Source organism: Leptodactylus fuscus, chromosome 3, assembly GCF_031893055.1.
Source record: "Leptodactylus fuscus isolate aLepFus1 chromosome 3, aLepFus1.hap2, whole genome shotgun sequence".
Lineage (NCBI taxonomy): Eukaryota > Metazoa > Chordata > Amphibia > Anura > Leptodactylidae > Leptodactylus > Leptodactylus fuscus.
In genome coordinates, this window is record NC_134267.1 from 198,396,257 (window position 1) to 198,532,065 (window position 135,809).

At 41.5% G+C, this 135,809-nt stretch overlaps 2 protein-coding genes across 2 annotated transcripts; both read right to left on the bottom strand.

The window, feature by feature from the left end:
- Positions 1-272: 272 nt before the first annotated feature.
- Positions 273-36,821, bottom strand: RAB6B (RAB6B, member RAS oncogene family). Its single transcript, XM_075269047.1, has 8 exons — positions 36,475-36,821; positions 17,127-17,185; positions 16,665-16,718; positions 15,110-15,215; positions 7,724-7,835; positions 2,310-2,403; positions 2,103-2,169; positions 273-1,220 (listed from the first exon to the last, which is right to left on the bottom strand). The coding sequence occupies exons 1-8, from the start codon at positions 36,542-36,544 to the stop codon at positions 1,156-1,158; spliced, it is 627 nt and encodes a 208-aa protein (XP_075125148.1). The 5' UTR covers positions 36,545-36,821; the 3' UTR covers positions 273-1,155.
- A 23,212-nt stretch (positions 36,822-60,033) lies between these two features.
- On the bottom strand, positions 60,034-99,578 carry SLCO2A1 (solute carrier organic anion transporter family member 2A1). Its single transcript, XM_075269031.1, has 14 exons — positions 99,339-99,578; positions 79,332-79,469; positions 79,034-79,196; positions 77,602-77,829; positions 77,423-77,521; positions 77,078-77,211; positions 75,684-75,765; positions 71,426-71,590; positions 69,310-69,496; positions 67,559-67,688; positions 66,929-67,098; positions 66,785-66,849; positions 65,578-65,701; positions 60,034-64,310 (listed from the first exon to the last, which is right to left on the bottom strand). The coding sequence occupies exons 1-14, from the start codon at positions 99,417-99,419 to the stop codon at positions 64,190-64,192; spliced, it is 1,887 nt and encodes a 628-aa protein (XP_075125132.1). The 5' UTR covers positions 99,420-99,578; the 3' UTR covers positions 60,034-64,189.
- Positions 99,579-135,809: the final 36,231 nt, after the last annotated feature.

Below are 135,809 nucleotides of genomic sequence, written 5' to 3' on the forward strand. Positions count from 1 at the left end.
CTTGTTGTATGGCCAGTCTCATAGTAGTTGTCATATATCACCATCCAACATAGTATATATTATCTGGTCCGCTGATTCATTGACTTTAATAATTGAGATAATTATTAACAATCAAAATTATGAAAAAATGTTATGAAAGTAAAAGGATTTTATTGTGTGGTATTAAAAAGAACAGAGTAATGGGAATAATGCTTTACGGGGGGGTGGCAGGACACTGTTTCCCCAAAACATGTCCTTCTACGAACCTGTACATGATCACATAATCCTGCGCGTAGAATTGGATTCAGTCTTTATTTACCCAGTGCTACATTTAGATAATAGATCATTGAATTGTCTTACCGAGCACATTGCCGTAAATTTGTACAAGCCGCATTCATATACATACATTATCCCCCGATCACCAAATGAAAAATGCATATCTGTATCCACCCATGAAACACAACCCCTTAAAATACCACGTGCTACACACATCCCGTCACATCGTTTTTGGCAATTTTAATAAAGTACAATTATATATATATTACAACAAAAAAGTGAAAAAATAATAGAACGGCAATGTTAATAACAGCAGGAATTTCTTTGTCTTCTTGTAAGAAGAGACTCAGACTTTTGGTATGAGAAGGGACGAGAAGAGAAACTATGTAACAAATCTGCTTGGATTAATCGTAGTGAACTACTGGAGAAATCGTGATTATATCAAGTTATTTTACACAGATTTGGACATTCTTGGCTTTTACTAGTTGGTAAAGGCTAAACCACTTGGTGAACCATTCTATGTTTCTACATCTAGTTATTTGGTAGTAAGTGAGTGATATTGTACATGTGTTAGGCAAATAATCTGAAGGTGCATTTAGAAGGAGCTGGGAATGTGAGCACAAGAGGGCCAGAAGAAGAAACATGGTGGAATAAAACGTGAAATGAGTCAAACATCTCTGAAGAGAGGGGAAAAGACTCAAGACCAACACAAGAACCTAAGAAAGTAGACAAAAGGCAAACAAGGTCTCCGGGGAAGGTGGGAGAGGTCAGGAACAGTGGTGGATCTTGAAATTCTCTAGATGTGGTTTCCGAATGTTTGTTTTTTCCAGGCTAACCAATAGGAAGCATCTTGGGGCTAAGCACATGGCCTCTGGCAGCTCACCTGTCATGCGCTGCATATTAACAAGAGCACCCAGCATCAGCAACTTGCGGTTCTTGGGGTTTGTCAAGTTTTATGTCAATCACTGTGAAAGTGGTTAAGGAACATGACGAGAATTAACAGAAATGATATATGGCCGATCAAATAAATATGTATATACTGTATATTATACTAAGCTAGGAGTCCTGTTAGGGTTTACTCTGCTTTTTCTTCAGAAATCCTTCTACAAATTATATAAATCTACAGTAAATATATTAGGACCCTTAGCTGCTCCCCCTAGGTCAGACAGGGCAATAAATATCACTAAATCTGCTTCACACCACTAAGCAACTACTTTTCCTGTGAACAAAAAGCTTATCTCTAGGAGGACCATTGACCAGATCCCAGCAATCGGTTATTGCTAGACAAAGCTTCCCAAGTGAATAACACCTCCAGGCTTTAGGTGCCCAAGCATTAGAACACACCCACAGCCTTTTAGTCCCTACTGTACCTCTGCTTTCCTCCCATCTACAGTCATAAATAGAACCAGACTTGACTGTCTAGGCCCCCTCCCATTCATGCTAGAGGCCTGCTATTGGGGTTGGGAAGCTACACACATGCGCATGTATTGTGTACTGTATTTAGCTCAGTGTTCACAGATCGTTCTTTTAGTATTAGTTACTGTGAGCATGTACTACAGCACTATATATATATATATATATATATATATATATATATATATATATATATATATATATATATATATATACACATACATACATACATACATATACATACACACACACACACACATATACACTTCCCATTACAGGTGCAGCCTCAGTAGAATAGCACATATCAAATGTGTTTTAGCATGGCTGACATTTCCAAGTATTGTGTTTATATCTAAAATACCAATCAAACACTGTGTGAATGAGACCTAAAAGAGCAAACCCCCTGTAAGTATAACATTTCTGGTAAAGGATACTTCCATCCTTGGTCTTCTCTTCTGTGCACTCCATGCCTGGCAAGGCAGAAGCCACCCTACGAAATAGCTGTATGGAAAGAAGACAATAGTCATAGAACATTGCAGGAGACACAGCAATAACCTGGATGTGGTTTGTATTATAAAATATTTTCTATGCTAAGCAGAAAAACATGCAAATTCAATATAGATACATTAACGCCATCTTACCTGTTTAACATTATATCCGGTTTTGGCACTAGTTTCAATAAACATGACATTCAGCTCTTTAGCCCGTTGTTCTCCTTCCTCAATGGTGATCTGCCTAATGAAACACAGAATATTTCAAGCAAGGTTATGCTGAATTACAGAGCAGGCAACACAATGTAATACTGAAGAATAACTAATAACTGAGTGCTAATATTTTGTTTGGTTTGTATGAAAGAAGTGTCAGACTGCTGTACTTTGCATTCACCAGGGTAAGTGATTCTAAGGAACACACTCAGTCTATACAGAACATGTGCACATCCACTATTAGTAGCATTGAAATCTTTGTTGGTATCATCATACATTATTAGTATGTCTGAGGGCTTATTCACATGTATTTTTGGTCCTTGTGCTGTCCGTATGTGCAGAAGACTCCCCACAGGCAACACATGAACCTATAGTAGCTCATTCTGCAAATTCACAACTGGTTTGCCATGTAGGCTAATAATACAGTATGCCCACATTACTCTTGTGTTTCAGATAGCACAGACTGGAAGCCCATTGGCACAGCTGTCTCCGGTGGCATCCTGGTTTAACTTATCCATGAACACATTTATAAAAATATTGCCCAATGTTTTCTCTTCCTGTTTTTATTTACAGCAATCTGAATAATACCTTGTAGGTTATATATATAACCAGCTCATGAGTGCTAGACCCTACTTGTAAGTTATTGGCTTAAAAATCAGCAGATTGTTCCCCTGCTTCCATTTGGGAACCTTTGTGTCAGTGCCTGGGGTCACAAGAGAATCCTCAAATACTCTTCATGTCATTGTAACTGTGTATAGACTTAGGCTAACCATACAGATTAGTAGAATATTTTATATAGTAGAATAGCTGACAATTTACTGGTCCACCAACTTTCTACGACTGTCAGATATTGGGGGGGGAGGGGGTAACTGAGCAGTTAGATCTTGTCATCCTGTTCTCTACACGGGACTTGGGGAAGGTTTGACCTCGAGAGGTGACCACTTGATCCTTAGATCATGGGTATGTTCTCACTTTAGTCATGTTTCTCTTGATGTGATGTACACATACATAACCTGATGCAGATCCGGTATACGCTGTATTTATAGATGGTTATATTATAAGTAACATCCACATTATGTTGTGCCTGTATGACTTTTAATCTTATTACTCTTCTCATATTTTACCTGGTACTGTATTAATCTGTGGAGTTATCCCTCATACAGCTCTTTGGACCCTGATGTATCTATTATCTGGTATACCTAACCTTTGGTCATTTTGATATACCGATACACTCTGATCATATTGGGTGTCTAATTTGCTGCTGTACGTCTGAGTTTATATACTGTCCTTACCTTTAATCTCAGGCATTTTACTGTTGTATACTTGTGTTCCTCTTGAGACTTTTTGATCTCCCTTTCTCGGTCTGATGGTATTCGTGATCCTTTTAACTTTATGTGTGTTATTTAACAATAAAGTTTTCTATTTTTTTTAATTTGTATTTTGTATTCTGTTTTCTCTACATGTTAAGCAGCAGGTGGCTTTTCCCCTTCCCCATGGGTCAGGAAGAGTAATATGTCTTATTGTGGAGACTGGCTTTGAAGGTATATAACTTATAGGTCATGCATGCTCTACTAGGAATTCTTGGGAAGAATATGGAAATAAATGGCCTCTTGCCTAGCCAACCCTGATATGAACTAATATTCATTAAAATCCCCAAAATAGCTATATACAGATGAGTGTCTTCCTTTTGGAAGGGATTTTCTCGTTTGGTTTATATCCCAAATCATGTCACAAGACTACTTGAAAGTTGGGGATTGACTTATAGGGGGCTACCTTCCAAAAAGTTGGCATTGGAGGAACAGTTTTTCCAACTGTTCCAAAGAAAACTTATTTGCCAGTCTTTCCGCTTTGATAACACATGTAGGCTCAGTTGAGCTATCCAATGTACAGTATATGGTCAGGCTTAGACACGTCCCTAGTTTGTATCCATGTTACATGCAGCTTTCAACACTCACTTGTCTAGAGGGGTATTCATCGTTACTTTCTCCTTTGGTCTATTTTTGTATTGTAAAACAATGATTCCCATAAAAACAGTTCTAGCATAATTTCCTACAATTGCCTCTTGAAGATATCAAAGCCCAGGAAATCAAGCCAAGCCATTTTGAGCATTTTTGCGATGTCAAAATACCCTAGAGAGGAAAAGCCCTTACTGTCTTGTATTCCTCCGATGTAGTGTACTCCATCTCTGTTACTCGGTAGAGATCCTTGACCTCTTTGTAGCCGTCTTCAATCAGGTTCCTTGTCATCAGATAAGGGAAGTGTTCAGGTTACAGGGCAAATACTGAGCTATATTTAGCTGCTGATATTCCGATAGCCTCCATCCAATTACATGTATAACCATCCATTAAGATAAAATGAAATTGTGGCACCCATCGGATCCAAGTGTCGCTGACCAACCCCAAGCCATACGGTTACATTACAGCAGCAGGAACCTATTCCCTTTTGATCTATTAATCACAGATCATAAATAGATTAAAATTGAGGAAAATGAGACTAGATGGAGAATGAAGCCCACCATGGGGACGGCAGGATAAATGACTGCTCTTATTACCCTGCAATGTGTCTATGTAAATGTGCCATTTCATTGTCAGTTATTAATTCTACATTCACCTACATGGGGTAATGATACAAGGTCAGATTTGGTTGATAACATTTTTGAAGCTAAAGACAGTTGTATGGAAAGAGAGAAGGACCATCTCACCCTTAATGGTCCACGTCTGGTTTTGGTGTCAAAAACTAAAGTGAGTCCTTACTAAACATGAGTCCTTCCTTTTACAACTAAACTAAGATTCTTGCCACACAAACCATTTGAGCCCCAATTGTTATTATAGAGGTTTCAGCAGAAGTATCCCTATATTTGTAAGGAATGGATGGAGGACGCTAAATGAGAAAAGACCCAATAGCATATCATAAAAAATACACATGTATGTAGTTATTCTAATGACTATTTACAGCCTATATATTGTCACAAAACAACATATTACTAACTATTTGGAAAGTTCCATTACATACTTTACATGTGTTATTGTGTAGATTGAGACAAGGTCAACAGAGTCATCTCATCATTTAGTCATCTCATTTCATATAGTCGGTTTTAGACTACTGTATGGCAAATACTACTACAGAATGGCTCATACCAATTGGACCCCTCACTATAATGACCATATTCCCTAATAGGTCATATGAATAGGGGCTGTCTTTATGAGACAACCCTTTTAAAAGGAGTCTACCTACCAAGCATATTCAACTACCATCACCAGAATATTACACTTATGTATGTCACTTTTGTAGATTTGGAGATAAACCACATTGCAAATGAGGCAGTTGGTGCACTGGAGGCGGGCCTTCAGCCCTGGGAGCACTGCTCTTGCTGCTAAAGTAGGATGGGTGATGTCATGTAAATTGACGAATTAACTCTCGCTGCCCACGGTGGCACAGTCAGTCATTCATTGTAAGTGGATCAGTAGCTAGTATGGTTGCTTCGGGTCACTGCAGTCCTAGATTATAATCTGACTAAGGGAAATCTCTGCATGGTGTTTGTATATACTCCCATTGTTTGCGTGGCTTTCCCTATAGTTTTCTGGCTTCATCAAATTGACCCAATGTCAATTCAAGTCCTATTAAACTATCCCTTGTTTAATCTAAAGGGGGAACTAGATTGTGAACCCCACTGGGGACAAGGCTTGATGTGAGTTATGACCTGTGTTGTGTACAGCATGGCAGAATCGGTTACTACTAAATATATTAGCACTCAATAAGATGAGAACCCCCCGCCCATATTGTACCATGTATAGTCAATGCATCGCAATAGTGGTCATATGGTCTTCAAAGGGTTAGGATGTGCTCAGGCTTGTATCGAAGCTTCAATGTATTCATCTAAATTCCAAAAGTTGTATTTCATGACCGTACAAATGAATTTCAGCATGGCTCCATCCAACCTGAGGATGAGACAGCTAGCTTTTGTTTATTTTCTTGTCTTAACCTCAAACTGTCTAAGGATCCCTGGAACTGATATACCACAAGCTGGGAGTTAAAGGTTAAAGAAGAATCCTCTACATCTCCAAGATGCTGCTCAGTTAGCTAAGACAATGCATCACCATAATGAGCTCTGTATCCACAATACATATATCACTGCCTTCTACAAGCCATTGCATTCTGTGTACAGCCAGAACACAACATCTGACCTTGGACAGCAGGGCGCTGCAGAAGCCGAGCCACACAGCTCATTTGTTTTCCAGAAAAATCAAACCTTTTTATGGACATCTTAAGATAAAGCAGCCCTATTCATTTTTCATGACTATGTAAACATAAAATATCGTCTGGCTTTCATATACTAAATCTGATTAATTTGTCCATAACATTTTGTAATGTATTTTGTGTCGGTGGAATCAATGTAATAAATTTTGCTAGAAACCTGATCACAGCGCCACTGAAGACTAACAATAAAAACACTTTAGCCATTACACTGTATAGCAGAACATAGTGTGGTACCTATTAGGTATATAAAAGGGGATGGGGATTATGTGTGTCATGCTGGGGTGGCTTAATTCAGGTTTCCGCGGTAGCTACAGAGTCTGATGTATGTGACTGCATGGCATTTACAGGCATCTTTGTTCCCGTTGGAGATAATCCACTGCAGAGGAGGCGGCTGAAGCTTATTCACACTGAAATAAACAGAGAATGTGTGCCCAGAACCCACAATATCAACCCAGCCCCACAGATAGATAGAGTATGGTTAGGGCACCTAAGTGTATCAGTACTTCTGTTGCTGACATTTCAGTTTTTGTCAATGTGCAAATGGATTCTTAGGAGCAACAAGGGTATTGTCATTGCTCCAAAGGTAAGCAGCAACATCCTCATTGTTCCAAAGAGTTCATACTCTACAATGGAGCAGCTGGAGATTGCAGTCTTGGCAGCCTCATAGCACTGAGTGGAGTCATGCAAGCTCACTGGTATTTCATTCACAGGGAAACATTTGGTTCTCTTTTTTTTTTTCTGACTGTTGTGGACAACAGCGGTTGCACCCCCAGCAATCTGACACTTTCTCCCTATGCTGTTGATATCAGATAAGTATCTGTAGGGGATAAGTGTTTTCAGTTGCAAACCCCTTAAGCATTGCACAGCAATGGACCCTCAGGTTTTAGGGTCCGTTTCAATGCAGAAGCAGCCACATGAGTACAGAACCCTGCCTGCAGACTACTGCCAATGACCACATGATTATCATAGAAAGCAGACCAAAGGTGCACATATACCTTGCATAATCCTCACCTGACAGCTATATTTCCTGACACAGACCTTACCCTTGCATATTGTAATTTACAGTTATTAAATATCATTTAACTCATTATTACCTTTTGTCTGCAAGATCTGTCTTATTTCCAACCAGCATTATTATGACATCACTTCCTCGCTCTGTCCTGACATCATCAATCCATTTAGATGTTTGGTGGAATGAATTCAAGTCTATAAAACAAAAAATGAATATCAGGATTTTCACGGACTAGGTAGTGAGTTTTCTTTTATACTGTATTTTTATGTTGTAATATTACAACCAGCCTATATTGGCTTTTTAGAGGGTTACACTATTTAGTCAGGATACATTGTTGTGTGCATTTTATTCTGGGCTCCAGTTCATAGAAAAGATGCCATGAGGATGGAATATTACTCAAGGAACTAAACTGACAAAGGACAAGGAGGATCTTAGGTTGGACATACTCAGTGGATAACCTCAGCAGAAAGTTTTGTCAGCTGCCTGTCATCTCCCCAATACACATGCACTGCCATCTTAGCAGAATGGGCATATGTTCTGAATGTAGAGAGAAAAGAATCTTCACGAGAACAAAAGGATTGAGCATGTTGAAAAGCAACATGGTCAATCCTTACCTTCCCCAACATCTGCCATCCAACGAATGGGATGAAAAATACATCATGTGTGTTGGCCGCATTTTCTGGCATGACCACAGCTTGCATGAACAGAAGGTACATCATTTAGTGATTTATTGTACAGCTTTAAGCTTCTGAATTACTGCGGCTCTACTGTACAATACTCACATGATACTATACGTTCCATTCATATGAGTTACAGTAGGGTTGGGAAATGCAGCCGATACACAAATTGGATTTATTGGGCATGAAGTTGCCAATACACAGATACATTGAACTAAAACTATACAACATGGTGAAATCTGGTGCAAAGCTGTCTCCTGTAAAACCCTCTCAAAAGACAAAGGGCACCCTCTGCACCTGGTAACATGGGCTTTGCCTCCACAGGCGACAAGGCTTCTTCCAATAAGAGCTGTGAATATGTAGGGTAGTTAACTCAGGACCAGGCCACAGCCAGTGGACAACATCAAAACAGTCTCTGACAATTTCTCATGACAAAATAGCATAAATGCTTATGTACAGTAGCATGCAAAAGTTTGGACATCCCTGGTGAAAATGACTGTTATTGTGACCAGTTAAGCAAGTTGAAAGATGAAATGATCATTAAAAGGCATAAAGTTAAAGATTAAACAAACTTGTCTGTAATTTTAAGCAATATCTGTGTATTATATTTGAGTGCAATTTTAGAGTGAAAAAGGGAAAGGAACACCTTGCAAAAGTTTGGGAACCCTTGTAGATTTGTGTGCTTAGATAACCTTGAGGCCTTCATTATCCAGTTATGGTTATGACTTGTTCACTATCATCATTAGGAAAGGCCAAGTGATGCAAAATGTACAACTTTATAAATCCACAAATCACTGGTTTGTAAATATTGTCTCTTCCTAGTTACAAATTAGAATTCACTGGCATCCAAAAACTGGAAGAATAAATGCGCTAAAACATCACTTTTATTGATACCATTAAAATCTCAACAATTAAAACAGATCACTCTTCTTGGTCACTATTCTCTGAATAGAGATTTGAATTCATCCACTATATGTAAAATATATCAGACTATGTCCTATACTGGTGGTCTATGGGACAGGCAATAGGATATATAAAATAAGGGGTTGCACAAACTTAATATCCCTTCACTGGAACCCTACCTCCCTTTGACCAACTTAGACATGTCAAATGAACAATCAGCATAGGTAGAAATGGTAGAGCTGTGGCTCACAAAAGATGACTACTTAGAGTATAACCTGGCAACCTAGCCTGAGGCTACTGGCCTTGTGCCACACCAACGGGGTCTGGTAACCCGGATATCTCTCTGTGAACCACAAGCACCTATTGCTGTATGTTTCAACAAGAACATGAAGCTAACTTAGCTCTCAATGACCCTAACAAACTTTCCAACGCGTTTCATCAGCAATTGACTAATCAGGGGCCGATAATTAGAAACACAAAATGGGTGAAAACAAGTCCACAAACATATATAAAGTGTGACCGCACTGGTGCCGGCGGTAGCGTGCGTGTAAAGAGGTCTGCTATATAAAGGGAAGTCTCCACCTACATCCCTATGTATTAACCAATGCTGGAACATTCTCCGTCACTCCCACGGACTGCAATCATACATCTGGCCACCTGACTGAGGCATCTGATGCACGGCCCAGTCAGGGGGCTCCACCAATCCTATCCTCTCTATAGCTGCTCCTCTGATAGTGTCATCACATCGGTGGTTGCCATCTCCTCCCGCCTACCTAGACACTCATTGCCATCCTAACTAGCCATGCGCCATGACCAATCAGGGAGCTCCGTAAGACACACCTCAACGCATGCGCCGCAACGCAAAAGTTTGACTGAGGTTGACCGCCTCGTCCATAGCTTCTTACAACCAGAAGTAGGAAGAGAGATATGGCTTAGCAGAGGGATGCCAGAAGGAACTCACAAATGAGGAGGTTGCTTTGCATGTGATTTCATTGATCCATCTAAGATTTTCCCCAACAACATGACAGGGCAAAGGTTTTACTGCCGTGAATTTGCGAACTGCACCACTATGGGGGTGATTTACCTCCTAAGTTGTCCTTGCCCCATGGGCTATGTGGGTAAAACTATTAGACAATTTAGGAGGAGGATAAGAGATGAGGTATGTGATATTTTGAACAATAGTGACAGCCCAGTAGCCAGGCATTTCAACTGACATCATGCAGGAAGTACCGCAGATTTGAAGTTCCAAGCAATAGAGGTAAGTGAGACAACATGCACATGGTGGGGACTGGGACAACTTTGTACTTAGGAAAGAGGTCCAGTGGATCTATAGATTAGACACTTTACAACCTAAAGGGTTGAATGAGAGACTGGATTTCTCCTGTTATATATGAATGTGAAGACTGTATATCGCACAGTGTTCTTGATAATAAGTTCTATTATGAGAATGATTCCCCTTATGAGTATTAGTACATATCCAGAGTATTTTCGTGTTTTCACTGTTCATGTTTCCTGGTTCTAAGGCCTTAATATTCCCATTTTTGCAACTAGGAGGGTAGTCTTATATACTGTACCATCCTTTTGGCACTCAAAGTTTCTCCTAGAGACAGCGCATATTTTTATTATTTCTCTCTATTACTTAGATCTCTTTTACTCCTCCTTCCCTTTTGTTACGGACACAAACAGAGGTGGATGAGTTTGCATCCCGAATAGCACGTACTAACTGAGAGGTCTCAGTTAGGAAATCATTGAGTCCCCTTCTAGACGGTGATATTGTGCATACTTACCTAAAATACAATGTTGGTGGGTATTTGTACCGGTAATGAGATGGTAACATTCACACGATGCATCAAGCTTTCGAAGACATCAGGATGGACCCGGTGATAGATTGCAAGTAACATGAGGGTTTATGAGTATTAAGGCAGTATACGAGTAAGAGAGGGTGCACTCAGACACTAAGTCCATCTTTTGTATTATTGCACATGCGTGGAGGGGTGTCTTACTGAGCTCCTGGATTGGTTTAGGAGACGACACAGTCAGACACTAAGTCCAACTTTTGCGTTGCGGCGCATGCGTTGAGGTGTGTCTTACGGAGCTCCCTGATTGGTCATGACGCATGGCTAGTTAGGATGGCAATGAGTGTCTAGGTAGGCGGGAGGAGATGGCAACCACCGATGTGATGACACTATCAGAGGAGCAGCTATAGAGAGGATAGGATTGGTGGAGCCCCCTGACTGGGCCGTGCATCAGATGCCTCAGTCAGGTGGCCAGATGTATGATTGCAGTCCGTGGGAGTGACGAGAATGCTCCAGGATTGTTTAATACATAGGGATGTAGGTGGAGACTTCCCTTTATATAGCAGACCTCTTTACACCCACGCTACCGCCGGCACCAGTGCGGTCACACTTTATATATGTTTGTGGACTTACTTTCACCCATTTTGTGTTTCTAATTATCGGCCCCTGATGATTCAATTGCTGATGAAACTCATTGGGTAGTTTGTTAGGGTCATTGAGAGCTAAGTTAGCTTCATGTCCTTGTTGAAACATACAGCAATAGGTGCTTGTGGTTCACAGAGAGATATCCGGGTTACCAGACCCCGTTGGTGTGGCACAAGGCCAGTAGCCTCAGGCTAGGTTGCCAGGTTATACTCTAAGTAGTGATCTTTTGTGAGCCACAGCTCTACCATTTCTACCTATGCTGATTGTTCATTTGACATGTCTAAGTTGGTCAAAGGGAGGTAGGGTTCCAGTGAAGGGATATTAAGTTTGTGCAACCCCTTATTTTATATATCCTATTGCCTGTCTCATAGACCACCACTATAGGACATAGTCTGATATATTTTACATATAGTGGATGAATTCAAATCTCTATTCAGAGAATAGTGACCAAGAAGAGTGATCTGTTTTAATTGTTGAGATTTTAATGGTATCAATAAAAGTGATGTTTTAGCGCATTTATTCTTCCAGTTTTTGGATGCTAGTGAATTTTATAAATACCCAGCCTCCTCTAACCTTGTTCCAAAATACAGCAGCCTTGTTTTTTTTTTAAACAGCTGCCTAGCACTTTGAAAATTAAAATGGTGGAGGCCATAAAGCAGGAGAAGGCCATAAGAAGATAGCAAAGTGTTTTCAAGTTGTCCTTTCCTCAGTTCTCAATGTAATTAAGAAATGAGAGTTACCAGGAACATTGGAGGCCAGGATAAGAAAAAATTCAGAGACAGCTGCTCGTAGGATTACCAGAATGGCAGATCCAAATCTCTGCTTGACTGCAAAAGACCTTCAGGAAGATTTAGCAGACTCTGGAGTTGTGGTACATTGTTCTACTGTTCAGTGATACCTGCACAAATATGGCCTTCATGGAAGAGTCATCAGAAGAAAACCTCTCCTGTGTCCTCACCATAAAATTCAGTGTCAGAAGTTTGCAAAACAACAGCTAAACAAGCCTGATGCATTTTGGAAACAAGTTCTGTGGACCAATGAGTTTCAGATAGAACTCTTTGGCCACAATGATCAAAGTTATGTTTGGATAAAAAAGGGTTCAGAATTTCAGGAAAATAAATCTGCCCAACCATTAAGCATGGGGGTGGATCAATTGTGCTTTGGGGTTGTGTTGCAGCCAAAGGCACAAGGAACATTTCAAGGGTAGAAGGAAGAATGGATTCAATGAAATTTCAGCAAATTCTTGAAGCAAACATAAACACCATCTGTAAAAAAGCTGAAATTGAAAAAAGGAGGAGGAGGATGGCTTCTACAAATGGATAATGATCCTAAACACATGTCAGAATCCACGATAGGCTACCTATAAAGGGGCAAGCTGAAGGCTTTACCATGGTGCTCACAGTCTCCTGACCCGAACATCATTGAAATTCTGTGGCTAGACCTCAAAAGAGCAGAGCATGCAAGATCACCCAGGAATCTCAGAGAACTGAAGACTCTTCCAAGGAAGAATGGAGATCCCTCAAAGAAGAATTGAAAGACTCTAGACTGGGTACAAAAAGCATTTATAAACTGTAATACTTGCCAAAGGGGGTGCTACAAGGTACTAACCATGCAGGGTGCCCAAACCTGCATCAGGCCATTTTTATTTTTTGTTATTTTGAAAATGTAAAATATGAAAATATTTTTTTTTTCAAAAAAATACATTGGGAATGTGTCATCTGTAATGTTATGCCTTTTGTGGATCATTTTATCTTCAAGTTGCTTAAGTGTTCGCAATAACAGACATTTTGACCAGGGGTGTCCAAACTTTTGCATGCTACTGTAAATGTACAGAATTTTTGTTTAGAATACTAATCCAGCCACTTTGGTTCAGGAGAAAAAATTATTTTTTGTTTTACATCCTCTTCCATCCGCCGTTTAAACTTGATACCATTTTTATGGAAATTTGTTTTCGTAGAACGAATGCATCTAGGCAAGAAAACTTCCATTCAAGAAGCAAGCAATGTAAGGGAGCCTTCACACAGAGTAAACGCGCGTGTATTTTTGCAAAATACACGTGTAAAAATACACGTGCAAAAATAAGACTCCCATTGACTTCAATGATATTTTTTACACGTGTAAAAATACGCCTGTGAAAATACGCCTGTAAAATGTCATTGAAGTCAATGAGAGTCTTATTTTTACACGTGTATTTTGCAAAAACACATGTGCGTTTACTCCGTGTGAAGGCTCCCAAAGGCGTCAATAAAAAAAACATAAAAAAAAACTAAAAATAGGTATATATTAAAAAACAGGGATGAATATATGCATGGGTTGGCAATGCAACCCATTCGTGTATCTATTTTTTAGGGTATATATTACAGCAAATTCCATCCCAATTCTGGGATTAATGAACCATATTTACAGCACCATAGCTCTCTACATCCTATATATCCATCTAAATTATTTCTGTGTGAATGAGGCCTAAGAGTAAAATCTACATAATGAATAACTGGTGGGTTGCCGGAGATTGCAAACAACAAAGCTCAGTTTACATTGCGGCAGGCAGCACTAACAACACTGCTTGCCTGAGTGCTATAATTAAAGTAATGTATCTTCTTGCTGTTAATGCACACACGCCTGGATTTGTGATCACAGCTCTGAGGGCTGTGATAAGAAGGGGATTTAGACATGCTAACAAGATGCTAAAGAGCCACTAAATAGCAACTGTTAATTATCTAATGGGCTGATAGTGTTCCTCTGATTCCAGAAATAAGCTCCCCTGTAGGGGGTCTGAAGCAGTGACACAGTGCAGTGATCGCCAGCGCCTACAGAGGGCAGCACGCTCCCTATGAGCTCAGAGCGCAGCACAGTCTGGACGCTGTCCTAATTAAATCCTACAAACCTCCCCTGACAACCTTTTCTTCTCCTGAGTTTGTAGAATCTTCTTACCCCGGTCACAAGCTGAATGTTAATTATTAGTGAAAGTTATTAAGTGTGCGCCGGCCTTACTTACAGACAAAGTTCATTCCTTTTAGAATCAGCCCTCTGCATTCATTAGTTGAAATGTTACCAAGTTCTTTGTCAATTTTCAATTAAAAAAAATCTAGAAAGTCATATATGGTGCGCTGTATGTTGAATACACCCCTGTGGGGGCTAAAGCGGCTCCTATATTGGTTGTAAATCAACTTATAATTAACCAAATGTTTCTTCAGTTGCTGTGGATTTCACCTTATATATGTATATTAGGCATGAGAGTGAGCGTACGGCAGATGTGAACATCTATAGCGTATTCTGTTTTCCGCTACATGTGGATGGGGTTTTAAAAATCTCAAATTTGTGATGTGGAACTGGTACACATGGTCTATTGGGCTAGATAATGTATAGAAATACTTTCATTGTAGAATAATGGTAATAATAGTAGGAACCGCACATGTATTTTTATGGCAAAAACTAGAATATACTCACTTGTAATGTCATAAACTACCACAGCCACAGTGGAGTCTCGGATATAACTTGGGATGAGGCTACGGAACCTCTCTTGGCCGGCCGTGTCCCAGAGCTGCAGTCTGACCTGGGACAACATAGCAAGTGATAGAAGAAACACCAACTTCTTCTTATACCATCTCATATGAGAGTCTAAAGGGGTAAAAAAAAAAAATCTATCTCTCTGTCTATCATCTATCTATCTATCTATCTATCTATCTATCCTGTTTCCCCGAAAATAAGACATCCCCCAAAAGTAAGGCATGGGGGGAGGTTTTGTTAAATTGCCTAATATAAGGCACCCCCCGAAAATAAGACATCACCAAAAACACTGCAGCCGGCAGAACACTGCGCACGATGTTCCGTGTGCACAGGTATGCCGGTTGCTGCCTCTGCTGTGATACCACTGTTCCTGCTGCTGTAAGATGAGCTGGGAAAGCATCGTATGCTGCGGGGAGTCCACTCTCCCAGCTCATCCTACAACAGCCAGAACAGTGGTATCACAGCAGAGGCAGCAGCCAGCTTTCCTGTGCACACGGAGCACAGCGTTCAGCCGGCTGCAATGCCCACTAAGTGAGGCTCTCTGGCACAACCGCCGGAAGCCTCGCTAATCTCTGCTAAGCCCCGCCAACCACTTCCACCACCGTGACCAACAGCAGCACTGCTATGAAGATGGGGAAGGTAACTAGCAAACCTCCCCCCCCACCACCACCTCTTGCACCACCTACAAACGGCAGTCATGCCGGAACTCCGTTAAGGAAGCGCCGGCATGACTGCCGATTGTCCCCCGCTCCAGCCGCTCCATAAGACATCCCCCGAAAATAAGACAGGTCATATATTTTGGAAGAGAATTTAATATAAGACACTGTCTTATTTTCGGGGAAACAGGGTATCTATCCATCCATCCATGTCACATCTGTCTATCTATCCATCTATCTAGTTCTGAGTGCATTCTTTCCCATGAGTGTAAAATGTGTTGTAATAATTCCCATATCACCATAATTACTGTAGATGCGTTTAACAGGGATGTCCAACAAAAACTGAGTTTGCTTCTTCGGGATTCATTCCATCATATGACTGATGTAAATAGATCTCAATAAACCCCATTGACTATGGCGGAGTCCATTTTGCATCTGTTGTAATGTCCGTCATTATGTCAAACATTGATCTTTGAAGGAATCTGCAATGGAGACTCTTAAAAGAACCTCCAGGGCAGATGTGAACATAGCTTAGATTGTGAATCCTATCACGGCAGGGAGTGATGTTGGTGATAACTAACTCTATAATGGAGAATTTACTTGTGCAATATAAGCAACAGCAAAGAAATATTCAGTAGAAAACCTTCTGACCAGCCAAATTGTACCTTTCCCTAACTGCTTGCCCAGCTTTGGTGTTACCCCTATAATAGATATAAGATAGTCATAATCCAACAACTGACTGTGCTGGGATTCTATAGCCATGACTAGTCAAGTCAAGTCTCATTATGGCTCCATTTAATAGTAAAAACTATGAGAAAAAAAGATTTTAAAAAACTCACCGTCCGATCCTCTAAGTACATTGTCTTTGACAAGAAATCTATTCCAATAGTAGCCTAGACAAAAATAATAGAAAGAAAGAAATATAAATTCTCAGCCATACACATTAGATACCGTATGTATTGTACCCATATACATTGAATAACAGGTCATACATGCACTCTTGTTCCACTCATCTTTATGGGACCACTGGAAAGAAGATGAATACGGTACTCAACTATATCTGGCACTTCCATAGAAGTGAAACAAGCAACAACCGCCATTCCATTCATATGGAGCACACTGGACCCCCTGTGATCTGTGAGGGTCCCCCAGCAGATAGACCTCTATTGACAAGAAAGTTATCCACTATCAAGAGAATCACTTGTACTTAAGTTGACTTCTGATTGGATCCAGACAGTTATTGAATATTCATATCATCATAGATGTGATCCCACCATACCCAACAAATATGCCACACTCACCTGATATGTGTTGTCAAAACTGTCATACATAAACCTTGTGATGAGAGACGTTTTTCCAACTGTAAGATGAGAAAAAAAAGTATTAAAATACTGAACATGACACCATCTTTATTGGAATTGTACCACGTAGGCATCTGATAGACCAGGGGTAGGGAACCTTCGGCTCTCCAGCGTCTGTGAAACTACAACTCCCATCATGCTCCATTCACTTCCATGGGAGTTCCAAGAACAGCAGAGCCAGTATGCATGCTGGGAGTTGTAGTTTTGCAACAGCTGGAGAGCCGTACGTTCCCTACCCCTGTGATAGACCCTCATCATACAAGGAACCTGCACTAATAGAGGTTGGTCTCATACTGTTCCATTATAAATGGTCCCATTGAGTCTACATCCAGTGCAAGAATCACTCCTTCCGAAGACATAATGTACATAAGAAATGGCCATGTTGGCCGTTCAAGTCCACGGCTATTATAGAACCTTTGTATGTCAATGGGTCTATTCACATGACTTCATGGTTTATGATGCCAATTAATGTCAATGCCAGTGATATAATCCAGACATCTCTTTCCGAGAGCTATGTACCACATTACATATTGGTATCCAAGAGCCACTATTGGGGACAGTCCTATATAACTTGGTGAAACAACAGGGTATGAAGAGGTAGCAGTCACATTTAGACTCTGGTGCCAGTGCAGGTCCAAATTTTGCCACTAAGATGGTACCTGTATTAAATATAGCACATGGTATGTTGAGGCCTTGTTAAAAATTGGAGTCCAGGAACTTTGAGTTGCCTGCAGTGGCAAGGACTTGCCTTTTGCGTTGTAATCTGCAGGGATTGTAAGCACCAGGGAAACCCCTTCATGTAAATTGTCCAGTCATTAAAAAATCAATTCATGCATTCAGTTATGTTTCTAGGAAAACTGAAGGACAATCCAATATGGCCACCATTAGAGCCGGCTACTCACTTTCTCAGACTATTGAATGACAAATCTATATAGTTCTGTAATGATACCTTCACATGCCTGGAGCCCAGTTGTAACCAGGACACTAGAAAAATGGTTGATAGCACCTACAGATGCTTTAAGAGGCACATTAGATGTTAACCAGGATTGACAAGTGACTATTTTCTCACGTTTTCAGACTGAAGATTCTTAACCGGTGACGTCCTTCCCTGAATATTCCCTTAAGATAAGAAAACAAGATTTCATCAGCCTCCTGTTACTTTCTTGATGGGGAGGCCATCAAATGTTTAATGATATGGCTAGTGACCGCAGGGGATAGTGTAAGGGTTAATGAAAAAGGAGGTGGAAGAACAGTATCTTGTTTGTTCTCCCAGTAGGGAAGGTCTACTTACACTATAAGGCTCCATTCCCACGGAGTAATGCGCCGCTCATTTAGACACGTAAACACGTGTCAGCGTTTTATTGTAAAGTTGTTAAAAGCTGTTGCCAATACCCCTTCAACCATAAAACGTTGTCTCCTGGTTTTTATTCTAGCTATTTTGGGTATGTTAATAAGATACTGTTAGAATGGGGTAAAAAGTTTATATTTCTGCCGTCCATACTGACCTGGGAGTATACTAGAGAAGATGCTGGACAAACAAAGAGCTTTCTCTACACAGCCTACCTTGTGGCCATACACATATCTCCCCTGCATCCCTATAAAAGTACAAGCTGAGATTCATTTAACATGCACATTTATTTCAACATGGAGGTGGGGAATAAGCCGTTGTCAGACACCTCTTACAGTGTTTTTCTCCCACGGGAGCAAAGTGTCTGGCAAGCCGAGATCCAATGTGCCTGATTTAACAGCAGATGTCAGGTTGGGGCTGTGGAGATGTTCCCATGTGCATATGACTATTGGCATACTTCAATGAGACTGTTAGCAATTAATTGTCTATGTGTCGGCAATGACGCCTTTCCTGCCCACACTCATGGTATTAGACAAGTAATGTATTGGATGGGGGCAACACAATGGCTCAGTGGTGCAGCCTTGCAGCACTGGAGTCCTGGGATCGAATCCAGCTAGGAACAACATCTGCAAGGAGTTGTATGTTCTCCCTGTGTTTGTGTGGATTTCCTCCCATTCTACAAAGACATACTGATAGGAAAAAAAAATTACATTGTGATCCCTATATGGGGCTCACAATCTACATTAAAAAAAAGTAATATTTTGGATCACCATACAAGATGGCTTCTATCTTGTCACTGGCTGGAGTTAATAGTAATGTCTTATTATTGTACAACTGAATTCATTACTTGTCAATAAAAAATTACCAGGGTATTATCAGATACTATATACTCACCAACTTCTGCAAATAGACTCAACAATAATTCCATTTTATGGTAACCTTGGGGTCTCCTGTGAGGGTATTTAAATGGCTATAGGACACCATAATAGGGTCATACAGACACAAAAACTTCCAAAAAATGCTCCAATAATATTGATATACCAATAACGCCACTAAAGGCTACCCATAGAAATAGTCAAATATAATAATATTTTAATATAACACATAGGGATAATACAGCTAAGCCAGTTTATTATCAGGTTACCCCATACTTGCCAACATTGTCTAGGTGAACAGTGCACCAGGGTGTATTCATATGTCCATTTCCATTTTTTGACAGATAATGGACCTGCTCAATCTGTGCCTGTTTCTGTCCTGTAGGACACACAGAACTAATAGAAATCAATGGATTGATTTTTAACAGATGTTAAAAGGATTATTGCCCAAGTTACATCCCTTTAAAGATGTATCACTGGATTATGTAAAAAAAAAAGTGAGCCCAAGGAGATTCATCTCTTTTTTTGGTTCTTTTGCAGTCCATTAAAATCAGATGCAGAACGGATGACACTCGGCCATCAAAAACGGAACAATGGATATGCAAACGGCTATAAAAAGAAAACGTGTGTATCAAAAATGGAACAATCATGTCAGTAAGGCCTAACAATTAGAGATGAGCGAACACTGTTCGGATCAGCCGTTCCGAACAGCACGCTCCCATAGAAATGAATGGAAGCATCTGGCACAGCGACCGGCCGCCGGCAAAGTGTACGTGCCAGGTGCTTCCATTCATTTCTATGGGAGCGTGCTGTTCGGAACGGCTGATCCGAACAGTGTTCGCTCATCTCTACTAACAATCAATTCTTATTATCCCACAAAATCTTGGCATAGTGGTGATATCTCAAAATCTTAATCACATGATGCAACTAAAACCTGCAGCATGTCAATTTGGGGTTTTCCTGCAGCATTTACTTTTTGCTATGCAAAGGTATAGAAGACCTGAGAGAATCCCTGCAATGTGGCCTAAGTAATAAAAAAAACAAAAACATTTGATTCCAGATTGTTTTTCTACTGTGTATTTCAGGAAAATATTCTGCTGAATATTCTTCTCATGTCTTTTCCTCTCTCAGCCCAATGTATGCTTCTAACCCTAAGGCCGTAAACTCTCCGGTTTTTGCAGTCCCTACAAAGTGGAAGGGAATCTAACGGACCTAACGAAACCTCTGTGGACTTTCTATTATAAAAGCGCTGCGGGAAAATTCATGATGCATGCTGCTGCGATATTTTCCGCAGCACTGTTTTGCTGCAGCCCTGTAATATCTCTGCCTGTTCGGGTCACTGCGCCACCCTCTACTTGCGTGCTGCGGTGCAGGAAGCGGGTGCAGTTTGGTTCTTGGCTTAAAGTTTTTGGTCGCACGGTGTGAACACGGCTCTAGTTCTGAGATTGTATTTGCACCACACCCGTCTTCTGCCCTTGTTTGCCTCTGTTCTTGAAGTGTTAATTTGTGCGATTGACAGCCTGCCTTCCTGTCAACTCCAGGGGCGTGTTCTTCCTCCCTATTTAGTCTTGACTCTCATTCACACCAATGCTTGCTATTGCTTTGTGCATACTTGCTCCTTGCTGTCACTATTTTTGCTTGTATTCTAATCCTTGACCTTTGGCTTTCTCTACTGACTATTCTTTGGACTCCGATTTGGCACTGCATCGGTTGACTGTTTACTGACCCTTGGCTAGCTGACCTCTCTTTGTTGTTGTCTGTCTTGTCTGTGTTTTGTGTATCACTTATACAGGAAGGGACGTCTTCGTGGTTGCCACCTATTACATAGGATAGAGCCTGGCAATAGGAAGGGTCAGTTGGGGGTTTCAGCCTAGGGCTCACTGTCTCTTGTGTCCTGTCCCAGGGTTAAACAGCTACTGGGGAATTGCTGTCCAAGCAATTCCCTAACAAGCCCACTATGTAGGGACTTAGACTAAGATAGAAATACAGTCCTATGAAAAAGTTTGGGCACCCCTATTAATCTTAATCATTTTTAGTTCTAAATATTTTGGTGTTTGCAACAGCCATTTCAGTTTGATATATCTAATAACTGATGGACACAGTAATATTTCAGGATTGAAATGAGGTTTATTGTACTAACAGAAAATGCGCAATATGCATTAAACCAAAATTTGGCCGGTGCAAAAGTATGGGCACCCTTATCATTTTATTGATTTGAATACTCCTAACTACTTTTTACTGACTTACTGAAGCACAAAATTGGTTTTGTAACCTCAGTGAGCTTTGAACTTCATAGCCAGATGTATCCAATCATGAGAAAAGGTATTTAAGGTGGCCAATTGCAAGTTGTTCTACTATTTGAATCTCCTCTGAAGAGTGGCATCATGGGCTACTCAAAACAACTCTCAAATGATCTGAAAACAAAGATAGTTCAACATAGTTGTTCAGCGGAAGGATACAAAAAGCTGTCTCAGAGATTTAACCTGTCAGTTTCCATTGTGAGGAACATAGTAAGGAAATGGAAGACCACAGGGACAGTTCTTGTTAAGCCCAGAAGTGGCAGGCCAAGAAAAATATCAGAAAGGCAGAGAAGAAGAATGGTGAGAACAGTCAAGGACAATCCACAGACCACCTCCAAAGAGCTGCAGCATCATCTTGCTGCAGATGGTGTCACTGTGCATCGGTCAACTATACAGCGCACTTTGCACAAATAGAAGCTGTATGGGAGAGTGATGAGAAAGAAGCCGTTTCTGCACGTACGCCACAAATAGAGTTGCCTGAGGTATGAAAAAGCACATTTGGACAAGGCAGCTTCATTTTGGAAACAAAAATTGAGTTGTTTGGTTATAAAAAAAAGGCGTTATGCATGGCGTCCAAAAAGAAACAGCATTCCAAGAAAAACACATGCTACCCACTGTAAAATTTGGTGGAGGTTCCATCATGCTTTGGGGCTGTGTGGCCAATGCCGGCATCAGGAATCTTGTTAAAGTTGAGGGTCGCATGGATTCCACTCAGTATCAGCAGATTCTTGAGAATAATGTTCAAGAATCAGTGACGAAGTTGAAGTTACGCCGGGGATGGATATTTCAGCAAGACAATGATCCAAAACACCGCTCCAAATCCTCAGGCATTCATGCAGAGGAACAATTACAATGTTCTGGAATGGCCATCCCAGTCCCCAGACCTGAATATCATTGAACATCTGTGGGATGATTTGAGAGCGGGCTGTCCATGCTCGGCGACCATCTAACTTAACTGAACTTGAATTGTTTGTCCAAAATACCTTTATCCAGGATCCAGGAACTGATTAAAAGCTACAGGAAGCGACTAGAGGCTGTTATCTTTGCAAAAGGAGGATCTACTAAATATTAATGTCACTTTTCTGTTGAGGTGCCCATACTTTTGCACCGGTCAAATTTTGGTTTAATGCATATTGCGCATTTTCTGTTAGTACAATAAACCTCATTTCAATCCTGAAATATTACTGTGTCCATCAGTTATTAGATATATCAAACTGAAATGGCTGTTGCAAATACCAAAATATTTAGAACTAAAAATGATTAAGATTAATAGGGGTGCCCAAACTTTTTCATAGGACTGTATCTACATGCCTGCCCAAGTTTCCCGACTATTGTTAGGAGCCATTGACAGGTTCCATAATATAAAAAGGCAGGAAAAATATTGCAGCATTGCAATATTTTCTCTGGTAAAATGATGGACACCTTGAAGAAAACCTGATAGACCATATCATTGTCAATGAATGGATCCGCCACTGGCGTGACCTGTTCTGTTCCACAATGACCACAAAAGAAATGAGAAATATTTAGGAAGTTCTTACACTTCTCCCTTCTGCTCAATCCACTCCTGGCTTTGGCTCAAAAAAACGCAGCAAAATCTGCAACAGAAAAGCTGTGCTTCTGCAACGTGGGGCCTCAGCCTTAATGTCTATGATGTTACGATATCTAACCTGTCATTATTATAAATCTATCTCTGATATGCTGGATGAATTTACTAGTATAGAGTCCCTGATCTCCATATTGACCATAAAAGCTCCCTGTATTCAACCAATAGGGCCAGGAAGAGCTGCTGCAGGGCATTTGACTTCCTCGTGCCTGTTCTCCTCTTACATCACTACCACTAGTACGGGGAGCAGGTCTAGAATTGCTTTAATGGCCATTGTTGCAGCTTTGCTTTCCCCATCACTAGTTCCAGTATTCATTAGGTTAAGATGAAACCTCAATATATTTTCTGCACAACTGCAACCTTAACTGACCGAAAGGGTCTGACAGGCGCTCGTCTCCTTTGTATTGTAACATAGCAACAAAGACAGAAGGGACCTTTCAGCCTTTCTTCAGATTTTCCCCAGAGACCTTGCAGGAGAACAACCCTCTGAGTAAATATCCTTAATGAAATCTCTCTTTTGGTCACCATTACTAAGAAGCTAGGCTGTGCCCAGTATAGAAGAATCGGATATAGCACAAGGCCTTCTGTATTCATTGTATACACAAGTGTAAGCAATGCAAAATCTATATGTTCCTCTAAGTAAGTATAGGACCCAACAAGCATTGCATCGGCTGTGGGAGAATAATCTCTCCAGTGAGCCGAGGTATCCCCTAACAATGAATCCCAGACTGAAGCAAGTCATTAGGATTCTTCTCAAAGACGCTGTGTCCTTCTGTGAACCGCTCACATCCCAGGGAAAGGTGATCACTTTGCAGCCGTTGTAGCCTGCACAAAGCACTTTCCACGTTTGGTTTGGATGACTGACAGCTCCCCTATAACAACACGGACACTGTCTGCAGGAACAGCCTAGCTGTCAGGAGACCGAGCACTGCCTGACATTAATATTCTGTATACAGATGAATATTACAGGAGGCTATTTTACTGGGAAAATACATACAAGGACATTTAAAGGGCACTTCCCAAGAAAAGCAGAAAATCACCAGTAGGGGACGCCCTTGAGTTGTCCTCTTCTGTCAAGCTGTTCAAGGTCTTTCTTGGCTATAACGGAAGGCAGGGTGATAACTAATATAGCTGCCCCTATAACTACTGGGACAGAACGGAAATATTGCTTTTTTGACGCTGCTTAAAAAGTCCCCCCACAAATATGCATCGTTTTACAGAACATGCAAAGGATATAGCGTTTTAGTACATCGCACCCACATGTTGATGAACAAATCTGCAGCAGAACCTGACTTGTGCTGCGGATTTAGAATCTGCAGAATGATCATTTATGCTGGATGATTTCTTCACAGATTTCACCCTTTGCTATATAAAAAAATCTGTAGAAGAAACTTAACATGAGTCTCCAGCCTTAGGCTAAGGCCCCACATTGCGGAAATCTGGGTTTTTTGAACCAAAGCCAGAAGTGGATTGAGCAGAAGGTAGAAGTATAAGAACTTCCTATAGATTTCTCATTCCTTTTGTATTCATTCATGGCTTTGGCCCAAAAAACTGCAGCAAAATCTGCAACAAAAAAGAGGTTTACTGACTAACATGTATTCCCTATCCACAGAGAAAAGGTGCCTGATCACTGGGGGTCACACTACTGGGACCCCAGCAATCACAAAAGCAGAGATCCCTGAATCCCCTATGTGAATGGCGTGGTGCTGCATGTGTATGACCATTACGGCATTGATACTCATTGACAACAAAAAAAATAACACACCCAGATAGAGATGTCAGATTGCTGCAAATCTCTGCATGCAGCAATGTCTCAGATAGATATGTAAATTATTACAGGTGTGGTGTGATTAGACAATAGGTCTTGCTACAAGACAACATAACAGCACTTCCCTGATGCCCTATAAAAAGGCTCTCTGAGGCTACTTTTGGGTAGTGTACCTCTTGGTGGAAGATCATTTACAAGTGGTCCCTTGACGTTCGTGGGTCCGACCTTCGCGGTTGGGCTATACCACGGGTTTTAATATTAATATTAATGGAAGGATGCTCCATTGTTTTTTTGACCACCACTGGTTTTCCCGTGGCCGCTCGTCAAGATCATCAGAAAAGTTTTGTGTATCTTCTTCAATGGTGAGTACCCATATCATTTCATATACTGTACTGGACTATTTTGGATATGAACAGTATTGCAGGACATCCCCTAACATGAGATTAAACACCGCATCTCCACTTCGCGGAAATTTGGAACGTATCCCCCGTGAAAGTCAAGGGACCACTGTACTGCTAGACACGCCCTGCTACAGACTTAGAGAGGTCACATCATTGGATTTAAGCTGGAGGGATAATTTCGGCAAACTGCCCACTATCTAGCTCATTGTGACTTAGCGTTTAGGTGTTGAGAGCAGTGGTTACAAGAGGGCGTGCATACACAGCCAATAGGCCTCAGATGGTCCAGACAGACTATCAGTATAGAGAATCATTTGATTCACTGACAAGCACAAGTAATCCCCACAGTTTCCATGTCCACCACCAGACACATATGGCACCTTTATTACCCTCTCTCTCTCTCCAGGCAATTTCCAGGTGCTTATCAGAAGGAAATTTGGTATCACTGCATCCATTACATGTCCTGCTAATAACAGCTAGCCATTGTCTCCATTGTTTGCAATGGTGAACGGAAAACCTTGACTACTACACACTGGAACTGAATTGTCCTTGCTAACAATCCCAGGTTTGGAATGTGCCAGTGGTCAGTTTTGAGTCTGGAGACCTCATGGTGAGCACTTCAATCCTGCCTTTGCTGTGTAGCTGCACATTGCCCCGGCTACTGGTGTGGTGATCGGGGAGCCATCACATATGACAATCAGTCACGATATGTGCAGGACTATCTGCGGCCACAGATGTGGCTTCTCATGGTACTGCCATATTTCCGGAAGGATAATGCTCACCCACACAAAGGAATGTCTCCACCAGACTGCAATATTTCTTTGACCCACGTAGTTTTATCGTCCATTGAGCATTTACAGGATCATCCGGGACTCCGGGTGTGCAGGCTCTACAGGTCCAGCTGCATCATCTGAGGACAAATGTGCCACAGGATACCATGCAGAACCCAAATGCCTCCATAACCAATCGTATCTCCTCTTGTATCGAGGCTAGAGGTGACCCACCAGGATACTAGAGCCTCCGTTATCTAACAACTCCTTCACGGTGTGTTATTTGGTTTTGCTAATAAGTGTATATAGTTATCACACAGTTTCCCAGAAACCCGTGTAGAATTTCATTTAGATACAGAATATTCAGCACTATGTTGTTTCATAATCTTCTATTATATGGCAGTAAGTCATGCATGCTTTGGGTTAAATTAGGGACCATTTTATAGCAAGTAAAAAAAAAAAAAAAAAAAAGAACAAATGTGACAGCAGAGAGAGTAAGAGAAAGGGAGAAGATGGAGGAGGATTCATTTGGAAGCCATTAACCAATATGAATTCAGCCGAAGTCCTCATTAAGTATTGATCACCTAGGAAGGAAATTGGTGCACTCTGGGATTAAACATGCACAGCTTGATGGCATGATGCACTATGCAACCTTTAACATCCAGGAGATGCTCAGATGTAATAGTAAGCAGTTTATTTTATTCTTGTGTAGTAGTATTATGTCCGGCGCTGTCTAGTAGAGGTCGCCATATATCACTACATAATGTCATGGGTACAGCATTGATAGCCATTATCTGTACGCTGGAGAATTCAGATACTCTCCGCCAATTGTTAGGGCATGCTGAGGGTTATAGTTTAGGAGATATCCATGGTAGATACAGTCGTTCACTAAGCCTACACCACCATGGTACAAAATGAGCATGAAAAAGGGTACATTTTCATGGCCCTTTTGCATCTAAGAGGTGCCCATTTTCATAGATCCATCATAGATTTGAGTCTATCTTGCGATCCGTGAAAAAGGATAAAAATAGGACAATCATGGGAACAACCCATTTACATACATTGAATTTAATGCAGTTGTGTGATGGCTATTAAAATATGGGCGTCATATAGTGTCATGGCTGGGCGGTAAGGAAGGGGGGCGTTCCCAGTTATACTGTCAGGAATGCCCTTCTGACAGTGAAGAGCTATCGGTAACAGCATCGATATATCTTCTCCTGGGAAACGGGAAAGTCTTTCTAGAGATTATAAAACCGCATGTGCCCGAGGAGGTGAAAGGTCCTCTTTAAGTAAATGTGAAAATGGATGACATGACATATTATTGGAAAATCACACAGTGTAAATACAAGGCGAAAAGACTAAAAATTGGCACAAACGTATAAATATATTCTTATAATTGGAGCACTTTTTTGTGCCACATTGTTCATTCTGCCCCCGCTTGCCATTTTTTCCAAAAGTGAGTAAAGATCAAGATGAGCAGGGGCAAGGAGGCTGAAAAATTTACTATAAGTCACGCTGGGCGTAAGCGATACCTGAAATCTACGCTATTCTCTGGTGTAGAATTCCATTCCTGTGCACCAGAACTTTTTAAAGGTAAAAGCGGTCAGAGTCTGTTAACAGTACAGGCATGTGGGGGATAGATTAGGATTGACCTACAGAATGGCCGTCTTAATAGATTACCTACCCCCCCCCCCCCTCCCCGCTGTATTTGCTATTACAGGGATAGGGAACCTTCGGCTCTCCAGCTGCTGTGAAACTACAACTCCCAGCATGCTCCATTCACTTCCATGGGAGTTACAAGAACAGCAGAGCAAGTATGCATGCTGGGAGTTGTAGTTTTGCAACAGCTGGAGATCCGTATGTTCCCTACCCCTGTGCTATTATGTGGTGCCATGGTGCGAGAGTCAACACTGCCTAACATTCCTTTTTCCGCTCAGACGGGGGCTTAGTAGTGACATATCTGAGTATACCAGATAACTCATATCTATAGGGAGACTTCATTATTAATGTTTAATAACACTTTCTAAGAAAATCCATTTATGGTTATAAATTTAGTTTCTGAAATCTGCTAATTGTAAATAATTAAAACATTTACAAAATGAAGGAATTCAGTAAAAAGCCTGAAGGGACGCATGAAACTAATTCATGTACAGAATCCTGTATTTAATGAACTGACCATTTGCAGAGGCTGTCTCAATAATAATGTGCTGCCAGTCACAGTGACAGCCTCTTGTGGCAGCCTAACACTTCATGGGGGCAGCTATGACAACTTTGATTTCCCACCAGAATTACAATATGAGTAATGGAAATGTTTATCACCTGTAATTAAAGAATGTACAAGTCATTCTGATAGAAAAACCATATACTTCTCATTGTCCAGCAGCTACTAGCACCACCTATCAGTTACTAGTGACAGTGGTCAGCACTATTTTAGGGAGTTATTTAAAGGGAATCTGTCAGATGCCCTATCTGAGCTCAGCTTCTCATGTGCCTATACATCATCATATAAACCTATATATAACAGGGCTCAGCTTCTCTCCTCTATCATATAACCCTATATATCACAGAGCTCAGTTTCTCTCCTCCATCATATAATCCTATATATCACAGAACTCAGCTTCTCTCTTTTATCATATCCTATTAATATTATAAATGTGAAAGTTTGTGAGTTCGGATGTTTGTGGGTTTGTGTGTTCGGATGTTTGTTAGTCAATCACGCAAAACCCGCTTGACCGATTTGGCTGAAATTTTCCACAAACATAGTTAATACACCCCATTGCGCAATAGGCTACTTTTCGTCACAATAGCGCACATACGTTTTTCCCAGGACCCCCACAAACCCCAAACTCACATCACTATCTCTGCAATCTCACACACTTTGGACCCCGATTTGGCTGAAATTTTCCATAAACATAGTCCCTACACTTGATTGCGCAATAGGCTACTTTTCGTCACAATAGCGCACATACGTTTTTCCCAGGACCCTTTGGATGTTCGGATCTTTGGCGGTCAATCACGCAAAAACCGCTCCACCGATTTGGCTGAAATTTTCCACAAACATAGTCCCTACACTCGATTGCGCAATAGGCTACTTTTCGTCACAATAGCGCACATACGTTTTTCCCAGGACCCCCACAAAACCCAAACTCACATCACTATCTCTGCAATCTCACACACTTTGGACCATAGCAAGCCACAAAATTCATATTACCCCCTACAGCAGAGGTCAGCAACCCCTGGCACACATGCCAAGAGTGGCACTCCTGCCATATTTCACTGGCATGCCAGCAGTACAGGACCTGCAAGAGTTAAATAAAGTCTCTGCTAGAGCTGAGGCATAAGGACACTCCCCTTTGCGAGGGGTGCAGGAAACCCAGGGGTGGAGCTTAATCGCTCAAGTCTCTGCCTGCTATAGTGATAGCTCCTGCTGAAGCTGCTAGCAAACTGAAAGTAAGAAACACACAGCTCCCTTCCTTTACTTCCTATTGTCATTAATGTCAGGCATGGGGTTATTAATTTAGTGTTAGTAACTCCATGTACCTCACATTAATAGGAATAAACCCCATCATGTCCCTCATATTAACCCCTGTGTGCCCCATATAAAGGTTACTAATATGTGAGACATATGGAGGTACTAATAAAAGACCTCAGTAATGAAGATACTTAATTATTACCTCCAAGTCTCTCACATATCAGTAACTAGAGATGAGCGAGTACTGTTGGGATCAGCCAATCCGAACAGCACGCTCCATAGAAATGAATGGATGCACCTGGTACTTCCGCTTGGACGTAGCCAGCGCGCTTAACCCCCCGTGTGCCGGCTTCGTCCATTCATTTCTATGTGAGCGTGCTGTTCGGATCGGCTGATCCCAACAGTACTCGCTCATCTCTATCAGTAACTCTTACACTGGGGTTAATGTGAGGGACATGATGGGGTTAACTGCTATTAATAAGAGGCGCATGGAGTTACTAAACTGTCATGCACAGGGACCGACTTTATGTTGCTTACTCAAGAGTATCCTGTGCCCAAAACTTACATGTACTGGCGGAAAATAACAAATCATACAATGTCGTATATCGAAGTATATTAACCTGAAATACCTCTGTCCCAAAGACACTATGTACAGTTTATACCAACACCGTATAGCGGCTGAAATACAAACTACATTCAACACAAAAGTCTCATGTGCTCTCAGAATTACAGCAACAACAAGATACACAGTTACATTTTATATCCCATACCTTATACACAGTACGAAAACCTTACCCACGCCTGTATATACCCACTTCTACAATCACCGCAGACGAAGTCGCGGGTACCAGCTAGTAACCCTATATATCACAGAGCTTAGCTTCTCTCCTCTATCATGCACACCTATATATAACAGAGCTCAGCTTCTCTCTTTTATCATGTAACCCTATATATCACAGAGCTCAGCTTCTCTCCCTCTGTCATATAGCCCTATATCTCACAGAACTCAGCGTCTCTCCTCTGTCATATAATCCTATATATCACAGAGCTCAGCTACTCTCCACTATCATATAATCCTATATATTACAGAGCTCAGCTGCTTTCCCTCTATCATATACCCTATATATCGCAGATTTCAGCTTCTCTCCTCTATCATATAACCATATATATCACAGAGCTCAGCTTCTCTCTTTTATCATATCCTATATAGCACAGAGCTCAGCTTCTCTCCTCTATCATATAACCCAATATATCAGAGATCAGCTTCTGTCTTCTATCATATAAACATATAGATCACAGAGTTCAGCTTCTCTCCATAATATAACGCTATATATCACAGAGCTCAGCTTCTTTCACTCTGTCATTAACCCTATTTATCACAGAGATCAGCTTTTCTCCCTCTGTCATATAGCCCTATATCTCACAGAGCTCAGTGTCTCTCCTCTAACATGTAATCCTATATATCGCAGAGCTCAGCTTCTCTCCCTCTATCATATAAACCTATATCTCACAAAACTCAGCGTCTCTCCTCTATCATATACCCTATATATATATATAACAGAGCTCAGTTTCTCTCCTCTATCATATAATCCTATATATCACAGAGCTCACCTTCTCTCCCTCTATCATATAACCCTATATATCACAGAGCTCAGCTTCTCTCCTGTATCCTATAACCCTATATATCACAGAGCTTAGCTTTTCTCCTCTATCATATAACCCTATATATCATAGAGCTCAGCTTCCCTCCCTCTATCATATAATCCTATATATCACAGAGCTCAGCTTCTCTCCTCTATCATATAATCCTATATATCACAGAGCACAGCTTCTCTCCTATCATATAACCCTATATATCACAGAGCTCAGCTTCTCTCCTCTATCATATCTTGCTCTCAGATAGCACAGCTGAAATCACTTGACAAGTTCCCTTTAGGCCACTTAATTAAATAAGAGATGTCCAGAGATTTTTTCCTATAATAACGCACATCAATAAGACACTTTATGAGATCCCCTCAACTATCTAAGCAGTCTAAAAACTATCTTAAAATATTGTGAATTCTGAAATAACCGAACCACAGTAAGCGATATCCACAAAATCACTTGGGTTATTGGGATAGACAGTTGGTTTCATTTATTTTTTTAGTTAATTGCCCAGCCCTAGCCGTGCGTATGTTTTTATAATAAATGCCTATGGGTGACAGAAGACAACTGTATGCCCATACAGAGGCAACCATTAGAAGTATATAGAGGTATACAATAAGTGGGGAAATCCTCCTGATGGAAATGGCTGTGAAATAAGCCTAACTAGGCCAAAATGTCCTGTGCGTGACTTTGATAAATGGTATTAGTAAAAATCTATGAGATAATGAACGCTATCACTACAGATAGAATATAGTGGCCTCTATAAATAGGGATGATAAATGAAGATATAGCTGCTGTTATATGACAGATAGAGTATGCCAGTATGCGCTTTATATAACACAATAGTGAAGGTTACTGCTACCATAGCACTTACACACTGACATATACAGGCAATGTGGGGTATTTTCCCTTGTGGACAACTGCAAACCCAGTGGAATAAAAATACTGTCACTATACGTCTAGCTTCACACAGCGCAACATGCAGATGAATGTAAGGTGGTCTTCTGCCTCAGATTCTTCTCCAAATTCCGGCCTTGTGAACTGATGATCCCCAGACAGTAGGCAGTAGTATTTTTGCTGCCAAATCTGATTCCGCAGTGTGAACCTAGCCCAAGAGGCACAGCATACTTAATGGTATCAACACTCAAATGAGGAAAACGTGCTACAATTATTTAATGCTACAGAATAACCAGTTACACTAACACTAAATATAAAGGTATCTCTCTGTCTCCAAGAAACCACACCCAAGAGACAATATTACTTCACAATGGTAACCATCTCTCATGCTGATGGACGCTCTGCACTTAAGGGCTTCATCTCGCTGCTTCCAGTCACAAGCGTCTCAAGAATTCTGTCCATTTACACATTTCTTTACAGAATACAGGCCAGGAGACAGTCTCACCAAGGGGCATTTAGACGACACCATAGGTCTTCTCCACACTCTTACCTTTCTGACAGTCATTTTGGCCCTGACATTCAGGGGTTCTCACGGTATCACCCTCCCAGCTGTCTACACCCCCCTGTCCATCCTATTTCAGGAGTCTACTACAAGGGATCTCTTAGGTTTGTAGTACAAACAAACCTCCCAAAACCCCAACAAGATCTAACTACAACCCATGAAGACTTAAGCACAGTACCACTCCGCCACTGGTCTACGAGGTTAAGATTCCTGCAGACTCCACAGAGTTCACTGCCTGAGCAAACAATACACTTATAGCTGCTTGGCGGTGGCCCACATGGAACATCAGCAGGCCTACCTCCCACATGGCTCAGCTATATCATTTTAGCAGACCATTACTGGTCACTTTTCTAGCTTACCATCCACTCTGTGACCCATATTACAGGCCGCGCTTAGCAAAGCAACCATACTGCACTACTCTCAGAGACTCACTCACTCTTGGCAAGTGACATGTTTTCTTTTGCTCCATTGTTCTTCACGACCTTCTCTTCTCTATTCCATGGTCACAATGTCACAATCTACAGTCTCCACCACCTCACCCGAAGGGGACAAGTCTGCTCCATAAATGACCAGATCCCAACCTATCTCCAGCACTCTAGTACTGAGTTAAGCCATACTAAAGAAAATGACCTATCACCAAGTGACGGGGCCAACACCTGAGCTACTTTGAGACTGGAGTTTATACATAGCCAAGGCCTATAGTTGTGGGTAACAAATGATTGATAATCTATGCCGGTTAAGACAAGCATTGTGAATCCAGCTGATGAACCCGCTACTAAAGATGTATGGATACAGTGAGACTAGTTGGGCTTACAAAGAGCAGTGAACTGCACGCTACCAATAACCCCCGCAGCGTGCCTCGGCCAAGAGAGAAACGACCAAGGCTTAGAACTGCAAGCTTATGTCTTCAATTGGGGTCCCTAGGCACAGCATTCACAGAAAAATAATTCTAGTAAGAACTGTCTTCCTTAAATGAACAGATTTTGAGTGCCCATAAGCCCGTTTAAAGGAACATGCTTTTTTTTTTTTTTAAAGTACTACTACTGTCCATTTTCTCCAAGGGGAAATGTCTCTCCCTTATATAAACATACTTCTTCATCACTGCTATATACATATACATGCCTCAATTTATTAGCTAAAAACCTCAATGTCTCCTTTCCTAACAGCTTTTCATGAAGGTCTAGGTAGTAAAGACTGTGCTAGGGTCAAAGGTCCCTAAATATTAGTCTGGAGCTGTCACCTCTGACCTGAAGCTCTGTGTGGAATGTGAAGATGGCAATATTCTTAATGTGAAAATCTCTGTCCTTTATTGGCTCTTCTCATACGGACTTTCTGTTTATTGGTAGTGACTGCCTAAAGATATATTGTCTTCTTCCTCATAATGAAATTGAATGGGGTTGTCTGGCTTTGTAAAGCAATTTTCAAATATTCCAATGGTTAAGGTCCTTTATATGGGAAGTCCTCAATTATCTAAAAAAAAGACTACAAAAAGCTTGTCTCTGGAGGACCTGACGCATCTGTGCATTACACAAATAGTCCACTCATTACAATGGACACCATGTTATCCTTGGGTTTCCCTGTGGTGGCGCTGCAGAGACATTGAATATCCATTGTCAAGTTCCTTCCGAGATAACAGCTACTTACTAGGAGTCCTTATAGCGAAATACCCAGTGATCAGTTTATTTTGAGACACCCTCTTAAGGGCATTGTCAACAATGGGGACCCCCTTTATTTTAAGTGGGACTAAAAAGCAGCATCAGTAGTAGCCTATAAGATCTGATCTTCAACCACTACTACTTCTCTAAACAAAATCATGGCTCCTATCATATTCCATAAAACTGCTTCAGGACTGCTTGGAGAATTCTTTACAGAATTTTCTAGAACAAGTGTTGTGATTCAGCTTGATGGAATTCAATAGCACGAGGGAAGAAAACAGCAAAGCAATGCCAAGGGTATGTTCATACTGAATAGGGTATCATGTCCCCTTTGCTTTTTTAGTCTGGCAGTTCTAGTTCCTGTGATGATTTTTGGTTGAAATTCCTGACCTCTGAGTATCACATATATTATATCAGGTCCACCATTAGCACCATTCAAGCTGGGGCAATTGCAGGTTCACTAGACTTTGGATACTCATGGTGAGCGGGTAAACATACCTCGCGCATGTCACACCAAGGGTGGGATGTACACGAAGATCACTGTTGCCTAAGGATCCACATATACCTGGAGTGGGTCTTGTTCTCCAGTAAGGTAGTATTGAAAATCATAAGATTGAGGTTTTTTCCCTATGCAAAATACTCAATCATTACAATAATTTCTGCATGTAATGTAAAGCCAAGTTATATAAATTTAAGGACTGATGAATCGGATACCTATAAACCCACAACATTGGTATGGTCCATACAAAGATCATCATCTCAACTGCTATACTAAGTACAGTTTGGCGTAAACTTAGCACAGTTTGGCTGAATCATTGTCAAGTCTTTGATCATCTGAATGCAGTATACTATATATATTACTGTCGTACAGTCCTAAAATCTTAGGAAGTTGGAGCTACTAATGGCTATTGTAATTTACCACTAATGCTAGACATGGTTGAGTTGAAGTCATAGGTGCACAGCCATGTAAGATGGTTATCACGTATCGACCCGGCTCTTTCCCTTCAATGAATAAACCATAAAACAGCAGCTTGTTTTCTGCTCCATCCTGATAGAAATCAGTAAATATGCAGTAATTCACTGCTTTCTGTATAGGAAGGTCAAGGGGAATGTGTCAGGGGTTTAATAGGGTAAAATAAATATATATGTATATCTTCCACCTTGGACTAACACATCCTCGCCTGCTCTACAGATAACAGAGAAGCCGTCTGTGTCTCCTGTACATATCCCAGGAGTCATTAAGGGTGTGTCCAAGTGAAAAAAAAATGTACATTACACCATAGGAAGCCTGCAACCTGCTGTGTAATAAAATAAGGCTGTGGCTATCGGACAATTTTAAGGATACATTAACTCTTTCTATATCCCTTTATGTTCAGAGAGAAAAAAAGACAAATCAAATTATCTTGTGTCTTACGAGAAGCTTCTGAGACAAGCATTAGGCCTTGACTTAATATAAGTCATAGATGACGTTGAGTAATGGTCTGACGGGTGTTACATATTTATATATATATGGCGGCTATTCCTGCAACGACATCTTTTAATCTTGGCACCCCTTTAAGGTGACTGGTAAAGAAGTGAGGATACATCAGGAAATAAACCCAATAAATGATAATATCGGAACTGAAATTTTACTACATTGTTAGTTACCCTATTAAATCCCCAGTAGACCGAGTAATCGGTAAGGGGCGACACTTCTGCGTCAATGTGGGAGGGGTTAAAACCTCACCTGTGCGCCCCTCTCTGGTTAGACATGGGTGTTGGGGCTTTGCCTATATGAGGATGAAATATTACCAGCAATGAAAAAGGGTTGGTAGGTGGTGTCAATGGAAAGACACTTAGACCTGCAGAAATCCTGTCTACCAGTCTAGGGATGTCATGGGAGGTGGCAGGGAAATACAATATAGAATTACCTGTAAATGTAATGTACCGAAGCGTCAATGAGCCTATTGTCAAAGGAAAAAGCAGTGAGGACGTTGGATAAAGTGGCAGCACTTACCGCTCTGTTCTCCTAGAAATACCAGCTTGAATTTCCTCAGTGGGTTTCCAAAATCTCCCCCTGCAGACATGATGCTCGGGGAAGGACCAGGAGACAGGACCAGGAAAAAGAGCAGCCAAATCCCTTTCTACAGGATGGTCTTCTCTTCTCTTGGTCCTGTGTGTCTGCTCTGGAAACTGGGATGCAGAATGGAGGCTGAAGAGGAGGAAGAGGTGCGGGTTAACTGGGTGGTGTCTGCAGTAAGGCAGGAATAGGTTAATATCTTCCCTAGCAGAGGAAGAGCAGGCAATACAGTAGGTGAATAAGGATGCTTTAGGCTGCTCTGCTCAACATCTCTCCCCTCCCCACTCATAGCCAGCACGCCTGCGTATTCCTTCTCCCCCCTCACACACTGCTGCCCAAGCTTTGCTGATGTCAGTGCACAAGCTGATTCAGAGACTGAATGGGCCGGGGAGGCAGACAAGCTGAAGAATGCTGCTGTAGAAATACCTGCACTGTTATGCAGTTGGAGCAGACACAATATCTCTAATGTCGCCAACAAACAACAAACAGAATTTTCCCATTTCAGTAGGCAATGAAATAAAAATGGTTCTTCATATCGTATTATTTCTACTAGAAAGATAAATCCATCATTGCTAAAGTCTGACAATACATTCTCACAATTTTCATAGCTAGATAACTCTTAGAAATTACAGTTCTTTGTAATTATCTTGCAATACAATAATGAAGATGTATAGTATCTCCTATAGCAAATAAATACATCTAGTATAAGTGATATATTTTGTCTGCCAGATACTTCTGTAACCCCTCTGCTATAGAAGCTATATATAGTTTTGGGTATCTTATTTCTGTTCCAATCGTCCCACTTTTTGGACAGAGCCCATCCTGACTTAATGGGGTTTTCTGTACAAAAAATAAAGTTTGCTTAAAGGGAACTTGTAAGGGCGATTTGGGAGACTAAACCACCCACGTCCTTACAGGCCGGGGATTTAGTGTCCCATATTGACCTGTTATAAACCTATCTGTGCTTGTAATAAAAAAATAAAAAGCTTTGTATTCACACTACCACTGTACTCCTTGTGATGGGGCAGTTCTTCACTAAAGCCAGAGGAGTACAGCTTTAGTGCGCATGCGCCGTACATCCGGCACAGTGAAGTCAGAAAGTACACCTTCAATGTGCATGCGCCATACCTCCGACACAGAGAAGCCAGGGAGTACACATTCAGTGCGCATGTGCCGTACCTCTAGCACAGTGAAGCCAGAGGAGTACAGCTTTAGTGCGCATGTGCCGTACACTCGGCACAGTGAAGTCAGGGAGTACACCTTCAGTGTGCATGCGCCATACCTCAGACACAGTGAAGTCAGGGAGTACACCTTCAGTGTGCATGCGCCATACCTCAGACACAGTGAAGTCAGGGAGTACACCTTCAGTGCGCATGTGCCATATCTCTGGCACAGTGAAGCCAGGGAGTACATCTTTGGCTTCACTGAAGAAAGGCACAGGCACCAAGAGTACCAGAGATGAGTCTGATGAGCCTCTAAGTATAAAGGTTTACCTTTGTTAAATATGGGCACGGATGGATTTAAAACAGAGCAATTTGGGACACTAAACTCCCGGTTCAGGACCTGTGGGGAGGTTTATTGTCCCAAATCGACCTGACAGGTTCCCATTAAGGCAGGAAATAGTGTAAGGTGAAAAGGAAGTGTTGCCTCTGCCGCCTGCCCCCTCCCGCCGTACTGGTTCTGCCTATTGTAGAGGTGTAGCCTTGGGAGATACAGCAGTAGAGGTGGATAAAGGGACTCCCTCTACCACATAAAATACACCACTGTTTCATATGACACAAGGTAAGTAGGAGTCCTGGTACAGATAGTGCAGTGGGACCCTGGAGTTTCAAGATGTGCCTCTGCTCTGCTAGGCTCTAGTAATCCAGCCATAATGTCAATTACATAGTTACATAGTAGATGAGGTTAGATGAAGACATCAGTCCATCAGGTCCAACCTATAACTCTACAGTTATAGGGCATTCATTGGCTCTAATGGCCATGTTGGTCATTGTTTAAGTTGATGATACCCCATGGTGAGTAACTCCTCTATATTCCTTCCCTACACTAAGAAAATTACATTTTTTGCCTGAAAAACACCTTTAAAGGGGTTGTCCCATCTCAAGGATCTTATCTATGCAGGTAACTTATGAAATAAAGACTTTTCCTAAATATATTGCTTTAGAAATACTTCTTTGTTTGCCTGTTATGTGAACTTATTCCTCCCATTGTTTACACTGCATTGGCATAACCATGGACCTGTGAGATAGGACAAGTAACATCACTCACTGCTCTGCTGGAAGGACAATCAGTTCAGTTAATTGCAGTCTGCTATCTCTCTATGTAAACACACAGATAACACTGAGTCCATTCTGTACAAGCATCTGCACATTACCTGATCTTTTCAGACCCCAGAGTATAATAATTGGAGACCCAAGGGGGGGATACAAAGATAAAAAACACTGTTACTTACCTATCCCTGGCTCCGTTGCAGTCCCCGCTGATGTTGGCCATCTTCAATGATGTACGGGACGTCACATGACCCAGGTCTGCATCACGAAGCACATGGACGGTTCTGTGTATATATATAATTTTACAAAACCTCTTAGCTGTAGAACACTACAGCAAGGTCCACAGGCCCAATGGTGGGCGGCTGTATGTCTGAACTCAATGTGAACTACTGCAAAGACACTGCAGCCTGAACTCAATGTGAACAGTGTATACTGTGCGACACTACATGTGAACAAGGTGCAACTAAAACCCTGCCAGTTTAGCTCACTGGCCAGGTGCACCAGTACAAGTGAAACACACACAGCTGCCAAGGGTTAACACTCACCCCAGGCCAGCAAACACACACACACACACTTACCCCTGCGACAGCTAGGGGCCACCACGGAAGTTTAGAACATTCTCCTGCACACAGCTTGGAGTCCCCAGGTGGGTTGCATGCTCCGGCACACAGCTTGGAGCCATCAAACACCCATGCTCCCGCACACAGCTGGGAGCCATACATGAAGTCAGACAGTACACATAGGCTATCTCAGAGACCATACCTGCCGCAGATCTACAAGCTGGAACAGCGTATACCGCTCCTAGCCCTGGTGTAGCTCTAACGGTTCAGGGTTTACAGGTCCTACCTAACAGCACCCAGGAGAAGCAGAGAAACCCCACACAGAGGCCTAGTCTGAAACCTACCTGAGTTCTGGAGCCTATCCCTGAAAACTACTGTCATTCACTCCATGGACTTTGAGGAAATTTTAGTGGAAGTGTGAGCCCCCTGGTGGGCGTCGGCTCACACTATTTAAAGGGAAGTCCCCGCCCAATAGGGCCGGTGGTGATGACCTCACCGGTCATGCTCAATAGGGGAGAAATGGCACTTAGCTTGTGAGCAGCTCCAATAGGTCTGAGCATGCTCAGTAAGGTGATAGCTGGATGGTTAGAATGACCCACAGGTGGCGCTGTGCGCTATGATAGTAACCTGCGGGACCCAATCCTAACACCTATTCAGAAGCTGGGAGGGAGATAATACAGGAAGTGAGAAGAAGAGACAACAGGCAAACTGCTGAAACAGTAAGATGAAAAAAAAACAAACTTTAATCCTATTTTATAAAATGAGGAGTTATTTACAGTACTGTGTAAAAGTTTTAAGCAGGTGTAGAAATAATGCTGCAAAGCACTGTATATACTCGAGTATAAGCCGAGTTTTTTCAGCACAGTTTTTGTGCTGAAAAAGTCTGCCTCGGCTTATACTCATCATTACAGTAATTCAGCAATATCATAGTTACAGACCCGGCATCCGGACCTGCCGTACAGACACCGGGACGGGTGCCGGGCCACAGCATTGTCACGCTCATAGCAGGAGCGTAGCGATGCTGCTCATTTCAAACTGCAGAAGTACTTACGGTACTTCTGCTAGCAGGCCCGGAATACATACCCCCCTCCCCCACACTCCATCACATGCCGGGTGACGTGGCCACGTAACCTCAGGCCTGCACCCGGCGTGTATCTGCGTTCCGGGCCTGCTAGCAGACGTACGATAAGTACTTCTGCAGTTTGAAATTAACAGCATTGGCACACTCCTGCTATGAGCGTGGCGATGCTGCGGCCCGGTACCCGTTCCGTTGACTGTATACCGGGTCTGTAACTATAATGGCGCCACTCTGCTTAAGAGCAGTCACCATACCAAATGGCACCTCCGCTGTAACTTTTACAGCAGTAATGTCAGAGCTCCCTGTAATCATTCCTGCAATCAGACATTGCAGGCATGAGCTAGTACATCTCCGCTGTGTTACATTGGAGATGCTCTACGATGTCCTGGTACGAGGGGTCCGGGCAGGTGCCGCCATGCTGCTGGAGGGAGCGGGTGCGACCGCTCTCTCAAGGGCGATCCTTTAGATAGGAACTTTGGCCGGCCGCCGGCAGAAACGGTAATACTGTTAATACTGTGATACACAAACATGTTATTTATCCCTTTGTCCAAAAATGCCCTCTCTACAAATCTATAAATATATTTTTCTTGTACGGTAAATGTTGTAGCGGGAAAAAAAAGTTTTCTAACTGCCCCTTCCCCGAGACTGAGTCCCCCCCCCACTTGGAATTCAGCCTGAGTACATCCAGGCTAAATATAGGGTATCTGCAGTGCTCCTCTTCCGTCAGGAAGGGGTTAATAGGAGCACTGCAGATACCCTATATTCAGCCAGGCTGAATTCCAAGTGGGGGAAAAATACTCAGTCCTCAAGCTCATGGAAGGGGCAGACAGACAACCAAAACACCCCCTCCCCTTCCTCAGCAACTACTGCACCCAAAAACTCCAGCCATTTTAATTTTTGAAATTTTCCAGTAGCTGCTGCATTTCCCCCCCCCCTCGGCTTATACTCGAGTTAATAGTCATTTCCCAGTTTTTTGTGGTAAAATTAGGGGGTCGGCTTATATTCAGGTTGGCTTATACTCGAGTATATACGGTAAAAATGTTTTTAGAAATAGAAGTGTTAATATTTTATTTTTGTCAGTAGCAAAATGAAGTGAATCAAATCAATATTTGGTGTGACTGCTCTTTGGAGGCGGAGTCCTAGAAATTATATGGCCCCCACAGAGCCCTGATCTCAGCATCATCCAATCTGTTTGGGATTACATGAAGAGACAGAAGGATTTGAGCATGCTTAGTTTTCCAAGGTGTTCTCCAAGATGTTTGGAACAACCTCCCTGCTGAGTTTCTTTAACGCCTTTGTGTCGTTTTTCGATTTTCATTTTTAATTCCCCACCTTCCAATCCCCATAACTTTTTTATGTTTCTATATTAAGCTGGAAAAACATTCAGAAGGGAGAAGAACTGGAGAAAAAGTGCATTTGTGTGCTTTCTTATGGGCTTCTTTTATACAGCGTTTGCTCAGCAGCCAAAATGACGTCACCTGTATTCTATGTTTTGGAACGATACCAAATTTATATAGTTTTATTTGCATTTTACCTTCTTAACAAAAATCTAGAACTTTGCAAAAAAAAAAAAGTTTTCTTAAAGTGGCCTTTTTCTGACACCCGTAAGTTTTTTTTATATATATTTCTTTGTATTGCGAAGCATAATGTGTTTTGGGTGGTTTTTGTGACGCAAGGTGTACTTTTTAGTAAACACATTTTGGTGAATGTCTATCGCTTTGATCACTTTTTGTTCAAAATTGTATCAGAGGCAAAACAGCAAAATAACAGCGGTTCAAAACTTTCGATTTGTCTTTCCCGCTACGGCACTCACTTTATTAAAAAAATATTTTTATAAGTTGATAGATCAGGCATTCTGGACACAGAGATACCGAATATTTATGTGTTTCACAGTATTTTTATTTTATTTTATATGTATTCTAGGGAAAGGGAGTGATTTGATCTTTTAGGGGTTTTTTTTCTATTTTTTCAAAACTTTTTTCCTACTTTATTAGCTCCCCTAGGGAGCTTGAAGCTGTAGTTGTTTGATTGCAAGTCCTGTTGATTGTAATACAACTGTATTGCAGTCTATGGGACTTTTGCTATGTTACTATTGAGGCTGGTCATTGACCAGCCTCAAAAGTAATATCCCTATTGCAGGCCTGGAAGCCTATTGCTGGCATGGAAACAGGTTGTCTGCCGTGATTTTGCTGCGCAGGAGCCGGTTTGTAATGGGAAACGGGGACATTTTTTTACTTTGGAGGAGGGGAACCCCTTGCCTGCAATGCTCCGAGCTTTAGCTCCAGGTTTACATGACTGTACATTACAGAGGAGACCTGGTAGCTATGATGGTCGCTTTGCTATCTTTAAAGACCTGGCATCCACTGTAGAATTACGGGGATGTGAGATGTACCGAGAAGAATTGATAAAGGCAAAGAGTGATCACACCGAATATTGATGGGATTTACATTTCTGTCTTGTTCATTCACTTCATTTTGTCAATTGCTAAAAATAAACACTTGTATTTTTTTGCTTTATTAATAATGAATGTGACTTACATATTTCAGACACATAGTACATGAAACATCATAAAACAATAAACCAGTGTGCTGTGAAGTAGGGCATACATTTCTAGTAGAGACTGTGTGGTTTGCATGCAGGCAGAGGAAAAAATAAAGAATGAACTGCAATAGACTAAGAACATCGTCCCCATACCAATGGTAGCCGTGCCTCTTGGAGAGAGTCTTGGAATCCTTCCACACTACAAATAGTCAGAAGTGACAAACACTACACACTCCGCACCTTTTGAAATTCATCTGGACTACTCCTAACGACACATATTTTTTTAAAGCATTTTTAGTTTGCAGCATTTTTTCCACACCTGCCTAAAACCTTTGCACAGTACTGTATAAAATATACATAACATAAAATTATGACATGCCCAGATTATGTTTGGCTAATATAGTGGTTAGCACTGTAGCATTGCCATGTTGAGGTCCTGGATTCAAATCCAACCAAGGACAACATCTGCATGGAGTCTATATGTTCTCCTTGAATTTTTCTGGGTTTCCTTTCACTCATACCAATAGGTTCATTTAGTATTTCGATTGCAAGCACCATCATCGTCATTATCGTCAAGGGCCAATATGAATTGTAAATTAGAAAATCAACCCTACATAATCCAGGAAATTCCAATCTTATCTAAAGGGGTTTCTGAACCATACTAGGCCATCAATATTTGAACAAATGATGGTGTTGGACCCTTGCCGAGCTAAGTGCCCGCGGTGCTCAGGTGAGCGCCCCTTCTGCTTCACAGGCCACTGACATTACTTTCATTGTGCCTGGTAAGTGAAGAAGTCACAATGCTTGCTCCAATGCTGTGGCCTCTTCCAAGAGCTGTTCAGTAAAGGTGCTGGTTTTCGGACCCCTGGCAATCTAATACTAAGGATAGGTCATCAATATATAAGTTCTGGAAAACTCCTTGAGGTTTAAAGTCCATGTTGTTGCTTTCAATCATATTTTTTTTTTATTATTTACACCCTGTCCCCCATTCCACTTAATCTAGTCAGAGGGAAAAATACTTTTTTATCTCCACCATTTTCAGCGGAAACCAGGCTGAATATAGCAAGCCCCAATATAGCACCTTTATAAACTGATCTGTGTCCCCAAGCGGACCTGAAGAACGAAAACCTGAACGCTAATGTGAACCTAGCGTAATAGTGATACACACAAAAACACCTGGCGGCACATACACAAAAATAATCAGAAATAGTTAAATACTATTCACATATTACATGCATTAAAACCGTACAATTAGTACACACAGAACATGGCTGTCATACTATAAAGTTACCAACCAACCCCCCCAAAGAACAAAAAAATGAGAACAATAACAAGGATTCCTAGTATACAGCGGTCTCTCGAGTTACAATATTGATTGATTCCGGGACAGCCATTGTAAGTGGAAACCATTGTAACTTGAGACCATAACGCTATGGAAATCTAGTAAATTGTCCTGAAAATCCCAAAATGTCAAAAAAAATCTGAAAAAAATAATGATTAAAAAAAAGTCAAATAACTGAAATAGATATAATGAATCTTTACACATAGAAGTCAAGAAGAGTTGCTGAAGGCTATAGACCACCTTCCGTGGCGGTGGCAGGAGCTGTGTAACATGGAAGGACCATAACTGGTGTCCTGAGAAGCGAGAAAAAAAAATGTATGTAGAAAATATTATATCTAAAGCCATTGTAATTTAGGAGACCACCGTATAGACAATTTATAGAACCAGGGGCAAGACTTGAGGGGGTGCAGTCGCACCGGGGCCCAAGAGCATTAGGGGGGCCATAAGCACTGGCATCAGTATTGAGATTGCAGCTTCCATCTGGCCCATAAAGCCAAGCAGCCCTACAGGTTACCCTAACCATACTAAGGTGGATTAAACTCCTTAGCACCCGTAACCATCTCTATCAAGAATTCACTGTAGGGATGAGGTAGGGGGCCCCGGTCAAAAGATGTCTCCTCATGACACATACTTTTGCATAACAATATCTTATTAATAAATATTACAACGGATGTCCAAAAGTGGATATTGATGGCCGATCTTTGAATGTGAGCTGAGCTGCAATAGAACATAAATGCCACTACAAAGTATATGGAGCCATCTGCTTCTGGATCAGTACACCGTGCACATAATAGCTGTAGGGAGAGGGGGATCATATATTGATGACCGATTCGTAAGTATTACCAATATTTACTTTTGGACAACCCCTTTAATGTAAAGCTTGCACGATATCTCATATCCTCCTTAATTCCTAGTGCTAGGCCAAACAATAGACTGAGAGCATCATGTGTCTTCCCAGTGGCGTAACTAGGAATGGCGGGGCCCCGTGGCGAACTTTTGACATGGGGCCCCCCCCCCATCCCAACTGACGCCGAAGACCTCGACCGACCCCCTCCTCCGCACTCTATTATGTCCCTTACTTGCCCCTGCACACAGTATTAACCCCAATAGTGTCCCTTGCACACAGTATTAACCCCAATAGTGTCCCTTGCACACAGTATTAACCCCAATAGTGTCCCCTGCACACAGTATTAACCCCAATAGTGTCCCTTGCACACAGTATTAACCCCAATAGTGTCCCCTGCACACAGTATTAACCCCAATAGTGTCCCTTGCACACAGTATTAACCCCAATAGTGTCCCCTGCACACAGTATTATCCCCAATAGTGTCCCCTGCACACAGTATTAACCCCAATAGTGGCCCCTGCACACAGTATTAACCCCAATAGTGGCTCCTGCACACAGTATTAACCCCAATAGTGTCCCCTGCACACACTATTAACCCCAATAGTGGCCCCTGCACACATTATTAACCCCAATAGTGTCCCCTGCACACAGTATTATACCCCAATAGTGTCCCCTGCACACAGTATTAACCCCAATAGTGGCCCTCTGTGGACACCCATAAACAATTATTATACTCTGGGGTCTTTTCAGACCCCAGAGTATAATAATCGGAGACCCGGGGAATAAAAACATTAAAAAAAAAAACCACTGTTGCTTCTTACCTGTTCCCCGGTTCCTGTGCTGTGCTGTCCTTCTGTGCTCGCGTCCTTCGTTAATGACGTCGGACGTCACATGACCCGGGAAGCATGCCGGGTTCATGAGACGTCAGAGACGTCAGACAACAGTAGGACGGAGGCCTGGCAGAATCGCGGAGAGGTAAGTAACACTGTTTGTTATGTTCCCTTACCTCTCCCGATCCGCCGGTCATTATACTCGGGGGTTTGCAAAGACCCCCGAGTATAATGATAGCCTTTGTGGGGCCCGCAGTGTCACTTGCCGATCCCGGCCCAGCCAGGATCGGCAAGTGAATAGGGCCCGTAACTGCCTATTGAAAAAAACTGCAGCGGTAGCGGCTGTCACCGGGCCCCCTAATGGCCCGGGCCCTGTGGCAGCTGCTACTGCTGCTACCACGGTAGTTACGCCACTGTGTCTTCCATCCCACATGGGAGTAATATACAGTATACAGAGATTGTGATTACCAAGAACAAATTCATTCAATATTCTGAATGTTTTCTAGTGTCAGGGTTGTACAGGATATTACTGTTATTGGATATCACAAGATATTGCAGATTCTATCAGTCTCCATAAAGATCCAGGCCTGTGTAGAGTCTAGGTAACTTCTCTTGCCTATAGCACATTACAGTGGGGGTGAGGAGTTCCTTGCAATACACACATTTCGCTAATGGGACCTAAAGTGATAGCATCAGAACTATCTGCTTATAAGCAAAGACCGGATCTCATTAATTATACAGATATTCTGTAGAGACTTGTGTATTATGTATGCATGAACCTATTTTATATATCAACAGTGCAGGGGAACCATCAGGGAGGTGCGGGCGCTGGTGTTAAATTCTGAAGACGGTGAAGACATTAGAAGATATTCCTTCATTAATAAGCTACTTTATAGTAGACCTCCAAATATGCCCTAAACTGTAATGTGGGAGGAAGTATATTAACAGTGCGTAGCATGGGAATCAGGTGAGAGGGTTTTATAGGGAATTAGTCAACTCACTTTTCACTTACTATCTATCAAAAATATTGCTCACTATGACTTTCCATTCTTACAGCCTATAGCTACAATCCAGGCGATAACATATATCACAGGAAAGTCCTATAGGGATTGTCTCATAAAGGCAACCCCTGTCCATATTCCCTATGCTTGTGACTATCCCTCTATTTTTCCACAACTCAACTCTGACCCCAACTCCTGATCCAGCTGCATTATATGTGGTGGACAGCCATGGTCAGTCAGAATCAACTCTGACTCAGCGACTCCATCACCACAACCCTGCTCCTGACCCCCTCTATATGCTAAGTCAGAGAGCTGCTCTGTATAACATGGATAACTATTCATATACTAATGTACTATAATACTACATTCCTCGTACAGCAGTCACTGGAATGGCTACATTAGAAACAGGTTATCAAACTTGGGGTTGTTCACATTGGAAAAAGGGCCAAGTTAATTACAATGTACAACTATATGAATTGACTGAACAGAGACCTTTCAGCTAGGCCTGCACGTATGACAAGGGGGCGTCACCTACATTGAGAGTGATAAAGGATTTATTATAATCATAGGCCGGGCTTCTTTACAGTAAGAGCTTTGAGACTATGTAGTTCACTGCCGAAGGATGTTGTCATGGTTGATAACTTGTACAAGCTTAAAAGAGATCTGGATACCTTCCTTGAATGAAAAACCTATCACACGTTATGGGAATTAGACTTTTTGGGATAGGATGTTGCCCCTACTGCTTTCATAAATAAGTGCTCCCCCTGTCCCCTTATTCCCATCTGTTTTATTACTAATCCATGGACCTATCTTTGAGCACATTCATAAAAAGCCATGAATAAGGTAGTCGGTGGCTACAACTCTACTGTCATATCGGTAATAAGAAAACAAGGCCCCCAAACAATGTTCTTGCACAGGGGCCTCTGATATTGGTGCAAACCCCTTTTCCAGCACTAGAAAAATGTAGGGCAAGAGTACAAGGGACAAAGCTCTGTTCAGTATTCCTATAGCATAGCAGTCCTGCTTTCACTGTCAGCAATGAACAAGGTTTGTTCCACTTCAGAACAATAAAAGAATCATTGGAAAGAGTTTACGTTTCTTCAGTGTAAGTCAGCATCTAGAAGTTATCCTGCTATGGTGTGTAAGGGACCAAACTCCTCTATTTCTATCACTGGACACAATATCTGTCATTCTGATGGTCGCACGATGAGATGGTACCACCTACAGTATATTAGTGGCACTCTCTTGGCATGTCTGTATTACAAGCATTTAGGAGATTCTCATGTGTAACTGCCCATTTGTACTTAAAGGGCTTTTCCATGAACATAACTATCTTTACATTTGTAGACAATTAAGGGTTAAACATATTTGAAAATGTAAATAGTTACAAATTTTTATGCGTTTTATAGATTTTATGTAACCATCTTGGGCCCGGTTCACATCTACATTCGGGTTTCCGTTCGGGGAGTCTGTTTGGGGACCCCACCAACTAGCAACTTATACGGATTATAAAGGAAACCTGCAGACCCCATAGACTGTAATGGCGTCTGTGTGGTTTCCGCACAAAACATCCAGAAAGAAATGTGCTGCTTGCAGGACTTTTCTCTCCAAAATTAATTCAGATCCCAAACCAGACACCTAAATAAATTCAGACCCCAGAATAAATAGACACCTGACCTGTAAATACATTCATAGCTACCTAATGGTGAATTATTCTGACTAACAACTCAGCACTTCTGTCCATTTTACTATCTAAGGGGTTTGACCTCTATTTGCAGAAAAAAGCTGTATTTAATTTCATTGTAAGGATGGCTCAAGGAGACTGAACTTGGTTGCCCCTTAATCTGCAGATCTCTGTGGTTCTAGTGCACTTTTCCTTCAATGGGAGTCTGTCACCAGGGTGAAACATATTAAACCAGATACATTGTGGTAGGTCAGGCTCACCTGAATGTATTGCCCCCGATCCTGAGATTTATCATTTATTTCACAATATGCAAATGAGCAGTCTGAACTCCGAGGGCAGTTCTGTTACTCTAAACTACTATTCCCCACGCTGCTTAAATACCCTCGCACCAACATGAGAATACAGGGCCAGCAGAGATTTTAGCATAGTTTCTTGGCCCTGTCACTCAAAGAAGGGAGAAGAAGGGAGGTATATTAGAGCATTAGAGCAATGTGAGGTTATCAGTTTGGAACAATGTAACCGCCGTAAGTGATCCAGAATGCTAATTTGCATATTGTTAAATAAATTAATATTTTGGCAACAGACACAAAATTTTTCATGGGGAAAGAACATTGTATTTAGTTGAATATGACCTATGTAACTGTGCCACTGGTATAATATGCTTCACCCTGGTGACAGACTCCTTTTAAGTCATACTTTAACCAATAGCTTTTCAACTTTAAACAGAAATATACGGATTATTAATATAGTTTTTTAAATTAATGATTCATCAGCTTCCACAACTGCATGGGTAACATATGGATATATAAAAAATAGGTATCACAAGCATACAAGAATATAACCTACATGCAAGAAACCTCTTTGAGACAGGGATAAGGACTGGCTGGGTTATGACTAGTGAAAACAAGAAACAATGACCAGACAGATATAGATGGGCTGAGAAGAGAAGATGGAAGGTGGACCACATTGATGGTCTTCCAGAACAACACTTTCTAATATATATTTAAGAAAGTGGCCCCCAGCTATCTCCCCATTTATAAACCAAGTGGTGTGATGGAATATGTTTATAATTTTTAATTGAATCCTATCAGATAAAATAGAAACATAGAAGAGAGATGGCAGAAAAAGACCACATGGTCCAGCTAGTCTACGCTTATATTATTACCATTTCATCTTAGGATAGAGATGTTTTTATCCCGAACAAACTTACATTCACTTACTGTAGACTTTCCAACTACATCTGCTGGAAGTTTGTTCCAAGCCTACTATAAAAAACTACATTCAGTGACATAATATTTCCTGACATTGCTTCTGGACTTCCCCCAACTAATTTGGGGAGAAATGGAGGTATGTCATTGAAAGATTCCTACACTCCCAAGAATCTCTCTGTGTTATTCTCTTTTGAAACACAAGACGCTACCCAGTGCATCTTACATAGGAACATCAGTTTGCCACTTTAGGCTTTACATTTGTGCCAGTAGAGTCTCATAGTATCACAAATATATCATTGTTATCGTTTTCATTTTTATTCAATAAATTCATTAGATATATATAATACATTTTACGCTAGGTTCACACCTGCGTTCGGGTCTCCGTTCTGTGCTTTCCGTCTTCTGCATGCCAGAAGACGGAAAGCACAGACCGGGTCTGGCCATGAGCGGCGGTGAGCGTTTTATGCTCTCTGCCGCAAAACCGGATTTTTTAATCCGGACACAGAGTACTGCATGTCCGACTCTGTGTCCGGATTAAAAAACCCGGTTTCGCGGTGGAGAGCATAAAACGCTCACCGCCGCTCACAGCCGGACAGCTTTCTCACCCATTCAAATGAATGGATGAGAGAGACTCCTGCAGGTTTCCGTCTCCTGCTCTGTTTTATGCAGGAAACAGAAACCTGCATTACGGAGAGGACATCGCAGATGTGAATGAGCCATTACTTTTTTCTTATATTCCCCTAAAGTTAGACGTTCCACTTCTCTTATCCAGTGACGGCACCATGTCCTGCGCTCGACCTAGGCTGCCACTAGAGGGAGAACACTGGATACAAATGACATCTCTTTGCGTTTCAGGCTTTGTGCATAGTTATATTGCTGTATTTGTCAATTTTCAATGGAGAAGCAAGGAAAGATATACCGACATCATGAGTAATGTATTACCTGAAACTCTGGAGCTGACAAGTAGAATTTCATTCTGGTACACTTGTCGGTAGGTTGCAAACCAAGACATAGCTAAAGGTCTCGGTTTACAGCATAGTATAACTGCCAAAAGGAGAAGGTGAGGAGGACAAGAGTCTATAACACAAATGCCTACATAACCCAATTCTCATACAATGTATAAATAGCAGAAAATACCATCAGAGAAGAGCACAAATACTACAGTGCACATTAATATCTCTCCGCAGTGCAGCACAAATATCTCAAATCCTAATACTTACTATCTCTGTTCTTTGTATTCCATAAGGTTTCTATTATAATTAAAGTACAGCCTGTCCTAAGATTACATAACTTTCCACATAACATAGAAAGCTATCATTGACCGTCCGCACACATCTTACAACTTCCCTCTATTGCCTGCAATATTACAAAATAACAAAGAAAGAAAATAAAAAGTTCTGCAAACTTGTCGTTCCGGTTGGTTCTTCCAATGCAGTTTTTGGACACAGATTTGTCAGTGAGTCCTCACCGGTCATACACAGCTCTATGTAAATGGTCACTAGATTTTCAGACAACTTAGTCTCATTTAGCAAAGCGCCTGATTCTGGATTACAATGTATTGCACTATATTGTAAAATATTTTCTGCCTGATAAAACCTCCAAGGTTCCTGCCACTAGGTGTCTCCCTCATTCCTATTTGCCTGTGTCAGATTTTTTTGGCTATATGATAACCTGAATTTGGAGTCCTGTGTCCCTGGATCTCTCATATTATGTACACTAATATTCCAAGTAAAGCAGAGGCATAACATGAAGCTCCAGGGCCCCTGTGCAACATCTGTAATGTGGCCCTTATCTGCCTTGTGCCATTTAGAAAAGTGGTATATTTAATGTAGCAGATGAACCTCTGGGGCCCTTTCTAGGTCTAGGGCCTGGTAGTGACTGATACCACTGCACCCCTTTTAGCTACTGAAGTAAAGAAACCAGTAGTAGTAATAATGGATAGGGGAGGGAGACTTATTACTCTGTATTGTAAACACCCCTTGTCTTAGAGACAAATGCAAAATGTGCTGTAGGCATAATAGGGGATATTGGAAGCATTAATACTGGTAGGACACCACATATCATGGCTTATACAGTCAGAGAACAAACTGCCCATAGTGACCCTGCAGATATTTCAACTTTTGCTGAATACTCAGATGCCCTTTAATAGCTAATTAGGACATAACACGTAATAATAATTAATAAATATATGTAACATTTGGGATTTTACACAAAATTCCAGCATTCATTTTTCCTATGTCATGTGCAGGATGTGAACTACCATCTCTCCTACAGTATTATATAATGCTGCCCTCTAGTGGTTGCATCACAACTCAGTTTTATAAGGTTCACTATGGATCTATCCAATGTACCATGTACAGGAAAAAACTGGGCACACACATTACCAGGGAGATGGCAGTGGGCTTCTCCTATTGATCATACATTGAGCTGTCGGCCCAGCCTTCTAACCCCATGTATAAGTCCTGCTTATGGTTCGTACATTCTGCGCAGCATCTTCTAGGAGGTTGGCCAGGATTTCAAAACAATTTCCCTTGGCTATGTACAGTATATGTAACCTCTTCTATCCGGACTTTTCAGTGTACTATAATGTTCGTGAACAAGTGATTATGAAGATAATCTTGTTTCCCTTAGTCCTAACAGTGGCACAATGTGGGGTATTTCTGCCCCTGTGTGCTGGTAGGACAGGCGGATATTTAATTAGCCAATCAAATGCGTGGTAGGCCCTATAAGAGGGCACAAGAACCTCCCCTCTGCGTGTAAATACAAAAGTACCTCCATAACCTTTATATACAGTTTTATACATAAGATATGATTCTCAGGGTGGGAAATCTTGTACCGCTGTTAGGACTAAGGGAAACAAGATTATCTTCATAATCACTTGTTCCCTGTCGTCCGTACCAGCGGCACAATGTGGGGATATAGCAAGCAGGTCCCCAAGATGGGTGGGACAAACCCATGACCGAACTTAAAACGGTCTGGGCAAAGGCAGTGGAATCTGCCACTTGGTCCTTCAGGCGGTGATGCCGAATGAAGGTGGATTCAGATGCCCAAGAGGCAGCTGCGCATATTTGGTCCACAGACAAAGCACTTCTTTCTGCCCGTGAAGTGGACACTGCCCTGGTTGAATGGGCATGAAGGAAGGATGGAGCCGACAGCCCTTGGGTGGTATAGGCGACTCTAATAGTCTCGGTAACCCACCGGGATATTGTAGCTTTGGTGGCTTTGGCGCCCTTGTTTTTCCCCGTGTAGCTGACCAACAGGTTTTCAGTCCACCTAAAGGGGCCAGTGCGCTGCAAGTAGATCTGCAGGCATCTAACCACATCCAGCTTGTGCCATCTTTCTTCTTCAGCAGAAGAAGGGAACAGAAAAAATACTGGAAGGGAAATCAGTTGGTTCCTGTTTACAGCAGATGGCACCTTGGGACGAAACCCAGGGAGGAACCTAAGCTGTACATGGTCAGAGAAAAAGGTGGTATATGGCTCCTCAGCGGACAAAGCTTGTAGTTCACTAATGCGTTTGACAGTTGTGACTGCCAATAGCAGCGCCATTTTGCCGGTTAGCGACTTGAGGGAGACCTCTTCCAGAGGTTCAAATGGCTGGCCACATAGGGCATTCAGGACCGGAATAAGGTCCCATTGGTGGACAGGGGTGTTTACCACCGGTCTCAGCCTAGTTGCCCCTTTAATAAAGGTGCTCACTAAGGAATCCTGAGACAAACGCCTCCCCAGATAGGCGGACAGGGCCGCTACGTGTACCTTGAGTGTGGCCGCAGCAAGACCTCTGTCTAGTCCGTCTTGAAGGAAGTCCAGGATCGCCTCCGTAGGGGGATCGGTGGAGCCCACTTGATGCTGCAGACACCAGGCATTAAAGATGTTACCTATTCGATGGTAGTTCCTGTTAGTCGAATCTGCTCTGGCGCTGGATAGGGTCTTCAAGACGGCTTGTGACAGTCCTCTATTTCTCAATAGGGACTGGTCAACCTCCAGGCTGTCAGGTCGAGTCTCCTCAGCTCCTGGCATCTCAGCTCTCCTTGGGTTACCAGGTCTGGGAGTGGGGGAAGCCTCCAATATATGCCCTGACTCATTTGTATGAGCTGAGCAAACCAAGCCCTTTTTGGCCAGAACGGGATTATGGCTATTCCCGAGGCTTGGTCCTGTCTTATTTTTATCAATACCTTCGGTATGATTGGAATTGGAGGGAATATGTAAAACAGCCTGAACCTCCATGGGATGGACAGGGCATCCACCGCCAAGGGATTGTCCTCCTGGTACAGAGAGCAGAAGGTCCCCACCTTGGCGTTGAGTCGGGTAGCCATAAGATCGACCTCCGGGAGACCCCATCTCTGGACGATCTGTTGAAATACGTCTGGATTGAGAGACCATTCTCCTGATATGGTAATACCCCGACTCAGCTGATCTGCTACTATGTTCAGGGAGCCCTTTATGTGAACAGCGGATAACTGGACCAGATTCTTCTCCGCCCAGGCAAATATGAGATTCGTCTCTCTCAGCAAGGTTGGTGACCTGGTGCCCCCTTGTTTGTTTATATAGACTACCACCGTCATATTGTCTGACCGGATTTTGACAGACTTGCCTTTCAATTCTGGGGCAAAGTGTACTAGGGCCAGGTACACTGCTCTGAGTTCCTTGAGATTGGATGACCCCAGCTCCGGACATCTCCATCGTCCTTGTACAGTTTTGTCTTGACAATGGGCTCCCCATCCCCACTGGGATGCATCTGTTGTCAACAGGGTCCACACTGTCGGGACCGTGGACCTTCCGTCTTTCAGGTGTATCCACCATCTGAGGGAAAGACAGGTAGCGGGAGAAAGGCAGATCTTCTTGTGCAATCCCCGTGGAGACCTGTTCCAGGTTCTCAACACTTCCATCTGCAGGGGACACAAATGCCATAAAGCCCAAGGGACCGCCCTGGCCGAGGATGACATCAGGCCCAGGACTCTCATGGCGGTCCGGATGGTTACCTGCCGAGTGCGCAATAGGAATCGTGCACTGGCTTGGATTCTTTCCTTCCTTGGACTGGAGAGGAAGATCTGCATCGCTTCTGAATCCACTATAAATCCGAGGAATTTTCTTCGGGTGGATGGAACGATTTCGGACTTCTCCCAATTGATAATCCTAACTCCTGTAGGAAATTGATGGCAAGGTTGAGCTGCTGGAGGAGGGAAGCAGGAGACTGAGCTTTCAGTAGCCAGTCGTCTAGATAAGGGACGATGAAAAGACCCTGAAGTCTGAGGGCCGCGGCGACCGGAGCAATCACCTTGGTGAATACCAGTGGGGCGGATGTGATGCCGAATGGCAGAGCTGTGAATTGATAGTGCTCCCTGTGGCCGGCCATAGCGACGGCAATCCTGAGGAACTTCCTGTGGAAATGAGCAATGGGGACATGTAGATAGGTGTCCTTCAAATCGAGGGTAACCATCACCTCTCCTGGCTGAAGAAACACAGCCACGGAATCCACGGTTTCCATTCGAAATGACCTCTTCCTGATAAACCGATTGAGGTACCTCAGATCTATTATCATCCTCCAGCCCCCAGTGAACTTGGGGACCAGAAAGACGGGGGAGTAGACTCCCAGACCGTGGTCTGAGGCTGGTACCTTCTCCAGGGCGCCCTTGGTAACATATTCGGCAACCGAGGCTTCTAGACTGGCCTGCTGAGAAAGTGGAAGAGTTTGGGTGGAAACGAACCGATCTGGAGGTGGAAGATGAAAGTCGATGTGATACCCGTGCTGTATGATCTTCAACACCCATGGGTCTTGGATATGGGTGAACCATGCTCTGGAAAAGGAGGAAAGACGTCCTCCCACAGGAAAGGGGGCCACAGGGAGCTGCCCCACGTCAAAACTCAGGCTTCCTCTTGGTGTCCTCCTTGGAAGCGCCACGACCAGCTCCCCTAGGGCGATATCTAGAACGCCGTTGTTGGGAAGGGCGTCTATAATTAGAGGAAGAACCTCTGCCTCTAGAGGGAGCATGTCTGCTCCTGGATGCTTGAGGTAGGGACCTTCCCCTACCTTCAGCTAATCCCTCCATAATGGCGTCTAAGCTTTGGCCAAACACCCTTCCCGGCTCAAAGGGGAGAGCACAGAGAGCTGCTTTAGACGCAAAATCTGCCCGCCAAGGCTTTAGCCAAAGGGGTCTACGGGCCGCAGTAGACAACGCCATAGATTTGGCGGAGATTTTTAATTGATGGCGGGAGGATTCCGCCAAATAATCTGCAGCCCTATGAACTCTTTTCATAGAGGCCAGAATCTCATCTCTGTCTACGCCCGAGTCTATATCCCGCTCCAAGGCGGCTAAGCGGTTGCGCAAAAAGTCACCAACTGTAGAGGAGGCTATGGCCACAGAGGCTTGCGCGGAGGAAGCTGAGTAGACCTTCTTCAGAATGGAGTCCGCCCTACGATCCAGAGGGTCCTGAAGATTTGAACCATCTTCCAAGGGCACCAGGGTTCTGCGGGACAGCTTTGCTACGGCCAAATCCACCTTCGGGGGAGGCCCCCAGGAATCCCACTGGGTAGTGTTAACAGGAAACAAACTCTTGAAGATCCTGGAAAGCGAATGTCCTTTCTCTGGCTGTTTCCACTGCTGCGCCATAAGGTCGGTCAGCGTGGTGTCCGCATGGAAGGCAATATGTCCCCCAGAGGCAGACGTGGAGGCTTCCCGTCAACATCTCGGCCCACTGTAGACCGGATGGCCTTCAGCAGCCTGCCCGTTTGTTCATAATGGAACGCAGGTCTGCTGGAAATGACTGAGTCGTCCTCGGAGGAATCATCCTCTGCCACCCGCAGGTGTTCCAAGGGGGGGAGAGACGAGGAACGGTGCTCAGAGCATGGTCTCTTGCTGAGCTGAGACAAGGTGCAATGGATCCCTTTGAGGGAATCATCCTGCAAAACAAAAAGGAGAGTACAAGCAAGGGAAAAACTATTTACCCAAGCGATGCCCAAACTCACCATCTCCTTGACCCAGGCCATCATATCTCTGGGAGAGGGCTCCACAGGTGGAGGACCTCTGCACCCGCGACAACGGGCCCACTCATAGCCTGAAAATAGGCAAGTTATAGGACCAGTAGTACCCCGCAGGGCACAACCTTTCAAGCCGCTACCTACCATCAGGGAGCGGTGTGACGCAATCGAAGCAGGAAAGATGTTTCCTCTTGGAAGAGGTTTTCCTCCTATCATCCCCAGGAGGGGTAGTAGAGGATGACATATCCTACAGAGAGAGATAATAGACCATGCAACACTGTCACCATGACATCATACCAGCTTTATAAAAAGGGTAAATCTTACCAGGTCCTGTAGACCGGACAGCGAGGTGACGGATCCCAATAAAGTTTGCAAACTGGAAAAGAGTTCAAGATCAATGAACACCACAATCGCACGCCTTCAGCAGATACTGCAGGAAGGTCTCTGACACCAGGCCAGCCAGCCTTTTAATTCTGGCCGGCTGGAAGTGGGCGGAGCCACAATCAAAGCAGGTGAGGCAACCTGCCCAGACAACTACCCCTGTAATCGGGGGTCTGCAAAGATATACATTCCCCCCCACCAAGAGGCCCTTAACCCGGGCACTTACCCCCACATCTCCCCGTCTTTTCCGGCCTTTAATAAGGCCTGAATCTCCCCTGAGTGAGTGGCCGCCATGATACTTCCGGCGAAACCGGAAGTGCGCGCTTACAGCGGCCGGCGGGGAACAGGATACACAACAGTGTGGTTCCACCCGCCGGCAGTCCGCGCGGCCACCAGAGGCGGCATGCGGAGTCCCCGGACTCTCACCAAAATGTCAGGTAAGTCACAAGGAGCGGGGGAAGCGGAGGAGAGGGGGGGAGGGAGGGATAGAGGGGGGTAGCCACACATGGCTAACAAGCACCTTCTCCCCGCAGGGCACAGAAGGTGACAAGAAGAAAACAACCGCTCAGGAGGTGAGTGATCCTGCTGAGCTTCTCTAAGAGGACACAAGTCCTCCCACCTGTCCTCTGTCCACACAGGACAGAAAAAAACACGCAGAGGGGAGGTTCTTGTGCCCTCTTATAGGGCCTGCCACGCATTTGATTGGCTAATTAAATATCCGCCTGTCCTACCAGCACACAGGGGCAGAAATACCCCACATTGTGCTGCTGGTACGGACGACAGGGAAAAGCCTTTCATGTATTCTTAGTCATGTAGTTTTTTTTTTGTTTGTTTTTTTAAGTACTGTATAAACCCTGCCTAAGAGTAAGTGGGGTGAGATTTGGATTTCAGGACGCCTGTTTACATACAATGGAGGTAGGATGGTGGGTGTTATAGGAAATATTAGTTCCTTTGCAATGGCTTTTTCCCATTCATTGTTGAATATTATAAGTATAATAATAATAGTAAGAATGTTTCATTTAACACCTTAAGTACACCATATTTTTCATTTTTGCATATTTTCGCATTTTCATTCATTACACTCCCCTACCGAAAGTTATTTTTCTTGTCCACAGAGCTTTGTAAGAGCTTATAAACAAGGGCCTATAAATATATAATAATGGTTCCAATAAATGGAACTGGATTGGGAAGCTGGAAATTTTCAGAATATGGTAGAATTGGAAAAAACTGCAATTGACCCAGTTTCTTATGGATTTCGTTTCTTTACATAACAAATGACCTATTCATTGTGGGTCAGTATTATCAAAGCAATGCCAAATATATAAAGTTATGTTATGTTTTAATATGTATGAAAAATGTACAACTTAGAAATGTATTTTTGTCGCCCTATTGTGATACCTATAACTTTTTTGTATATCCAGATATGGAGCAGTATTAGGGTGCATTCACATATATCAATTGTATCAGTTTTTGTATGATTTTAAAGGTTTCTAGGACTGTTTGGATCACTTTGTATTTGGTGGATATGCAGGGGAGTTAATATTCCAATAAAATCATATGTATGTTTGTATATATTTTTTAAATAATTTATTACTAGAGATGAGCGAACAGTAAAATGTTCGAGGTTCGATATTCGTTTCGAGTAGCCCCTCAATATTCGACTACTCGAATCAAATATCAAACCCTATTATAGTCTATAGGGGGAAAATGCTCATTTCAGGGGTAGGCAACGTTCGATCAAATTATACTTACCAAGTCCACGAGTGAGGGTCGGGCTGGATCCTCCGAGAAGTCTTCTCCGTGCAGCGTCCCCGCGGCGTCTTCCGGCTCTGAATTCACTCTGCCAGGCATCGGGCCTGGGCAGAGCCGACTGCGCATGCCCGCACTACAAGCGGACATGCGCAGTCGGCTCTGCCCAGGCCCAATGCCTGGCAGAGTGAATTCAGAGCCGGAAGACGCCGCGGGGAAGCTGCACGGAGAAGACTTCTAAAGGTAGGAGAAGAACCAGCGTTGATTAGCCGACTGTATAGCATTCGGCCAATCAATGCTGGTTCTGTATCGAACTTTTACATTCGAACAGCGAGTGGTACTCGCTCATCTCTATTTATTACCACCTTAGTAATGGACAGATATCTGATTGGCAGCATCCATTACTAATGGGGCACTTTAGTTTTAGCCAATACAAAGGTAAGCCTCCATTTTTACCACAGGATCCACCATAAGGAAGAGCTGGATACGGTCTATTATATTACCATCTGGTGACCATTGGTACTGGACCATACCACCCTCTTCCTGGCACCCCTGGTCCGAACAGTACTCGCTCATCTCTAATAAGGTCTAATAGGTTAATTGTAAATCAGTACATAACAAATAGACATTAGTGGCAAGTGTAAGGCTATAATGTCACTCTAATTTAGATACTCCAGACTTACTAGAAGATCCTTGCTATTCTCATGGGCCAACCCAAGTCTGTGTGGTATCAATGAACGTGAAGTCCAAATTTAGACTACCTCTACTCTGCTATTCTGTGGCCATAAGCAGTGAACCTAATCTAATACAACCCAATAAAGCAATGAGATTATTCTTTCTTGTAGAAGGCAAATGCTGTCAGGGAAGGACATACCTTGTCTACGAAGCGGTGGCCCATGTTGCATTACAAATGGGCTCCTTCTTCTTTATGAACTTCCCCATAGCCATTATCACCCAAATAAATCCAGACAGTACACTTGGTAAATACATAGAAAAGGTTTATATATAATTTACATTACAAACATATTAACAGTTACCAGTGTTAGGTTGACAGTGAAAAATATTGCTAAGAAGAACAACACAACAGGGCGTAGAATTCTCTACTTGGACCCACATCATATATATACCCTGCAGACAGTCTGGTGCACAGTATATACAATGATGACAATTCTGCACCATAGAGAACTCCTTCACCGTACTTCTTTCTCATTTTTAATAGACACACATTTATTGTAGCAATAATCCAGAGGTAGGAAACTTGTAGCAAGATGGCCACAGAAGAACTATGGATCCACTTATAGCTGGCTACTATACAAAGAGCTGGAGACCTGCGGTCCTAGAACATTGGAACCTGTAGTAAGGAACATCCTCAGGTTCTAACAAACTTATAAAGAGCACGGTCACCCCTCCTGATATGTCAGTTTAATAAATAGTTTTGATCCAAGCATTTTTATTATAATTGTGCATTGTATTGCTCCTCTGTTATTCTTTATGGAAACCAATGGATAAGTTAGTAACTACAGGTTACCACTCTTCTTGTCAAAGGGGCGTATCCCTGCACATTCATTGACTGGGCAATGGCTGACTATGTAGAGACCCATCCCCAACTGATAACACCCAGTTGTCAATTTATTCATAAGTTTTTAGGAGGAATAACAGGAAAACAGGTCAACATTGAGCTCTAAGAGAAAGAAAGTTGACATATGTTCAGTTCCTACTGCATCTTAACAAAAATAACTGAGACATTCAAAATGTGACCAAATGTATAAGAAAATAATATTTACAACAGAATGATACCCTGATAAAGCTGCTCTGGAGACATGTATGAAGATAGCAGTGTTCAATAGGAATCCTACACGTACAGGGCTCGGAATCCATCTCTAAGTACATAACCACATCCCTTTAATGGATTGTCCCATTTGGACAATTGCTGCCATATTCCCCATTAGGACATATGGATGTCAGAAAGGGAATTCCCCAGTTTGAGACTCTCATGAATGGGAAAACTAAAACTGTAAAGTGGCCAATTCAGTGCCTCAGGAATTGGCTTTTGCTGCTCTATAGGGCTCTAGTCTCTCTTTGCATACATCAACAGTTCAAGTGACTATAATGTTGTAATGTAACATACCAAAGAAAAATGCTCTTTCTACACTTTTCTAGCTCTTATCCTGCCCCTTCCCCACCTCTCCCTCCAAAGCATAGGAAGACAGGATGTCATATTACTGCTACAGTAGAAGGCTATGGAGAATGGAGGAGGGAGGAATGTGCAGGAGCTTTGTAATAGAGGTGAGACATAGGCAGAGCCTTCTGGAGCTGAATAGAAAGTTTCTATTTCACCCCAAGTGTTCTCATGATACACCTCACTGCTGATTTAAGCAGATTTTGTTGAAAGGTTAGTATCTAGGGCAAGTCTAAAGATCATTGCTAGCTGGATTTCTCCTTTACTGTGTTACCTTCCCAAACCCACACTTAAATAAAACATGTGGAGTGAGTAACCTGATAATACTGATAGATGTAAATGTAAAGACGGTCAGAGATCCAGGAGTCATACCTTCTACATGTAAAGAGTAGACAAAGGCAAATACCTAGAATAACATGTAACTAAAGTAGCTGCAAAGGGAACGCACTGCAAGAACATTATAACTACATCAGCTCCACCCAAAATGCATAATCCCTCTACTTCTTCAGTGCTAAACCTTGACAACAAGTCCTTCAAGAAAGAGAATTTTAAGAGCAGAAACAACCTCAAAACATCTTAGGGGAATTCATACCTTGCACCAGTGGAGGATTCGCCTCATTTATAACAAGACATATATTTCACAATAAATTAGGTGTATGCTCAGGGTGCTATGCACAAAGTCTGTGCCAGTTCATTTTCACAAGACTGATGTAAAAGAAGATAAATTTGTCTGGCTGTTGTTGGCTCTGCCACGTCCCCTTCTCAGAAAGTGGTGAGGGTGCTGTGTTGTATGGAGTCACCTAAGCATGTGTAAATATGTATTTTTTTTAGTGTTGCCTATGGTAGAAGCATCACAGAGGGGGATAAGGGATATATATATATATATATATATATATATATATATATAGCAGCGTATGTAAGAGTCTCTAGACTGCATGTACAGTAAATGTAACAGAATGCTGCAGAACCTTAAAGATCAGGCAACTGAGCACAGTCCATTAATTTACACATTGTGCAATCCACTTATAGGGGACATGGTGTGACATTATAATATCATAGGGGATATTTTATATAGAAAAAAAAAATGGTTGTTGACTTGCCAAATTTTATTTTTATAAAAATGTTACTGACTGCTATGTCCCAAGTTATCACCATGCGTATACTCATATCCCCTCCCAGCTGACACTTTGGCTTAGTTTGATTATATACAGAGGTCATAAGCTATACAATATACTAAGGGACAAATCACAACTGGGCTATAGGGGATACATTATAAAGATATAAGATACCGCGTCACGTAAACTTGCATTACATTTTCCTTTTAATACTTACAAGAACCTTGCAAATCATATCTCATATTTCTCAATAGTCAAATTTGCTTTTCTTTAATTCTATATATAAATATATTTTCAGATTTCAAGATATGCTATAAAAAATTCATTTAAATGCAAATAATTCTTTACAAAATCATCTGGAACATGAAATATAAACCATATTTATTACATGTAACCTTCAGTGGTCCTCCAGTAGGAGATCTGATCCTTGTAATTGCTCCCCATATAGCTAATTGAATGGGTATATCCAGGTTAAAAATATTGCTGACCTATCCTAAGGATAGGTTATCTATATCCGATCGTAGGGGTCTGACACCAGACACAATAGGGAAGCAGACAGCTCTGTTCTCTGTATAGTGGTTAAACCAGGTTACTGCAGCTTAGTTCTCATTCAGGTGACTGGGAGCTAAGTTGCAGTAACTGGTTTGGCCACTACACTGATAACAGCGCTGTCTGCTTCCTGCTCCATTATCTGTATATCAGCTACTTAGAACGGCTGATCGGTGGGGATGTGATATTGTTGACCATCCTAAGGATACGTCAGCAAAAAGGGAGTCAGCCCAGTAAAAAGGGAGTCAGAATTGGGGAAATCATTTTACCAACTACTCATAGAATATATGGTGATGGATTTTTGTCCTACAGATAAATAGACAGATAGACATACGGATGGATAGATATTTTATTAGGTAGCTCTAAGCTGAATGAGCGGCTATCTCCCCTAGGTTCCTCGTAAATGTGCACACTCAACTTATCTGAGTGCACTCATTCATTTCAATGGTGGTGGGGTAAACCTGACTGCCAGACTCATCAGACCTCCTATGGGAGGGAAGGATCAGCCATGTTGAAATAGGCTGCCCCCATACACTTTACATCATTGGGTTTGGCCAGTTTTGATCAAATATACAAGTCAATTCACATTATCTCCAGCAGCACAATAAGAGTCTTTCCCACAGGCCAAGATTGTGATCATGGAGAGATTTCACACTCCTAAGGCCAATGAAAAACACAATTCGCACATCTGTCTTTCATAATTCCCAGAGTCGGGCTCTTTTTTACTTGCTCAGATTTGGTTGTGGCCCAGCAGTTCAGCCTTGCAGCTGATGTGACCACTAGAAACTGGATGAAGGCCTGTATAATAGCATTAGGATAGACTGACGCATAAATCTTTCAACCTCAAGTTCTCAAAACTTGTTGGAAAAATGTATGTGGCGATGGCAGATTTAACAAAGTTGATGAAAGAAGTGTGTTTTTTTGCTATGCAAATCCTCCTTGTTCCAATCTGGTAGACGTCCATCACTTCCAGGCTCCAGCACCATGGTTCCTTCTATATACAGCAGCAGGTTTGGGATGGTTGAGTAATATATACACATCTGTGAAGTGCAACGTTACTTGTGCGTCTATGCATTCTTCTCATCATATCATGTATACCGGCACGTGCATCTTGTCCTCCAGGTGAACTTGCATGTTCCTGTCTATGTAGTTGGACCACTTTTGTCTATGTAGTTGGAACTTTTTTTGTCCTGCCCTGCTGATCATAACTTCAGCATTGTATTTGCATTGCTAGGAGGGGCGCTGGCAGAGATCGCACTGCCTGGCCCCGGAGGAATACAGTTTCAAGGAAAGTCAAAAGGCTTTAGTCCAACAGCCTGGGCCGAGGAGGAGAGAAGCTAGGCCACGCCAGAACTCTTCTCTTGTAAATTGTATTCTCTGCTTTTCTTTACCTTCCAGAGAATGCAGCTAAGCAGCAGTATTCCCAAACCCTTGTATCCCATCTGGAGACCAAGGTACCTATGAAGAGAGGATTCTTATTTAATCCATACCATTACAAATAATACCCACTGACCATCATTGCTATTGGACCATTTCCAATGATTTCCCCAGAGCACTAGGAGATACGGAGTGGCAAATAATGAATTGCTAATACACAGTCCAGTCATATTATTGTGACCACCGCCTACTTTAGACGCCAACATTAAATAACCAATCGCAGAAGGCACATGTCATCATCCATCTGGGTGCACTCATCATTGTGGAAGGCGTGATGGATCAGCACAAGTATGCATCTATCCTTGCGGACCATGTTCACCCCTACATGCGAATTGTTTTTCCTCAGGATGATGGCATCTACCAGCAGGACAATGCGACGTGTCATAAAGCTCGCAGTGTATGTGCGTGGTTCAGGCAGCACCAGGATGAGTTTACCGTACTCCCTTGGCCAGCAAATTTCCGGGACTTGAACCCAATCGAGAATCTGTGGGATCACCTCGATCAACCCGAAGCCATGGATGCTCAACCACGTAACCTAGTGCAGCCGGACACGGCACTGGAGTCGGCATGGCTCAACATCCCAGTGAACATCATGACAACATCCCCTCTCTTCCTGCACGTCTCACAGCGGTCCGCTCTGCCAAAGGTGGTTATTCTGGATTTTGACAGGTGGTCACGTTAATCTGACTGGACTGTGTATAAGTCATTGAATGACTGTGAGGTCATTTTTCCTGCAGCCATAATGGTGGAACTTCACTACTAGCAGGGGACATTGCAGACATGGCAATACAACAGCTTTGTTCTTTTTGCTTTTGTCTCGCCACTGAGTATGTCATAGTATGTCATTGTGTCTCAGGCATATTAACTCTGGGCCTTTTCAGAAAGATATCCCCTGAAAGGAGATACATAATACTAAGTAGTAAATGTAAGACTAAATGCCGATCACTAGTAAATCCGTCCAATTTGATCATAGATCACCTTAGAAGATCATGGAGGAAAGAGGAGAAGGACTGGAGACTGGGCTAGATGTACAGTGCATCTATGCCCGTAGATTTCAATTTGGAGCATGGGATCTTGCAAGATGCACCAGATTTATTAAGACATCGGAGACTCTTAATAATTCAGGCACATTTCACGTCAGCTGGAGAATGAATCAGGACTGGCATAGGAAATGCTGATACTCAAGACTCCAGTGCTGCATGGCACCAGTCCCAACCTCTATGCTGCCGGCCATTATCGTAATTAAAGAACAATCTGATGATAATTGTATAGTAAGATGTTAAGTTACCTGTTCCTCAGAAGGTCATTATCATAATATCGACATGCTCCTCTTTTCTGGCTGCATGATGTAGACCAATGTATGCAGGTAGAATCAATGATGAGTCCAAAGAGAGCTGGCGCTGGCAACCATGCTGTGACACGAATACAGAGATAAAATTATGTAAGGCGCTAGATCTCATGACTTGTAGAAAATATAATAGAATACACCATTAATTCCTTTACAAGTTGCCCATATACTATAGCCAATTTCGAGTGTGGTCTCTTATAAAGTTGACTGTTTAGATATTATTGACGTTCAATGGCTGACACTATGAGTGAATAGCATGTGGCACAAATCACAAGACATGATTAATTTTCCTTTGCCAGCCCATAGGCACAGAATTTGGGGCAAGTTCTAATAACTCTTGAGTATTATATTATGCTTGTTCTTCAAGCCTCCCTTTCTAGACAACCTATGCTAGATTCACACTAGCATTTGGCTTTCCATTCTTCAGGTCCGCTTGGGGACCTCAAAAAGGGAAACCTAATCCACTTAAAAAGTGGTTACCCGCAGAAACCCATGGACCCCATTGACTATAATGGGGTCCACCAGGTTTCTGACCAAAAAAAGAAAAGTCCACATTTTACAAGCGGATTCAGAGGCGAAAACCCCGAACGTAGTTCGAATGCTGGTGTGAATCCAGTCGTAGTTTGTTAAGGAAGGTACAAAAAGCTTCTAAAGCACATAATAAATTTGTCACATGCCATATAGGCTACATTTTTAGGAAGTTTATGGTCAAATTGTCCATCAAGCTTATGGTGCTTGATCTTAATCTAAGACTTCCATACATTGAAACAAATCTATCCAACTTGTGCCCCAAAATGTAAGATTATCCTCATCCAAGAGGTTTCTTCTTATCAAAAGAGGCACAAAGAATGAAGGACTGGCTCACAAGACCCATGTCAAATGTTTCAGTTTGCCAAGGGGTTCTCTTTATTTGTGAACAAGCTGCACAAGGAAGATTGTTTTTAGTAATAAGATCAGTCCCCGGGTCCTCCAGAGTGAAAGCCACTGTTTGGGGGGTTTTGAGCATGGGACCCACTTCTATATCAGCCATATGCCCATATGGCATCTATATGTACATCCACATAAAACCTAGACGTTCTTGCCTAGTTACAGAGATTCAATGAAGTAAGGCTCAATGTTGCTTTGTATCCTTGTCTCAGTAACTCACCCAAAAGTCTCATGAGTAGAAACTGGACTCCAATTGCAAATGATTTCTCATCCTGAGGCACTACCCTAAAAAAAGATAAAATCTAATGAAATGGGTTGTTCTCTTTCATACATATCTATGAGGTCATCTATGTATCCTACATACCTTAAAACCATCATGTAAAGAGGATTATGGGAGAGGCAGGCAACAAGTCCAGCAAATGAGATTAGGAATATTACAGGGAGAAGGAGGTGGGAACAGCTAACAGGGCAGGATCCTGACTGTGCTGTCCCTCCAATGGACCCATCACTGAGGCATGAGCAGTTTGTGTAGACCTGGATGAAGTAAGAACACATATAGTTATAGTGACTGCCAGCAACTCTGGTTTACCTATGAATCCATGCCAAGCACTTTGGCATCTACAATGGATCTCAAGATTTGCACAGATTGATGGATGGGGTAATTGTTATATGTGATAATGGCCATCAGCAGAGGAAATAGTTATGAGGATATCCATACATTTCTAGAAATAAAAGTAGACCTACAGACTGTGGACATGACTATATATATATATATATATATATATATATATATATATATTTTATAATAAATATTAGATTCTAGTTTGTGGTGCATGCAGATGGGACAGTGGTGGAACCATTAAGTGTTGGTAATCCCTGGATATTTGTCGTTTTTCCTTCTTATTACCTGGTCCTGCCTATTATCTTGGCACCAGAGGTAATTTAATACTTAAAAACATACATGAATCTTATCAACGCTATGTGACTTACTCACCGATGAAGAATTATTGAACGCACTACATCCGGCATGGCAAGGAGACAGGTATTCCACTCCATCAGACCCACACACTGGATGGAAGGCATGTTGTGGGCAAGAACATTGCTGGACACACGTCATATGGGTGCTGCAAAACATCCCAATTTTTCAATTAGACCCCATTTATTTAAAGAGTATCAGTCATGACTCATTTCTAATAGTGGATTGTTGACTTATATACAATCAGTAAGCATATCCTTATGACATGGAAACTTACATGGGATGGAAAAGAATGTTATTATATTTAATGTCAAGCATGTTAAATTGGATTTCCGCCAAATATCCTGAGGCGTGTTTGGTATTTGAACAAATATTAAAAAGGTGAAGAAGAATTCAGCTATCTCATAAATATCATTTACAATGTTTATACAAGAAATAAATATCCTCTGAAGGTGTCAAGTTTTGCTTTTTTTTATCAACTATCAAATTTCAAGGCATAATCTAGGCAATTCCTCTTAAAGAGATCACACAGGCGTGGCTTTATGTATTCATTACCAGTCTAGTAGTGCTGGATGGATGAAAAGCCCACCTGACAGTGGAGAGCCAAACTAGCATACTAGGTGCGGCAACTAACAGAAAGGATTGCTCAGAAATATATAGGGTTATATATGATGGAGAGAGAGAAGCTGAGCTCTGTGATATATAGGGTTATATGATAGAGGGAGAGAAGCTGAGCTGTGTGATATATAGGTTTATATGATATAGGAGAGAAGCTGAGCTCTGTAATATATTGGTTATATTATAGAGGAGAGAAGCTGAGATCTGTGATATATAGGGTTATATATGATGGAGAGAGAGAAGCTGAGCTCTGTGATATATAGGGTTATATGATAGAGGAGAGAAGCTGAGCTCTGTGATCTATAGGGTTATAGGATAGAGGAGAGTAGCTGAGCTCTGTGATATATAGGGTTATATGATAGAGGGAGAGAAGCTGAGCTCTGTGATATATAGGGTTATATGATAGAGGAGAGAAGCTGAGCTCTGTGATATATAGGTGTATATGATAGAGGAGAGAAGCTGAGCTCTGTGATATATAGGGTTATATGATAGAGGGAGAGAAGCTGAGCTCTGTGATATATAGGGTTATATGATAGAGGAGAGAAGCTGAGCTCTGTGATATATAGGGTTATATGATAGAGGAGAGAAGCTGAGCTCTGTGATATATAGGGTTATATGATAGAGGAGAGAAGCTGAGTTCTGTGATATATAGGGTTATATGATAGAGGAGAGAAGCTGAACTCTGTAATATATAGGGTTATATGACAGAGGAGAGAAGCTGAGCTCTGTGATATATAGGTTTATATGACAGAGGAGAGAAGCTGAGCTCTGTGATATATAGGTTTATATGACAGAGGAGAGAAGCTGAGCTCTGTGATATATAGGGTTATATGATTTGGCAAAGCATAAATCTTAACAGTCACAGCCATCTGTGTACATGCTGATACAGGTAAAGCTGTCACTGAGTGTATTTGGGGGAATCAGGACTCCTACTGTCTTTCCTAGGAGTCCTGTCAGGGTTTACTGTACTTTTTCTACAAAAACCCTGCTTCATATTATATATACTTATATACGCCAAAGACCTCAGTTTCTCTCCCTCTATCAAACCATGCTCTTGTATAGCGAAGCAGAGATTACCTAACAGATTCACTTTCAGTAACATGGATTTTCCACTACATGACACATCTGATTATAGCAGACTTTTTTATTACCTGCCAGCAAAGCTTCCTAGCTTCTGTGTTGGACACCCCATAAAGAACAGAGGTATACAGAGCAGAACTGAGGTAAACAGAACTGTCAATGCAAAGCGAGGAATGGTCTTGGCAGAAAAACAGCATTTCTTCATTATGATTCCCCCAATTAGCATTCCGAGAGCAGCGGCCGGCAGATTTACTGCACCTGTATACACAAGATACAATGCTTGAGTTTATATTGGATCATTTAAAAGACCCATACATTATATGTATCATTATATCAATAAATCTGTATAAGTAAACATAAAGTAGCAGGTGCTGTATCACAGCACTGTATGCATTGATCCCAGCAATCATATAGTGAACAATTGCAAGCAGCAGGCTACCTAAGGGCTTGCTATCGGTGGAAATTAGTGCTTGGATTATGCCTGCACAGGGGTAACAATTATAGGTAAGATATTCCATACTGTACCAAACAGTGAGAGAAATAGACAAGGCTGCAATATGCACAGATAATAGTACAAATAATACGTTCTTATAAGGTGAGAATTTTTTATTTTATTTTATTGTAAAATATTTTTTTATTATTTTATTACATTTTTTTATTATTATTTTAGCCCATTTCCTGCCATCAAGTTAGTCCTTTCTAATCCTAAAAAAAAACACGTTGAAAAGATAAAGCTCTAGTGATATGTAACTACCATTTGAGGGATGAGGGAGCTGCATACAAATTTATTATTGAGTTCAATGCATAAACTGTATGCAGAAGGTTCATGACTGTCCCCTAGTGGAGGCCAAAATTGTTTCACAATATTTCTGAGGCTTTACAGCTCTGTCTTAGAAAAACAGATCGACAACTGCTATAAAGATAAATGAAGAATTATTGACTAGATTAAAAAAAAAAAACAACAACAACGAGGATGGATATTCATTTTAAGAAACTAAATTTTTATTGTGTTTCCTGGCACATCTCCACTAGCATATCTGAGCCCAGCAACAAGTTATAGTCGCCTCCAGAAATATGGAAATTATTAGATAAGTGAAAGTTACTTTTCTACAGTAACTCTTCAGAAGACAATGATGGATGTTTTACTTGATTAACCATTGTTTGCAAGAACCTACATTTTTACGCTTCATATTTTAGCTATTTAAGACAATATGTGTTTAGTAAAATGTGAAGTTTCCCAGGATTCTACTCTGACAATAAGAACGTACTGCCAGCTGGACACAAGTCAACTAAGGGCGAAGATCTTAATGAATGTCAAAGGGGTTGTCTGAGATTATGAAAAACATTGAAAAATAGCTGTATGAGTGCCAAATGCTCACAAGGTGATGACACCATAGCTCAGAAATAGTTATTCTTCATTGTCAGTGCTGCCCAATACTGTAGCACTGTTAGGTACATTTACAGATACTGTACATGTATGCCCCTCTATTACAAGGTGTAAGGTAGTGCTGTATTTGCTCTCTGTCTTTGCACAAAACACAGATCTGCTACTGACACAACATGATCTGCTGCCCAGGATGTGAAACACCATATCTTCAAAAGCAGGGAGAGAATGATAAGCTAGGCAGCAAGTAGATAAGAAGCATGTAGTCTGTGACAATCCATACTAACAGGGAGAAGAGAGATAACCACTTCTTCATAGCATAGAATGTCAATTGAACAGGATATAAGCAATAGGAGCATGGTCATGTACTTGGTGCATATGTATCTCTGCTGCAAACCTTAAATGAATGTGACCTGCAACCCCTGATTTTAGGGGAATAGACTGACCATCTTTTATGTATGGTGGTATCCTGACTCTTCAATGTAAGCAGATATTGAGGTTAGAAGGTTTGGCCATGCTGGATTTCAACACATGGATCCTTTGTTCTCAAGGAAAATTACATTACACCCTTTTACTCAATTGCACACATGACTTTACCAAGCATTTACATATATGGTGGAATCACAAGAAATGCCTCATAGCAATCTAAAGTGTGCGGCCAGTTTTAGTGACCAGATTAACCCTTTAACAAAGTTTTGAATGTCATGAATGTTATTTGCAAGATGTCCTTATTCTGAGGTGCACATCCATGTTCTTGATAAAAATGTAGAGGAAAGGATTAGAAAATCCGAAGTATCACTTACCAATGAGAAGGTTGGCGTATGCCGTGCTGGATCCATATTGTTTCTCCAGATATTTGTTGAGGAAGGTAGATAGAGCAGCAATGACCGATGAGAAACTGCACTGAGACAGGACCAGGATCATGAACAGCGGATTCATAAGCAGACGCACAAAGTATCGTGGGAACTCTGCAAAAAGAAGAAACATATATGACAGAATTATAAGATAAGATAAGATAATCCTTTAATAGTCCCACCAAGGGGAAATTCATTGTGATACAGCATTATGGATAGTACAGTAGTATATAACATAACATAACAAGCTCATGGCAGATAGAAAAGATACTAGGAGTCATAGTAACTAAAAATGAACTTCAGGATCATTTAGTTCTCTGTGCAAAATGAATCATGCAAGTATAAGTCCATATAATACCAGTCAGGTGCATACTGTACATGACATCAGTTTACCTAGTTTCTATACTATCTTGACCCTAATATAATGTCTCTCATGTGCATTAAAGTGGATCTATGATTTTAATATGGAAACCATTTTTTCTACATTATTGGAACAAACAATCCAAGAAATATCCTGCATCAATAACTTCCACTAAAGGCATTACAGGAACTGCAGGGAATGAATCATATCTATCCTAGTCATTTGATTTCCACTCAAGTTCCTGTTAATAGTCAAGTCTCTGGGTTAAATACTGATAACTGAGTGCCCGACCCCTGGCAGCCACTTCCCTGCAAATCTATGAAATGGAAGGGGCTTCCTGCCCGAGGATAAAACAATACATCAAACATGTCAGGGTTTCATAGGTTCCCCAAGATCAGTGCGTGTCCTGGAGAAACCCCATTAAATGACTCCAGCCAAGCGGAAACTGAGCTGTCAAGTACTATTACAAGCTTCATAAAGTCATGTACAAAGTCTGACACGAACACAATAACTTCATATATCTGGACCAGCCAACTGGATCCTGAGAAGTATATTTTTATTCGACCTTATTTATTTGCTAATATTTTAGCTTACAAAAATAATAACCGCACGTTTTCTGTCCTGCAACTGAATGCTCCTGGCCACCAGTCAGCACATACTGGCCACCACTGCCAAGTTGGAAGCTTATTCAGGAATGTTCTTGCCAAAATTCTTCTTATTAATGTTCCTGAACGGCTGTGTGATTGACTACGAGGTGTGCCAAATATTTTTGGAAAAGTTATGGCCATTGCAACAAACAAGAGAAAGCTTTGTGCGTGTCCCGGTACGCTCGTAGTTTGCGGTAGAACTTTACACTTTCCTGTTCTGTGCTAATCTCTTCAACGTTCTGAGTAAACCTTGTCAGAGCCGCGGCCAAACTATAAACCTTACCTGAAATCTAAACACCTCCTAATTCCTTCATCTTGGCAGTGACTTTACACTTATACTTTCTACTGGATCTAAATGGATATATGACATAAAGAAGTTCTGAAGGGCTTTCTGGGGGGTATATAAATATAGCTCATATATCAGAGCAATAAAAATATTTTCTGTATACAGATCTAAAGCACCATGCAAAAGTTTGAGTTGGGTGTGAAAAAAGTAAAGGAAGAATTCTTCCAAAAAATAGACGTGTTAATAGTTTCAACAACATAAAGATAAATCTAAATGGCATAATAATTGGTTTGACTTTCCATTGCCTTTGTAGAGGATGTCAGCTTGTGTAACCTGCATTTCGTTGAGACATGTGGTCACAACCACTATTTTAGATTTCAGACCTGGGCTGGCCATGTGGTCTTTTACAGCTCACGACCCCCCTCGGCCCTCAGGGGAATGTGACTTCTCTCCAGTTTTTTATCCAATAGACATGCATCAGGACTATTGTTACAACCTCTCCACCAATCATGTTATGCTAATTATCCTAGCCAAACCTGTTCCTGTGTATACACTGTATTATATGCTGCTTCATTGTAATCATTAAAGTAGTACAACCATATACACCAAAGCTGAGTGTATTGTGTGTATTCCTAGCATATGCTACCATGTCTTTAACAATTTGGACTTCAATACGCTGATACTTAGAGCGAATTGCGCTCACACCTTCAAGACAGTATCAGTTCTTCTAGGTACACTTGCAGACAGAATTTCAGTAGGGAGATTGTACTAAACATCTTGCAGAACTAAGCCCAGATCTTCTGTGGATGTAGGCTTGCCCCAATCCTTCTGTCTCTTCATGTAATCCTAGAAAGACTGGATGATGTTGAGATCAGGACTTTGTCAGCCATATCATCAATTTTAGGATTCCTCCTCCAAAGGGTGATCACACCAAATTAGATTTATCTTTGAGGGATCCACCTAACAAAAGTGGACTGTCCAAATCAGATCTGCCCTTCTACCTGCAGAAGTAACTTGGCTGATCTGAGGATGATTATTTATTACAGGGTGTGGAATAGAGATTTTGGCCAAAAATGCTTTCAACTGACCATTATCTTCACTTTATGACCAGCTAATCTCTGAGGCATTTAGTTATCACTCTCTATACCTACACATAAAATGTGAACTATTACTACAATTAGGGAACTTTTTCTTGGTGTTAGCAGTAAACACGCAATGTGAAATTATTGCATGTGGGAAGTTTTTTTATGTCCTTAAAGGGGTTGTCTCCTATAGAAAACCAATTAGAAATTCCCTTTGAGGGCATTCTGAGTATAAAGGGTTAAGTTTCTCATTTCACGAACTAGCAAGAACAAAGACTGGCTTCAAAGATTGTTGCCCGCTCATGAGAAACTTAAAGAGGACCTTTCATGAGTTGGGGCACAGGCAGTTCTATATACTGCCGATTTGTGCCCCGGGTAAAGAGCTTTTGGTCCCGGTACCGTAGCTCTTTACAGTCAGAAGGGCGTTCCTGACAGTCTGTCAAGAACATCCTTCTTCAAAGCAGCGCCTATCGCGCTGTACAGTGTGAGCGAGGAGGACGCCCCCTCCCCTAATGATAATACTCGTCTATGGGTGAGCATTGTAAGCAGAGGGAGCCTTCCTCCCTGCTCACACTGTACAGTGCGATAGGCACTTCTGTGGGGGGAAGGACGTTCCTGACAGACTGTCAGGAACGCCCTTCTGACTGTAAAGAGCTACAGTACCGGGACCGATAGCTCTTTACCCGGGGCACAGATTGGGAAAGCCTATAGTGCGCCGAATTCAGCGCACTGTCGGCTTTCCAGCAGTATATAGAACTGCCTGTGCCCAAATCAGTGAAAGGTCCTCTTTAAAGATTGGTGCATTCAATGGTCATGTCGTAATACTTCATTCCTCCTGTAGAGGCGTTGTAAGCAAGTTAGACACTTGCTGTCAGGTTTCCTATAGACTACAGTTTAGGCCCAACTTATTTTCAAGGGATCTTTATTTTATTTTTTTTAGAAAACAGATGGCCCAAAGTGGACAACCCCTTCAAAATCAGGTCTTCTTGTAAAAGTAAAATTATTGACTAGACCAGGGGTAGGGAATAGAGATGAGCGAGTACTGTTCGGATCAGCCGATCCGAACAGCACACTCCATAGAAATGAATAGATGCACCTGGTACTTCGGCTTTGACGGCGGCCGGCCGCTTAACCCCCCGCGTGCCGGCTACGTCCATTCATTTCTATGCGAGCGTGCTGTTCGGATCGGCTGATCTGAACAGTACTCGCTCATCTCTAGTAGGGAACGTACGGCTCTCCAGCTGTTGCAAAACTACAATTCCCAGCATGCATACTTGTTCTGCTGTTCTTGGAACTCCCATGGAAGTGAATGGAGCATGCTGGGAGTTGTGGTTTCACAGCAGCTGGAGAGCCGAAGGTTCCCTATCCCTGGACTAGACGATAGATCCCAACAATTGCCATAAAATTCCTATAGTATTTTGTAATAGAAAATGAATCCAAATGTCGCGTGTATTAACTGTATGTGTATGTTGGCCTACACTTAGTAAGTGTCTACACCATTTTTCAGTGTAAATTACAACAAAAAAAAAAATCTTGAAAGTGTGCCAAAAATGTGCAGCGAAACTTCTCTTTATCACTCGCCAAGACTGAAAAGAGATATGAAAAGTGTCCATAGTCTCTAAGGATAGTTTAGGCAGCATTATGTGCTTTGCATTTACCTTCTTAGTCATGAGATTCATGTCATTGTTAGTCACTGAACTCTACTTCAAGGACAAAAATTCACAGTGTAAGCAATGGACAGGATTATTTTTATGCACTTGAGGAATGAAATGTGCTCAGCCCTTCCTGTGATATGGCTAGCTGTGGTGTCCCTGTGGTGCAGTCTCCTTACTTTTAATAAAACCGGATAGAGAACCTTCTTCGCCGGTTGAATCCGGAACCTTTCTCAGAACGTTCTCCTCTGTATTTGATTTCTGCCACAAAAAAAATAAAGAAGTCTTTGTAAGAGGTAATCTGTGGACACCAATGGTTGCACAATGTCATGTAATCTCCAAACATTAACAGTAGGTCAGGCCAAACTAACAATGACGCCAATGGTCAGAAGGTCACATTGTGGCAAACTTAATTTGCAACATTTCTTCTGTGCTAGATCTGTCCTGGCCAAAAGTAAGGGATGAGGATGGGAGAAGGAAATATTTCGGAGTGACAAGGTCAGCTCTGATTCCATGAATGGCCACCGAACGGGAGCATATAGTGCTTAAAGGGGTCGCCCCATCCATTTCATATGGGTAACCTATCCTCATGATAGGCCTTCAATATCGAAAAACTGAACAACCCCTTTAATCATCACCAATCTAATTATTAATGAGTCCAACCTACACAAAAACGGTTGTAAGCAGCTTCATGGTTAGGGATTTCATGGCTGAGGAAACAGCTATCATCGAGCCCAAATATCAGCTAGAATAATGTAACATACACCGCTGTTGTACTCTGGGGCAATAGAAATGAGTTTTCAGGAGTGATGAATAACTCTCTACCACCTGGTTTCCCCATCTGCTTTGGCAGAGGTCATGAGAACATTTCCTACAAGAACATGTATTGCTAACTATGAAGTTTTCTAGAAGAGAATAATCTTTTGGGGCTGTTTTTAATATAGTAGAATGGGACCCTTACTGCCTTTAAAATCATATAGTGACTTTCTAAGGAATTGTATGCTTCCAACTTTGTGGCCACTGTGTGGGTATTGGGTATGACCATGTCTGATGGGCAAAGTAAAGTCGATGAATTTCATTGGACTGTACAGAGTCCTGATTCCACTTTGAACATCTTTGGGATAATGGGTGCAAGGTTGGGATTCATGATCCAATATACTTCAGTCTTACTATTGCATCTGTATCTGAATTGGCAAATATACCCATAGCCATACAGCTAAAATCAGAAAAGAGTAACGAAGGTCTTGTGGGCCCCAATGCAATCTTTTGTCCAGGCCCCCCTACCTCATCCCTACAGCAAATTCTTGATAGTGATGGTTTCGGGTGCTAAGGAGTTTAATCCACCTTAGTGTGGTCAGGGTAATCTGTGGGTCTCCTTGGTTTATGGGCCAGATGGAAGCTGCAATCTCAATACCGATGCCAGTGCTTATGGGCCCCCTAAGGCTCCTGGGCCCCACTGTGACTGCACCCCCTCAAGTTACACCCCTGGTCCTAAAATCTTACTTAATCAATTTGTCAATCCTAAAAATCCCATTTCAGAAATGGCCAGTCTAGAAAATGTTCATATTTTTACCTTGTTTGTTGTCATATGTTTTGGAAAGAAAAAATAAGGGATAGATGTGATCACAAGGCACCCAGATGCTATGAGAAGACCAAGCCACCAAGCCCCTATCCAACGAGGGTCACGTGGGTTAATGTGAATTTCACCTGAAAACATAAAAATAACATTTGGTTTAGATAATATTGACCTGACCTGACATAAAATGAATGTATTCAGGATATGAGATCACAACAGTTTGAGATATATGTTATATGCGTATGCTCAAATGTTTCCATATTTCTTTAGAAATCTGTTCATCTACTTAACAGACATACCAAATTTACTGGTATAGACTGTATGCTCTTCATTTCTACTCACCAGGGTCAACTCTTCCAAAGTCGACAAACATTGTCAAGACCACAGACCCCACAAGGTACCCAAAAGCTGGTCCAAACACCGATATTGCAAACAGAATGGCTGTAGGCAAACAGAGAGAAAGATTAGCCAATGTATGCACAAAGAAAATCACAATAATTCTACTTCTATCAATGGCTTACCAATATATAAAGGCGAATTGTTTGGTTCTGCAAAGTCATCAATATAGGAGATGCCAAAAGGTTGTATCGGAACGGTGCCAATCCCAGCCAGTAGTTGTCCTACGACCATGATCGCCCACATGTTGCCCGACTGAATGTTCTTTGTTGGAGATGTTTGTTGACCTGGTATCTTTGTACAAGCTGAAGTCCTATTTTCTTGTGTGCACAGTTCATGCTGAGTCTTATTTCCTGTCCAGTAAAACCACATATCAAATTAACAAAAATTTGGGGTGCCCCTATAGTTTATTGGTATTCACCTATTAGCTATTTCACTCAATTCTCCCATGTATATGCACTCCCAATGAATAGGGGGAGACAAACTACTGCCAAACATCTCTGGGATTGGAAACAAAAGATCGGGCATGTTTAAATCCACCATGCCTGATCCTTTGTTTCGTCTTGGCATCTGTTGTCAGGACACCTTTACACGTATTACATTTTTTCTATAAGGGAGAGATGGAAAATACCGACAATAGATTGTTTGTCTTCTTCTGGATCAACGCTACACTAAATTGAACTAGAAGGATTTTGTTAATTTTTTTTGGTCCCAATCCATTTTATTGAATTATTTTTATATTAAAAATACACATTTAAATCAACTTATAATAATACAAATGACAATGTATAGAGATGATCAAATGGTGAAATATTCGAGATTCGTTTCGAGTACAGCCTCAATATTCGACTACTCGATTGAATATCGAATCCCATAATAGTCTATGTGAAAAAATGCTTGTTTCAGGGGAAACCACTATTCGACTAAAGGAGAGTCACCAAGTCTACGAATAGCAGGAGGAGAGTGTTTAGGAGGAGTGCTGTGCAGTTAAAGCGCACAGACCCCATTGTAGTCTATGGGTCTGTGCGCTTTAACTGCACAGCGCTTGCAGTTGCGCTGATAAAAAGTAAACTCCCTCGTAACATCAAGCTGCCAGCTCTCCCAGCTAGCAAAGACGAGCCTGCGGCAAATCAACGCTGGTTCTGCAGCAGGCTTGTCCTTGCTAATCGGAAGAGAGCTGGCAGCTTGCTGTTACGAGGGAGCTGACTTTTCTCATAGGAATGAATTGACCAGCGTTGATTGGCCAGTGTACAGCATTCGGCCAATCAACACTGGTTCTGCTGGAGGCTCGTCTGTGAGGAGGCGGAGTCTAAAATCGGACCACAATGGAGCCTGCTGCAGAACCAGCGTTGATTTGCCGAATGCTATACACTGTATAGCATTCGTCCAATCAACGCTGGTTCTGAATTGAATATTTACTGCGAATAGCTAGTAGTATTCGATCGAGTACAAATATTTCGAATACCGCAGTATTCGATCGAATACCTACTCGATCGAATACCACTCGCTCATCTCTAACAATGTACAAACTTAACCTTCTTCTGAAGATAAACGTACCATTTTCTAGAGATGTGTACTGATATTTGTCTGAGAGGAAGTGCGGCACTGTCAGTAGAAATATCCCAAGGGCGAGCAGTAATCCCCCAATACCGATAACACGAGGGCGATGGACCCGACATCCAAAGTAGCTTATGAAGATTATCAGCACCGCATTACTGATCTAAAACAGAGAAAGTCACAAGAGAGACGTCACTATATATCCGCTGTCCGGCAAATTCTAAGAAGCAGTTTATACAATTATGTCAATTATGTCAAGAAAGTGAATACATGCTGATTTAACCACTTCAGTACCTACCTCATGGATACTTGAGAGAAGACCAGAAGAAGAGCTGGAAAGTCCAAAGCGTTTCTCAATGGTGGACAGACTGCTCTTAAAGTAAGCGCTGTACAGGAGCTGAGAGAGCTGCAGCAGGGCATGGCAAAATACGAAAACCTAGAAATAAGAAAGGAAAAAAGTTGATATTTTCTATTTTCTCATTGAAAAGAATATTCTTTTTTTTCTCTACATCTATAGTAATGTACAAAAAAGAGAGGAGGCCCCAAAGCAAAAATCAAGATAGAGCCCCATGATGCTTTCCAGTTTGGTTGCTCTGAATTGTAGGTACGGACATTTGTCTCCCACTCCCTTTCCATGATCCTTGATCCATTCCTCATCCCGCGGATCCTCTGCAAAAGGAGTCCTGCTATGTAAAGAAGAGGCCCTAGGCCCTGGGGACTGGGGACGGCATGACAGGGGGGAGGATTAAGGGAACGAAAGGGTTAACCCTAACGGTTGGGAGCGGGAAAATAGGGGGCGGAGTCAGAGGTGACTTAAGGAGGGGGTGGGGCTACTAGGGCTCAGTTCAGCATTGTGAGCAGGTTGAAGTGGCCCACCCTCCCGCCCTTGTTGTTTTTGTTTTAGTTTTGTTGTTAGTCTGGTGTATTTGTTTTGCCTGGGGGGTTTGGGGGTTAGAGGCCTAACAGGCTGTTTTACGGCCTCATCTGTGGTATGGGGCTCCTAGTGGGGTAAGGTTCAAGCCTGGGGTGTCTCCTAGTTGGGCTCAGGTCCCTATGGGGTCTCAGGCTTATGCTTGCAGATTGTTGAGTTCTGCTCGAGGTTGGTGTCCTTGCGCCTGGGCAGATTCGGGGTGGTGCCTATCCCCACGGTGGGATTGGCTGGGGTGTTGTTAGTTTGCACTTAAAAGGGGTTCACTTTGTAAAGGTTTACTCGGGGGGGGGGGGGTATTTATACACCGCCCAGTTGGATGGCGGTGTTGTAATGTTTATATCCAATTAGATGTGTATGTGTCTTATTGGGAAAGGGGGTGGGGGCGTGTTCAAGTGGTAGGTGGTCCCGTTGGTCATATTCACTAGGAGTGAACTATATTCCTCCTCCCCGCGTCAAGCAAAGGGGCTGTGGTCAACCAGGGCTGGGTCTCCTCTCACCAAGGCCCTCATAAGAGCCGCACATTGTGACTCTCTCATATGTCCACCCTTGTATTTATAACATGCAATGCAAGATAATTCTTTGTCTCAATGGATATGATAAAATCCCACCACAAGTGATATTACTAGATCTAGGTGTACTAAAGGATGATGTATTAACCACTTCAGCAGTCTGTGGGACGCTCTAAGTCATCCGAGGACTTGTAGGAGGAAGTGAGTCATGTAGGTTATAGGCCTGCTTCCCTATCACATCAGGGGGTGGTTGATGTAACTGATCCAACACCAGACACGGATGTCTTATTTTATTCTCAGCTCTGTGAATCTCAAGGAGCATAAGTTATATCGGAAGCAAGAGCAAGACGGCAGCTGAATGGCATTGAGCAAACTATAGGGGTGACTCCAGATCTACCCAAGGAAAGCTCCTACTAACCATGTAGAGATCTACAGTTAAAGGGGTTTTCTGACCCTAAACTGAATTTTCACACCTATGGCCTAACCACAGGATAGATCATCAGTATGTCGGGATCCAACAGCCAGCCCCCACACAGATCAGCTGTCCTAAGCAGTCACTGGGTGCAGAGGCATGTGCAGCACCACTCCTATTCTACTAATGGGATTGGCTCCGCAGCCCTGTCCATGCATAGCAGTTGTACCGGGGAATGGCGACACTGTTCCTATTACTTAAATAGGACCAGTGCTGCATGTACTTCCCGTCCACTAGCAGCTTCCGGCACAGCTGTGAATAGGTCATTAGTATGAAAAATAAGTTGGGGGCCAGAAAGCCCCTTTAGGCTTAGGCCCCACCCCTAATTCAATATAAAGAGAAAACGCTGCAATTCTGCCACTAATATTAACATGAAGCATTTTTGAAAAACACCGCTTTTTCCAAATCTTTTTTTTCTGCAATGTTTGGAAATTAACCAGAATCACTTTGCTTGTTCTGTAAATTGCAGAGATTTTTTCCTGCCTTTCCACAGCAGCCAAAAAAGCAGCTTTTCTGCAACAAGGGCCTTAACCTTACAATGTAACAATGGCACTATGTATGGATATAGGATTACCCTCCAGAGTGATATAAGAGTTATGTGATGAACTGTATAAGTCTCATGTTCTCCTTCAAGTTCAAGTAGCATAAGAGGAACCTTAATTTATTCCCTGAGTGGAAGAGAAATCCAATGTGCTGTCCTCCGACCGACACAAGATATAGTGAGAAATCCATCAGTGCAAAAAGTTGGACCCAAAAATGACACCATGTTAGAGATAGAGATTTACTGTAAGTGCAAAGTCCTACAGTTTTTCCATCTCGTTCAGCTCTCTTTCCAGTCTAAATCTAAGTTGACTGCTCTATATTCAGTGCACAGAAATTATAAGACATATATTCCACTACTGTGTACTATATATTACACCTCTGTTTGCTATACAGATATTACGCCACTGTTTGCTATACATACATTACGCTAATGTTTCCCATACATATATTACACTACTGTGCACCATACAAATATTATGCTACTGTTTGCTCTACATCAGTGGTTCTTAACCAGGGTTCGATCGAACCCTAGGCCATATGCACGATTCATTTTGTGTACGAGTAAAAAAAACATATACCTATGTCTTGGATTTGGAAAAAAATCATATTTGATTTATCACTAAAGAAGGGTTCGGTGAATATGAAACTGGTGGGTTCGGTACCTCAAACAAGGCTAAGAACCACTGCTCTACATATATTACGATACTGTGCACCATACATATATTCCACTATAGTGCACCACACATATATTCTACTACAGTGCACCATACAATATTCACCATACAACTATTACACTACAGTGCACCATAAATATATTAAACTACTGTGCACCACACATATATTCCACTACAGTGTATCATACATATATTCCACTACAGTGCACCATACAATATTCACCATACATATATTACACTACAGTGCACCATACATATATTACACTACAGTACACCATACATATATTACACTACAGTGCACTATACATATATTATGCTACTATTAGTCATACATATATTCCACTACAGTGCATCATACATATATTCCACTATAGTGCACCACACATATATTCCACTACAGTGCACCATACAATATTCACCATACATATATTACACTACAGTGCACCATACATACTGTATATTCCACTACGGTGCACCATACATATATTACGCTACTGTTTGCATACATATATTATGCTAAGTGCATCATGATGTAGTCTTTATTATAGATGAAGGGACATTTCAGCATTTAGAGCAGGACAACCTAAAGAACAAGTGAAATCAATGCATCAAACACAATGACAGCCATGAAAATTTTAAAAAAATATATATTATCCCTGCACGCAGTCCCCATCGCGGGGCCTCTCTGGCAGGAGAAGAGTCAGGTCACATGTTGCTATTTGTTCACTATTTCCCCAGCAATAGCAAAAAAATTGTCCATCCGAAACTGGAGAGAGACCTGCCTAGTATACAGCTTGGCAAGCATCAGGGTATTAAACAAATAGATACAAGGCAAAGAATATCCCTGAACAAAATGTTCAGTTTAGTTTCTGATGTTTGTGACCCCTCATGTGTCTTTCCGCTTTCATGACGTTTTGTCAGGAACGTGATGAAGAAACGTTGTGATTGGTGTTGTATATGTAACACTATGACTACACTTTCCTAGTGCCGGATGTGACTTATCCTTGAAATGTCTAATAGACAGATATAGAGGTATTTGGAGCTCCTTCATTAGAAATTGTGTAATGGCTTAAAAAAGTCTAACACCTCCGCAAACTTATTCAACTCCTTCCACCATGTTACAGGGCACATTGCTGTGATACATAATATACCTTTGTTATAGGTGTCACTTTTGGAGATTGGTCAAAAACAACTCTGAAGTCTTATACAGATGAGGTTAGATCTGGGGTTACCCTTCAGCCCGGGAGCAATGCTCTAGTATGATGGCTGACGTCATGGCAGTGGGAGGATCAGGGTTATTCTCATCATCCACAGTGATGGCATATCTCTAGGACATGTCATCCGATGATTGATGGCGGTCCAGCTACTAAATATACGCAGATATGTTCTCTTTAGAGTGTTTATTGTTGTAGGCAATGAGTTCTTTTTGTTCTTGCTCAAACTGTCTACCTTGCAAAAATACCCGAAACAGATTGTACTCACACAGCAGACATCACTCACAGATACTAGATACTCTTAGCAAATATCTGATTTTCATTTTCTCCTTCCGTATGCGCCATTTTAGTGGCTTTCCTGCAGTTCCGGTGCAGAAAAAGTAGGGACACAATGCTAAGCCAACACTGCGGCCACTTTAATCCCAGGATCGGTCACAGCATTATAGCGATAACAGGACAAGCAGAATATAGGACAATGTCAGTACTATGGTCGTACAGTAGGTGGCAGTGTCATTTGGTAAATAAATGTTAAGAAGACATCATCTGCTTCATTATGTATAAGAAGTGATCATTGGAAACGTTATTAACTTTTCTTTGCTTTAGTCTTTTCTAATGCTGACACCCTCCTTTGCAAATTCAATGGAAGGACACCCTGAGAAAATTGTTTGGGACCCCATATATCTGAAGTCCCACACTTCAACATATCTCGCTCTGAATTACTGCCGTTATTCATTCATTCATGACTGACTGCTAAAAAACCGGTTAGCCGCAGACCCCATAGATGGTAGAGGACTTATAGGCGGAATCTTTGGCGGAGTCTCCGACAGAGACACCAACGCAGACGTGAAACTAGGTAAAACTGACATGCTGCAATTTCCAAAAACACTAGGGTTTTGGAAATTACAGTATTTCCGCAATGTGTGGATGGGATCTGTTACATTGGGTCCTGGCCTAAAAGAGATTTTTGGACAGTTTTTCAGACAATGCTAGGCAACCCTTTGTGTGAGGCAAAACTTCTTCCAAAAATGTCTTCAAAAATCTAAAGCAGATTTTTTCGGCCTGACAGTGAACTTACTGCTAGTGATAAACTGGACAAAACTTTTCACGAAATGAATGAAACCAGAAATCTGCAAGAAATGGGTAAAAAATTGGAAAAATCACCTGTGACAGTGGACGTAGCTCACATAATTCACATTTTTCTTGCAAATATTGGAACAGATGGCAGAGAATATGTTCCATGGACGTTATTAGACAATTGATATCCATACATTGACCATTGACGACAATGCTTACTAACAGAATTATTAACTCTTAAGATCTCGATAAAATTTCAACAGAAATGTACTATTTGGGGAATTTATGGTTGTAGGCAATGCGTTCCTTTAGCTCTTGCCCAACCAGTCGGCCTCTCACAAATACCCGCACCAGATTGTACTCACACTGGAGATGTCACTCACAGATACTCGCTCTCCTCAGAAAATACATGGTCTTCAGTTTCTCCTCAAGCATATGTCCTTTTTCTAATGGGAGGGGGATAAGACTCCTCTGGCAATGGATTTTCTCTCACGAGAAAAAGAGTCAACATGACTGATCTTCTTACCCTGGATATCTCTCTCTGGTGGAAATTCGGAAGACCTGCATACACATTAGATGAAGGCTCCCCCTAGTGGTCGGGCACATTTGAGGAGGCAGCTGACCAAACCCAGAGCGATAGGTCCGAGTCATTGCCCCTCAAAGGGGAGATGCAACAAGAAAACAGTCTACATGCTAGACATAGTTCAGACACGACTTTACTTCCTTACAGATACAATCTTGATACATCTTACATGATGGCACAAGCTTTACTTAGAAATTCAGGTACGAAGAGGAAAACACGCTCGGTGGCTACCACAGCAACACTTTACTGTTTCTATATTCACAATGATGGGCACCATGGGGCGGTTAGTCAGTCTCTTCCCTAATGCAGGGGTATTTGTGGCTAGTAGTAGCTTGTTTCTTCAGTCCGGGGTCTACTGTGATACCTAACGGAGGGGACAGAGTATTTACTCCAGTTGTCCAGTGGCTACCTACACATGGCTAACATTGGCATACTTCAAGCAGCACTCTTCTCTCCACATGGACCCCATTATAGTCTGTGGGGTCCATGTGGCTTCATTGCTCACCGCTTTTTAATGCGTTCTGTATTCCGTTCAGGGGGTCCCCATTTATTATTATTATTATTTTTTATTATTATTATTGTTTATTTATATAGCCCCATTAATTCCATGGTGCTTTACATTTGGGGGTTACATACAATACACAGAATATACAGGTAGATATAATACTAACAGTGACCGACTGGCACAGTGGGGTAGAGGGCCCTGCCCGCGAGGACTTACAATCTATGAGGGAAGGGGGGTAGAGACAGAAGGAGAGGGGGAGACTGTACAGATGGTGGTGCGGTGATAGTGTTATTGGAGGTTGTAGGCCTTCCTGAATAGGTGAGTCTTCAGGGCCTTCTTGAATCCTGTGATTGTGGGGGTCAGTCTTATGTGTCTTGGTAAGGAGTTCCAGAGTATGGGGATGCACGGGATAAATCTTGGAGCAGACTACCGAACGCAGATGTGAACCAGGCCTTAGTATAAATGTTTCTCTCACTCCCTCCTGCCGAGTGTGAATATAGTTTAATTGTGAAAGGTTTTTAACAGCCCCCAAATAGGTCTAACAATGCGTTCCCTAAAATCTACTGTTCGTAAAGGTCACAGATGGGCCAATTTCTCTTCTATGGCTTCTGGATGATACTTGGTGGAAATTAAATGAATTTTCCATAAAAGTAGTTTGTGGTCATTACGTAGGCATTTTAACAAAGAGAAATTCCATGGTGGGGCCTAGCGGGCCTGTGTGTTCACATCTTCCCATTAATAGATGACTGTTTATTAAGGCGTTTGGCAGCAGTTTCTTCACAATGATGTGCCCTGGGGCGTGATAACTACACTGCGTGTTCCCTTTACAAATTGCTCATCATCCCATGTATTCTATATCTACATTTTATTAGAACTTTTATGCTACACTGCGACATTCATTGAAATGAATGGAAACCATCCGACAAACAAAATTGCACGGCTATCTTTTGGCTTCACTAAGGGTATCCGTCTCCTTAAAGGGAACCCTGCAAATCAACCTGGCCCCACGGACAGACAGGCTAGGGTCACCTGAAATACCGTTTCATCAGAGACAAACCTTTGAAGAATTCAGTCCCGGATGATACATATAGAAACTATACATTGGCCTTCATAGAACTCAGACTGCGCCTACGTAAAATGGAACATTTTATATCAATTTCATATTTCTTTGCTGCATTTCAGTCTTCTAGTGCTTTACTTTGCACTCATTTGATCCCCGGTCTTTCATTCACAATACATCAATCCCTCCCATATGACTCACTATGGCAGCCTAATGTGATGAAAAAGACAACATCTCCTGCTACTTCTTTCAGCCAAGTCCTTTATGTATTTTCTATAACCATTTCTTGTAATGAATAGATTTCCCAGGTAGTTATGTCGTCTTATCATCATAACTGAGATAAGCCCCAAGGGCAACCGAATTAAGCAACTTTGTACCCTGAATACTGTAGCCGTCTATTGTAATGCTGGATCATCACAATGAGGGAGTCTCAGTGAAATGTATCAGAGATTTTCATTCTCTTAGTAATTTATTTGGAATTTTAAGGCACAAAATTGTCGCCTTGACAGCTGAACAATGGGCCTTTAGAGCCTCTGCGATTATTACACATAGATAGGTACTGGGGTTGTTCTGACCCTCTGAGTTGCATTTGCAGATATATGTGGAACAACCAGTATGAAAGGTCAAAGGACAAGCCTGGTACGTGTGAAAAGAAGGAGCCATTTCACACATCTGCTCTGCAACTTAAGTCATGAGCATTCTCAGCCTGAATGATAGATGACAAAGTCAACAACTAAGTCAAATACGTGTAAAGATAGTACAAGCATAAGAGTTTAGTGGTGTGAGCTTTTCATTTTTCTGCAATTTATTAATGAGGTATGTTGGCCAGATCAATAGATCTCATAGTCACTGGATAGAGAATAAATTCTGGATCAGTAAGAGTCTTAGCACTGAAGCCCCAGAGAGCACCAGAACGGGCGACCCCATCCCCCCCCCCAGCTGCATGGCTAGGACAACCTCAGTTTTGCAGCTGGAGTGGAGTCAGGGTCTAGGGTTGGCTAGTTTGGCAATCGGTGGGGACCCATGAATGTAGTATTTATTACTCGTCCAATGGATAGGTGAAAAATGTTTCAGCCTGGAACACTCCTTTTAGCCTTTAGCAAATCATGTCATATCTGTACATTATACAGAAAATGAAATCGCGACACTAAAAAGTGCAATTTGCCCCACAAAAAATAATCCCTCATATGACTCTGTGAATAGAAAAATAAAACATGTCTAGGAAAGTCGAGAGGAAAAAAGCAAAACGCCAAATTGGAAAAACGAAGTGTAAAAAGAAAAAAGAAGTGAATAGCCAAAAGCACAAAGTGCCTAATGGACTGAACATGTAAGATCCCAATGATTGGAAACACTGGGAAGACCCCTGTAACTTTTTGGGTGGCCTTGAGATAATGAATTTATTTGCAAACTGATGATCTGATTCTTGGGTACTGAAAAAGGTCACACTCCATGGTCAAATTATCGCAATATACTGATACGTTCAAGTAGGGCACTCCATTCCATCTAAGATCACTATGCAGTATTGGATTAAGGCATTTGGTACTCATTAAAGAAATATATTTTAGGTTCCATTGATGAATAAAGTAAATGTGTATTCATAGTTTTTTTTTTTCCATTCTACTGAATGTCGCCATCATTACACATATAAGCAATCTTACCAATGACATAGTCTATGTGGGCTGTATTGCTCTATTATGAGGCTACTCTACTGGAAACTCTTGTGGTCAGATCAACCCTGTATGATTCATTCACCTATTTTCACAACATGATAAAAAGGAGATTTAGATGTGCTTCCTTCCTTAAAAAAAATGGTTGGTCATTCCAATGGATTTTTTACATTCCTTTAGTCGAAGAACCAAAATGACATGTCTCAGGACCACAGTAGTGCCTTCTTCAGGCATGATCCGTATGGGTCATAAGGTTCATCAGAGAACCATAGGGCGCTCTATTCACTATACCATCATGGAATGACTATTGAATTTAACTATGAAATACCATTTTTACATTCTATTAGTTAGCTAATAAATCCAATAAATTTAGGAAACATGAACAAATTGTAAGAATTAAAAAAAAAAATTAACAGCTTGAGGGACAAATTCTGTAAACTCAAAATTCAAGGTGCAATGTTTATACGAAAAAAGATGTGGAATCAGTATGAACAAGTTATCAATTAAACAGGAGTGAACCAAGCTTCTCTGTGGCCTATAGAAAGCCCCCCCATTCCAAAAGAAATGACCCAACCCGGTGACCTTTGGTTACACACTTACCCATTTGCAGATTAAAAAATCCCCTTATTTGATCCACACAAAGTATAGCACCCCTTTACTGGCCCCCACAGTACTACCCACCTTATTGATTGTCCCCCATACAGTATAACAACCCCCTTTATTGGCCCCCACACTGTACTACCCCCTTTATTGGTCCCCACACAGTATAACACCCACTTTACTGACCTTCACACAGTATAACACCCACTTTGTTGACCTTCACACAGTATAACACCCCCTTTACTGAGCCCCACATCAAATATCGCCCCCTTCTCTTTATTGGGCCACACTCAGTATCACATCTCCTTTACTGACCGTTACATAGTATATTACACCCTTTACTGGCTCCCACACATTGTATTGCCCCTTTTTACTGGCTTGCACATATTGTTCCTTATTAGGCCCTCACATATAATTTTGCCCTCTTCTTTTTGAACCCCACATAGTATATTGTCCCTTTTGATGGTTCCACGCATAATACTGCCCTCTTCTTTTTGACCCCTATATAGTATACTGCCCCCTTTTGGGCCTCATACAGTTAAATTAGGTTAGATTAGCCTTAGATTAAACATTTCAGGTTTTGGTCGAACCTGAAACTTTTGAGGTTCATCAATCATGAATCACATGATCTATTAGATGAGGCTAAGTAGTCTGAAAAGTGAGTGAGCATTTAAGTGAATCCATATCACTCCTGTGAACTTGGGGACTACATTGTGATGTTTGTTGTGTGTAGATATAAAAGTGCTCATACATTCTAGATGAATGTCATCTAAACCCATTGGTATTAGCAGAACTAGCTCACCACTTAATATGTATTGTTGTGCAAATTTTTTGCAATAAATGCATGCTTGGGTGTATATGTCCATAGATGGTGGGGGGTCAAGAGGAATAACTGTCGGCTGAACGAGCATTTGACCCAAATCTATAGTGTATGACCTCCTCTAGGCTTCTTCTCCAGCAGAACTGACGTCTTACCAACTACAGCATCTGAAACAACTCAGGAATTGAAGGGAATTACTTAGTTAAGCATTGTCTGGAAATGTTCCTCGAAAAGTTTTCCCTTGATCACTATAAGACAACCACATTGACTTTGTTGTGCTCCACCCAATACATAGTGGGAAAAATGCAATGTGTTTTTTTGTAGTATGGCACTATTATCCATGAGATGTGAAGCATTGTCTACTGATACAACAGGACGTAAATTCAGGCTGTAATATTGTTGTATGTTATTGGGCAGAGATGGACGACTCCTCAAAGCCAGGAAGCCATTGAGTCTATTGACCCGTCATTTTTGGCTTGGTTTGTATTGATATCTAAATAATTCTTAGTGTCAGGTTACTTAGTAATTGAGACGAATTCCTAATTACTAACTAGTAGCCATAGACGACATCTCATGAGAATACAATTTTATCGCCATCAATCTGTAGAACTAATTTTATTGATGACTTGGATGGGAAAATGCCAATGCAGCACTCATACAGTTAATAATATTTTTGAGCCTGGCAGAGGAAGGGTGGGACGCTCAGCTACTAAGCTTAATAATATGTAGCATTCGGGCTTTTTTCTGCAATATAAGATAAAAACAGTTACAGATGTAGACTCTGCCATCCAGCTTGTAACTCAATATGCGGAATACTTCCAATATGGGACTTGTCCTTTGGTAAACAGATTCAAGAGATTTTGTCATGAGCTGTAAAATTATTCATGGAGTGGAAAAAAACAACACACAACTTTCCTTCTGACCCCTGTTATACATGTGCACTTGTCGGATTGGGGTAATAGGAGTACCACCTCTGGTTGTAGGATATCTCCCCTGTGAATATAGAACCAAGAATGTTGAGAGCCAATAAATCGATCCTACTTTTCTTAGAGTTAAGGGGAGAAACCTCGAACACATTAGTTGGTTCAGTTGGCAATAACCTAATGTGTATGGGCATTGTAAAAGTTTTTTTGAGTAATAGAAATATGCTAACCATAACTAAAACCCTTCCCTGATACCTGTCACTCTCACAAGAGACTTCTTGGGTTTCCACGTCTACTTCCTGCTGTCCAATACACACAGGAAGTACTTGTAGGTGCCTGATGAGCCAATCATTGAAGTGGGAAGTACTTGTAGGTGCCTGATCAGCCAATCATTGAAGTGGGAGGTACTTGTAGGTGCCTGATCAGCCAATCACTGAAATGGGAGGTACTTGTAGGTGCCTGATCAGCCAATCACTGAAATGGGAGGTACTTGTAAGTGCCTGATCAGCCAATAATTGAAGTGGGAGGTACTTGTAGGTGCCTGATCAGCCAATCATTGAAGTGGGAGGTACTTGTAGGTGGCTGATCAGCCAATCACTGAAATGGGAGGTACTTGTAGGTGCCTGATCAGCCAATCATTGAAATGGGAGGTACTTGTAGGTGCCTGATCAGAGTGAGTCACAGATCTGGGCAGTGATTGGTTCAGCATTATTTCCTATGTGTCGGGAGATACCAAGAAGTTTAGAGCACATTTGACCTAGGTAGGGCCAAGATGGAAGTAATGTTTTATTTGGTTAGGTCCCCTTGATTTGCTGTTAAATATATTTTTATCCTAATGGAAAAAAAAACTTTTGAAGAAGTTCAGGCTGGGCAACCTGAGATAATATTAATAAAAATCAATTAAAAAAAAAAGTAATTAACTACTCCATTGCTGATTTTTAGGTTATAAGGAAGTCAGGAATGGTATAACATTCACACACTGGTAGCTAGTCTGCCGCTTCCTTACGTAAATAAACTATAAAACAGTTACATATCTAACCTGTAGAGTATTGGAACAGATCCTAAGTAAAGGGAGTCAGGAGAAGGTTATTGTAGTCAAGACTGTGAAGTTTCTCAGAAAGTAAAATAATGCCTCAGTCTTTTCTCATCTGTTGTAGTTACCGTTCATGATATAGTGAAGGCTTACGTAACCTCATCTCATAAACCTCCAACTTAGTAATATACTCAAACAATTTACACCTTTTGCCAGTGAGACGTATTCTTGGTAGCGACTTGGCTTTCCACCAAGAACAAGTATAAAAGGAGATATGCAAAGAAGGGAAGATTAAGCTTGGAAATAAAGAGATCCATGTCTTGAGAATTTTGATCTTAGTCTGTCATATGTCACCTCAAAGGGGTTTCATGATAGGTACATAGATAGATAGATAGATAGATAGATAGATAGATAGATAGATAGATAGATAGATATGACGATAGATAGGAGATAGATAGATAGATAGATAGATAGATAGATAGATAATGTAGATGGATGGATGGATGGATGGATAGATAGATAGATAGATAGATAGATAGATAGATAGATAGATAGATAGATTGATTGATTGATTTATAATTTATAGATAAAGAGCCCCAAGAAGACACAAAGTAATGGCAATCTGTAATGGCGGCAGAGCTATTCTCTAAGGCACAATTGCCCAGAGAAGTTGGCATACCCAATGAGCTATTGTTTTAGTTATATATAATGCTAGCCCTTCGCTATCACAGATTGTACATATGTTATATATAAGAAAGAGGACTATTGTGTGGAAGAAATGTGTTTTGCTAAAAAAGATAGAGGTTATTAAAATATGACTTCAGGCTAAAGATATTTAGCACAAGAACCAGAGGAAAGCAAGTGTCTCTAGAGACCACCCTAGGCGAGATAAGTGCTGAGAAGACAGGATATATATATATATATATATATATATATATATATACAGTCCTATGAAAAAGTTTGGGCACCCCTATTAATCTTAATCATTTTTAGTTCTAAATATTTTGGTGTTTATAACAGCCATTTCAGTTTGATATATCTAATAACTGATGGACACAGTAATATTTCAGGATTGAAATGAGGTTTATTGTACTAACAGAAAATGTGCAATATGCATTAAACCAAAATTTGACCGGTGCAAAAGTATGGGCACCTCAACAGAAAAGTGACATTAATATTTAGTAGATCCTCCTTTTGCAAAGATAACAGCCTCTAGTCGCTTCCTGTAGCTTTTAATCAGTTCCTGGATCCTGGATAAAGGTATTTTGGACAAACAATTCAAGTTCAGTTAAGTTAGATGGTCGCCGAGCATGGACAGCCCGCTTCAAATCATCCCACAGATGTTCAATGATATTCAGGTCTGGGGACTGGGATGGCCATTCCAGAACATTGTAATTGTACCTCTGCATGAATGCCTGAGGATTTGGAGCGGTGTTTTGGATCATTGTCTTGCTGAAATATCCATCCCCGGCGTAACTTCAACTTCGTCACTGATTCTTGAACATTATTCTCAAGAATCTGCTGATACTGAGTGGAAACCATGCGACCCTCAACTTTAACAAGATTCCCGATGCCGGCATTGGCCACACAGCCCCAAAGCATGATGGAACCTCCACCAAATTTTACAGTGGGTAGCATGTGTTTTTCTTGGAATGCTGTTTCTTTTTGGACACCATGCATAACGCCTTTTTTTTATAACCAAACAACTCAATTTTTGTTTCCAAAATGAAGCTGCCTTGTCCAAATGTGCTTTTTCATACCTCAGGCAACTCTATTTGTGGCATACGTGCAGAAACGGCTTCTTTCTCATCACTCTCCCATACAGCTTCTATTTGTGCAAAGTGCGCTGTATAGTTGACCGATGCACAGTGACACCATCTGCAGCAAGATGATGCTGCAGCTCTTTGGAGGTGGTCTGTGGATTGTCCTTGACTGTTCTCACCATTCTTCTTCTCTGCCTTTCTGATATTTTTCTTGGCCTGCCACTTCTGGGCTTAACAAGAACTGTCCCTGTGGTCTTCCATTTCCTTACTATGTTCCTCACAGTGGAAACTGACAGGTTAAATCTCTGAGACAACTTTTTGTATCCTTCCCCTGAACAACTATGTTGAACAATCTTTGTTTTCAGATCATTTGAGAGTTGTTTTGAGTAGCCCATGATGCCACTCTTTAGAGGAGATTCAAATAGTAGAACAACTTGCAATTGGCCACCTTAAATACCTTTTCTTATGATTGGATACATCTGGCTATGAAGTTCAAAGCTCACTGAGGTTACAAAACCAATTTTGTGCTTCAGTAAGTCAGTAAAAAGTAGTTAGGGGAATTCAAATCAATAAAATGATAAGGGTGCCCATACTTTTGCACCGGTCAAATTTTGGTTTAATGCATATTGCACATTTTCTGTTAGTACAATAAACCTCATTTCAATCCTGAAATATTACTGTGTCCATCATTTATTAGATATATCAAACTGAAATGGCTGTTGCAAACACCAAAATATTTAGAACAAAAAATGATTAAGATTAATAGGGGTGCCCAAACTTTTTCATAGGACTGTATATATATATATATATATATATATATATATAACACCTGGGAAAGATGGCAGATGGACACGGAGCTGAAGATTTTACTTTCTCCGGATTATTATAGATTGTTTAGGATTCCAAGCACCAGGGGGATCAGACTTGAGCGTGGACTGGATGCCTCATATCAGCGAATTACAGATCTATTCCTCTATTATTACCTATTGTAGATCTACTCCTTTATTACTACCTTTATGCATTCCATATTACAATAGTCTATCCTTACTGTGTCATGTGTAGAATACAGACTTGAGATTTGTTTTCACCCATCATTACACAGATCTGTTTTATTGTTTAGTCTTCTGGTCCTATGATGGATTAAACAACGAAACTGAGACGTGACTGTAGCCTTATATCATTGCTCTTGATCACAGAGGAATCCAGTTCTAAAGTAATATTAGTGTATAGCTCTATATATACCGATACTCTTGTCCATAGCTTGTGTCTGGCATTGCAGTGAATTGGATGTAGTTGCAACATCATACACAGACCATGAACAAGAATGACGTCGTATCTGGGCAGAAAAAAACAGACATTATTCTTTTTTTTTTTTTAAAAAAAACCCTTTAGTTAATAATTCTATGATGTATTCACAGTAAATAATAACATGAGAAATGTGGTCATACCTGTTATTTTCTATTTCAGAGATATCTGACTTCTGACTACTACATATTACATACAAATACTTCTGACTACTACATATTACATACAAATACTTCTGACTACTACATATTACATACAAATACTTCTGACTACTACATATTACATACAAATACTTCTGACTACTACATATTACATACAAATACTTCTGACTACTACATATTACATCCAAATACTTCTGACTACTACATATTACATCCAAATACTTCTGACTACTACATATTACATCCAAATACTTCTGACTACTACATATTACATCCAAATACTTCTGACTACTACATATTACATCCAAATACTTCTGACTACTACATATTTCATACAAATCCTTCTGACTACTACATATTACATCCAAATACTTCTGACTACTACATGTTACATACAAATCCTTCTGACTACTACATATTACATCCAAATACTTCTGACTACTACATATTACATAGAAATACTACTGACTACTACATATTACATCCAAATACTTCTGACTACTACATATTACATCCAAATACTTCTGACTACTACATATTTCATACAAATCCTTCTGACTACTACATATTACATACAAATCCTTCTGACTACTACATATTACATCCAAATACTTCTGACTACTACATATTACATTTTTTTTTTAAAAAAACCCTTTAGTTAATAATTCTATGATGTATTCACAGTAAATAATAACATGAGAAATGTGGTCATACCTGTTATTTTCTATTTCAGAGATATCTGACTTCTGACTACTACATATTACATCCAAATACTTCTGACTACTACATATTTCATACAAATCCTTCTGACTACTACATATTACATCCAAATACTTCTGACTACTACATATTACATCCAAATACTTCTGACTACTACATATTACATCCAAATACTTCTGACTACTACATATTACATACAAATACTTCTGACTACTACATATTACATCCAAATACTTCTGACTACTACATATTACATCCAAATACTTCTGACTACTACATATTACATCCAAATACTTCTGACTACTACATATTACATCCAAATACTTCTGACTACTACATATTTCATACAAATCCTTCTGACTACTACATATTACATCCAAATACTTCTGACTACTACATATTACATCCAAATACTACTGACTACTACATATTACATACAAATCCTTCTGACTACTACATATTACATACAAATACTTCTGACTACTACATGTTACATACAAATACTGATGACTACTACATATTACATACAAATACTGCTGACTACTACATATTACATACAAATACTTCTGACTACTACATATTACATACAAATACTTCTGACTACTACATGTTACATACAAATACTTCTGACTACTACATGTTACATACAAATACTACTGACTACTACATATTACATACAAATACTTCTGACTACTTCATATTACATCCAAATACTTCTGACTACTACATATTTCATACAAATCCTTCTGACTACTACATATTACATCCAAATACTTCTGACTACTACATATTACATCCAAATACTTCTGACTACTACATATTACATCCAAATACTGCTGACTACTACATATTTCATACAAATCCTTCTGACTACTACATATTACATCCAAATACTTCTGACTACTACATGTTACATACAAATACTTCTGACTACTACATATTACATCCAAATACTTCTGACTACTACATATTACTGCCAAATACTGCTGACTACTACATATTACATCCAAATACTGCTGACTACTACATATTTCATACAAATCCTTCTGACTACTACATATTACATACAAATACTTCTGACATAGAAATACTACTGACTACTACATATTACATACAAATACTTCTGACTACTACATATTACATACAAATACTTCTGACTACTTCATATTACATACAAATACTTCTGACTACTACATATTACATACAAATACTTCTGACTACTTCATATTACATACAAATACTGCTGACTACTACATATTACATCCAAATACTACTGACTACTACATATTACATCCAAATACTTCTGACTACTTCATATTACATACAAATACTTCTGACTACTACATATTACATACAAATACTTCTGACTACTACATGTTACATACAAATACTGATGACTACTACATATTACATACAAATACTGATGACTACTACATATTACATACAAATACTGCTGACTACTACATATTACATACAAATACTACTGACTACTACATATTACATACAAATACTTCTGACTACTACATATTTCATACAAATACTACTGACTACTACATATTACATACAAATACTTCTGACTACTTCATATTACATACAAATACTTCTGACTACTACATATTACATACAAATACTTCTGACTACTACATGTTACATACAAATACTGATGACTACTACATATTACATCCAAATACTTCTGACTACTACATATTACATAGAAATACTACTGACTACTACATATTACATACAAATACTACTGACTACTACATATTACATACAAATACTTCTGACTACTTCATATTACATACAAATACTTCTGACTACTACATATTACATACAAATACTTCTGACTACTACATGTTACATACAAATACTGATGACTACTACATATTACATCCAAATACTTCTGACTACTACATATTACATAGAAATACTACTGACTACTACATATTACATCCAAATACTTCTGACTACTACATATTTCATACAAATACTTCTGACTACTACATATTACAGCCATATACTACTGACTACTACATATTACATAGAAATACTTCTGACTACTACATATTTCATACAAATACTTCTGACTACTACATATTTCATACAAATACTTCTGACTACTACATATTACATCCAAATACTTCTGACTACTACATGTTACAGCCATATACTACTGACTACTACATATTACATACAAATACTTCTGACTACTACATATTACAGCCATATACTACTGACTACTACATATTACATACAAATACTACTGACTACTACATATTACATACAAATACTACTGACTACTACATATTACATCCAAATACTTCTGACTACTACATATTACAGCCACATACATGTGCATTTCCTTCCCTTCGCACACGTCAGGTGACCATAATGACTTATTGATCCAAGTGAGTTCAGTTCCTTCAATTCCTTGGCTTATTTCTTCGCCCTGACTATAGCAGATAAGGAGACTATATTTAGCGTTCCTGGCGTGCCAATGTGTCATTGCAGTGACTATATATGATGTCACGGGATCACTCACTTATAAATGCTCAGGTGTGAAGTAAGTTCCTCCAGTGCCAGTGTGCCAAGGGCAAGATCCGCACCTGAGGGAGGTGCCAGCAGCCATTATCACGGTGCCAGGGACGGTCACTAATACACAATTTGTTATCACCAGGCTGCACTAAGCACACTTACTGTGATAACTGTACACTGATATATGGAGAACATGTCTGCACTGTCACCGTCATATCAAGGAGGTAGAAACCTTATACTGCCATCTACTTAGTGATTGGTAAAGGAAAAATCTAAGTTGTAAAACCCTACAGATTTCATTCTCCCACCCCTATAGAGGTGTCCTAATTCCTAACATCCCCTCTGCTCCTGCTTGTTCTTGGTAACCACAGCTGGAGCGACAGGGTTGTGTATGTTTACCTCCATACTCATGAACTAGTGATATATACCGGCATTCCTAATCTCTGTCCCCTCGCACAAGTAAACACAACCCTCAGCTTGCAGCTGTACATAGAGTATACAGTGACAGCTGTCCAAGAGACGCTCTTTGAGAAAGCCACCATATTAACCTGTGACATTTTAGCATCACCATATACCCTATGGGGTCACTCTGTAAAAGATAACTTTTTAATTCGATTTTGCGTTTTTCATCTTTGCAACAATTTTAATCCAATTCCCTCTACTGAAAACCAACAGGTTCATGAAATATTACGCGTCCATGTCGAGAGCGTCCATAGTAATAAGTCTCAATTTTTATCTTAACCAGGGACTAAATCCAACTCCATTCCTTATATCCTATCCTGAGTATATAATATATCACTAGTAATACAAAGTATAATAATAATCCTAATAATACATTATCCCCAACCAGTATGAGCCAAACACATGGTCGCATCATTACTATGTATTCGTCTCAAGTAGACGAAAACAAGTCAAAGAGATTGAATGCAGATCGACATGTGTTCTCCAGACCAATATCTGTAAAATAACACTCAATTCAGGTCATGTCACACGTTAAAATATTGAGATACCTCCTGCCGGTATCTGTTGCCAAGTTTAACACATTAAGTAATCACTTTAACCCTACTCGTTTCCATTGCTTATCACAGTGCAGCAAGTGATCAAGTTCAAGTTGAAGATGGCTACCTATGTATGTCATGAACTTCACATAACCTACAATTCTGTGGAACTCTATCATGCTAAAGTTAAGGAATTGGCCAGAATTTCATCTTACCTTGATGTTGTTGAAGATCCCCTTGCAGCAGTTTCCTATGGACCTAGCTTGTGACTTGTTATCTCCAAGTTTCACTCCCATGGCGGTGATGAGATGTCTGTGTACTCCAGTAGATGTGTCTAAGGAGAGAGAGTAGGACAGGTCATTGGTCCTCTACCTGCAGATATGGAGGTCTCTGGGGGTCTTCACAGTGACTCCCCTTCTCCAGCACAGGCAGTTGAGCAGAGCTTTCTCCTTCTCTCTCAGCTCAGGTGTCTGCAGAGGTTTAAGTCAGTGGGAGGTTTTATAAGTTTTCCACTATGACAGATTCCTTCGCCCTCCCTCCTCCCACTTTTCAAACAATTGGGAGAAGAGAAATGCAGAAGTCTGGAAGAGAGCGAAAGCCCGCAGACAGTGACTATGGAAATAAGAGGAAAAAAGTCCCCGAGAGAACAGAATACAAAGTCCTATCACTTACAATTCCTGGCAGTGCTGGAATGAGTAAGCACCTATGACTGCTGGAAAGTGACTGTAATGTGTCTTATATACTGTCTACACCCTATAGCAAAGCATAAGCGACACCTTGTACAGGATGCACAAATACACAACGTAGTGTACAGTCCTGATAGGACACTCTGTCTACTATGGAACTAGCTGTAGCCTGAGAATAGTGATCCCCGCTGGGAGAAGGGACTAATGTGAGCAATACATACAGTGCGGTATAAATGCCATAGTAAGAACAGTATTATAGTATTATAATGTAATATTATGTATAGGGATCTGACACATTTATAATAGGACAGGATAAACTTTCAAGTACATATGTTATTCTGCAGCTTTCCTCCAGGGGGTGCACTTATGTGATGGATTTATTATTATTTATTACCGCATCTTTTATATAAAGCATAGATTAGCTTTAAAGGGGAACCCGCCATATTAAACACGGTGTCCCATCTGCCAGCAGTATGTTATAGAGCAGATTGCTATATAGTATTTGGGGGAAAGCTTTAGTATAGCTTGTATTTTATTCTTCTAGCTGTCTACTTATTGTTGGTTTAGCTAGCCCAGCGTACACACTGACACAATAAAGAGCGTCAATACCTAAGTAGCACTGCCCACTGGACTCCTAAGCCCAAAGTGAGCAAAGGTTGGAATAAATACAATACAAGTTCTCCGGAATCTGCTCAGCTCTGTAACATGCTGCATCAGATTTTAGGTTATTATTTTTCTTCAGTCTCTTAACTGTGATACAAAAAAAACTCCACGGTGCTCTGTAGAGGGCGCTAATACATATGTAAAGGTGGAGTATATTATGTCTGAGCTGTATTACTGCTATAGGCATTATCTAGGTATATAGATGTAAGGTTCTTAGCAGACTATTTGATGAGCCCATCCACCCCGACAAGGTAACCTCAGTCACAAGTGAAGTTACACTATACAGACATACATCATACATACAGATACATACCTCCCAACTTTTGAAGAGCCGAAAGAGGGACAAAATATGTGGCACACGTGCACGCTTTGGCAAGCTTAGCTCTGCCCACTTTTATGTTGACTCCTGCCATTGTCGTTCATTTTTCATGTGCCCTCACACATTATAATCTTCCTACAGTCACTTGTAAATTATATTCCCCCCTCCATCTCTCCCAGTTTCATATAACCCCTTTATCTGCCCCATCGCTGCCCCTAGTTTCATGTCCCCCCATCTCTGCCCCCCAGTTTCATGTCCCCCCATCTCTGCCCCCAGTTTCATGTCCCCCCATCTCTGTCCCCAGATTCATGTCTCCCCCTTCATCTGCCCCAGTGTCATGCCATTCTCCCCCCCCTTCATCTGCGCCAGTGTCATGCCGTTCTCTCCCCCTTCATCTGCCCCAGTGTCATGCCGTTCTCCCCCCTTCATCTGCCCCAGTGCCATGCCATGCCATTCCCCCCCCCCTTCATCTGCCCCAGTGTCATGCTGTTCTCCTCCCCTTCATCAGCCCCAGTGCCATGCCATGTCGTTCTCCCCCCCTTCATCTACCCCCAGTTTAATGGGCCCCCTACCTTATGTTCCACCTTTATGTTTAACACAAACAAACATTTACACTCACCTTCCAACGTTCCCCCGCCGCTCTCTCACTCATACACATCGGACGCCGATGAGTTGAAATCGGGACATACCTCCTGCTGACCGGGACCGCGGGACAGGACACCGAATTCGTGGATGTCCCGCAGAAATCGTGACGGTTTAGCGGTATGCAGATATACAGACATACCTTTCTTGGGTCATGGTCAAGGGCTACAAAGTATCCTCAGGGCAAGTAGGATCCAGATCTCTTAGCTGGATATGTAATAGCAGAGTCCAGGCATGTTCTAATGTACTCTGTTTTAGGATTTCTGATCTGGGTCCCCAGGTGGGCACTGTTTGCTCACTTACATACCAGCCATGGATGAGGTTATTTACACAAGGATCTAGGTATTTATCTCTCTTCCATGGACGTACATAGCAGCTATATAAATACGTTACCCCTCTCACAGGTCTGACTCCAGAGATACAAGCTAGGATAGGAAATTATTTCACATTGAATGCTCTGTACATTGAGTTACAGGTCTGTCTTATTTAAATATACCCAAAGTCCAATACCCAGCACAACCTATGGCCAGGAGTGACGCTATTTCCGAAAGAACATAGCCATCTTGTTCTAATCTCAAACAACCTTTTTAAGTTCTCCTTTCAAATTTCTCAATTTCCTTGTTCCTGTTTTCTGGTCAGAGTTGTCTTGGACTTCAGAGTAAAGTGTTGCTATCTGAGTATTTACAGCTTGTATCTAGGTTTACCTGGCAGGTGCGCTCTGTGGTTTATCTTAGTATTCAATGGATTTATTCTTCCGTGATCAAAAACCTCTTGGAGTAGAACAGGAGTGTAGAGTACGTGGGGGCCAGGGATATCAGTTTAGGGAAGGAGTTTCTGAGGAGTACCGAACCATTAATGAAAGGAGATGTTCTGCAGAAGAACGGAGGAGAGGAAAAAGAGAGGAACGAGTCAGGAAAAAGTGAACAGAAGGTGGCAGACTAATAAAGAGGAAGGAAAGAAACCACAACGCACAGTGTAAAAAGCAAAGAAAACTTGTAAGAGGGGTGTTTAGCAGGTGGGTCCCTGATACAAACCTTTGCATGTCCCTAGAACCTTAAGACAAACACTGGTTGAATGGCAATATACTAATAACAGGTGTATAACTGAGGGCTAGGGTATGTGTCCCAAAAACCGTGCCCAGTGGTGGACAACTAAGGGTCCTTGTGCATATCCAGTATGGGGGCCCATGTAACCAACTTACCTGCAAATGATCTCTTCTTATATGTAAGATGAATATTGGCTGTAAAAAAAATCCTTTGACAAAGCAGATCAAACAATAAAATCCTGAAGACTGCAAGCAAGAGACGTAGGAGACTCATTCTAAAACTCTCTACGCCTCTACACAGACTTGGTTTAGGGCTAAGCGAACTTTTCCACCAGATTAACAAAATCTCCTAGTCTAGTTTCAAGGTTTTCTCATCTGTTTCCTCCTGTATTTTTATTTGGGGAATACATGGTTTACGGGTGCAGGAAGGAACAGATCACAAGCCCCAGCTGAGACATAGGACGAGCACGAAATAGTGGAAAAAGGGAGAAAATCCAAGAACAGCACATAAATAGTGTGACACAACAGGGAAGCAAAAATGTAGATAAAATGAGATAACAGCATCACATATTGTAGTAAATATAGTGTAGTACAGTGTGTGGCCATGGACTATAGTAGTAGTACAGTGTGTGTCCGTGTGCTGTAGTACTAGTACAGTGTGTTTCCATAGACTATAGTAGTAGTACAATGTGTGCCTGTGGACTATAGTAGTAGTACAGTGTGTGTCCGTGTGTTGTAATAGTAGTACAGTGTTTGTCCGTGAACTATAGTAGTAGTACAGTCTGTGTGTGTGGGCTGTAGTAGTAGTAGTACAGTGTGTGTCTGTGGACTATAGTAGTAGTAGTTTAGTGTGTGTCCTTGGACTATAGTAGTAGTACAGTGTGGGTCTGTGGAATATAGTAGTAGTACAGTGTGGGTCCGTGGACTATAGTAGTAGTACAGTGTGTGTCCGTGGACTATAGTAGTAGTACAGTGTGTGTCCTTGGACTATAGTAGTAGTACAGTGTGTGTCCTTGGACTATAGTAGTAGTACAGTGTGGGTCTGTGGACTATAGTAGTAGTACAGTGTGTGTCCGTGGACTATAGTAGTAGTACAGTGTGTGTCCGTGGACTATAGTAGTAGTGCAGTGTGTGTCCGTGGACTATAGTAGTAGTACAGTGTGTGTCCGTGGACTATAGTAGTAGTACAGTGTGTGTCCTTGGACTATAGTAGTAGTACAGTGTGGGTCCGTGGACTATAGTAGTAGTACAGTGTGTGTCCGTGGACTATAGTAGTAGTACAGTGTGTGTCCGTGGACTATAGTAGTAGTACAGTGTGTGTCCGTGGACTATAGTAGTAGTACAGTGTGGGTCCGTGGACTATAGTAGTAGTACAGTGTGTGTCCGTGGACTATAGTAGTAGTAAAATGTGTATCTGTGGACAATATTAGTAGTACAGTGTGTGCCCGTTGACTATAGTAGTGGTAGTTTAGTGTGTGTCATTGGACTATAGTAGTAGGACAGTGTGTGTCCGTGGACTATAGTAGTAGTACAGTCTGTGTCCGTGGGCTGTAGTAGTAGTACAGTGTGTGTCTGTGGACTATAGTAGTAGTATGGTCTGTGTCTGTGGACTATAGTAGTAGTACAGTGTGTGTCCATGGACTATAGTAGTAGTATAGTGTGTGTCCGTGGACTATAGTTGTAGTACAGTGTGTGTACATGGACTATATTAGTAGTACAGTGTGTGTCCATGAACTATAGTAGTATTACAGTGTGTGTCCATGGACTATAGTTGTAGTATAGTGTGTGTCCATAGACTACAGTAGTAGTACAGTCTGTGTCAGTGGACTATAGTTGTAGTACAGTGTGTGTCCATAGACTACAGTAGTAGTACAGTCTGTGTCAGTGGACTATAGTTGTAGTACAGTGTGTGTCCATGGACTATATTTGTAGTACAGTGTGTGTCCATGAACTATAGTAGTACTACAGTTTGTGTCCATGGACTATAGTAATGTGTGTGTCCATGAACTATAGTATACAATTGTCACTGAGTGTACATATTAATGCCTGTATCTGTCAGACAGGTTGACACAAGTGTAGGCTACAACCTGTGAAGATAACTCCTAAGTCTACCATTGGGCAGGTGTCTGAGTATTGCAGGATAAACTGTATTTACACGTCAATAATAGTTTTACACCTTGTTGTGTCAATATTACATGAACATCACAACTTCTACAATCTGTCGCATGAGCGGTTACAAATGTTCCCCTGCAATGTTTGTATTGTTACATAATAGCAAATATTGAGAAGATAATATAAAGTATCCACTTAATTCAGGGCTCTAAATGTACCTTATATTACACTCTGCGCCAAGTGCACGCTCGGGATTGTTCATTCTTCCGGAGCTGTTGTCCAGGATTACTAAAAAGAGTCTTTTTTATTTCCAAAAACAATGCAAGTCTTGTCAATGAACTGTACCTGGTATTGCAGCTCTTGTCAATTCTACAAAATGGGATTAAAGGGGTTGTCCCATCACAAGGATCCTATCTATACTGCTGGTTAATGTGGATGTAAGACTTTTCCTAAATACATTGCTTCAGCAAAACTGCTTTGTTTGTCCACTATCTTACTTTATTCATTTTTCTGTTGACACATCCCTTGACTTATCTGGTCAAAAGTCAAGTGATGTATCTGCTGCTCTCAGGGGGGAGGGAGGAGGGGCTAAGTGCATGGGAGCGAGCCTGGAGGGGTGGGTAGTTTACATTTGGGGGGGGGGGGGGGGGAGGGGCCGCCAATACAGACCCGGCATCCGCTATAATAGAAAGGCGGATGCTGGGAAGTGTAGACGCCGGCACAGATGCCTGCAACATCGCTATGCTCCTGCCCTGCATGAAGCCAGCAGCAAGAGGAGCGATGCTGCTATTCCGGAGGGGAGGGGGGGGGGAGGGCGGAGGAGCGGAATAGCAGCATCGTTCCTGCCACTGCTGGCTTCATGCAGGGCAGAAGCGTAGCGATGTTGCAGGCATCTGTGCCGGCGTCTACACTCCCCGGCATCCGTCTCTCTATTACAGCGGATGCCGGGTCTGTATTGCATTGTGAAGGCTGTACGTCCGATGCCTAGCTGCATCGGCAGCGCACACACAGGGCCAGCGGCATAGAAGCGACGACTTCTCGCTGCTGGCTTTGCATATGTAACCCCGCCCACCAATGATGCAACAAAGCCGGAAGAAAGAAGAATTTACAGCAGCGAAGACTGGTGAGTATGCGACGTGGGAATACCCCTTTAAGCTGCAACACCAAGCACAGCCCATAGAAAAGAGAGGAGCTTTACCGGGAAGGGGGGACAGCCGATTCTTTTTTTGTAATCCTGGACCACTTCCTTTAAGCGATATTTTGAGTGGTTGCTTTGGGCAACAACCATACTTTTTGTGTTGCGAACAATGTTATCTCACCCTGATAACATCTCACCCTCTTCCTGATGCCCCCCTCCCAACCTTGGTAAGTAAGATGATATGTCATATCAATGGATGCGACCATTGGCATTTGTCCGAAATTCAGCCATGATTTCCTTATTCCTTACACGGAAACAAACAGGGACAGTGAATGCTCAAGATGATAACCTCGCCAAAATAAGGAAGTCATGGCTGGGTTACTGACAAGTCCCAGACCATAGAAAGTTCCTGCATTCATGGTCATATCCATTGGCAACCGATCAAGACAACAGACTGTCAGCACTAAGATAGTAGAGGAAATCTTTAAAATTCTGCAAATTTTTAACTATTAGATGTCTATAAATTCTAAACATAGCTGTGTTTATGGGAAACCCCTACAAGAGGAAGCTGGTTTTATGGTGTTTTACCTACATTTTTTATGTCTTTTTATAAATTATGTCATTTAATAAGCATTACAATGAAGTCTAAGAGCACTACTTACTATCATTACCAGCAATTACGAGGACATGCACTGATATGTGGTGTTGTGCTAAGTAAATGCAACACCCCCTGCTGGCTGCAATATAGAAAACACACATTTGCAGTTGGAGTTGTTTTGTCCCATCTTAACAAGGTTGTTCAGTACTTCATATTAGAAGAATTCATTAATATGAGATCAATGAGGATCCAACACTGATCAGCTGATTCCTGCACTGTGTACATAGTCCGGAAGCCAGTGCTGTACTATTGTAGTTACCGTTTACTTAAATTAAATCTGACCTGCAATAGCACAATATGGCCACTGCCCCGTGGATAGAGACACCTGCTTCCTGGTCTATAAACAATGTAGAAATCATTTGATTGGTGTGGGTGCTGGGTATATTGATTGGTGCGGGTGCTGGGTATATTCATGGCCTAATCCATTCTCATATTGATAAATTATCGCAGCAATAGCCCATTAATATGAAATCTTGGACAGCCCCTTTAATAAGTCAGAATCTGAATGGTGTGGAATTGTCATATAATAAGGTTTTGATGTAAATTAGTTAGGATATGTTCACATGCAGGGGTGTAACTTCCAAGTAGCAGCAGTAGCAGCTGATACAGGGGCTGGGATATTAGAGGGCTCGGTGACAGTCGCTACCACTGCTAATTTTTTTATTTATTTTTTTAATAGTCCATTACCTGTTGGAGTAACTCCAGCAGGTAACGGGCCCTATTTACTTACCAATCCTGGTTCCTGCTCACCACCGCCGGTGCTTCTTCTTCTGTGGAGCCCGTGAGCAAGAGCCGGGAATGGTAAGTGAGGCTGCTGACCCGCAAACCCCAGAAACATTATCATTATATCCGAGGGGTCTTTTCAGACCGCCCAAGTATATTAATTGGAGGGCTAGGAGACGTTAGGCAACATAAAAAAACATCTTTACATACCTCCACTGGCTCGGGCAGGCTTTCGGGCCTACTTGGTGACATCACAGACGTAACATGGGCCGAGGCTGCATCCTTATACGTAGCAACGCAAACCCCGGCTCAAGTGACGTCTCTTCCATCATTGAAGATGGCCAACATCACCAGGGAGTGCGCCAGAGCCAGGGAGAGGTAAGTAACAGTAGTTCTTATGTTTGTATCCTTCCCTGGGTCTCCGATTATTATACTCTGGAGTCTGAAAAGACCCCAGAATATAATAATTTTTCATGGATGGTCCACTATGGGGCATAATACTGTGTGCAGGGGACACTATGGGGCATAATACTGTGTGCAGGGGCCACTATGGGGCATAATACTGTGTGCAGGGGCCACTATGGGGGATAATACTGTGTACAGGAGCCACTATGGGGCATAATACTGTGTGCAGGGGCCTCTATGGGGCATAATACTGTGTGCAGGGGCCTCTATGGGGCATAATACTGTATACAGGGGCCACTATGGGGTATATTACTGTATACAGGGGCCACTATGGGACATACTACTGTGTGGAGGGGCCAGTAAAGGGTATAGTACTGTGTTCAGGGGCCTCAATGGGGAATAAAACTGTGTTCAGGGGCCAGTATAGAGTATAGTACTGTGTGAACGGGCCTCAATGGGGAATAAAACTGTGGGCAGGGGGCCCCATAGTGGCCCCTGCACACAGTATTATTCCCCATAGTGACTAGAGGGGGAGAAGTCATGTCAAAAGTTTGCCACGGGGCCCCGCCATTCCTAGTTACGCCACTGTTCACATGGCAATAATACTGTACGGGTCTTATAAATCCATCATGTATTATTCTTCCATGGCTCAAGCACTGTCTCCGCCGGTTGGCATTAACCCGATTCAGTTGGGCCACTCACTGTGTGACAACCTATTACAGTTTTAGTGCTGACCCGCAGCAGATAGGGCAGGATGCTTCTTCTTTAAGTACTATGAAAAAAAGAAGCGTCCATCACTGACTTCTATTAAGAGCAATGGTACCATGCTCAGGAAATGCGTCAAAGTCAGCATGAAAAAACTTGCGTCTGAACAGCGCCCTTAAAGATCACATACTTTGGAGAAAATAATTTAAGCAGCCATGTTTATAGTGATCATATACGTGTTGCTAAAGCATTTCTAAAAACCTTTCTATACAACCTACAGCTTCCCATATTGTAATGACTTCCGTTGACTGTACATGATACAATAGTTCCCCATTTTTAATTCTATTTTGGTGAAAATGTCATCTGTAGGCAGCTACAATGTGACGACGCCATGACTAGTCCTCGCCTCTCTGATTTCCAGGACTTTGACATCAGCTGGAACTTTCTCACTCTGGAAAGAAATTTCTCTAACATCCCAGTGTCTAGTGACTGGCTTACAATGACGCTTTCGCAGGGTGGTAATAGATTGTATGCAATACAGATATTAAAGCAGGAGCCAAACCTTCGTATTGTGACTAACATGTATGTCAATCTCTCAGAGACGTGGAAGACGTTTCATCATGTTATCTAGGTCACCAGGAACGAGGCCATTTATGTAGTAAATGAATTAATAACCATGTTATGGTGTTTTGATTAAATAATGTGACATTAAACACAACAAATGTTAAAAATAGAGTGGCGCGGTCACATTACCCGAAATTACCTGATACATAACATGTGGACGTTAGACTTCTATAAGACAACAGTACTGCTATAAGACAGTACTACTATAAGACGGTATGTCTTGCTATAGGATATATATATATATATATATATATATATATATATATACACTAGCAAATGCCCGCAATTTCGTCTACAAGTTGGTGTTGGCGCTGAGCCACTTATATTTAGCCAATTGCTGTTGTGGATGATCCACCTGCTCCCGCATCTCGGCTCTGCTACATTGCAGCATATGCGCAGCATACTCAGTTGTATGTACATCTCTGCATATGGAGAGGGTACTCAGCTGTGCTACAGTGCTGCCTAAGCTCTGCTATATCTGGCCATTTGGATTATAGGGGTGTTCTTATGTCAGTGTGTGAGCAGCTTCTGTGTTACAAAGGGCTGAATGGATGGTGCTGAAATGTGCCAAAGTTCGATTAGCCTGCTCCCACGTCTCGGCTCTGCTATATCGCTGCATATGCGTAGGATACCCAGCTGTATGTACATGTTTGCATATGGAGAGCCTACAGAGGTGTGCTACAGTGCTGCGTAAGCTCTGCTACATCAGGCAATTGTGATTACAGGGGTTTTGTTATGTGACTGTCTGAGCAGCTTCTGTGTTACAAAGGGCTGAATGGATGTTGCTGAAATGTGCCAAAGTTCTCCCCCCTCCCCCATCAGAGGTACAACAACACATTCCCCATCATACTCACTGAAATTCTACACCCGATATACTCCTCTTGCCCACACACATCCTGCATGTTCTGTAATCTCCTGATCTTCCATGAGACTCCATTTTCATCAGCTTTCACACTGTCCAGCTTCATCCTATATAGCTCCACCTACAGCCTACCATGATAGTATCCTAGAATGGCTCAAGGACCTGTGATGATGTCATCACAGGTCCTTTACTGTTGTGTGAACCTACATTCCTTCACTGCGGTCGTGTAGTGATGTCATTTACCGGGATAAAAAGTAGCCTATGTTTTAATCGGGTTCCTATCTATGTATGTGGCAAATTTCATGCAAATTCGCTCAGCCGTGTTTGCGTGATTGATGAACAAACATCCAAACCCACAAACTTTTACATTTATAATATTAGTAGTATATATATATATATATATATATATATATATATATATATATATATATATGAGTTACCCACTAAACCTTCTTCAGTAGAATAAATCCTGCTTCAGACACAGAAATCTATGGAGACGGGAGGGGGAGGAGGTGCTGCCCCCTAGTAATTGATTTATTCCTTTATTCTTGTACAGGCTATAAGTGTCAAAAGAACTATTTCACTATCAGAGTAGCAGTTGAAATTGTTTGTTTTTTTCCAGCAACCTCCTCCCCTGTCCTTCTCCATAGACTTCTATTTAAAAGGTAACTCAGCCTGAAATCTACAATCTAGTGTGCAAAAATTTGACTTAATTTTCATTTTACATGCATTAATAAATAGCCGCCAGCAATTATCAATCACAAACCAATTGTTCTTATTAATATATTGCTTAATGATGTATTGTAAAGGGAATGTTCACAAGAAACCAACATGATGGGAAAATCACAAAATACTTTCAGATTCACTGATTCAATGATTTCTATGGAAGGCTATAACAGAACTACATTGTGAATCATTGTTAGTTTATGCAGTTTTGGAACATTTTGCTTTTCCCGGGAAATCTGATGAATCAAACATGTAACAAATTAGCAAAGATAAGGTATAATGCCATTTTACCACAGCAGCAACCATATATAAATATAACAAAATAATGCAAGCCAACATATAGAAAATGTAACATTGAGCTATTGAGATGTACAGGCTATAAATATCATATAAAATACAGAATTTGAGGCTTCGCTGTCCTAATTCAAGATCTGTAATAGGGACCCCAGAAGGGCAGATGGTCCATGGTCTTCCACATACACCAGGGCCTGGATATATCTGTTACCTCTGCACCAACTAAGTCTGGGAAAAATTTTAGGGAGATGTTGAAAAATGTTGGAAGGTAAGAATGTTTTTAAAAAATAGGAGTGTTAATAGTTAATTTTTGACAATTACGGTAATTAATTAAATGAATGGGCAAAAGAGAACTCTAAAACCCATCAATATTTGGTGTGACTGGCCTTTACCATCTACCAATACTTGATAGAACTTGGTACACTTGACAGTTTTTCAAGGAACTCTACAAGTATCTTGGAGAGCTAAGCACAGATCATCTGTACATGTAGGCTTGCTCAAATCCTTCTTGTCTCTTCGTGTAATCCCAGACAGACTGGATGATGTTGAGGGATCAGGACTCTGTAGGGACCATATAATCATTTCCACGACTCCACCTCCAAACGTTGGTCACACCAAATATACAGCATGTAATTGCAGTGAAAGGCGGCTCTACACAGTATTAATATAGGAGGCTGTATACTTTTGCACACCACACTTTTCAGAATTTTATTTGATTACAATTTTGTAAACCTTGTATCATTTTCCTTCCACTTTACAATTATCTGCTACTTTGTGTTGTTATCACTAAAAATCTCAATAAAACACATGTAAGTTTGTGGTTGTAAGGTGGCAAAATGTGAAAAAGTTCAGAGGGTGTGTATACTTTTACAAGCCACTGTATTTCTCTTTTGTTTGGCCATTTTTCAATTTTTGAACGACAAAAATAAACTATTCTTTTTGCATTCTTTATTTACACATCTGTCTAAAACTTTTGCTCAGCACTGTGTGACTGCTCCACTGCACAATATAATAGGCTTATTGAACTCAAAGTACCAAAGCGAGACACACAATAAAGAGAACAGATCTGTCAACAGCAGTTTGTTGTTATTTTCCAGATTTTTACTGTAAGGACGAGCTGGTAAATGTGTGAATATCGCACAAAGGAAATGGAATTTATAGAACAAATATTTTTCTAACAATTTAGCATGGAATATGTTGGCATTTTTCCAGCGATCCCAGATGTCTGTCTCACCATATACATAAATAGGTTGCTAGCTATAGAATATCTGCTCCTGGGATGTATATGTGTCATCATGGGTATTTGACATGTCATCTATATTCTATAGGTGTAAACATCTAAGAGCTGGAGAAAAGCAGGTTGAGAGGATATTGGAATAGGATGTTCCAGAATGTGAAATCTGCTGTCATAGTCTAGGGGAAAAGTGGATATTTATGTGGAGTGAAGTGAAGTGAAATAATATGTGTATATGTAGTATACATATATGAGTATATGTAGTATATGAATATGAGTATATGCAGTATATGTATATGAGTATATGAATACAAGTATATGAATATGAGTATATGCGGTATATGTATACGAGTATACAGTATGTAATATATGAATATGAGTATATGAGGTATATGTATATGAGTATATGTAGTATATGAATATGAGTATATGCGGTTTATGTATACAAGTATATGAATATGAGTAAATGAGGTATATGTATAAGAGTATATGAATATGAGTGTATGCAGTATATATATATATATATATATATATATATATATATACACACACGAGTATATGAATATGAGTATATGAGGTATATGGATACGAGTATATGAGTGTATGCAGTATCAAATCAAATCAAATAGGCTTTATTGGCACGTCCGAATGGATATTTGGCATTGCCAAAGCTAGTAAAGTGTGTGTGTGTGTGTGTGGGGGGGGGGGGGGGTTTGGAGTCGAGGGGGAGAGTATGGGGGGGGGGCTGATTTGGGGTATAACAGTCCATGGAGTCTCATCTTCCTCTTAGTTGGTGACCGCTATATGGGGAGGTGGTTTGGGGTATAACAGTCTGTAGAGTCTCATCTTCCTCTTATGTATATGTATACGAGTATATGAATAGGAACATATGCGGTATATGTATACGAGTATATGAATATGAGTATATGAAGTATATGTATATGAATATATGAATATGAGTATATAAGGTATATGTATACGAGTAAATGAATATGAGTGTATGCAGTATATGTATACGAGTATATGCGGTATATGTATACGAGTATATGAATATGAGTATATGAGGTATATGTATACGAGTATATGAATATATGCGGTATATGTATACAAGTATACAGTATGTAGTATATGAGTATATGCTGTATATGTATACGAGTTTATGCTGTGTTAGTACATTGTATGATATTAATGGTTGTGTACCCAAGAGGTCACACGAATGTTGAGTTCAGTTCTACTGCCCACGTAGCGATGTCTCATTAGTATATATACGACATTGTACTCAGAATTACTTGACTACAGATCTGGGCACTGCAGTCCCCAACAGTCTCATTTACATTGTTTTAAGAGTTAAACACCATTTGGCACCACCTTCCCTCATTCCCATTAACACAAGGCCTGGTGACACTTTGGGTGTGTAGCACCGGCCTGACACGAATCAGTGCAATAATAAGGAAGAGAGGTGTTTGTGTTAGTCTTGAAGGAAAGGATGCTCTGCACAGCCAAGTGACTCAGGTTCTTAGTGGGGTGGAGAAAATCTGGATGACAAGACAAATATCAGGCTAGAAACTTAAAGGGAGTGTGTCAGCAGTAAACTGGTTATAAACCTAATCCTGGCACCTTGTAGAGGTGATTTTACAGTTTCCAAATATGCCTCGGTTATTCAGCTTTGCAGCCCCATTTTCATGTAAATCAATATTGTATTCATAAGCAAATGTATAGAAAGTGCTTTGGGAGTGTCTTATTTTATGTGGGCTTTGGTCTCAGCTCTATATCCCCGGACAAAGCCCCTTTCCTATCATTTGCATGTAACTAGCGTGGTGATTTACATGACAAGGGGGCTCCAAAGCTGAATAACAAAGGTATATTTGGAAACTGTAGAATCACGTCTATGTTTTCAGATAAAGATCTATGCATTGTTGGCATTATTTGGGCCCTGGATGGTACTGTTAACTCTTCACTGTATGTTCCAGATCCTCTATTGAATAGGTCTTCATTTTCCACAGCTCTTCATTTTCCGCAGCCACATTCGGCCACGGGTTTGCCACAACAGAATCCCGATGCAGTGTTATGACTTTCCTTTGCCCATGGAGATGAATGAGCCTAATCGGCAGGAACTCCCGAGCCGTGGAATCTGCAGCAAGATCAAGCAGGAATTGGGGCGGAATCTGCCACAGATTCAGGGGCAGAATCGGCTCCCAAATCCGTGGCAGATTCCTCCGTGTGAACTTAGCCTTATACTTACCTAGAGATCTCATCAAACTTTTCAATGAACTCTGGCTTGGATGCAATGCCAGGCAAAAGGAATGGACAGACCTGATGATGATTTGTGTTGACAAAGTGGGGTCTATTATTCTGATCCTGGACAATGGATTTACCCCATACAATGATGTCGCTGTGTGCGGGTAGCTAACATTCAGTAATACGATATTAATAATCGAGCGGGCACGGAAGTTCCTGCTCCAAGGCTGCCGGCCGCCGGCTGTATAATACAAAGCATCTGCTACTATTAATGTATGTAAGAAAATTTTGCAAAAACAGTGATGTTTAATGGTTAACAGGGTAAGGGGCAGCCATTATTTCCAAAAATACCTGCAGGACCCATGGTATAATGTTTAGATGAGGATTTACTTGTAAGACCAGAGTATTTAAAGATGTCTGGCACACAATGATAAAGAATAGTCTGGTTTCACCGGGTTTGATGTGTTTATTAGTCAGGTAATGGATGAAAGGAAACTTCAGAACTTTTATAGGCTGATACAAGCTATTCGCCCTTCCACAATGCTGGGAACACCCTGTATCTGAAGCCTCTATAGCCTTTTATCATTGAACTTACCCAAATTGTGACGTTTACTAGTAAGGTGTGCTCCGGCATCTTATCCTCAAGTATCACATTGGATATAGCATCCATTCCAGGGCATGATGCCTCTATCACTCACCTTATAGTTACATCCTTCTAGAACTGAATGGGATTCTGCATATGGCTGGCACTGTACAGGGACTCTTTAGTTGGCACTATCTTGGGTAGCTTTAGTCGGCTCTCTTATGGCTAGCGTCATGGGGTTTCATGGCTGACTATTGTATGGGGCCGCTGACTGGAACTCTTACAAAGGCACTCATTGTGGCTAACTGGGGACATTTCACTTCTGACTAAGGCTGGGTTCACATCAGAGTCTGCTGAAAATTTACAGAGAAAAAAGTCCTGCATGGTTTGAAAACGATGGACTCGCGACGGACCCCATTATAGTGAATGGAGTCCCATGGGCTCTGTGTGTAGCTGCTGTTTTAGCAGTCCGCCTCGCCATCTCCCGATGGACAGGACAATGGAGAGTCAATGTTAGTGTGAACCTAGTTGCAGCTGTAAAAATATCTTAAGGTTAAGTTGGTTGCTACATAGAGTCCTGATGAAGGTGTCACCTATAGGTTTATGATCAAGGCGAAACGTTAAAAAGAAGAATAGAAAGAGGTAGGCAGACCGGTATCGTGTTTAGGGCACAAGGACCTGCTTTTTAGTAGGAATACCTGAAGGATTATCAAGGCCCTTGCCACGGTTAAAGAACCAGGATATCTACAGTATATTAAAGAGGTCCTGTCTGTTCTTTTGATATGTCTGTCTTATAGTAGGGTCACACTACTGTCATTAATGTCCATTACTCTCAGTCATAGCATGAAAGCAACAGACGTAATGATAGTCGAGTGACTGATGCAGATGGCCCCCCCTCCATCTGGTGTCTGCAAGGGGAACAGACACAGATCTACTACTACTCATGTCCGTTGCTCTCATCCTCTGACGAATGAGAAGAACAGTCCTTCATGTGAACATCCCCATGGTAAATACTTGCAGCCCCCATACTATGACAATTCTGGAGCATCATTTCTCATAGCTCTGGGTTGTATTGTTCCTCTACTATTATTCCTAGAAATGTACCAGTAAACTGTAAACGTATTACTATAGCCCTTGTCACGTAGGTTTGTCCCTACAGACTGCATCACTGATAGGACTGTGTATGTAGGGACACATCCACGACTAGTAATAAAGGACTTTGGTGACATTAGGGACACCAGGACCTTGGAGCCATAATAGTCCTAGGCATCAAGGCGTTGGTGGGCTTTCTCCTCATGTGCAGACACTTCTTTCAGAGTTGCTTATATAGGGAGCGGTTGGTTTTTCAAAAGCGCTAACCCAGCACTGACCTTCAATAACATTCTTACGTGCCTGTAGAGCGTCTTGTTTCAGAACAAAGCGCTCTATTGACATTGCACCTATGCAGGTAGTAGTGTAAGTGCGGGTTGAGGTTGTTATATTGCAGAGAGGACTTTGGGTCCTGCAGAAGTAAAGGTTGCCTGAGACTCTGAATAGGGAGCTGCATCTTGTCATGTGAACTTTACAAGTCATTCACCATCTTTGGGTCCTTCTATGGGGTCATATGTAACACAATAGGTGAACATTAGAGATGAGCGAGTAGTAAAATATTCGAGATTCGTTTCGAGTAGAGCCTCAATAATCAACTACTCCATCAAATATCGAATCCCATGATAGTCTATGGGAAAAAATGCTAGTTCAGGGGAAACTACTATTTGACTAAGGGAGAGTCACTAAGTCTATGAGTAGCAGGAGGAGAGTGCTGAGGAGGAGCAAAGTGCAGTTAAAGCGCACAGACCCCATAGACTATAACGGGGTCCGTGTGCTTGCAGCACACTGCCCGCACAAATGATTAGTGTGGGCTGTGCGCGGCAAGCACATGGACCCCATTATAGTCTATGGGGTCTGTGCGCTTTAACTGCACAGTGCTTGCAGTTGCGCTTATATTCAGCTTAGGAGGTTCTCCTGCGGACTCCTTCGAGACGGGAGGCAAGCTCTAATGTGATCTGGCTCTAAAAGCAAAGTGGAAGGAGTAGGACACGGTGCAAGGAGAATGATAGACCCGCAGGATAGTATCAGCACCGCACCTCTAATGAGGTGACCTGAGGCAACTTGCCTCAGGCAGCACTATGCCGGGGGGGGGGAGTGAGGAGTCAAAGATGTCTGTGTTGCAAACTTTACAGCGACAAACCACAGCTGGAAGAAGTGGTCATGGCGGTCCAGAGGGAAGAGATGGGAAATGTGAGCGATTAATCAAGGACGTCTCTGTTAAGTCACCACAAAATGTTACACAATGCACCACTGTATTCACTGTAATGTTACCACTAGCAGCCCCCCCTTCCCCCGGTATTCAGTCCGGCGGGGGGGGGGGGGGCGCCTCTCTGTCATCCGCTTCAGGCAGCAGAAAGGCTAGGTTCACCACTGGATAGTATTGCAGCACCACTCCTGCAGAACCAGCGTTGATTGACTGAATCCTGTACAGTGTATAGCATTCAGCCAATCAACGCTGGTTCTGCAGGAGGCTCGTCTTTGACGAGGCAGAGTCTAAGATCGAACCGCCATGTAGATTGCATATTTAACATTAGAGCAGTCTACATTGTGGTCCGATCTTAGACTCCGCCTCGTCAAAGACGAGCCTCCTGCAGAACCAGTGTTGATTGGCCGAATGCTATACACTGTATAGCATTCGACCAATCAACACTGGTTCTGAATCAAATCTTTACTGCAAAAAGCGAGTAGTATTCAATCGAGTACAAGTATTTCATATACTGTAGTATTCGATCGAATACCTACTCGACCATCTCTAGTGAACATACTTCATAGTGTGGAAGGTTAATGGATGAAGGATGGACGATGAAATTGGATCCAAGGTGTGCTGGTGACCTTGTGTTAATACATTTCCTTGCTCTGACATATATGTCTTTATACTTCTCATGTTTGTTAATGTATAAAATAATTTTATTAATTGATCATCTGCAACCCTCCATTCTGAATATTGGCCCTCAGTCACGCTTTGCACAACATGTAATGTCCGCTATACAGCGATCTATCCGGTCTACCCATCCTATTCTTTATTGTCTACATCTTTCCTATAACCTTATTCCTGTGTTCCGTAACTATTCCTATGTAACTGAAGTCTCCATATCTGCCCTTCCCATTCTTTCCTGCCTGTCCTATTCCTGTCTGCGTTGGTTATGGTAATATTATACATTATTTTCTATTAATACTACATTTTTCCTCACACTGGGAGGCCACGACCCATCTGTGTCTATTTCCTGAAGACACCTCAGAGTCATTCCTTTGATAGTAAATCTGTGAAAACACAATGTCTTCTCCACCCTCCATGATTCCTGTCTCTAAGAAGGGACTCCCACTAAAATGATAATGTAATGTCTGGTCCCTTGGGCCTCTTTAAGAGGAAATGATTTGTTCACTTTCATATCTGAACTTATTAATGTCTTAGTTTTATGATCTTAATTATTACTAAGCATTTTTCTTTTGTAGATGTGCATGGAGACAATACGTTTATGGAGCGTCCTAGTTTAGGGCTGTAGATATTTGGTTGTTTCTGTGATATTCTACTGCTATTGTGAGCAGATGAGAAGTTTATATGAGAAGCCCATAAACTAAGGTGGCCATTGGTGGGAAAAGACTTTCAGTAGTGGAGATTAGGCAAATACCTTGGTAGTTCCTGCTCTAAATCTTAAATCCTCATAAGATCCTTGTAAACATCCTGCAAAGGCATCTTTCATCTATGCCTGCACCAAGTCTTAACCTCAAAGATCCGACTGTTCATGAAGGAAACTACACCAAGCACCACTTGTAAGATGACCATGGTCAAACCCATCATGGACAGATTCTCCTTCCAGAATCATGCCTAAATCCTAAATCCTGGAAGAATCTGTTAAAATCTACTCTGTCTAAATCCCCCTCTTAGACTGACATTTAGATCTGCTGAATCTGTTTTTTGGGCTAATAAGGATGTTAGTAACTTGAAAAGCCCAATATTTGTCATGTTAGCCGCTGTCATTTAGGGGTTTCAAATATTCCAAAGATATAAGCCTTGTTAGTAGGGTTGAGCGATCGGGATCGGAAAAGATCGGATTCCGATCGGCGATCGAGTAAATTTCACGATCGCGATCGGAATTCCGACCCGATCTTTTCCAGCGGGATCGAGATCGGAGGTTATCTCAAGATCTGCTCAACCCCAAAAGTGACTTTTCCCATAGAAAAGCATTGACTAGGGTTGAGGATCGGGATCGGAAAAGATCGGATTCCGATCGGCGATCGAGCAAATTTCACGATCGAGATCGGATGGAAAATGATCGGAAATCGGATTTTAAAATCGATCTTGAAATCTCAAGATCGGCTCAACCCTACTTGTTAGTGTTTATGCAGATTAGGGAATAGTAGCCAAGTAGGTGGTAACACTGTGGTTTAGCAGAATCTCTTTGTGCTATATGTCATATAGTGCTACCGCCCACTTGCCTAGTATTCCCTGATTTGTATACAATTAAAAGGTCTTATATCTTTGGAATTGAAATATTAGGTTACATTTGCTATGCAGATAGGAGGAGGAGGGATTGAAAGAGAAGCAAATAGACACATACAAATGTTCTGCTGCTAATAGTGAGTTTTCTATCTCACCAAAATTATTTATTTACATCAATACTGTTCAGTATTACTGTACAATATCCTATATGCTGTTGCTTCTGAGTATAAGACTTAGGAAGCAAAGTCTCTGGTTTGGTCCATGTGCATTGTATGGGAAACATTGAGCTGAAGGAGAACCGCCAAGCAGAAACACACAACGGCTTATCTATAAAAGTCATCTGAAACTTTAGGAAAAATGTATTGTATTATTTTGGGAGGGGGACACAAAAAGCAATCTTTCTTTTAAAAAAAAAAAAAAAAGTGCTTCTACATACTTTATTATACAGTACCAGGTAGTCCTCGACTTACAATGTTGATCCGTTCTTACACAGCGTCGTAAACCGAATTTCGACGTAAGTCGGAAACATACCATACGACGCTGCGTAGGAACGGATCAACGTGATTTAGTGTGCATCGGCTCAGAACCAAGGAAGACTGTACCATATACAGTACAGTACAGTACAGTCTTCCTCGGTTCCGAGCCGCTGCACACTAAATCACGTACTATACAGGGAGAGCTGGCAGCTTGCGTTTATGCGGGAGCTGACTTTTTCTCATAGGAATGCATTGGCCATCGTTGATTGGCCAGTGTACAGCATTCGGCCAATCAACGCTGGCCAGGAGGTGGAACCTAATTTTGGACCACAATGGAGACTGCTGTGGTCCGATCTTAGACCCCCCCTCCTCACAGACAAGCCTCCGGCAGAACCAGCGTTGATTGTCCGAATGCTGTACACTGGCCAATCTACGCTGGTCAATTCATTCCTATGAGAAAAAGTAAGCTCCCTCGTAACAGCCAGCTGCCAGCTCTCCCGACTAGCAAGGACTAGCCTGCTGCAGAACCAGCGTTGATTTGCCGCAGGCTCATCCTTGCTAGTCGGGAGTGCTGGCAGCTTTCTGTTACGAGGGAGATTTACTTTTTAGCTCATCTCTAGTCGTAACCACGAAACATCATACCGTCGTAACCCGAGGACAGCAAATATGTATATCATTTATGCTTTTGATATTTAATAAATTGCAACGTATCATACAAGGGATCAAATGATAGCCTGTCTATGTCCCCTAAGGGGATAAACAGAATACAGAAAATGAAGTTTTTAAAAATACGAACATAATTAAAAAGATAAGTATTAAAATTTTTAATCACCCAACTTTATTTCAATTTGCACATAAAACAAGATTAACAATAAAAAAAAAAAACATATTAGGTGTCACCTTATACAAAACTGTCTGAGCTACAAGATCTAAAATCATTGAGCCTGTAAGGTGAACGACATAACATAAAAATTTAAAAATCACAATGCCCAGATTATATTTTTGGTTGCTTTCCTTCTCAACAAAATTGAATAAAAAGTAATAAAATAGAACGGACATATCCCAAGTCTTCTAACCAAAAATAAGCCAGCACACAGTTCTGTAGATGAAAATACCGTAATATACATAGTTACATACAGTAGTTGATGAGGTTGGATAAAGACAACAGTCCATCAAGTCCAACCTATAACCCTACAATCCCCTACAGTGTTGATCCAGGGGAAGGCAAAAACCCTATATAAAGTTATGGGTGTAAGAATATGGCGATGCAAAGGACATTTTGATGCAGTTTTTAAAACTTTTTTTTTTTCATATTCACGCTGACCCATAGAATAAATCTAAGAAGCCATTGTTACTGCACAGGAAACTTCATAAAAAGTTTAATTTGAAAAGTATTGGGTTTTTTTTTTTGCAAAGAATCGTATGTAATATTAAGCATGCCTTTAAAAAACACCAACATTTTAGAGAAAAATAAATCGCACATCCAAATATTAATGTTTCTTCCAGCGAGATCTACAAAATCAGATTCCTTGTAAACATTTTGATCAAGGTATATAAGACTACTAAGCACTTCACAGGGTTAAAAATACGACTGATCACACAAAAAACAAGTCCTCATAAGAAATGAAAGATATATGTGAAGGTTACGCACTATACTCATTTTTTTTTTTTTTTTTACAAAACTAGATCTACTTCACATAGCTATGTCCCCTTAAAAGTAAAACAGTTATGGCTCTTGGGTGGAAAAAAAAAATCTAAATCAAAAATTCACTGCAGCAGGAAGGGGTTAAAAAATTAAACCTGTAAAGATTATTTTTTTTGATGAAAGGGTTATAGGAGGAGTAATATTTCTGAACAGTGTACTCATTGCACCATATTAGCAGATTTAGTAAGGGGGCTGGAAGTCTTGTCTTGTCTCCATCTTCCTCTGCTTGAGGTCAAGTGACCGACTCAGCTCTACCCAGTGGTCAAGCAGGAGTAGAGAATTGTCAAGGTCAGATACAGTACGTATTACCGTAAATAACTTGTCTCTAATGTACCTGTATAATGTTTGGTTGCAAACCGTATCACCTGGAAGGAACCCTCATGACCATGAGCGACACTCCACAAAGATAGCACGCAGACTTTTGAAGTTGATTTTTTTTCCCTTTGTGCAGATATGGGCTTTTCATCAGACTAAACATTTGAAAAACATTCTTCAAAGTGTACAAGGTTAAGGACAGTGACAATACAGTCGACTTACATGTTCCAGCAGTCATAAAAATAGCAATAAATAACCCAAGCAGAAGAAAAACAAAGGAAGCGACATTGTGTTTAATATTAGCAGACATCATGTATCTGATCAAGAAAATTACTCAGGGACAGAGGTTTAATAAGCTGGGATTGTCCCTGAAAATCAGGGACATTTGGCAGCTATACAGATGAATGTGGGAACATCATAAGAACAGTAAGTCCTCGGGCATGCGAGCAGTATCTATGGACACGCAGATGTGATTGTGCGTCTGCTTCTTCTCTCACTGTGTGTATGTGTGGAAGTATTGCCACAGTTATCATAATAATAGAATATATCAGAAGGCAGGATTCATATTATTTGTAGTGTCACATTTCACCTTTCTCCTATTCATACAAGGGCCTATTCCCTCCTCTCTGTTTGCTGTGCTATTTGTCTCTGTGCAATCCCTCCAATTCACCTCCATAACCTCTAATGGTGCAGAATCCCTCCGGCTATGCTATTCTCTCTCCTTAGTAAATAAAGTTATAGAATCTAAGATGAGACCTTTTACGCTAACCAGCAGGGTACAAGACAATGGGGTGCGCCATAAAGATAAAAATTGCTGCTTTACACCATAATACACCGAATAGCAATAAAAGGGTATCTTGGTGCCCCAATCCCATTTTCATGACTTTATTACTTACTGATAACAGTACCTGTGCAGGATCTCACCAACCTTTAAAGAGGGAACAAAACAAATTTGAAGTGGACTACTTACCTCCAGGAGCACCCATTTCATATTATTAATATTGTTTAGCTCCATCATTTACCGCAGCGCTTTACAGACATGTACAGTCAGAGCTCACAATCTGTATTCCGTATCAGTATGTCTTTGGAGTGTGGAATGAATCCTAAGCATGGGAAGAACATACAAACTCCTTGGTAGGATTCAAACCCAGGGCTGCAGTGCTAACCACTGAGCCACCGTGCTGCGCTACAATAGCAGCTAGATGATAAATTCAGGATATAAGGAAGCATTGATGTTGCCAGGACACATCTGAATAGTGGTCTCCTGACTGCATGAATAGAACAATAGTATATTAGAGGACTGGCATTCATATATACTATAAAAAGAAGTAGCATGTGACATTGCATGCTAAAAATGCTCCAAAATTTTGGCACATATTTATATCCAAAACTAACCAATAGTGGAATAAACTTAGACTAGACAGTTTAAAGATGTGGCAGATTTATTATGCAGATTTAGTGACTGTGATAAATAGGGTGCATCATCTAGACTACCATTATGTTCACACTAGTGTTCAGGCACATAAAGGGGCTCTACCATTGGGAAAAGTCATTTTTAACTAAGCACATACTTGCATAGTCTTTAGAAATGCTATTCCACACCTACTTTTTGTATGTAAATCGCTTCAGTGGTTTTTGAATGAGCCCGTTTTTATTCATATGCTAATTAGCCAGCAACGAACAAAAGTTCTCAGTGAGCACTGTCTGCTGTGTGCTGTGTATGAGTGCAGGGAGAGGAGTCATCATCATCATCAGTCTGTGCTGTACACATAGCAGACAGTGCTCACTGAGACGTTCGATGCACGCTGGAGGCTAATTAGCATATGAATAAAAACGGGCTCATTCAAAAACTACCGCATACTCGCTCTGCTGTTCTTGTAAATTCTATGGAAGTGAATGGAGCATGTTGGGAGTTGTTTCACAGCAGCTGGTGTGCTGAAGGTTGCTGACCCCTGTCTTAGATATTCTGGGCCTTGGTACTCTTGCTTTTTTTTTTTAAAGCTATAACTTTTCTTAAAGTTTTTATAAATGATACAATAATGATATAGATAACAAAAAAAAAAAAACAACTTGAGAAACAAAACAAGATAACAAAACCAGCTCCAAGAGTGGGATTAGGCGAAAACAGGGAAACAAACAACTGTGACATACAAAACCAGATGGACTGGAAGGCCTCAACTATATTGTTGAGAGGGGCAGTAAGGTATTCCAAACTCCTGACATCTTAAAGGGATTCTACCATTAAACTACCTTTTTTTCTAATGAACACGTCGGAATAGCCTTAAGAAAGGCTATTCGTCTTCTACCTTTAGACATGGTCTCCACCGCGCCGTTCCATAGAAATACCGGTTTTAACCGGTATGAAAATGAGCTCTCCGCAGCAATGAGGGCGGACCCCAGTGCTGAAACACCGATGAGCGCATCCCCATTGCTGCCCAGAGCTCTTTCCTGCACCGCCTCCTTGTTCTGCAGCAACTCCGCCTCTTCTGGCTTCTCTTGCTCTTGTAGTTCGATACAGGAGCATAGAGAGGCCACCCCAAAATGGCCGCCGGCCAGCTCCTGTATTGAACTGCAAGAGCGGCTACCCAAAAATGGCCACCGGCCGGCTCCTGTATTGAACTGCAAGAGCGGCTACCCAAAAATGGCCGCCGGCCGGCAGCCATTTTTGGGTAGCTGCTCTTGCAGTTCAATACAGGAGCCGGCCGGCGGCCATTTTGGGGTGGCCTCTCTATGCTCCTGTATGGAACTACAAGAGCAAGAGAAGCCAGAAGAGGCGGAGTTGCTGCAGAAGAAGAGGCGGCGCAGGAAAGAGCTCTCGGGCAGCAATGGGGATGCGCTCATCGGCTTTTCAGCGCTGGGGCCCACCCTCATTGCTGCAGAGAGCTCAACTCTTTCTTAAGGCTATTCCGACGTGGTAATTAGAAAAAAAAGTAGTTTAATGGTAGAATCCCTTTAAATATGGGCCACTAGAGCAAGGCCTGTGGGAGGATGCGGATCTTTCCAATGGAGATCCACCAGCGTCTTGACTGCAGTGCTATTAAATTTCTGCTTAAGCAATTCCCAAAAGGTAATGGAAAAGCTACCTCAGCAATTTCCTAATACACAGCAGGAAACTTGACAGGACCAGAACACAGAATGTAAAGAAGCTGTATATAGTCCTACCCTGAAGTATGCACCAGCGCTCACTGCAAGTTAGGGTGGACTTTGTGCCTCGGGACCCAAGAACAATGTTCCAGAAAGCAGGTGCTCTTGCAGGCTAAGGACCAAACTAGAAACCTTATTGTGAGCAAGAGAATAATACACAAGTCAGGGTCAAAAACCAGAACACAAAAATAGCCAAGACTAAAGCAGAGGAATATCAGAAGTCCAGGCCATGGTCAAGTCCAAGAAATCACAGACAAAACTAAATCACCAAGAGAGAGCATAAGGAAGTGTAGACTGTGCCATGGACAGTAGAAGACCTCAAGACATTGGAAGGGGATAACTTTTTTACTTTGATCTTTTAAGGGGTTGTCCAGGAATTACAGTTCTGGACCAGGAGACTGGAGAAGGTGAAACATGAAAAAGGGCTGCTTCTATTGACTTTCCCATGTAGGAGCTTCTTACCTGCCTGCATCTATAGCAATATATGCTTGGTCAAATTGAACATGTATGTTTATAGGGGATCATGAAAACAAAGTAGCTTTCAGCCAGTGCTTGCATCCTGTCCTTTCATGTGTCGGCCCCAGTTCCACCTGTGATCTAGAGAACATCTTGTTCTTTCTTTGTTTTGCACATTTTGCACTATTATTATCTAATCCGTCTGCTCTGAGCTCCTATGAGAGGATTTAGCGCCGTGTGTAGTGTTCCCTACTTCATATATTGCTCTCATATTGGGCCTGTCCTGATTTTACGAGGGATGTCAAGTGTCACTTATATTCCTTCCAGCTCAGCCACACCTCACTCATTTATATCGTGCGTGGATTATTGAAGATTGACAATAGAGCTTTAGGCAGAGATAAAAAGATCATATGGAGAAGGAGTCAAACAATGGAAGCTGAATGACTACTAAGATGTCTATGTGCTAGAGATACTAGATGGCCGCTTTCTCAATGACTTGCGCTTTAGGGTTGGTCTGTGAAGGTTTTTGTCAACTTTCCAGGTTGATGTATTAGTAACAATTCACACAGTAGATAGATTTCTCCATTGCTATGTGACCGGGTCAGGTTTCTGTTACTGTTTTTCTGGCATTAAGTATTTAAGAAGGCCACGTGGTGCCCATCTGTGCTTTGTGGTGAATACATTTCCAAGTCTGGCAACAACTACACCCGGAAATAAAGTAAAGAATCCAACAATGAAGATTGACTACACAATCCCTCATCAGAAATTAATCTAAATCTGCATTAATGAAGCTGAAGGAGACTTCTTAACCAGGATCATCTACAAGTGGTGAAGGAGGCTTCTTAAAGTGTCTCCAATTATAAAACAACATAGTACAAGTAAATATAACAAACTTTGTAATATATCTTATTAAAGAAATATGTTTCCTTCTCGCAATTACTTTTAACATAGAAGTTTATGGAGAGGGGTGGGGGAAAAAGCAGACAGTGAGAAAAAAAAATACACAACTGCAGGTGCTAAACTGTGTTACAGAGTGAGTCAGAGATATCTTTTGACCACTTCAACTCCATCCACAAGTGTTTAATTGGGTTGAAATCTGGGGACTGTGGAGGCCAATCCAGCACCTCTACTTCATTGTCATTGAACCAATTCTTTGCTAAAGAAGGTGATTATATATATATATATATATATATATATATATATATATATATATATACAGTATATAGTGCTGCAGAGGATGTAACTGCAGCTAGATCCTATGGTAAGTCTGCAGTATATGGGAACACCAGTGTTTCTTCTCCACACTATCACATTGCTGTGTATTACCTGCGTACGGTATTCGAATGCAGTGTTATACTGCTGTGTGTACTATACTTGTATTTTGTTGCGTTTTCATGTATTTCTTATCCCTCTGTATTCTGCAGTCACTAGCTGGGACATCACTAGTGACATGGCTGCATCCCTATGCTCAGAGGTCACTGTGTGTAATAACCCTTTTCCAAATACTTTATAGTATTTGTTATCTATGTGCAGGTTTTCACATCCCTTTGTACATGATCCCTGCACAGTTATACATTTCGTACTGTAACTATTGTCTGTCTTATTACTGCAATGTAACATCACTACATTTTTATATTGTCGTTCTGAGCTATCACTTTTTATTATATTGAATTATGATATCGCAGTGTTTGTTATTCCATAAAGTGACTGCAATGTCTTAATCACTTCTGTACTGGGACACTGTATTTACCATCGCTGTCCTGTCACACTGTGGGGTTATATCCTCTATTACTCATGTACTGTAACTTCTTGTTGTGTAATATCTCTGTACTGTGACATCACTGTGTGTATAATCCCTGTATTGTGACATCATTGTATTTATCGTTCCTGTACTGTGACATTGTTATTACAATACCGTGACATGACTGAATTTATTATCCCTGAACTGTGACATCACTGTGTGTATAATCCCTGTATTGTGACATCACTGGGTTTATCTTCCCTGTACTGTGACATCACTAGGTTTATTATTACTATAATGTGACATCATTGAATGTATTATACCTACACTGTGATTTCCAGTTGTGATTTATGAAGATCACTAGAAGATATGGAGCTGCCCTGTGACAATAAAGACAGTTTTTCTTTGAAATATTTTTAGAACTCTCCACCCTATCACTTTGATTCCAAAATTATTCAGTGTAATTTCTCCACTTCAGGCTTCCAGTTTCTTCCCAACTTTACAGTCTCTAAACTGGTTTTCCCCTATTAAGTTAGATAGTAAAAATCACGTATACACAGGCTAGCAGTTTGGTTCTTACATATGGTAATAAAAGGAGTCTCTCATTAAGAAACTCATAGTGACCTAGTCTTTATAAAGGCAATTCAAGATTCCCCCGGCAGTTTTATCATAAGAAAATGTTTTTTATTCTTCTGCAAATTAGTGCTACATAACACAGGGTGCGCTATCCCCTATCTCTATGCTCCGAGCACAGTCGTGTCATTACTTTTGAACGTCTCTGTTTGAGTTTTCCCTCTCTTGTCTTCACGGCTGTGTCACTTTCAGCTTCTGACGTCCGGCACGATCAAAATATTGCACATGCACAGAAGGCTTATTCCATCCAAAAACCAAGATGGCGTACTGAGCATGCACAGTATACTCAGTCGTGTCCCGAAATGGCCGACCATACTGTGCATGTGCAAGATTTCCATTGCACAGTACGTCACATCTGCAATGACCCAGTTCAGCCACTACACAGTGAACAGAGCTGTCTGTTTCCTGCTCCATTCTCTGTGTATTAGCTGCTCACAATGTGCAACCGATGGGTTTGGCAGGCAACCGCCAATCTAATATTTTTAGCCGGAAAAACCCCTTTAAGGCATCACTAGTGCCACTAATAGATATCACTATATAGGGCTGCCAAATGCTGGGGGCCTGACATCAGAAGGCAGCTCTCAGACCACTGGTGGCATATGGTATCACTTAGCGTGTGCCAGTGTGGGCAGAATCTTTTCTCTATTAGACGATATAATCTTGGCCATATTTTGGCAGTGTAATACTGTTAGTTTATAAAGGATATTCTGTAGATAGTAGAGATCTGCCCAAATACTCACCTTGTAATAAAGGCTAGTTGTTCCAACTCAACCACAAAGTGTGAATGGGACCTTGTTATAGAATTAACCACATAGGAAACAAATCTTCTGGATATCTGGAATGCTCTCAGAAAGTGTCACATTGACTGAAAGAAGGCTTAGTATCTGCTTAGCCTACAGCAAAATTATTAGAACAGTATGTAGAACACATGGAAGACAATGGAAAAGGAATGTCACCGAAACAAGCTAGCAGTGCTAAAGTTTAGAACATTGAATTCATTCTCTGCAGGTGAAAGGTAAGGGCAGATTTACAAAGAGCATTTTATTGTGTACTAACCTCTGCCTGCGGCGGCATCTGCGTGTTGTTGGCGTCGATGACCTGCCTATATACAGAAAATTGCTGCAGTCAATGGTTCGCCTGCTCCAGCGTTTCGGCAGCTCTCAAGCTGTCCTGCCACTGAACTTGTTCCTTTCACCGTGCCTGTGATTGTTCTTGCATCCCATGCTGCTGGGATGCCATATAATGAGTGTGTTGTTAACGTGGATGTTGTTTTAGAATTTTGAGACAAATTACATTTTCTTTTTCCCCAGTATGTTTAAAAGTAGCAAACTGCCAATGTGTTTTTCCATCCAGTGTGTCTGCACTGTCTGGACCAGATCAGGTAATATGATAATGCATGTACACAATGGACTCAGGGTTAGCTGTTTGTTTACATAAAGAGATGACAGACCTGGCGTTATCAGCCTGCAGCCAAGAGCAGTGTAATATAGTACGTGAACATAAATTCATAACAGTTATGAAGCCATGTCATTTACCAGGATAAATTGTAGCCTGTGTTATTCGAGGTTACAAACTATCTGCCAAATTTCATCCAAATCCGTTCAGTCGTTTTTGTGTGAAAGAGTAATAAACACACAAACTTTCACATTTATAATATTAGTAGGATGAAAAATCTAGATGTTAGCTGGGAGTGGGCCATGTTTCTGGTTATAGAGTGGGGAACCTTCCTATATGGCGTCCTTATGGCCTAACAGGACATGTCGGCTTGTAGTCACACTGAACCTCAAAGAAGGGCTTGAGGGAAGCATGGTGGGTTTTGAAAGTAGTAGATACAGGGTAACAATGGGTATATGTCTAAGACTAAAATTTAGTTTAGGTATGGCTAAAAAAGAAAAAAAAAAAGTCAATTGTTTTGAGTTACAGGCCTCTGTGAAGTGCTAGGGGGTCCTTATGGTTGGCATATTATTGCATAGTAGGTAAAAGATCGGACTCCCAAAAAGTAGATTTGATATAAAGTTGATAGTTTGATAAGTCTTGGTATCAGAATGAGTTGACCATACCCATCGTGATATGTTGCAATTGTAACCTTCTATGCCCGGCTATATATGAATGGGACTAATAAAATACTTTCAGAAAAAGGGACTGTAGTGCACCAAACACGCCAAAGCTTTTGCTATATGGTTGATAAGCCATGTCTCTAACCCCGCCCATGCGCTCTTTGACCCTGCCCATGCCTATGCAGTCCATATATGCCCCCGCACAGTATAATGTCCCCAGGTGCTATGTGGGCAGCTATGGTGTCTGCATGGTAAAGCAGGGAACTCCTGCATCATAATGGCAAACAACTTTACCTGTATCCAGAGGACGCACGTAGAGCCGAGGCTGCAACATACCGCACACTACCTGAGACAGGGAAACCGCAGCAAAATGCATCACTGTCCTTCTGAGTCAGGGACGGTTGGGAGGTATGGAGTAGATGTCACATGTACCAAATAGGACAACTCAATGCTTGTACCTTTAAACTTTGGTAAGCAGCGTACAATCCCCCTCGCCACACAATGTACAGTATGTGTTCTCTTTGTTGGTGAGTGATGTGGTAATATTTTCCTTGCGTCATTATTATTCTCGTCATTAGTGTTCTGTTCCCAGGCTACATAGTGAACATATGATGTAAGTGAAAGGGAAGGGCCGCTATCAGTGTCCAGGGACATCCTCTGTGATAAGACAAAGGCATGTACCGTACTGTCGGCAGCTTTACTTACATAATAAGCAAAGTGAAAACATGAGCTGAATGCATAGAAGAAGAAATGGATATATGGCTTAAACCGAAAACACAAGCAACATTCATTGTGTGGAAAATAATACCCAAAGCTAAGATCCAACTGTAATTGACTTCCATTGTATAACAGCACTTTCATATTTCTACCCACAGGAATGTATTGCAGTATATGTCAGACATTTCCTCAGAACACCCTTGCCATATCATTTTTAGCAAAAGACAAAAAAAAATTCTAACCCCTGGTTCACATCTACACTTTTATCTCTGCATGTTTCATGCGGAAACCACATGGACCCCATTATAGTCTATGGTGTCTGTGTGGTCTCTTAGGTATCCGTTTTTTCATGCGTATAGGTTTCCGTTTGGAAGGGACTCTCCGAACACAATACCGAATGTAGATGTGAACCAGGCCTAAGGACACAGATAATGTTTCATGAAGGTATGTGGTCATCTTCCAAGAAGTTCCAAGGCACCACTGGATGCCATGCACCCCTGTTGGGAGTCTGATGTAGAGGCTCACAACACACTGAGGATCCCTGATAAAGGCAGAAGTTTGTTAGTTTTGGCCAAAATATCAAGGTGTACACAGGGACGGGCTATGGGGTTAACTGCCAAAGTCACCTCATTGTTTACATGCCGGTAGCTACTTGACACTAGGCTCACATCTGCACTCGAGTTTCCGTTCTAAGGTTCTTGTTGGAGAACCGGAAAACAGAAACCCATTCACTTAAAAAGTGGTCACCCGTACCCATGGACCCCATAGACCCAGGTTGCCGGGTTTCTGCCCATTTTCCGACCGGACTCTTCTCTCCGCATTTTTCAAGTGGAATGGGGGACGGAATCCCCCAACGGAAACTGAACGCAGGTGTGAACCCAACCTTATTCAGAATGCCAAAATAGCGTAGTGGCTGTTAACTATTACAGTGCCAAACTGATTGGTGGGGGTCTGAACCCTTCCAATCTAAAACTGATGGCCTGTTTTATAGATAACTTAAAAACTTAATCCCTTTACTAAATATCTGTAAAAAAACAAATTTATCTTAGGGTCCATTCACACGGAGTAACGTACCGCGTGATGTGGCACGTATACGGCGTGTGAGACTTTGCACGCCGTATACGCTCCCATTGATTTCAATGGGAGCCTGGATAGTATACGCCGCTTTATTTTGCGGCCGTGATTTTGCGGCGTATACGATCCAGGCTCCCATTGAAATAAATGGGAGCTTTTACAGCGCGCAAAGTCTCACACGCCGTATACGTGCCACATCACGCGGCACGTTACTCCGTGTGAATGGACGCTTTGGTAGGTTCCAAAAATATGGAGGTTTTTTTTGCCCTGTAAAGTAACTATGTTTACTACAAGATATTTGGGCAGATGGTGTTTTATTTCTTACCAGAAATGCCCATTCTGCAGCATGTGAACAGGTTTATTGATGTTTACAGGTGACAAACGGGACGGTCATGGGAAGTATTTGACTTCCTGCTGGTTATGAAACTGTGTTTATGGCAAGATCATGAGGAAGAAGTATTTTCCGCATGAAGCAAAGCTGTTCCTGTAAAATATCTGCATTTCTAAGGCTAAATTCAGACTGATGTTTATGTTCGAAGGGCTGTTTGAAACCTCTCTGCCAAACATATGCGACTCTTTGCTAATAAATTTACATACATCTGCCATTTACTACCGCACTGTATATGTTTATTACACCATTATATAGATAGCAGAGTTGTCGCAGGAATTCTTTTGGCCTCAAAGTCCACTGTACATCATTAATAATATTAATAAATTTTATTTATATAGCGCCAACATATTCCGCAGCACTGTACAATTTGTAGGGTTCAAATACAGACAGAAAGATGCATTACAAAGAAAGTCATTTCACACAATGGGACTGAGAGCCCTGCTCACAAGAGCTTACAATCTATGGGGTAGAGGGGGTGACGCAAGAGGTAGCAGGGGCGGCATTGCTTATACAGAGGTCAGACATTTTTGTAATAGAGGTGACTGTCACTACACAAACAAAACTTTATGAGCCATCACTAGTGGTGTCCTGTAACATGTGGATGGAGCTTGGACAAATAAAGTTAGTCTGAAAAGACATCATATCATGTGGGGTAATGTGGGAGCGGGGACAGAGGAGGGTTAAATTTTGGGGATTCTAATTATAGTACGGAAGGGTTTACGTTAGACATTGTGATAGGCCTGTCTGATAAGATGTGTCTTTAGTTTGCACTTGAAGCTGTAGAAATTGGGAGTTAATCTGATTGTCCGGGGTAGAGCATTCCAGAGAAGTGGTGCAGCTCGGGAGAAGTCTTGTATACGAGCGTGGGAGGTTCTGATAATAGAGGATGTAAGTGTTAGGTCATTGAGTGAATGGAGAGCACGGGTTGGGCGGTAGACAGAGATGAGGGAGGAAATGTATGGAGGTGCGGCATTATGGAGAGCCTTGTGGATGAGGGTGATAACTTTATATTTTATTCTATAATGAATAGGCAACCAATGTAGTGACTGGCACAGACCGGAGGCATCGCTGTAGCATCTAGCGTGGTAGATGAGCCTGGCCGCTGCATTCAGAATAGATTGTAGAGGGGAGAGTTTAGTGAGGGGAAGAGCGATTAGTAAGGAGTTACAGTAGTCAAGGCGAGAATGAATCAGAGAGAAAATAAGTGTCTTTAGTGTGTCTCTGGTGAGGAAAGGGCGTATTCTGGAGATATTTTTGAGGTGCAGGTGACATGAACGTGCAAGTGATTCAACATGAGGGGTGAAGGAAAGGTCTGCGTCAAACATGACCCCGAGGCAGCGGGCCTGCTGCCTAGGAGTTATAGTAAGGCCTGAGACTACAATGGATATATCAGGGACAGATTTATTAGATGGTGGAAACAGCAGTAGTTCAGTCTTAGAGAGATTTAGTTTCAGATAGAGCGAAGACATGATATTAGAGACAGCAGAGAGACAGTCACTGGTGTTCTGTATGAGTGCAGGGGTGAATTGAGTCTTGGCTTTTTATAAAACCATGAATGGAAACCCTTTATGATTGGCACACAGAGCAGCTGAACCCCTAAATAGAAAAACCGACCGGGACTTTGTGTCAGTGCCAAAAAAAAACAAAACGGTTTCCTGGCGGAGAGGCACCTATGGCACCTATGGACACCTGCAGTTACCTTTAAAAACTCATTCAAATGAATGGGCCTTAAAGCTGACCCGCCGGCAAGCTGTCCCCTGTCCGGGTTCCCCAGGGTTTAGGATGGAACATAGTTTGGGGGCAGTTCTTGTGGTAGCTGTGATGACACTTATATTACGTGTAAGTCACTTTCCCATAAATGTGGGAGTATTTAACGCCTCAGTCTTTCATCTTTTTGTTTCCTGTACAAGTATTTGCCAAATACAGAAATCTCTGCCCTCGCACCAGGAGATGACGTCAGCTTCCACGTCTATACTTTGCCATTCTCTTGCGATGACTTGTATTTAAACACTCTATTAGGCCACGCTAGGGATAGGAAGCGGAGGTTGGTTGTTTCCATGATTTGGTGTCTTAAGAACAGAAGAGTCAATTCTGGGTAAGTACAACATTACTCTCAGCATAAGATATTATTACGGGAATGGGCTGCAAGTGTATGTCTTATATAAACATCCATACCGGTGGCTTTACCTCCACTTGGCATCAGATATAAACAGTGGTAGTCTGCTTTCCATAACTCCGTTAAGAATGTAGACTGCAAAATGTAAGGAGTAAGAAAGATGAGACTGTGGCGTCAATATCTATAGTCAGAAGGTCTGCTATACATCCAAAATGTACAATATACCAAATATAAAAGCTTTGACTCTGTTCACATCAGAGGCAGATGGATCAGTCAACCATCAACAAATTTCAGAGGGCTCATGGTCAAGGGGAGCTTTCGAAGGGATGATTCCTGGTTGTAGAGCTTGCTAATGGGCCCATGAGTCTTGAGCATATGTAATCTTTCAACATTAGTAATACAGTGGTGATACATGAAAGATAACACTATTTCTGGCTTGTCATCTGCACTTTTTGCAGTTTTCCTTCTGTATGCACACTCTCTATTTTAGGTTATTTCTAAGATATTGGGTACAGACCAACTGCATACAGAAAGTAGAGGAGAATCTGCTCCATAAAGCTCTCTGTCTCACTTAGAACCATCAGCAGCGTCATATAGGTCATTGTATATAAGTACTAGAGATGAGTGAACAGTGAAATATTCGAGATTCAATATTCGTTTCGAGTAGAGCCTCAATATTCGACTACTCAATCGAATCCCATTATAATCTATGGGGAAAAATGCTCGTTTCAGGGGAAACCACTATTCGACTAAAGGAGAGTCACCAAGTCCACGAGTAGCAGGAGGAGAGTGTTTAGGACGAGCGATGTGCAGTTAAAGCGCACGGACCCCATTATAGTCTATGGGGTCCGTGTGCTTTAATTGCACAATGCTTCCAGTTGCGCTGATAAAGTCAGCTCCCTCGTAACCACAAGCTGCCAGCTCTCCTGACTAGCAAGGACGAGCCTGCTGCAGAACCAGCGTTGATTTGCCGCAGGCTCGTCCTTGCTAGTCGGGAGAGCTGGCAGCTTGCTGTTACGAGCAAGCTTACTTTTTCTCATAGGAATGCATTGACCAGCGTTGATTGGCCAGTGTACAGCATTCGGCCAATCAATGCTGGTTCTGCCGGAGGCTCGTCTGTGAGGAGGCAGAGTCTAAGATCGGACCACAGCAGTCTGTGGTCCGATTTTAGACTCTGCCTCCTCACAGACGAGCCTCTGGCAGGACCAGCGTTGATTGGCCGAATGCTGTACACTGGCCAATCAACGCTGGTCAATGCATTCCTATGAGAAAGAGAGTCATCTCCCTCATAACAGCAAGCTGCCAGCTCTCCTGACTAGCAAGGACGAGCCTGCTGCAGAACCAGCGTTGATTTGCCGAATTCTATACACTGTATAGCATTCGGCCAATCAACGCTGGCTCTGAATCGAATATTTACTGAGAATAGCTAGTAGTATTCAATCGAGTACGAATATTTCGAATATTGTAGTATTTGATCGAATACCTACTCGATTGAATACTACTTGCTCATCTCTAATAAGTACTGACCTGTACTGATGTGAATAAAGCACATCAGGTGAAAGAGAAACTTCCTACTTAGCTGTTTGCAGTCTCACACTCATCTCATGCTTAATGCCCCCCCTTGCTTGTCTTTTCTCCATCGGCTTCTATGTAAAACTGTAATATAACACAAA

Coding starts and splice junctions, on each gene's coding strand:
- RAB6B (XM_075269047.1), bottom strand. CDS start 36,544: ATGTCTGCAGGGGGAGATTTTGGAAACCCACTGAGGAAATTCAAGCTG. Junction 15,216..16,664: donor TGTACTTAGAGGATCGGACG/GTGAGTTTTTTA, acceptor ATGTTGTCCCAG/GTCAGACTGCAGCTCTGGGA. Junction 7,836..15,109: donor GGTAGTTTATGACATTACAA/GTGAGTATATTC, acceptor TTTGTTTTATAG/ACTTGAATTCATTCCACCAA.
- SLCO2A1 (XM_075269031.1), bottom strand. CDS start 99,419: ATGGGAGTGAAACTTGGAGATAACAAGTCACAAGCTAGGTCCATAGGA. Junction 77,522..77,601: donor CAATTCGCCTTTATATATTG/GTAAGCCATTGA, acceptor GTTTGCCTACAG/CCATTCTGTTTGCAATATCG. Junction 71,591..75,683: donor TCTATCCGGTTTTATTAAAA/GTAAGGAGACTG, acceptor TTCTTTTTGCAG/AGTTCCCACGATACTTTGTG.